At 37.8% G+C, this 144,179-nt stretch overlaps 6 protein-coding genes across 13 annotated transcripts in view; 3 read left to right on the top strand and 3 right to left on the bottom strand.

The window, feature by feature from the left end:
• The window catches only part of taf11 (TAF11 RNA polymerase II, TATA box binding protein (TBP)-associated factor), a 3,685-nt gene extending 3,074 nt beyond the window's left edge, over nt 1-611 (top strand). The window contains exon 6 of the mRNA XM_038282773.1: nt 1-611. This exon is cut by the window's left edge and continues 180 nt beyond it. The gene's annotated coding sequence lies outside the window, so the exon portion shown is untranslated.
• On the bottom strand, nt 612-27,847 carry uhrf1bp1 (UHRF1 binding protein 1). Its single transcript, XM_038282761.1, has 21 exons — nt 27,607-27,847; nt 22,431-22,593; nt 21,241-21,279; nt 20,979-21,070; nt 20,704-20,893; nt 19,647-19,787; nt 19,372-19,542; nt 18,741-18,921; nt 18,480-18,566; nt 14,121-14,291; nt 13,709-13,854; nt 12,752-12,893; nt 11,793-11,986; nt 10,453-11,681; nt 8,777-8,949; nt 8,556-8,695; nt 6,910-7,060; nt 5,811-6,070; nt 4,279-4,387; nt 4,040-4,131; nt 612-3,518 (listed from the first exon to the last, which is right to left on the bottom strand). The coding sequence occupies exons 1-21, from the start codon at nt 27,648-27,650 to the stop codon at nt 3,402-3,404; spliced, it is 4,032 nt and encodes a 1,343-aa protein (XP_038138689.1). The 5' UTR covers nt 27,651-27,847; the 3' UTR covers nt 612-3,401.
• Nucleotides 27,848-30,023: 2,176 nt separating this feature from the next.
• Nucleotides 30,024-42,157, top strand: LOC119782032 (protein ILRUN-like). The gene is made up of 5 exons (XM_038282772.1): nt 30,024-30,279; nt 31,516-31,670; nt 32,318-32,515; nt 34,590-34,915; nt 40,636-42,157. The coding sequence occupies exons 1-5, from the start codon at nt 30,116-30,118 to the stop codon at nt 40,666-40,668; spliced, it is 876 nt and encodes a 291-aa protein (XP_038138700.1). The 5' UTR covers nt 30,024-30,115; the 3' UTR covers nt 40,669-42,157.
• Nucleotides 42,158-49,292: 7,135 nt separating this feature from the next.
• pacsin1a (protein kinase C and casein kinase substrate in neurons 1a) lies at nt 49,293-100,578 on the bottom strand. 2 transcript variants are annotated; one of them, XM_038282746.1, is made up of 11 exons: nt 100,409-100,578; nt 83,358-83,428; nt 64,558-64,687; nt 60,660-60,816; nt 56,857-57,092; nt 56,489-56,644; nt 55,332-55,507; nt 52,491-52,611; nt 52,301-52,407; nt 51,799-51,995; nt 49,293-49,613 (listed from the first exon to the last, which is right to left on the bottom strand). In XM_038282746.1, the coding sequence occupies exons 3-11, from the start codon at nt 64,615-64,617 to the stop codon at nt 49,504-49,506; spliced, it is 1,320 nt and encodes a 439-aa protein (XP_038138674.1). In that variant the 5' UTR covers nt 64,618-64,687; nt 83,358-83,428; nt 100,409-100,578; the 3' UTR covers nt 49,293-49,503. The 2 variants fall into 2 exon arrangements, with proteins under 2 accessions (XP_038138674.1, XP_038138676.1); XM_038282748.1 differs by lacking the exons at nt 83,358-83,428; nt 100,409-100,578 and adding an exon at nt 70,136-70,336.
• Nucleotides 100,579-107,635: 7,057 nt separating this feature from the next.
• smim29 (small integral membrane protein 29) lies at nt 107,636-118,610 on the top strand. 2 transcript variants are annotated; one of them, XM_038282781.1, is made up of 5 exons: nt 107,636-107,734; nt 108,274-108,585; nt 108,662-108,687; nt 108,782-108,887; nt 115,767-118,610. In XM_038282781.1, exons 2-5 carry the CDS (start codon nt 108,475-108,477, stop codon nt 115,833-115,835), a joined length of 312 nt encoding a protein of 103 aa, XP_038138709.1. In that variant the 5' UTR covers nt 107,636-107,734; nt 108,274-108,474; the 3' UTR covers nt 115,836-118,610. The 2 variants fall into 2 exon arrangements, with proteins under 2 accessions (XP_038138709.1, XP_038138710.1); XM_038282782.1 differs by having other exon boundaries at nt 107,642-107,738.
• Nucleotides 117,519-124,291, bottom strand: hmga1a (high mobility group AT-hook 1a). 6 transcript variants are annotated; one of them, XM_038282787.1, is made up of 5 exons: nt 124,132-124,291; nt 123,080-123,182; nt 122,194-122,274; nt 121,170-121,226; nt 117,519-119,471 (listed from the first exon to the last, which is right to left on the bottom strand). In XM_038282787.1, exons 2-5 carry the CDS (start codon nt 123,161-123,163, stop codon nt 119,409-119,411), a joined length of 285 nt encoding a protein of 94 aa, XP_038138715.1. In that variant the 5' UTR covers nt 123,164-123,182; nt 124,132-124,291; the 3' UTR covers nt 117,519-119,408. The 6 variants fall into 6 exon arrangements, with proteins under 6 accessions (XP_038138715.1, XP_038138711.1, XP_038138717.1 ...); XM_038282783.1 differs by having other exon boundaries at nt 123,065-123,182; nt 124,132-124,290; XM_038282789.1 differs by lacking the exon at nt 124,132-124,291 and adding an exon at nt 123,870-123,899.
• Between the last annotated feature and the right edge of the window lie 19,888 nt (nt 124,292-144,179).

The following is a 144,179-nucleotide window of genomic DNA, read 5'->3' as shown; positions in this document are numbered from 1 at the left end:
TCTTATTGTGCGGGGAAAAAAACTGCTAAGAAAGCTGTTTCCACAATGCAGTGGCTGTTCACAATCACTGACAGAGTAAGGACAGACTAGACACACTGGGAAAGCTTAAGGTGTTAGTTTTATTTATTTTTTTTATCATTTAAGTTTTGTACTGTAAATTGGTTTTAATTTCTTTAATAAATGTTTGGCTGTTAGATTAGACCCTGATATATAGGTTTGAAACTTGTTCATTTTGTTACAAGCTAAAAGGTATATTAAGTTCCATTTAATTAGATATCAAGTATAAATAAAATATGTGAGGACATTTTTAGGTTTCCACAGATTTTTGTTTTTCTGTCGGATTGGATCCAACGCTGGACTTTGAGTTTTCCACTATAATGCCTGAACATGCTGGATCTCAACTCCAGTCCTTTGTGGCCTTGGTTCAAGCCACCCCATAGCATGATACTGTCACCACCTTTCATCCTGTGTTCAGAATGGAATGTTAGTAGAATTTTTCTTTTATATATGACCATAGACTAAAGTTTGTCATGGGCAGATTTGTTGAGCGTTGGACTACCTAATTTTTTTTCATATGGTTGAATGAAATACAATAAAAGACCCAACAAAAATGTGTTTAGCAATTTATTAAGTCTTAAATTCTTGTCAACATTCTCTCTTTGGTTCACAGAACCAGTTATATATTAGTCTCAATAGAGTGAATACCATACAAAAACCATTAGCACCACTAAAAACATATCCACAATGACTCGTATGCATTCATTTTGGAAGTGATTCACATCAAGACAAGTGCAAAATTCAGTGGGTTAACCGCACAAGTAATTCACAAAGCATAAACGTCACAAAACTCACTTTAACACATGCGTCTCAGGTCTACAGTACATCTTGTAATCAGTCTCCCTCTGTTTGCATCTCTTGCATGGAAATTTAAATCAAAACTCTTTCATTAAATTAAAACAGATGCTACTAACCATCAAGGTCGGAGCAGAAGTGGGAACTTCAGAGCTACATGTTGCATCCAGCATGGAACGTCTCTGTCCATTAAGGCCATGCAGAAACTAAAACACTAAAAGCTAGTAAAAGATCACATGTATTGAGGTAAATAAGTAGTACATATGCTTTAGTACAACAACTTTTGAAGTAGTTTTGAGTGTTCATGCAGAGTGTAGAATACAAGATTATGACACATAGGTAGTTATTTCAGACATGTTACACCTTAGAAAATACTCAGCATGTTCTTTTTGATGGGTTTAATGAGAAACTAGTCTCTCTCTATTGCTCTGATTCACAACAGTGTTCTTTAAGCATTAATATCCATCTGCTACTCAGATGCATCCCAAGCTAGAATAACACTGATTCATCTGTGTTCATCTATTTCAGTTACGGTACTTATCTTAAGCATATTTGATGCGTTCCTTAAATTTTGAAACTCCTGAACCACAGATGGCTTCAGAAACTCCTTACCTGAGCTACAGAGATAAAATACCAGATCAAATTTCTCTTTAATTTCATTTGTAAATTAACTTCCTTGAGTTGAAAGAGTGGTGTGGGTATGTTTCCACAGGTGGTTCTGACTTTGCTCAATTTGCATTTAATCAAACACTAAGTCAGTCCAGCTCTGTACCAGGAAGTTTTGGAGCACTCTGTTCTTCTCTCTGATGACCAGAATCTCCACCTGGATATACACCCTACTCCACACAAACCAAGGCTGATTGTTTTGCTCCTCATCTCACTGATGCAAACACTGCAAAAGGAGTCCTGACCCAGCACTGACTCCTGATACTGTACAGAGCCTGGAAATAACTTACTTTGCATTTATTGTTTTTAAAAATGATTTTATAGCTTAAAAAATGCAGATATGATAATTTTATTCTGTTGTAATATTCCAACTTCCTTAAAAACTACTGTTTTGCGGATTTCATTAGCTGCAAGCTGAAATGAACATAAATAAATAATTAAAGCTAACTCACCCCATTCAATAGATCAATATAACAGAAGCTTTTAAAAAGTGATGCTGAAATACAAACTATTTTCAATGATATTCTAATGTAATGAGATGCAACTGTAGCTTCCAATGTAATTTAGCTGAAATATTTTAAATGACATGGCTCTGCCACCAGAGGTCTCCCATGTACAGATATGCTGCTGCTACAAACTGAGTAAAAAAAGAAAAGATTTTTACCGAAACAAAAGCCCTGATTAAACCAAAACTGAATAAACTGATAGTTGTTTTTTTATCTAACACAAACAAAACAACGGTGTTACATAAACATAGAGCAGTCACTTGGAATTTCATGCTTGTATGAGGTTTTCCACAGAGAACTAGATTGGCAACAAATCTGAGCTGAAAAGAAAAACGATTGTAGTTAATTGGAAAATCTTCACGTCATCAGTACGGCTTTTGATAATCAACAATCAATTTTGTTTTGAAAGAAAACAAAACTAAAGAATAAAAAATAAATAAATTCAAGTAAAATTATACAAAAACCCATCCAGGTTCCATACATATATATATTATTTTTAGACCAAATGATTTAACTCTGCGTACAATGTTCTCTAAAACGAGTAAGAGAGACGGTAAGGCGTGCCATCCTAACTGGCCGTTCACCAACAGAGGACATCGTTTCACAGTAAAAAAGAAACTCTTCAAATACAAAAAAATAAAATAACACTGAAAATAAACCGACCTGGTGACGAACCTATAAAAAAGGGGACATTTTAGATGATTTAAACCTCCCATTAAGAAGTGGAAGTTTGGTTTCTAAATAAAAAAAGTGCATTTTTTTCCTCTACCTTTGACAAAACTTTAAACCAAAACGTCAAAAAAAGCGACATGTCTGTCTAATTTTACACCAAACCAAAGTTAATTACACTGATAAGTCCAGCAGTAAAACCATTGATAAAAAAAAGCTACATTTCCTATTGAATTAGTGGTGCTCACTAAGCATGCAGTGTGACAGATCTGGCAGTGACTGTGCAACATATCCATAACACACAATAACTAAGTGGAAAGATTTAAAGCTTGATTTTGTCGCATGCTTTGTTTTACATTGAACCCACACAATGACTTCACCAGTCCATCCTGATTTGTTTTAGAAAAAAACCAGAATAAACTAGTTAAGCACAACAGTAATAAGTATCCTAATGCTTAGAAAAAGAACATTATTTTACCTAAAAGTTAACTTGATAAACCCCGGTTTTCTAGTGACGGCTAAAAGGGGGGTTCGTAATGGCTTGGACTGTTTGAGTCAGTTATAGGTTATATGAGGACACGGGTTTGGATTAACCTCTTGTTTTCTTGAATCCATCTTTAGAAATGATCTAAACGAGCTTCCAAATCTGATACATCCCATCAGCATTCCTCCACAGCAGCTGGGATCAGGGGGCAGAGTCTAAGAGGATCAGAGTGTAAATGTGGGGTCGTACTTCCTTACTTCCAGGAGGAGGCGCTCTCTCTCACTGAGGGCCTGTGTGAGGGCTGCCTGGGTGTCACAGAGCTGGCTCTCCAGTGTCCCTCCCTACAAAGACATCATTGTTGGATTAGTAACAGCTTATGCTCCGACTTCATGCTTAAAAGTATGCAGATTCAAATTTTACTCCTTAATAACCAGAAATCATTACTAAACAATAAGATCCCATATAAGCAAATTAACTGTTTCAAATGTAGTCAAAATCAGCTTTTATATAGTAGCCTCAACATAAAGTAGTTCATAAATGTCAAAGTGGAAAGAAAGTTAACCGATTTTAATAATGAAAAGTATGGAATACATTTGTATTATTTCCCTTTAATGCCTCATTTTGCTTGCATTTGTTTTAGAAAAAAGCACAAACTGAGTCAGATTTGATGAACGCTGAATTTAAAGTAGATTTAAATTTGGAGTTTGGGCAATTCTAAGACACAATAATTACATTCATTTAGGCTGCGCCCCTGCAGCCATGTCTGCATTGTGGTGTCAACTGCCCCGCTTTTTAATGCTTTACAGACTAACAGGATTCTGCTGTACTTTACTCCATCTTCTTTTTCTTTTTTCCTCCTTACCTCACTTTGCTGTTGGACAAAGTCGGTGCCATTAAACCTGTCAATGCCAGCAGCAGGAACATCTGCTGAAGAATTAGTGTCTGCACTTTCAGCTGAAATAAGAAAGAATATGTATGAGGCTTTTCTATTCATCTTTCTGAAAAGGTGTGACTTTAGATTACATCATTGGTTCTTTCCAAGTTCCTCTTTTTTTTGAAAAATCTTAATCACACATTCTGCTGGGTTTTTTTTATCTTCACCTTTGATTCTCATGATGCCATCATCACTTCGCTGGAGCAGCATCTGCTCTATAATGAATTTGGCAGGGACAGGTTGTGGAGCAGTGGGGTAGATTCTGGGTCCATCGTCCTAATAGAAAACAAACAAAAAAACATCAACTGACATTGTAAGTTGGATGCAGAACGTCCTTTATATTCCATTAACAGGCTGGGAGTATTCAGAAAATAAAACAGTTAAATACACAAACTTGTTCAGTTATCAACATGTGGGCAAAATATTCGGTGCGTCTTGTTTAGTGAAAGAAAAAACCTACAATGGTTAGAGAAATACATTGAATCTAAAACTAATGAAAAATTTAAATAATCTACGAAAGTGAAAAATGAATTTGACAAAAATGATACAAGAAAAGACAAATAATGTGACCAAAGGGACATGTTAAAACAAGGTGCGTCCACTAATTAGCATCATGAGTGTCAACATGGACCAAAGAAAGTGAAGGAAAGAGTTGTTAGGAGATTAGAAATACAATTATAGATTAGCATGTTAAAGGTAAAGGCTATGAGACCACTTTGATGTTCCTGTAACTACAGATGAACATATTCAGAAATTTTAGCTCCATCGGACTTTAGCCAACCTCTCTGGACGTAGCAGTAAGGGGAAAACTAACAATCAAAGAGACAGATATAAGTTCTAACTAAAGACCCCCGGAAAAAACTTCCATAGAGATTAAAGGTGAACTTAAAGCTCATGGAAAATCAGTGTGAGATCGAACCATCCATAATTGTTTGCGGCAAAATGGAATTAATGGGAGACGAATGAGGAGGACACTGTTTAAAACAAATCATAAAAAGCCAGACTGAAGTTTACCAAACTATACGATGGTAAGCCACAAAGCTTCTGGGAGAATGTCCTACGGACACATGAGACAGAAATTGAACTTTTTACCAAAGTTAATCAGCTCTATGCTCACAGAGGGGAAAATCAAGAAAAGGACAATGTCCCTACTGTTAAACATGAGGAGTCTCTGTTATGTTCAGTCTGCTTTGCTTCATCTGGCAGAGGGTGTCTTAAATCTCTGCAGGGTTCAGGGAAATCTAAAGACTATCAAGGAATTCTATAGAGAAATGTGATGCTCAGTGTCAGAAGGTTGGAGTCAGTAGAAGGTCATGGATCTTTAACAGGATAATGACCTAAAACACAGGAATGGCTATGAGGAAAATATGGGACTATTCTGAAGTGACCTTCTATGAGCCCTGACCTAAATCCTATTGAGCATCTTTGGAAAGAGACGAAACAGGATGTTTGGAAAAGACACCCATCAAACATGAGACGACTGGAGCAGTTTGCTTATGAGGCATGGAACTTATCATTTAAAATCATTCTGTTAAAATATGGTTAATTAAAGCAATGTTTAACTTTCATTTGTTTATTTTATTTTTTATTATCACTTTTATTAGATTCAAGCTAAACAAGGGCTACCAACAATTAATTCCACATGTATATGAATACTTTGGATTTGATAAACACTTCATGATTAAATTAGCTGACCCACCTTTAAAGTTACAGTGACGTTGGACAAGTGTAACCTTACAGGCTGACCATCCACACTGAACTCATCTTCAAGAAAAGGGCCGATGTTGGTTACAGTTGAGGCCAACAACTCTGCCTGGCAGTCCTGAAGTCTCACATCCAGAAACCCCAGAGACTCATCCAGAGTGGAGCGCTGAGCGGCAGACGGACCCATTTCTGCACGCAAAGAGAGAGCTGGAGAGTTCCTGGAACCCTGCATGCCTTCCCTCTGAGCCAGGTCAACTGCAGAAACAAAGGTGCAGATGCAGATTTAAACGGAGGCCACATTCGGTTTACCCTTCAGATCCAACCATTTAAATAAACTGAAGTCTGTTTATACAAGAGAACGTTAGCTTTGGCTTATTCAAGGCTAGCTGCATCACCTGCACTAAACGGCTGCATAAAACTGAAGAAAACAGTCATCTTCTATGAGATGCACTAAATATGTTGTCAAGCCAAAAATAATGTGCCACCTGATTAGCTAAAAAAGTTATGTAGTATCACACAGCATTGTTTAACACCCAAATATGGGCCGATGTTACATCTGTTATATATTTTAAGCCTGTCGTGACGCAGCTATCAAAGCTGGGTTTACACTTGGAGCATAGCAGAGGGCACGAGCTTGCGCGTGTCAACAGTGATGCATTTCAACTGTTTCTGTGTACAGGCCACCCATGCTGTCGGCAGCCTGATCACGCTACCTTGGGAGTGACTGTGCCAGAGGTAAGAATAACAGAAAAGCAAAACAACAAACATAAAAAGAAACATAAAAGTTAGGTGGGGCGAATCTTTTTTATTTTTTATGTTTTTCTCATTTCCTACATTTCCAACAGGTATGTTGAGAACAGTCACGTTTTTTTCCCCCCAGAAAATAATGCACCAATGCCAGCATATGAACCTGCAGCTCTTATCCAGGTGTCCGTGCGGTCTACAGAGACCTGTAAGACCCCCCCAAGGCGGAACTATAACTAAGCTTTTAGACAATTTCACAAAGAGTATAAACAAACAAGGAAGTACCAGCAGGTTGATCTTTAACAAGGATTTTTTAACAAGGACTGGAAGATCATGATGATTCAGGTTACCTTGCAGGAGACCAGCCAGAATGTCTGACTGTCTGATGTTTCCCATCTGGACAGGGGTCAGATTCTGCGCCTGGACAGCGATAATTTGGTCTTCTCCTTGTACCTCCACGGTACAAGCTGTCCCACTCAGGATAAGAAGCAACACTGAGGACTGTAATTCAGCTCATTAGAAGTCACATGGATGCTCCAAAACATGTACATTGCTAATGACTCTTGTTATTTTTATTAACTTTGAAGTACAGTGCTTGTGACACCTTACACACACAGCGCGTCATGATTTGCTCTTCAGAGCTGAAATTTCAGGGCTGAAATTGCATACTCTGGCTCAAATACACTACATTGCCAAAATGATTTCCAGGAAAGAGATTATGATACCCAGCATCTGGGCATACCAACAGTTTCTCTTAGAGAGTTGTGAAAGAAAGAAAAAACAAAAAAAAGAGTTGTGAAAGAAATGATTCGCTCTCAGGAGCTCAGTGAATTCCAGTATGGTTCCATGATAACATACCACCTGTGTAATAACTATATTTATTCATCTTTCCTGCATCTAAATATTCCACAGTCACCTATCATTGCATGTTAAATGAGTGTAAACAATAGCAACTTGTCCATGAAGTGGTAGACTATATAAAATCAGAGCGAGGACTTCACATACAGTTCCACATGTCAGCGATCCCAGCTTAAAAAATTAATTCAAAGCATGAATAATTTCCCTTGGTTAATCAAAGGTTAGTTTAAATGTCTTGTGTCACGTGACCAACTTCTGAATGGACCATATTCACCGGGCCACTATAACATCTACACGGTGAATCCTTGGCCAGAAACACAAAGCTGTACAGAGATCAGCAACTTTCTGCAATGTCCACAGCTATAAACCTTGAGATTAGCTGAAGAACAGTGCTTAGACAGAGCAATAACAGGAATAACAGAGGAGAGCTTAGCAAATCCAGAGCAAAATGCTGGTATTGTAAAACTTCCTGTGTTGTCAAGCCTGCTACCCTAGAGCAGGGGAGGCCTTTTTTTGAGTCATGAATGACTCTGGGTTTAACTATTGCCGGAAAACCTTGTCTCACATGTAAGGTTCGGTGCAGAGGAGATTGTAGTTTGAACGTGTTTTTACAAGCTGGCTTTAGCCCCATTGTTCCAGTTACAGGACATCTAAATGACCATTTTAAAAGAGAAACAAAACACTAAAGATAGTCTTAACTTGGTAGCTATAGATTGGAGATGGCTCTTTCCTATTTCAAGAGCACTGTGTACCCGTGCAGAAAGAAATGCCTATTAAGACATGGATGAGCAGCGTTGAAGTTGAAGAAATGAACTCAACTGCACAGAGTTCTGACCTCAGCCTGAACCAGACCATCTCCTCAAGAAACAGTGTCTGATGTGGTTGGAACAATAGTACTTTAAACACACAAAAGCTACTTTGAATACAAAATCTTGTGCAAAGCATTCTTAAAAAAGGATCATATAGCTGCAAAGGTTGGCATAATAAAGATTGGGATGTCACTGTCATTTATTAACCTTCAGCAATATAATGTTTTTGTATGTACACCTCTGTTAATGTTTACCTAAATGTCCATTCTGAAGTTAGCCACAGGTTTGACACCATATTGACATTTTTCTATGTGATAAAAGTACCTCACCATGTCCTGAGACACATCCTCGGTGCTCTGAGAGAGGGAGCTGCTGAGATCAGCCGACGAGCCGCCATCTGTGCCTGGAGCTGGGCTTCCACGGCTGCCTCCAGGTGTGTTGTTCGGGCGCAAAGACTCCAAACCTGATTCTAGAAGCAAAATACAAATGTAAGCCTGATATCACCTGTGTCACTCGGATATGTTTCAAAATCTTAGCAGTATCTAAACACCTGAGTCTATTAGAACAACAAAGTTGTCACTAAAATCACTGTCTATAGACAGATTCTCATCAGGGAGGCTGCCATCCAAGATGGCACTATCAAAGGACTGCTGGGAGTGTGAAAGCTTCAAGGACTGGTGTCGTAGAGAAGGAGACGACTCCTCTGAACGGGGATTCTGTTCCCTGAGAACACACACACAGAACCGCCATCATTACAGCCCTGCCAAAAGCAGGGAGAGTTAAAAATAATGCAGTGTATCACAAAACCATTTCAACTTTTATTGTTGCCATTAAACCACAAAACTTTAGCTGCAGTCTTTATTCTATTACCTTGGATACCTCTTAACATCCAGAGTGACTATCTATCTTCAAAAGTCCCATAGATTGCAAAATACTTAGATCTAATGTGATTACATATGTTTGGTGAAGGTTTCAGAAACTTGTTAAACAACATAAAGCATTTTAATGATCAAAGAGGACACTAAATGGATAATTCAGAGAAATTTGCAGACATTTAATCCTAAGCTTTGACAAACTGAGAGCCCTATTTTAGCCATTATCGAGGCAGCAGAGATGATGACTCTGAAAGGGTTACAGAGAACCAAACCATAAATAGGAGAATCAACCTCGAGGAGAACCTGTACTGTATCCACCAATCTACCCTGTGTGCAAAAGTGGCAGTAAGAAAGCAAATGTGAAGAGAATCCATACAAAGTCCTGCTGATGCTGTTTAAAATGATGATGGAAGTGTCATGCTAAGGGGATGTATTCTATACAGCAGAGACAGGATGCTGGTCTGAGTTGACTGGAAGAGGTAAACCTTCAAAAGATACAAGCCTGGGGTGGAGGTTAACCTTCCAGCGGGATACCATAACTAAACATAGAGCCTTCTTACAATGGAAGGAATCAGATAAAGTATATTAATGTATAAGCAGGAGTGCAGACGCACATCTTACTAAGTCCTAAAATGCACCAATAAAGATGCTCTCCATCAATCTGACCAAACTTTATCCTATTTGAAGGAGCATTAGGCCAAAGTGAATCTGCAAAGTATGATAAGTAATGTTGCCATAAATTGCGTGACAAGAACTGTAAGATTGCTCTGCCTTGAATACAGTTTATAACCAAACGTGTTTGTAATTAATGACAGTAAGAAACATAAGCTTTTTTCAAGCTAAACATAAGCAAGCAATGTAATTATGACAAAAAACTGAAGACTTGTTTGTCTACTTTTGAGTATTGCATAGTTCCCTCTGACATCTAGTTTTTTTCAGTGGACATTTCCATGTCCCCTATACCTTCCTATGCCAAATTCAGGCAATTCTGTCAGAGTGCACTTTCCAGTTCCACTTCAGAAAAAAAAAAAAAATCTCGATCCCCAATTGGTCAGTTGCTGGCAAACCATCAGGAGTTATCGACAGCTGCCGCCACACCAATTGCAGCAAGTTTTACAAAAACAACATATAGGTTCAATACAATATAGGTTCAGGAAGGTACAGAAAATGAAGAAGTTGATCAAAAATATTAAAACCTTAAATTATGCTTCTTTTGATTCATTTTACATTTTTTTAACCAATCATAAAATGTGAGATACATTCAGTTAAGTCTGTGGTTATAACTTTTCCCTTCATATATTTAAAAAATCCGTGTAAATAGCTGTGGAAAACTCAGTATGAGAGAACCCACCTTGCCTGTGGACTGAACAATTTACTCATGCCGGAGCCACGGCTCAGCATGCTGAAGGCATCTTTTGTCAAGGAGAATGCCCCTTTGGTTAGATCCAGCGAGGCACTGATGGCATCTTTGGTTGCATCCTTGGTGACGCTGATTGCACTCGACAGTTCGCCCTCTAGGCTAAAGGTAGATGATTCGCGGGAGATAACTGGGGAGGGTCCAGGTGACAGAGGAGGTGACAAACCAGGAGTTTCCTCCTTCGCCGTCAATCCGTCCTCCTCTTCTTCTTCTACAGCCTCATAGGCCGGCTCGACCACACCATCTCGATTGTCTTGATCGAATTCAGCAGCAGCTGTGTTGATCGTAGAGATGCCATTTTCTAAACCACCGTCCTCCAGGATGCCATCAGCAGAGTGATGAGTTGGGGAAACGTCAGAGTCTGTTAGGCTTGGGCTGTCCGTTTCTGGAGTCTGGGGAACCTCTTCCTCTGGTGCAGCGAAAGTTGGAGGCAGAAGCAGACCCAGCTCCATTGAGTCCATCAGAAGAGCAAGACAAACTGAGGGCGGTCTGGTCTTCGGGCCATGAGTTTGTTTATTACCGTGTAGATCCTGACTCAACTCTGCTCCCAGCCGAACCATGGCATCCTTCATCCTCAGCAGGGCGACATATTGGTAGTGATTGAGCCACATCTTTAGTGGGCTTATGGTGTGGGCCAGGAAGTGGAAAGAAGCAAGAGAGTCCTCCGGATGAGGCTCCTCCTCTGTGGAAATTCGGTGAACACTGTCAGAACCAGATGGGGCGGACTGAGATTCCCTTTTAAAGGCAGAGGGCTGGCACATCCACACTGACATGGCAAATGGCTCAACAAACGGTTGAGTTCTTCCTTTGGGGAATCGCCGAGCTCCGTCAAAACCCAGCGTAACACGGGACAGACTGAGAGCCCATATATCCTGGTTGCGGAGCTGCCTCCTGTCTAGAGGCTGAGGATCAAGTTCCTGGAAGTGCCACAGAAAAGTGGATGGAATGGGGTGGAAGGAACTCTGATCTCTGGGGTAAGGACAAGGTGGCATTGACTGGAAGAAAGAACACCCAGAAAATCTCTCATATGTACTGATGAGGTCCACTGTGGAGCCATGAGGACAGTGGCGAGTGTTGCTGAGAGCCATTTGAGGGACTATTACAGAAAGTGACTGTGGACGCTCAGGATGGTCCAGTATCGAGGAATCCAGAGGAATAATCATCTATAAAAAGACGTAAAACTTAGGATCCTCAGACTTTTAATCAGATCAAAAGAAGCTATGTGAAGAGAGAGTTAAATCTACTAGATTCAATGCAAAACAGTAAATGTCTACCTTAAGATGAGCTGCATCCATCCGGATGTCAACATGCTCTTCAGCCTTTTTACTGTCTTGCAAATGGTAAAACGCTTTGACCTGATCCAAGGTCTGCAGAAGACCCCTGGAGAACAGATTGATCCACAGCAAGCTGGCAGCATCCACACATAGCTGGAGGCCATTCAACTGGACATACAGGTTTGAAGTGGGCACTGACAGGAAAAACAGAGGCACCATTCAGATGCAATTGTGAAGAATACAGCCGCTGGCAGAGCTGCACACAGCCCTGGTACAATGTCAGGTTTTTGTCACATTAATAAATGAAACCAGGAAGGAACAAATATTTTAAATCTTTTTCAATTTCAAACAAGCACACATCCAGAAAAAGCTTCAATAATCTTTTTGTAATTAAAATTATTTTTTTTCTTAGAAAAATTTTGTATCCTTCAACTTTATTTTAAACTCCAGACAGACAAATCCGACTTCAGATTTTTGTCACACATTAAAATTAATCCCTTTCTATAATGCTAGATAAAAGAGTTACACCAGCTTATAAAATGTCTCGTTTCATCCCTAATGTAACTAAATACAGAAATATGAGGTAGTGTTAGATGGTGTAACAGGAAAGTTTTCAATGTGCCGGCATACACATATATTAATAAAAAAACGATAAAGGAAAAAAAAAAAAAAAAAAAAAGAATGAATAACTCTAGGTTGCACCTAAATTAAATCTAAGAGTAGCTGCAGTTGGATTGATAAGTTTAAGACTTTTTAAGAGCCTTTAAAGACCTTATCATCGTAAGGTCAGAACTTACGTAAAAAAACAATTTATAGAAAACATCAATTAACAAGCATTTCAGAATACAAACCAGAAAACAAATTATTTAAAAAAATCTAATATGAAAATGAGTATTCCATTAAATCCCTTCTGTGCATACTACCAGAAATAATAGCAATATGAAGAGGTGTTCAGGTACCTGGTAAACTGGAGTTGTCAGGAAAAAAATACTCTGTAAATTGCAAATGAACTCCTGGTATATTATCAGGCAAATGCAGAGCTTTCCGGTTGCAGGATATTAAAGAATGAGTCTTCTTATTGTGACGGCTTCTAGTAGACACCTACATGAAGAAAGATTAGGTCATTATTTAAGATAATTAATGGGATTTGTCAGTGTCAGACAACAGATAAGATAAATCACACAAATAATTCAAACACCTGAGTATGAAGATCTAAGAGTTCCTCTCAGAAACAAAGAGTGAAAACCAGGCATATTTTCCCCTGCGTATTGCTTTCTTTCTTTATATGAGGAACAAAAAGTTCATACAACCTAAATAACCTTTTTCATGCTTATTCGTGATGAAAGTTGTGATGGATTCACAACTAAAAAAGCAGAAGCAGTCAGATTGCGTAACTCAGTATGGCTGTTAGGGGTTTCGCCAGTTACAGGTGCCAGATTGTAAGTTTTATTCCCCCGAGTCACATACTTGTAATGCAGTTCAGAATAAAGGAAATGAAAATAGTTATTATGCGGTCCTTTAAACCCACTACTGTTACACGTGTTCCACTGAATTGCAAAGTTCACAGAAAAAAAACAGCCCAATGCTTCTCTTAAGAGGTTTGATTCAGGGGTATACGCAGTCAACTAAATGCCTTTAAGCCTGCTGATTGGACAATATTTATATGCTGCAAGTGATGAGAGCACCACTATCAGGGAAGAGACTAAAGAGCAGCAAAATTTTCCCTCCCCTGAAGAAGGCACATTTTCAACTCATCTCTTCTGTCAGTTAAAGTCGAACAAAGTTTTTTTACCCGTAACCACGGGAATCAAACTTCCTCAAACCCCATTGTGGGATTTATTTATTGATTTTATGAGGTTGGTATTAACATCCGTCCGTGTCTCACGTGTATAGATCAGTTTGTGACAAAAGCTTGCCTGATGAATGTCCAGGTCGTCCATCCTGATCACCACACAGTTAGAGCGCAGCCTCTTCAGGATTGAATTTAAAGAAGCCGTTATTGAGTTCCTGCTGGTTGCAGGCTCCTTATCAGACGGGTTCATCTTGGGGCTAGTCTGGCCATCTAAAGTTTGGAGATGGAGAGAAGATAATTAGCTAGTATTTAAGTAGATTGATTAAATGAGCTCAATACCTGGTATAATTCTAATTATAAATAAAATTGGGAGGAGCCAACCAATTATCTGATAAAGTGACACCAAAAGTCAAAACCTTCAGAGAACAGAGACTTAATAAAATGATTTCTGTGACATTTATTCCTCTCAGCAGCTTTAATTTTTCATTGATCAGATATAAAAAGAAGAAACATTTGGAATAATTCTGTAGTCGTACCCTTGGCAGACTTCGCAGAAGAGTCCTTGGCTGGATGGGGTCCTTCAGCATATGGCCCTGGAAACCCACAGGCCTCAGCTCTTCTCTGATACTCCTGCAGCAGTTTTCCCGCCCACTGGGCCTGTGCCTCCATAGCTCCACTGTAGCGTTCCCAGTGTCGACATCCATCAGCTGAAAAAGAGCAACAGACAGGAGCAGATATGATTCGGCCCTCTGATCTGGGGGTGTAATTATGGCCTGTCCCTATCCCCAGAAGCCACTGGATGGGAGGAGCGGTTTAGCCTTGACAGAGTGCTAATCCATCATAAGCATTAGCATCAATTAGAAAATAAAAGACTCAAATATTAGCCCTCTAACTCTGTGCTTTACAGCTGCTACAAGGGTCATGTGATGATGGATTGATTGATCTTTAAGTTGATGTTCCTCTCATCTGTGCACATTCCCAGAAGATTTCTATTTTATTTAAAATTAGCTGCAAACTTAAGCTTCACTAAAGATTTAAAGAAAAAATGACTTTCTCTCATTTATCCATCTAACTGTGGAAAATGGAGCCTAAGGTATCAGTTTATCACAGAGACTACCGTTATATATAAAGTTAGAATTCTACTCTTGAGATTAGCTATTATCCTATGCATTGCATAACTTTAGTAATCACAATTATGAAAAATAAAGAGTCTCAAGAGGTGGGATTTCCTGAAAAGTAGCCGATCAAAGGCTGCTTTACTTTCTGAGGTTGGTTCCAATCTCAGTAACAAAAGTTGACATGAGAGCACAGAAACAGGCCCACAAACGAGCAGTAGAGCATCTAGAGGTGGATTAAGAGCAAACCATCAGCTATGAGCACAGAAAAGGAGCATGAACTCATGCCTGAGATATATTGGGGGTCTCATGGTATTGAATCTGCACACAGAACAATCAAATTGCGTGTGTAGTCCGTATGCATGTGTACGTCGCAAAACTCCTCCCCCATCTGGAACAGTCAGATCAGTTTTTTTTGTTTCTCATCCCCAAACATGTACCTCTTATCAATCGTGTGAAGCCATCAGTGAAGATCATCACGGTGTGGCTTGCGGAAGCAGATTCATCATTTCAGGAAAGGTTTCTACACACAGACTGGAGTATGTTTGCTTCTCAAGCCACCAGTGGCTCTCACAGGGACATTGACGCTCACAACTCTTTTGTACTAGATTATATTAATACCACCATTGACAATGACACAACCCAGAAACAGATCACCACATACCCAAATTAGAAGCCATGGATGAACAAGAAGGCGTGACTTGTATTGAAGACAAGCAATCTTGCCTTCAGATCAGGGGATGCACAAGCCTACAGTACAGCACAGCCAGAACAAATCTGAAAAGGGGCATCAAAGGGACCAAGTACTTCTACAAGCTTAAGATAGAGGGACACTGTCCCAATGCTGATCCCTGACACATGCAGCAGGGCATTCAGGCCATCAGTGACTATAAACCCACTCACTCCACCCCCATAGCTAATGATGTCGACTTCCTGAATGAGCTGAATGAGTTCTATGCTCGCTTTGAAAGAGACAACAGAAAACTGCCACCTAGCTCAAATCTTCAGCTAACCACCCACCAATCACTTTCCTCCAAAGATGTCTTCAATGCACTGAGCAGGATCAGCATGCATAAGGCTGCTAGACCAGATAACATCCCTGGACGTGTACTTTTTTACAGACATTTTCAACCTATCTCTTGCCCAAGCAGCTGTACCAAAATGCTTTAAATGCACTTTCATTGTGCGAGTGCCAAAACACTCCAGCCCGAATTGCCATTAACGACTTCTGCCCTGTAGCGCTCACACACATCGTAATGAAGTGCTTTGAGCGGCTTGTCCTGGCACCCCTAAAAGACTCGTTACCATCCACACTGGACTCTCACCAGTTTGCCTACCGTAGCAATAGGAGCACAGAGGATGCAGTTTCCATTGCACTGCACTCTGTGCTCACGTATTTGAACAATAAGAACATTTATGCACTCATGCTGTTTGTTGACTTTAGCTCAGCATTCCACACTGTCATTCTGGCTAAGTTAAAAACCAAACTTTGAGACCTGGGCATCAACACCTCCATGTGCAACTAGATTTTGAACTTTTTGACCAACAGACACCAGAATGTCCAATCAGGCTCCAAGTGCTCCACGTCCATTACACTCAACACTGGTGTACCACAGGGCCGTGTGCTATGCCTGTTTCTCTACTCCCTCTTCACCTACGACTGTAAGCCTGTGTACAAATCTAATTCCATGCTCACGTTTGCGGACAAAACTACGGTGATTGGTTTTATCAGCAACAACGATGAGACTGCCTACAGAGAGGAGATCAAGCACCTAGCCACATGTTGCACTGATAATAACCAGCTCCTCAACACCACCAAAACCATGGAGCTCATCATGGACTTCAGAAAAGAGTCAAGAGGCACGCACAACACCATCCAGATCAATGGAATGGCTGTTGAGTGTGTCTCCAGTTTCAAGTTTCTGGGGATCCACATCTCGCTGGAAATGTCCTGGCTAACCAACACCTCCTGCCTGGTTACAAATGTTCACCAGTGCCTCTTCTTCCTAAGCACAATGAGGAAGAATTAGGTCTCCTCGACTATCCTGGTGAACTTCTATCACTGTGCAATAGAAAGCATCCTAACCAACTGTGCAACAGTGTGGTATGGGAGCTGTTCTATAGCAGAGCGCAAGGATCTGCAACAGCTACATCAAGCTTGCAGCATCCTTAAAGACTCTTCTCATTCAGCCCACAGATTGTTTTCTCTCCTGTCCTCCGGCAGGCGTTTCAGATGGCTCCGGACCAGGACCAGCAGACTAAAGAACAGTTTTTTCCCCAGAGCTGTCTCTTTATTGAACTCTCACTGATCCCACTCTGCTCATATAATGATACTCTCCTCTCCTTCCTGCCACCTGCCTCAATTTTCCCCAATGTGGCTCCTATCTTTCCACAGAGATAAAGGCAGTTCTATAGGTAACCGCCTGGGACCTGGGAAGACAGGTAACCGGCGGGACCCCGGCAAGCCACAGGAATGCGCCAAAGACAGCGTTCTGCGGCACGCATGGCCTGAATAAATCTGTTCCCCCTCTCAGCCCATCACCCCATCCCCCACCCCAATGCATGTGATGTATTGTGATGAACTGTTTGTACTGAAACTGAAATCTCGATTGCAACGTAAATTGTAGTTGACAATAAAGATTAATTGATTGATTTTGTTATTTGCAATACAATAATGTTCACTTGCACTGCTGACTGTTACTATAGTAACACCTGTTTAAATGCATCTTGCACTGCTTACCTTGACTGGAATATTGATTTGCACTGCCAACCGTTTATTTACAGTACCAATTGTTTACATATACATTTGTACTTTAACTGTAATATGCAATTACCTTCACTGCACTTTAATTCGGAAAGCTTCTGTCCAAGATTTATTTATCAATTTTATAGTAAAAGCATTGTATATCCTGCACTTGCTGCTATTGCACTTCACGTGCAATCTAATCTAATCTAATGTTTAAAAAAAACATTGCGCACATTTGGAAGACTGCTTCATATTTCCAGCTTTGCTTTGTTTATTTCATTCATCCATTCATTTTATCATCACCTCTTTCCACTTTCTCTGTCTCTTCTGAAGAAATTAATGACAACAGCATGATGCTGCCTCCACCATGTTTCATGATAGAGATGATGCAGTAAGAAGGATGTGCAGTATTGGTTTTGCTCCTTACATTGGTTATTTTATTCTAAGCGTTAATGAACAAAGCACCTTCAACAAGTTTGGCTATTCATCAAATAAGTGACAGTTAACTAGCTTTACTGGGATTCATTCAAGGGAAACAGATTCAAATGAAATATATAATGTTTGCAATTCCCTTTTAAGTTGGGTTTGTAATGTGATTTAATGGGAAAATGTTTGTGGTTTAACTGTTTTTCTGTATCTAACATTTATTTGTAGTGTGATAAATTTTGAAAAAACTAATATATCCCCCTTTGTCCTGTTGTTTTTTGCGGGATATTACAATTGCCACATTGTGCTCCCCCCTTTATAAATCCCTGAAAATCAAAGACAACAAACATACTTTGCTGTTTAGCCATTACAACTTTATCTCAACATAATAAGGATGGAAAATATCTCTACTGTTTATTACATCCAATAGTTCACTGAGGGTTATACCACTTGGCAAACCTTCGGATGCCATTAGTCAGCCTCAATAGTGATTCACCCACCAGGCAGTCATGACTGGATGTTGTTGTTATAGAGAGGGAATAAAACAGCCTCAGGGGTAAAACTGCAGCTAAAACACAGTCAGAAAAAGAACCAGTCATTCCACTTACCAGGTCTGTGAATGGGATAGTAGTCAAAGCCCAGTTTCTTGAAGGTTAGCTGCATTGCACCCTGCAGGCCTGGTGGGGGAGGCTCATCTGTGCAGGATCACATGAGAGTGCTTAGAACCAGCTCGACAGGAATTACCCATCAAAAAGGGAACAATATGCAATGTTTTTGGGAATAACATCTCACACGGTCTTAGCTTCCCTTCGAGATAAACCAAAAATATACAGCCTTCTATAGGATATGCTAACTGACAGCCATCTAACCTTCATCCATTGAAGAACTGTCATTGCATATGTGTAAGTCCAAACGTGATATGAAGGTGTGGTAGGATGACTCCTTGACATCATACAGATCAAAGTATTGACTGATGTTGTTGCTGGTGCCTGTGGAGGAAGGTGGAGGCTCGGTCCAGAGGTTGTGGATCACAGGGGACGGAGGAGCAGTCTAAACCGAAAGAAAAAGGCCAGATGAAAGCTAACGTCAGGATCTGTTATAAGAAACAAAATCTAGCAAAAAATATAAATAAATAAATAAATAGCTTTAAATATATTATTAGGAATAATTTTAAACAATTATTTGCACAAATTTGTCTTTAAATTAGAAAGAGCTCTTAAGAGCTTTTTAACCATAAACACTGAACATGATGTACTTTGGCTAGTCCCTAATGGTTTATATGTTCTACGGTTACATTTTTTGTAAAAACAAAAATCTAGTAAAATATCGGATTATGAGAAATCAACTAGAGGCTCAGAAATCCTGATATTCCTTACAGAAAATGTCTAATAGCTTAGCAATATGCTCCTTGCCTTTTTTGCCATTCTGATCAAAGTACAAAACAAAAAAAATAAATGTAAATATAAAGAAACAGTGAGTATGGACCAAAACGGGTCGAACCTGTAAGGAATCAGCAGTCATGCTCTTTCTCTGCTGAGCTGACTTCTCCATGGCCTCGCTCAGAGATTTGGCGTAATGTATGATGGCTTTGAGCTGAGAGTCTGTCAGCACCCACAGCAGGTCATCCAGAATGAAAAGAAGCTTGGACGCCATCACATTACAGTCCTTTATCTACAAATAAATAATAGATCAAAGAATTATGGCAAAGCAAAGAGTATATCAAATTCCTTCGACCGTGATGCTACATGCATGTGAAATGAAATATGAAGCCTTACTCTGCGTTTTAGAGCGATGCGAATGCGTCCCTGGTTGGTAATGAGCCGTAATGGGGTACTGCCAAGATCCTGGTCATCACTCTCAATGGCGTCTGCCTCGATTCGGAGCGTTTGCCAGGTTATTTCCTTAAAAGTCAACACCTGAAACAAGGTTAAAATTTCACATTTAGACCACGTTGACAAAGCATCACAAATTTGCACTATATGGCTCACTGTCCAGGGCAGCACAACCTAAGGGTATAAAATTAGAACATCTGTGAGTTTTAAAATAAGTTTTATTTCATTGATTACATGTAAAGTCAATGGGAAGTAGACAGCTGGGTTGTTTTTTTAAGATGTAAGAAATTATCATTGTTGAAATTGGTAAGTTATACTGAAACTGGGAAGCTTTCGGTTTATTCTAACAATTAAATTTGTCTATTTTATAAATTTCTGTCAATCATGTCTAGATAAAAGACTAAAATACATGAAATAGTAAAATTGAACTTTACAGTTCAATTAAACTACAATGAACGCTGATTGTTTCAAATGTTTCTAGACTCGGGAAAATTTTATTTGATTCATGAAAACAAAAAAGGAAGTAGTTTGATGAACTATTGAAGCCTTTAAAATACAGTAGATCCTACAACTTCAAAATACAATGTTATATGTGAAAATAGTAAATAGATAGATAAATAAATAAAGAATGGATTATTTTATTTTATTCAAGGTATTGCTGAACTCCTCATTAGGCTCTGAGGTATACGTTTGGTTTTCTATGGTTGAGTGAGCAGAGGTGAAGACTAGGATGAAGGGTTCACTCAGTTCTCTACTTTTGCCAGAACCCTACTGTAGGTAAAAAAGAAGGGACACAAATCTAATGAAGTGGTTAAGAAAGTCTCAGTCATAGAGAGCTTGTTTGTCCTGAAAAATGACCAGCAGCTTCCACAATCATGTGACCAGATTAACTGATTTACTGCAGGTTTCATAAGAACATGTGGCTTCAGTGAAAGAGGTTTACTTGGTTGATATGTGGCTGTCAGTGTAGCGAGCAAAGTCCTGCAGCAGAGTACTCTACCTCTCCTCTCTTGGGATCAGTGATGCGGGTGTAGCGAAGGTCACTGCGCTGCCATTTTGGGTTGAGGCTGTTGCCCTGCAGCTGCCACAGCTCGAATGAGGCGTGGAAGGCACGAGCCTGCACCTTGATCGTAATGGAATTGATCCTAACAGACATCCCCTCTACCACTTTCTCAGCAAAGCCATATTCACTGAAAATACACATACACCATTAAAAAAACAACAACAAACCTGTGTCTCGATCTCTGGCACTTCAGATAAGGGCGGATGGCTTACCTCTGTCCCTCTGTTATAGCAATTGGAGACGGACCGTTGGGTGGACGAGGCTCTTCACATGTCCTCATCTCAACCTCCACCTTATCCAAGAACTAAAAAAAACCATTAAGGCAACACAGAACTGAGCAAAAACAAAAGTAACCTAACATTTTTAATAATAAATAAAAACATACAACCCAGGAAGAAATGCCTCAGTTATAGCAAAGTTAGTTTTTTTTATATTAAAGAGTTTCACCCCAAATATGTATACAGTCATCCTTACCAGGCAGATAGGACTTGTTTTCAACTTCGTCCATTGTATCTGAAAAGATTATAGACAAGCATCACATAGAAAGTACACTACTGGACACAAAAACTTAATAAGCATAAAACCTTCACAGCAGATGGTGCAGAATGTTCTATTATAGAATAACTGGTCTCTGTAAAGCAATCATTGGACTGAAAGAACTGTCAAGTAATGTGCTATTTGACTAATCGTCAATACAGACTTCAAATCAGGCCATTTACTAAAAGAACAACTTAGTCCGAGCAATAATTCATCCAAAACTGTTTAAAATATATACACGTTTAACTTTTAAGATTAAAAACCCTTCTCATCTGTAAATACGCCTCATCCGGAACTCCTCAAATTGATTTCTAAGCATCATATTTATTTTTTTGAACCCGTTTTTGCAATTTAAAGTACATTTACTACATATGCAATACAGGTTTGTTTTTACTGATGCTGATTTACTTAGGAGTATCTCTGTTTAGGTTAATCGATTAAACAAAAAATAATCGCTATAATAATAGATCACTTCAATAATTATTTGCTGGAGCTCTAGAGCCAATAAAATGAGTTCGTCCAAACTTAAACCAAAATATAATTTCAGATAATTAGAAACATACTGGGAAAGTGGTAAAAAGTTGATAACAATGAACTGACATTTTAAAAGCTGTTTGCAGTGCTGCTGACAAAGACAACAAAGAAGTAAAGTATGTATCAAGGTTTTAAAAGGATTCAACTAACAGTACAGGATATGAATCCTAAGCAATGCAAAGAATACTGTAAAAAAATGTAGTAAATATTTGCATCTTACTCTAACAGTAAGGGATCTTGACATGCAGGATTATTGATATTGCTATTCCGTCTCTCAGCTATGCAAACACAGGCCACCATATCTCAGTCACAGTAGCCTCTGGTTGTTCCTCTGAATCACTAATGGCTTGTCTTTTATCAACAACCAACCAAATCTAAGAGATCAGAACATTCATAGCAGAGCCACTAGTGTTCCCTATCTTTGTGAATCTGCCATTGCTCATTTAATCTACAAATGCACAGTCACAAAAAAGAAAGATATGCATCACAAGTGGGGTGAATTACTGCTTTTTGCTTTTAAAAAGAACATTGACAGAGTAATTAGGTTATTCATGTAACAACCAGAGTAGTTGAAAGAGTCACCAAGGACCTACCCTGATGGCGGCTTTGTTGCAGTAAACCCGTGTCACAGCCAACCAGGTCGGCAGGTCAAGCATGTTCTGTAGGACCTCTTCATCTAGCTCCAGGTTGGACAAGTGTCCTTCCCCTTTCAGCGTACTCAGGTTAATCTTGTCAGGGGACAGGTTCTTGGTGAACCTTGGAGATAAAAAAAAAAAAGGAAATGTGAGTCAAACTTATAACTGATGTTGGCAGGATGCTGCAACTCATTTTGAAGTGAAGATATAGATCAACTGTTCAAGTGTGCTCAGATGGTGAGCCACAGGAATCAAACAGAGCATCAGACACATGGACAGAAAGGAACAAAGTGTCAGATTCCTTTCTAACACAGTGCTTTGGTCACATCTGCTTAAATAAACATCCTTTTATCACAGAATTGTTGAAGAATAAGACTTAGACTTAGATTTATTTGTCCTTTTGTTTACACAAGTTTAAAAAAAAAAGACATTTTGTTTAGAACAGCTCTCTGGACAACTTCATTTTTTTTAAAGTGGAGCCTTGAAAAATAGTTAAAAAAAATGTTAAAAACAGTAATATAAACAATGACTGTAAATATACAGTTTCAGCTTTTATTTTTTATATAGGCTAATAATAAAATATAATAAAATACAATACAATAACCCATTTAACAAAACATTCAGCAGTCTAAAGGCATTGGGGATGAAGCTGTTATGGAAATAATAGGATAGATAGAATAAGGCATTGTTTGTTTCCTTTTTTTCTGATAATGCTCTGAAAAGGAATGTGCATTGTATTTAGGCTTTATTCTGAATTCAAGGCAATCTTAGATCTTAAATACAGAGGTTAGAAAGAGACCATCTGTGGACAGAAAGCCTGACAAGGACCAAGGAAAACAGCCGACAGTTCAGAAGTTAAAAGGAACTTTAAAACAGACTTGTTTTTGTTTTTAAAAGCCAAAATAGCACGGTTCAATAGAACAAATCTGGCAAGTGTGTGATAAACCCAATGAGACCTGGCCCGTATACTAACAGGTCGGACTGGGAGGAGCATTAATCAGAGAAACAACCATAATGCCCATGACACCTCTGGAGATGCAGAGACTCAAAGCTCAGTTTGGGAGAGACGCTTTTCACAAATCTTTAAAGAAGAGGCAAAACTGAAAGAGGAATGCTTTTTAGTTTGGCTCTAATTATGCAGAACACTTAAGATCAGATCAAAATGGTTTGAGATCAAGTTTAAACCATTTAGCTTAAAAGCAAAGCTGTATGATTAGTGGGAGAGAAAAAAACAAGCTGACAACACATATCACAATTTGAAACATGTTGAGAAAAAGGTGAAGATGAGGGGCTTCTTGTCTTCTTCATGAACAGGGAAGTTGTTCAGTGCTCAAAGTGGGCAGAACTGAATGCAGGGCAGTCCTTAAAAACAGCCATGATACAGGCTGGAAAAGATTCGAGAATGGAGCAGAAGTTCCTATTCCATCAACATGAAAATTACAAATAAAAAAAATCTGAATCAAATTTGGTTTTAAAACTGGTTCACCCAATGGGGTTTAACTTCTGCAAAAAACACTTTTTCAGATTTTCTATCTGTAAAACCATCTAAAAAATAATTTATAATTTTGCTTCCACCTATGAACTATTTGAGTGCGTTTACTTTCTGTGCACCAACACACAAGTATGTGAGTGTTGAACCAGAGAAAGACCTTAAACAAACAGGTCGCCTGCTTTTCAGGACCTACTTTTAACAAAACTAATCTATCACATAAAAACCAAGAACAACACACTGAAGCTTCAGGTTGAAGACGACCAGAGACATTTGATGGGCATAAATACTTTTAAAACTCAGCTGTAAAGTAGAGGACCAAACAACGCTTTCACAAATATCTGTGAAAAATAAAGAGACGGGAGGAAACACAAAACACTATTGAGGTATGATGTGTATCTTACCGTTTGAATAATATCTAAACTATTAGACTCCTGCTTTGTCAGTGTTCTAGACTAAACAAAGTTTCCAGGTCTGATGTAACTTTAGTAAAGATAAAGATAAGTAACACAGAGTTTAAATTTCCCTTCAGTGTGGAGCAATAAAACAGCAGTTATTGTTAATGTAGAAAATAACATTTTTAATAACACTTTTAAAAATATGTACATTACAAGCCAATGTATTTTTTTTTGTACTTCCATTTGATCACAAAGATTATACTGAGGCTACATTTTAATTAACCAGGTAATCCTTGCAAGTAATTGAGATTAATAAGGATTAATGGAAGGAAATATCCAGGTATTAAGAAGGAGGAAAGGACCTCTGCATATGCTTAGCTGAAATAAAAACAACAAATAAGCTTTAAAAAAATTACAACAGAGCAATATAGCAACATTTTAAGAAACAATCAAATAAAAAAAATTGCTAATACTTGTTTAAGATTAATTTTATGTTTACAGCTCCTTACTTTAAGAGTAACATAAAGTATATTAAACCACACAAACTAAACAGCTTATCAATCATTTGATCTATCTTTGAAAAGAAAGGTCAAAATGTGGTTCAATATCTTAGAAAACCTTGTTTTATTTCTACCTTGCATTGTGCTTGCTATTTATCCTTCAGATTGGAAAAACCTTATTTAATTTTACACTGACTGGCACAACAGGCTGAAGACTCAAATTAAACTTTAGCCTTTAACACACACACACACACACACACACACACATATACATATATAAATGTATGTAAAAACCAGACCTAAAAGGGGAAGACTAACACACCACGGTAAGATCAGTTTTCCCCTGAGAGGACGCTTCAAATACAGAATGAAATAAAGTCAGAGGAAGAGAAAGTCTCCAAAAAACTAAAGGGGGTTTTCAAAAAACATTTTTTTAAAACCCCTATTCCTTGGGCTGAATTCTCAGCGTGTTCTGGTTGCTCCATTTTTCATCTACACATCATTTTAATAGTAAGTTATTAAGCGTCTTGGAAGGCTTAAAGACAAACTATATATTATGTGTATTTAGGTCATACATCTTATTTATTTCAAAATCCCATATCTTTTCTGAAAGATTTCAGAAAATTTTGTCCATTTTACAAACACCAAAAATTCTCTATGCTGCTGAATAATTTTTAAGAATCACTTAGCAAATAAATCTATATTACATATTTATATTCTCCCTTCTTATCTTATAAAGTGTGCGCAGTGCATAAAACGAAGCCAAAAGCTGCTCAGCATGCAAATAGGCCCAAGAACTAATTTTGGGCAACATTAATGGCTCCCGTGGGTGGTTCCAGACAGAGTGACCAGCCCCCCTGTAGAACTGGTCCTAGCCCCCGTGCTAAAAACATACACTACAAATATTAAAATGTAAGCCAACCTTTCTCAAAATTTCCAATTGATTTGGGAAGGTAGGTAAGACAATTTACCAATGTAAAGTGACCAACATAAAAAAAGAAACACTCCACTATATTATTTCAGGTGGATAATATGTTACTTTCTTATTCATCGGCAGATCATCTTATTTACCTGCTCAGTTTACAGACAAATGCACTGGTTTTTAAAAAGTTTAACTTTTTTTGCATCAGCTTTTGCAGTGTACAACAAAATGAAATTCTCACAATGATATGCGCTAACAGAAAGGATATCACTGCAGGAAGTGTCTATCTAACCAAACCTAACAATCTTAGTTCTGGTCTAAAGGCATTTCTGATCTTGTTTTGAGATTGATATCTTTGTTTTGAGAATATTTATATATAACAGGGTTTATACAGGAATGAGTAACTCTTAATTGAATGGTTTTTAATGCTCTTTTAATGTTCTTAGAAATAATTTCAATGCCATCAACAAGTACCCCTGATTCATGACCCAAATTCCTAGTTTTTCAGACATTCTCTAGCTTTTTCTTGGATGTTACACGCAGCTTTACTATCAACTGCAAGCTGTTCTGTGCAAACATGCGAAACCAGTTATATCTGATATAATATATCTGACGAAATTGTTTGTATAAACCTGTTTTTTTTTTTTATAAAGCATTTTAAATGCCACTATAATCACATTTTCCACAGCTGCCAATTAAGGCTTTCATTTAAAAAATAAAAATGTAATGACTTTTAATGACCCGTGAAAACCCTGTATTATCACACCAAGAGGTCTCACAAAGTGCAGTTGTCTGACTGCTTTGACAGAATATTGCACCTATATTTTCTTCACAAAGGAATTGAATCGTCTAACAGAATCTGCTCTTTCTCAGTATATCAATCTAAAAAAAAAACATAACTTTTTGGCTAGATTTAAAACTTGTAAGAATTGGTTAGGTGGACAACCTTTCTAGTGTGTCAGTAGTTAATCACTTGGACCAATTTAATATTTCACTTTTACTATTCACTTTAACAGTTATTTACAAATTAGAGTCACATTTACTCTGATCTTTAAGACATGCCCTGTTTTTATTTGTTAGATCAAGAGTTTGCAATCTTTGTGGCTCACTAAATATACTAAATGACATTCTATCCGTATTTTTTTTTTGGGGGGTGGGGGGGGGGGGTCTGTGGCCTCATGAAAAAACATGCCCATCCTTTGCCTCCCTAATAAGTGTCACCTAAATCCACCACAGACGCAGACACACCCTGGATGAAGAGCCACATGGCCCTGAAGAAGGGATTTTCCTAGCAGTGATGACAGGGAGGCATAACAGTGAGCAGGTCTGCTAAACCTCTGCACTGGAGTCCAGCCTGAAGAAAAACACTGATGGCTAATCAGATTCAATCCTATCATAGAACAGGAGCAACAAAATGAATGCTGGTAAATCAGAGCACAGACACCTCTGTTTCTTAGGCAGAAATATAACCAATCCCAGCAAATGACCTGCAAATGCATGAACAAGCACTTAAAACAATCATTCATTTGAAATGACACCCAAGTGTCCTACATAGAGGTCTACAGATTGAAGTTACCTACGTTGTTAAGTCAGTTTGGATAAATAAGCTACACAAAACAAGGCAGAAGTGATGAGAATAAACAGATAGGTGTTTAGGAGACGTCTGCTGCGTGACCCCGTTAAGTCTTTCCACTCTTATTTTTGACGCTAACGTTTGTTTAATGCCTGTTTAAGCTATAGCAACATGAAACACAGGAACAGTAACGTTACTACAATTTAATACCGAAATGGGCTAGCTGGCTAACATAAAAAAAAAAACACTTACCTTGACAAATGTTTCAGAATCTGCTTTTTAATAATCCCTGCCATTGAGGACTAGTGTATATGACGTAAAACCGTCGGTGGCTTTACTAAGTACCCAAAGACTAGCTGTCAGTTTCCTTCGTGTGGTACATGGCGATAACTGACTGCATCTTGTTAGCGGCTGTTACCTTTTCGCTAAACACCGGACAGCAGCAGCTAAACCCCAAGGCTCACGCCCACGCAAACACGGAGCTCGCGAGCTTAAAGAAAAGAAGGGGGGAAAAAACATGGGACAGCAGCTATTACACAATGCTGCCACCTAACGGATGTTTGATGTAAATGCAGTAACATTTATCAGTTGCTGTATTTGATGTTAAAATTAAAACACCTACGGGAAATTCGCAGCAAAGTTAAATTCATATCAACGTTTAATTTACTTTACTTAGTCAATTTAAAAGTACATCATTCTTTTACAATATATTGATCTAATGTGGACAGATTAATAAAAACTATCTCAAATTGTTTCTCAATAACTCGTAATGTATGGAGGACCAACTATGCCATATTTGAAAATAAATACATAAATGAATAAATGCTCAATAAATAAATAAGCATACAATAATTGCCCCCCAAAAAACAATAAACAAATAAATGTAGGTAGAAATTAAATTATACAATTGTACATATCTCTTTTAATTAGCTTCTTTATTTATTCACCTTTGTAATAATTGCCTTATTTATTTATTGTCCATTATAATCTTCAACTTTATTCATTTATTACTTATTTTTTTAAGTATTTATTTATTTATGTGCATGTGATATTTTTGTTTGTTTTATTCTTCCTTTGTATTTTTTTACCCTATTTATTTATTTAGCGCTATTTATTTCTGCCTGTCATTTTTACATTTCTGTATGCATTTCTGCCTCATTATATAAATTAGGAAGGGCTGTGTCTTAGAGTGTGTCTGAATGCGGCAGAGTTGGTCCTCCATACTAATGTTAAATAGCATTCATAAATAAATTCATAAATGAACACTCGTTGATTAACGATATAGCTGATTTCTAAAACACATATCCAACCCATGACACATATCATTTTTTTGGAGTGCTGACACAACTTGGAATAACTTTACAATTTCTTATATGAACCTGTTCTTTATCATACCATCACACTTTGAGGTTCCAATAAATATGAAAACAAAAATCTATTTTCGATTTCTTAAAATTATATTATTAAATGTATGGATTTATTCTAATATACGGAAGAGGATTAGGGCCACTGAAAAAATTACAAAAAAGTTAACTGATTTTTAAATATTATTTTAGTTTTATATGGGAAAATAAGTCAGAATTCTGACTTTAATCTCAGAATTCTGTCCTTAATCTGAGAATTCTGATTTTAATCTCAGAATTCTGATTTTAAACTCAAAATTATGACTTTTTTTCAGAATTCTGACTTTAATCTCAGACTTCTGACTTTTGTCTCAGAATTCTGACTGAATTGTGAAAGGTAACAAACATGTTAGCATCAAGCTGTAGCTATGTCTGTTTTAGAGACTAGCTCTCTTTTTTTAATCACCTTCTGCTCCTCCATTAATGAAATAGCATCACCGGGGACCCCTCAGGCACTAAAAAGTGGCCTAATTTTGTCATTTTTCTCCCAAACAACTCACATTTTTGTCAGTGAAGCTGAGTGCTCCCACATGTCTTCATGGTGCCCATCTACATAAAGATCCAAAATCTTCTATTAAAGTCAGTGTTCCGAGATTAAAGTTAGACTTCTGAGAAAAAAAAGTTAGAAATTTGAGAAAACAGTCAGAATTCCGAGTAAAATTTCAGAATTCTGAGAAAAAAATAGTCAGAAATTTGAGAAAACAGTCAGAATGCTGAGGGGAAAAAAAAGTCAGAATATTGAGAAAAAAGTCAGATATTTGAGAAAAAAGTCAGAATTCTGAGAAAAAATTCAGAATTTTGAGATTAAAGTCAGAATTCTGAGAAAAAAGTCAGAATTCTGAGATTAAAGTCATAATTCTGAGAAAATAAAGCCAGAATTCTGACATTAAAGTCATAATTCTGAGTGAAAAGTCATAATTCTGAGAGAAAAGTCATAATTCTGAGATTAAGTCAGAATTCTGAGATTCAAGTGAGAATTCTGAGATTAAGTTAGACTTTTTTTTCTCATATTATACTGAAATAAAATCAGTAATTTATTTATTTTTTTTTTTCCAGTGGCCCTAATCTTCTGTCGTACTAATATGTGTGACTTGATCATACACATATATTTATATTATTTTTTCAGTAATTTGGATTCTATTTAAAATAATAGGGTTCCTCATATCATTGCTGCAGTGAACTGTTGTAGAGAATAGCCAATAATGTGTTGTTGTTGTATTTCTCTGTTCGCTCACTCGCAGGCTCCAGTCATGTGACATGCGCACTGGGCCCTGCTTCACAGTTTGTTATGAAAAGTCGAGGCCTCGGTGTAAATTAGTAGCACGGCCGCCCCTGTCTTCACCCCAGGCTTCTCTGTCATGGAGGGCATGGACCTGGACCTGGACCTGGACCAGGAGCTCATGCAGAAATTCAGCTGCATGGGCACAACAGATAAAGACATTTTAATATCGGAATTTCAGAGGCTCCTTGGGTTCCAGCTGAACCCCGCCGGATGCGCCTTCTTCTTGGACATGACCAACTGGTGAGCTCGGGGATTCGTTTGCGGCCTGCTGTGAGCTGGGTGTGGGAGAAAATGTACAGACATTTAGCTAGCTTTCTGTTTAGCATATCACGCAGCACGAAGTGTATTAATACGAAAGGGGATACGGTTAATTAAAAAAAGTGATAAATTTCATTGACTTAACAAAGAACACTATCGTTTGGACGTATTAGCAGGAACGGCTAACGACGCTGTAGTAACGTAACTAGCTGAGTCAGTGTGTGACGTTCCAGGGACACTGTCCGGCAGTGTTTACATGGCCCTTAAACATACTGCTTTCATTATATTATTCTCTTAAATTATACGAATTTCCTCCCTGACATCTATGTTATTGTAGGATTCAAAATACAATAACATTATTATGACATATCTGTTGCAAATACAACCCAAGTGATCGCCTAATTTATTACATAATCTAGAAGCGGCTCTCCGCTTTTCAATCTAAACTCATTTCGTAAGGGGAGAGTTAAAAAGACTTCTGATGTCGTTGACATTAATTGGGAAATATGTTTTTGCTGTTTGAATTGATCTGACTTCCTCTGGCTGCTTGTTTTTAAACCCAGAAGTCAGCTACTCAGTGCTTTTTGTGGAAGAACGAAAATAAATGTGTCCTGAAGTTATCCCTAAAACTAATCTCTCGTCCTAAATGTAGCTTTAAAAGAGGCAAGCGTCGCCCTGGAAGGAGTTTATATAGTTTTAAGTACCTTGTAAAAGTCTTGATCTTTTCTAGATACACCACATAACCACAAAACATCATTATTTTGATCAGAATTTTAAAAAGACACATTCTCTAATATCGCCACAAATCAACATCGTATAACTGTAACAAAACTTTGTTTTCAACAACGTTTGCTAACATGCCTCTAAATAAAATCCAAGGCGGTGCATAGCATACACAAAACATCGCCTGAACACACCATTGTAAAACATGGTGGTGGCAGTATTATGCACTTGGGATACAATTCTGCTGGAGGTGAAGATGAATAGAGTGAAACCCACCGATGCAATTTTAAATGAAATCAAAATTACTAAATGATTCATCCATAACAAACAAACAAAAAAAAAGGATTTTAGTTAACTTGGAGTACTCTCATTTTAACTTTAATGTTCTCGTTCTGTGTGAACTGCTGCTGCTAAATCACAGAAGTATGGTTTTGGTTATAAATCTGTATTAGTTTCTTATGATTTTTATTGCCATTCTTCTCTTATATAATCTAGGAACCTACAGGCTGCCATAGGAGCTTACTATGACTTTGAAAGCCCGAATTTCAGCGCACCTTGCATGTCCTTTGTGAAGGATGTGACAATCGGCGAGGGTGAATCTGTACCACCTGACACACCATTTACAAAGACTTGGAGAATACAGAACACAGGTAAGACAGCTGGATCCGTTCACGACTGGCCATTCTTTAAGTCTGCAAAGGATCTAATTTAAGCATATAGACAGTTTTTGGTCCTTTCTTCTCATTTTCTAAAAGATAGAAAAGAGATAAATGCAAATTGGTTCAGCTATCTTAAGCTAGAATTGGATGGATTCTTCAGTCTCTTGACCCTCTTAGATCACGCTTTGGACCTTAAGTTTTACGATTTCTGACTCTACCTTTTTACCTCGTTTTTCAAACAAAATAAAGGTATCTAAATAAAGGATGTAGATTTGACCAATCAGAGGCCTCCTGTCTGCGGTCACCTGCAGTTTTGGAGAGGTGCAGCAGAGTGTCTGTGGAAGGGGCGGGGGCATATCTGTGTTAACTGCGACACACACGCAGACGACCTGGTTTCTGAGTAGAAACCAGCCGTTTTTCTGCGTGCTCCTGTTCTCCCCAAGTCCACACTTTCCTATGTTCTTCTCAAGAACATACTTGGCAAGGACATGAATCTGTACTCGCGTTCTTGTGAATTAAGAAATGGCCGATGTTAGAGCCCTTTCTGTTATAAGTGGCAAAGAATGATTCAAAATCATTCCAACACAAAATGCTGTCAATTGTCAAATGAGCTGTTCATTTGTTTGCATCCCTTCCAGGTGCAGAGTCATGGCCGCCTGGGGTTTCTCTGAAGTATGTGGGAGGTGATCAGTTTGGTCACGTGAACATGGTAATGGTGCGCTCTTTAGACCCCCAGGAAATGACTGATGTCAGCGTGCAGATGCATAGCCCTGTCTCTCCTGGCATGTACCAGGGTCAGTGGAGAATGTGCACAGCTACAGGACTTTACTACGGAGGTGAGGACAGCACACCTACTCTACAGCAACTGCTTACTGCCTGATGAAAACTTCCTGCACTGTTTGTCATCATTTGTTTGATATCAGCATTTTTATTGTGAAATAAGCTCCAAAAAGGCCTTAAACAGAGTAGAAAACAACAATATTAAGATTTAACATTGATGCGCTGCCTGCGAGCTTTGCCATGTTCCCAGTAAAATTCTCTCTGAGTAATCTGATCTAAGTGAGCCGCTCTTCATGCAAATGTAAGGTAGAGCCACACTGCTGGCAGAACAACAGTGCAGAATATCAGCAGCTCTACTGGAAGTTCTGTTGAATTTCAAATACGTTTTGTTGCCAGAACAATCATTTTATCATTTGGCATTAATGAATTAAAAACTCAAGCAAATTGTTTAGTGGAGATATTAGCAAAGAGTTTTTCTGTGTTTACTTATATTTTAAGAAAAGTCTTTTCAAGTAGAAAGCCATTCACGACTCACCTGTAATTATCTGTTTTTTTTTTTTATGTTTGTTATAAAAACAAAGAAAGGGTACGATAATTTGGGACTTCAAAGTTCTTGTTTATTTTAACCAGTTAAATTCACCGCATCAATACGATCAGCAGCTGCTTTCCAAACAGCATCTTTGGGAACTTGCGAACTTAGCACTGAGCTTTAAATCAGCATTAACATGCGTTGTGATAGACACCAAACTGTTATAAATAAAAAATATGTCCAATAAAATATTTAGTTTTCTCAGGAATTTAAGCAGAAGAAAGGATTTAGCCTCTCAGCCCCTCACAGCCAAACTAAACAAAGTTGGTTGAAGAGCTGACCTCATTTAAGGTTAAAGATTATGTTTTAATAGGGTTATGTTACGATTAAAATTCTGTTTTTTTTCCCCCCTTAGCCCTTATTTTAAATAGGTAAACAAAACACTCATCAATAATTATATAATATTGGCTGATGTGAAAGGCTTATTTCCTGCTACATTTTTTTTTTATTTTAGAAAATATCACACAGACCTATGTGTCTGTGTGATAGACACATAGGTCCCCCGCCCTCCTAACTAGTAAGGAAAGCAATAGGTACAAACGGGTTACCGTGTCTCTGGCTATGCGGGGAGCACATCACTACCGTGCCGAGCTATTAACAGCCTTGCTTCTGTTAACAGCTAGCTTGTTACCTATCTGGACCGGGAACCTTTTAAAATATGTATTTCAATACACAACCCCATTTATTCTAATACAACCGCATCTAAATAAACTGACCCCCCTCCCCCCCTCCCTCGCCAGTGTCGTTCCAAGGTGGCACACCAAGAGCACGCATGGAGTAGCAGCTGATGGAGTTCACTCCGCCTCAATTTCACTACATTGGAGAACTTTAAGCCCTGCACTTCCAAACAACAGATGACTTTATTCCTTTTTTGGGAACAAACTTCTCACACGCCTGTAGTTATGATGTCGTTTGCTGTTTCGTGTGACACTATCGCTTGATAAACCGCAACCTGGAAGTAATACTGCTGCTACAGAAACTTAGGAGAAGCCGAAAATGCACCGTTATTAAACAAATAATAATAATAATTTACATTTTTTTAATTAATTGAATCAGTTTTTTTACCCAGGTCTATTGCTAGGCATAACATCCACACTCCACATGAAAATCTAACATCTTGGCTCCAACAGCCCAGGTTGTTCTTTAGATTTTTTTCAAACATCACACCCATTCCTTACATTATTTCATTAATAATCTAATGAGTTCCTTGAGTATGTTTTGTATAATCGATCATAATATGTAGCTTGTGAGAGCAGCAGTTCTTCATGAAGATAAATTGTTTTATAATTGAATTTTAATTTCAGTGAAGCTATTCAGGTGCCTAAAATACCTCTTTGTAGAGCTTAGGAGGTAAATTATAACCAATACATTTTACTGAAAAATGTAGGACAGGAGGGAAATCACTGCTTCTCTGACTCCAATTTTAATAGTAGGGGGCTATATTTACAATTAGCTGATATATATTCAAGCAGTTATAATACAATTCTTTCAAAAAGTGCTGAATATGTGGATGATGTGATTCCATCTGTTTGTGCCTACAGATGTCATTTGGGTTATCCTGAGCGTAGAGGTCGGAGGCCTCCTTGGAGTCACACAGCAGCTCTCCTCTTTCCAAGCCGAGTTCAACACCCAGCCTCACCGCAGCCTAGAAGGAGACTACAACCCCTTTGCCTCGCCACAGAAGAGCAAGTGTCCCAACAGTAACAACAACCACGTCCACAGCGACAGCAGCAGTAGTGTCACAGAGGAACATTTGCAGGGAAACCCAAACCAGCTGCAGCAAGGCCAGAATGGACTTTCACACAGCTCTGTGGATATAGTAGCAAACCGTCTCCAAAGCAGTCTATCAGTAGTCCCTTGTAACCAGGTGAGGTATTTTTAGAGTGAAGAAATATTGAGTGAATAATGTTGTTCTGCAAACTGCTGGGTTTGATTCAGGGCTGCAACTAACGATTATTTAGCAAATCGATTAATCCATCGATTACCGTATTTTCACGACCATAAGGCGCACCGTACTAAAAGGCGCACTCTCAGTTATGTGTGCCATTTCTGTATTTAACACACACATAAGGCGCACCGGACTATAGGGTGCGTTTTTTATATACAGGTACATGTCCTCTACTACCTTTAAATACCTCTACTGCGTATTTAAAAATACAGCGGGGGCAAAACTGAGTATAACTGTGCTTTATTCATGTATTTATTACAAAGTATTAATCAAACCTGCGAGCTGGCCATGAGACAGACACATCGCAGATGACACAGCGCTGTGATTACTCCTAAATTAACTTAAAATCCTGAAACCTGCCGACGGAATATGTTCGCTTTTATTACCGGTATCCTGGTGCCTGCAGTTTAAATTATTTAGATGAAAAACACCTGCCAGCAGCCGCGTGAACCCAGAGGCTGCCCAGCCTAGAGGCTGCTGTTGAAGGGATTTCTACTGTCGGTGCACCGCTGGTATGTGGGGGTCTGAGCGCATCCGACAGAAATAGATAATCTGGATGAACTGACTGCAATTATTAAGTTTTCAGGTGGACTTTCTCACTTAAAAACATATTAAAACTACTTTATTCCCACTGATCACAGCAAATATAGCTGCAAGATTTAGATTATTTAGATGAAAAAACACCTGCCAGCCACCGTGGTGAAGAGGAGGAGACCCGCCCAGAGGCTGCTGTTGAATTAAGTTTTCAGGTAGAAAAATAGAGCGGGAGCAAAACTGAGTATGATTGTGCTTTATTCAAGTATTTATTACAAAGTATTAATCAAACCCATCAAAGTCATCATCCTCTGTTTCTGAATTAAACAGCTGCGCTAAATCAGACATGCCAATTTCCCCTTCTTCGCTGTCAAAGTCACTTTCCGTGCCGGGCGGCTCCTCAGAAATAATGCCGGCTTTTGCGAAAGCTTGAACAACAGTGCCAGCAGACACAGTCCATCTACAATCCATCCGCAAACGGTGCCGTAACTTGCCCGGCGCTGCCTTCCACTTATCCTGAAACTGTGGTCTCCGTCTGTCATCCATCGCTCCCACGCCGCTCGCAGCCTTACTTTGAACGGCCGCTTCACACTGATGTTGAGCGGTTGAAGTTCCTTTGTCAGACCCCCGGGATAACGGCGAGCACAGCGTTCATTTGATTCACCTTTTTTTTCACATCGGCTGTGAGATGGGCACGCAGCGATGGTGATGCGTGGAAAAAACCACCTGGTCTCCTCACATACACCTGCCTCAGCCACGCTTTCATCATCTCCTCATCCATCCAGCCTTTTTCATTTGCGTTAATATCATATGTGATCAGAGCGCTGTGTCTGTCTCGCTGTCAGCTCCCAGATCAGCTTCTCTGATTGGTTGTTGCGGCGCGTCCAGCAGCAAAACTTCAATTTTTCCATCCCGAGCAGCAGCGCGTTGGCGGTGCGTCAGATGCTTAAACGCTCCCGACGCGCTGCGCCTGCTGCTCAAAACGCGCTGCGGGACCTTTTACTGCACCTATATGCGCGTCAACCATTGACTTTGCATGTAAACTCGCTGCTTCTGCTGCACCTGCTGGGTCCGGTTCACACCGATGTCTAGCGGTTGAACAGCGAGCACAGCGTTAATTTGTTTCCCCATGTTTTTCACATCAGCTGTGAGATGGGCACGCATGGAGTTACATATTAACAGCGATGGTGATGAGTGGGAAAAAAAACACCTGGTCTCCTTACATTCAGCCACTCTTTCATCATCTCCTCAATGAGGTGGTCTCAAAAGTCGCAGTTACAACACACATAGGGCGCACCGCACCAAAGGGCGCACCGCACATTTTGAGGGAAAAAAAAGACGTTTAAGTGCGCCTTATAGTCATGAAAATACGGTACTTATTTTGATCAATCGATTAGTAATCAGATAGGCAAAGGTTCCTTAAAGAAGTTATTTTATAGAATTAAACCAGGTGAAATTCAAACTTCCATTTGAGGACTTCTGGATACATATTGACAGATGAAAACTTTTTATTTATTTATAAATTTATTTGTTTTGAGTTTTTACAGCACTAGTTTTTTGGACAGTAGGCTGACAGAAAATGAGGTATGAGAGAGAGACATGCGGCAAAGGACCACAGGTCGGATTCTAACCTGGGTCAGCCGCGTCAAGGACTAAGGCCCCCGTTCTTTTTTTAATCTTAAATGCAAAAAGTTTTTTTTCTTTTGCAATTTGAATATCATTACTGCTCTGTGGGTTGCTCTGTCAGCTAAATGCTTTTCACTCTCTATACTCCAGTTAACGATTAATCAGTTACTAAATTAGTTGACTATAATTTCAATAATCAATTAATCAGGATTAATCCGATTGTTTCAACCCTAGTTCCATCAAACATATTTATCAATATCTCAATGGTTATACCTCTCCTGTACCGTTCACAAGGCTGAAGCAAACAGAGGAGATTTATTAGTTAGTTTTATTTAGTTAGCCATTTCTGTGATGATTTAGTCATATGTTTTAATCATAATCCTGTTGACAGAACCTGTGATTACCCATCTATAGTATACTGGTAAAGTTTACGATGTTTCTATTTAGTATAAATGTTTTTTGTAGAAAGTTATCCTTTTCTATTGAGAAGCTTTGATGGGGTTTAGATTGCCATTCTAGTTACAGCGACCACATTTCATTACTTTCCTTCATTTCAACCTTTCCACCGGGCTCTGCAGGCTTTAGATCCAACTAAGGGCCGGATCTATCAAAGGTTTGCGTGTATTAAAACGTGAGCTATTTCACAGCGCACGCTAAAAAATTTACAAACTGATCTATCAACAGCGTGCTAAAAGGATTTGGTCTTTAAAACGTGCTTAATAGCGCCTCTTATCCATTTAGTACTTTTTCTGCAATGAATATGCAATATGGGGCGTTTACACGCAAAAGTGCGTCTTGTGGGAGGAGAAAATGTAAATATATTAATTTAGCACTCGCAAAGTGATTTATCAAACCTGAAAGCAATTTTGCTAACGGTATCTGACTCTATATTTAACACGTTTCAAAACAAGGTGCAAATGGTCTGTATGTGTAATTGCGCACACATGGCAGCGGTTATAGTCGCAAGAAGGAGACATCGAAATGAAGCAAGGAGACGCAGAGAACGCATTTTTTCACTCCGTGTGAATATTTTTGGAATGAACGAGGAAACGATCATCAAAACATATCGTTTATCCAGCATTGCCATTTTGAAGCTGTTGGGGGAACTCCGAATGGATTTTGAGCCAGCCACAAGGAGGACCCACGCAATACCAGATATCACAAAACTCCTTGCAACATTGCACTTTTTTGCATCTGGGTCATTCCAGCGTATGGTTGCAGCAAGAGCTGGGATCTCCCAATCTCGTACGCATCCCCCGCAATACAATAAACCCGTTTTTTTGTTTTGTTTTTACTGCAGTGAAGTAGAAATTCAGCCACATACCACCTTAGGGAATAAATGTTGCCAAAGTTTGTTTATATATATATATATATATATATATATATATATATATATATATATATATATATATATATATATATATATATATATATATTTTTTTTTTTTTTTTGGAGGGGCTGGGGGTGTCACTGTAAGATTAAAATTTCATAATGCACTAGTTTGCACAAACTACAAACTACTTTGCCGCAAACCACAAAACGCGCAAAAGCATCATTTAAATAGGGTGTCTCCAACAGTTTTGCACCTGCCACCAGTTACGCAATCACTCTTGTTAAATCACCCGCAAACCATGGTTCAGCCCCTCGCGCAAAATTCCAGTTTGCGAGCGCAAATTACTGCACGCAAAATTGGATCTTGATAAATCCGGCCCTAAGAGTATAGATGAAATGTGGGCAGGAGGAGAGTAAAAGTATGTCCAACACCACAAAACATTTGTACAGCATGCAGAATTTGCATTAGTGTCTCTTTAAAGTTATTATCCTGCCAAATTTAGCATCTGCTATTGTGATATTCTACACACTGATGTTTAGATGTTGTGAACCTCTAGGTTGTAGCTCAAGTACTGTGGTATCATCAAAAACAAGTTATACAAAATTATCAGTAGGGTAATGGTGATTGTTCCATTGGGAATTTGTTGTTTTTTCCTTGCAAACTAAACAAAATGTCTAAAAGTTTGGATTTCATATATTTCTTTAAAGAAAGATGTGTATATTAAAGGAATAGTACACCCAAAACATGATTAGCCTTCATTTTCTACTCACCCCCATGCTGAACAACACTCTGGAGTACTTTTTTGATATCTCAAATGCATCTGGAGATCTGGGAGGCTTCTTGCTGTCTGCTGACATTCAAATAATGGAGGTCTATGGTGCCCGAGACAGAAAGGTCCATAAAAGTTCACAAAAAACGTGTCAATATTCCTCCATACTGCTTGTCCAATGTATTCCAAATGTCCTGAGTGGGTAGCATCCAGAATTTACTCGAAACGAAGTCATTTAGAATGTTTTTAGAGCATAAACAGTAGTGTATAGGATGTCCTGAAAGCGCGCGCCGGCGAGTTCATGACGCTACGAAAGCCGGCAGACCAAACCAGATGAAAGTTTGCATTCAGCGTCTGCTCTGCCGATAATGCAAGCGTAGAAGAAGAAATGTGCTGTTTACCTGTGCAAAGAAAGAAACAACGAAAGAAAAATGTCTGAGGACTTCAGTGTTGAGGAAGAGCAGGAGTTCTTTGCCGAGCTGAATGCAAACTTTCATCTGGTTTGGTCTGCCGCGGTTTCCGTAGCGTCATGAACTCGCCGGCGCGCGCTTTCAGGAAATCCTATACACTACTGTTTATGCTCTAAAAACATTCTAAATGACTTCGTTTCGAGTAAATTCTGGATGCTACCCACTCAGGACACTTGGAATACATTGGACGAGCAGTATGGAGGAATATAGACACGTTTTTTGTGGACTTTTATGGACCTTTCTGTCTCGGGCACCATAGACCTCCATTATTTGAATGTCAGCAGACAGCAAGAAGCCTCCCAGATCTCCAGATGCATTTGAGATATCAAAAAAGTACTCCAGAGTGTTGTTCAGCATGGGGGTGAGTAGAAAATGAATACTAATCATGTTTTGGGTGTACTATTCCTTTAAGGCTTATGGAACATTTTTGTTAGATGGGCAGACAATGAATATAAAAAGTAAACACTTCAGATACTGAAAGGTTGTGATTTGAATGGCATGTGGCAGCTTTAGTTAAAAAGCAGATGTAGCAATCTCTGCAACGACTCAGTGTTCAGGAGATCAACTAATCTCCCTTTATATTTAGGCCTAGTCTTTATAGTTTGTAAGTTCGGTTATTAAGTAAAAGTATCATATCTCCTCTGTTTTTTTTTATGTCTGATGCAATTTGCATCAGAATATCCTTTTTATTCATAATCTATTGACACAAAACAGGGTTAATTGAGTGTTAAAGTCTTTATTGCAAGATCCCTCTCATTATCTGTTTCACTAATTGCTGTAACTCTAACATCAGCCTTTTTTTGCTAGAAACTGAGTACTGCTATTGGTTATCTATTATTTTTGTGTTCTAACTCTGTTTTTACACCTCAAATTAACTGTTTGTTTTAATTCTTATTCTCTCTTACAGATACAGGAGCCCTCTCCTTTTGGGCACTCTTAATCCCAGGACTTATCACTGTATTGCAGCACTAAGTTGAACCTCTGGAATTTCTCACACCTACAAACTTGGAGGCTTTATTTTGGAGTGTGGCGGTCAAAACACTTTATGCAAAGTCTAATTACACTTAAACAAAACAAAACAAAAAAACAGCCAGAGGCCAACGCTTCTGATGTGCAGCTGAACCAACATCCCACTATATGCACGTGTGAATGCTAAGTTAAAAAAAAACTGAGTGCTATGAGTCATGAGTGATAAGTTTCTTTTACTTTAAAGATTTCCTTTTTTTTTTTTGTTGACAAGGATGCACATGGACAAAGGTGAAAGTAGGGGGTGTTTGAGAGCCTTTTTGTGAATATGTGCGTGCATTGAGCAGCCTGCAAAAGAGACATTAAAGCCATTAATTTTGCCAACTGATTCTACAGTTACTGCTCCTTTAGTTTGTTTCAATGAATTTTGGATCCACTGGCCTGTATATCACTAAAGGGTATGGTAAAGGCTACCCTGAAACACAGTTTCAGGTTAGATGTGAGTCAGCGTAATATTTTTTACCTCATGAATCTTGGAAAATTGACATTTTTTTTCTACCTTGTCACGCTGCCTGGATTTTAAAAAGCTACAATTTTTTTTTTTTTTTTTTTGCTTTAGTCAGTTAGGTTTTCATAACTAACTAGAAAAGTATAGATTTGGAAATATGGAGTTAAATCTGATTGGATTAAGTTTATTCATATATCTGTGGAATGGGTGCTTTTATTGTTTAAAATGGAATATCATTAGATAAAATTCTCTGTGTTTTATCCGGTCATTATGTGAGTTGGTGTTAAATTGTAAGCCCTAATTTCTTTTTCTCCAGAATCATCCACTTTAACCTTTCACCAAGCTTTAGACTGGCCCCGAATTCACAGTGCTGACGAAAAGCAAAAGATGGGTACATAAAGGGAGCATTTTGGTATTGAAAAGTTGTTTATGAATTATATGTTTCCAGGCTAAGATATATTTTAAAGTATCTAATCATGTGAGGCATGATTGGATAGCAAATGATTATTTAAAAACGAACCAGAGTAGCTTGATTATTGCTGTAAAGACCCAACCACTGAATCCAATTATCATTTAAGAAATATTATGTGCCCACATTATACCAAACCAAAATGTTTTAATTTGTGTTTGACTTTTATACAATTAGGTTGAATGTATTTCATGAATGTAGACAGGAATAAGCCGTTTGGCAATGTTTTATTTTACCCAAAGAATCTGCATTATCTTTGACCTAAACTGGTAGTTTGAAGTGTTTCTGTTTTTTTTTTTTTTGTCCTGTCTTTTGTCTTTATTATATTTTTGACATTATTCATTGAGTTGTATTGAACTAACTAGAGATGCACCAATGGCCTGGCTACATGTAGGATTTGGACCCTTTTTTTGTTAATTGGCTCTGATCGGTCTTTGGGCATTAAAATAAAAAAAAAAAAAAATCATTAAATGCATCAAACCCCCTCTCATACTCTCTGCTGTTTGTTTCCATGGTTTAGGAAGTCCTGTTTGCAGTAGGGAAAATTAAACCTCGCGATACACATTTAATTCTGTAGTGTATGTAGTTTGATCACCAGATGACCCATGTTTCCGAGGATCTTTTGTCACGGAAAAAACGTTACATCAGCATTTCTCAATGTGTATCATGTGTGCACCACTGCTGCTGAACCAGCTAAATGTTACAGCAATGGCCTACTTTATCCTATCTGTGCCAAAGATTTTCTTGGATGATAGAAACTGACATCTTAGTCTAATTTCTGGTTCAGGAAGTTGTCCATTTATTGTGAACAATTTCAAAGTATTCATAGCAAAGCTAATTAAGATTTTCCTTGTACACATGGACGACCCAGAATTTCGGTTCACCAGAAGCCGTTTACCCATAAAATATGTGGCAAGGTAGGAAACCGCTATCATAGGCTTGTAATTCTGGGATTTTCTATTGGGTGTAAAAGTATTTACCTCTGATAAAAATCTGCATCCTTTTTTTAAGTGCCATGGTTGATTAAAATAGAAATAATATGAATGTATTAGCAACAAAAGTCTAATTGGTGCATCTCTAGAACTCGCCATTTCATTACAAATGAATAACAACGGCATTTCCTTTGGACAGTGTCGCAGCTCATTTACGCTCTTTTACAAATTGTATAATCTATGCACTGAGTCATATAACCTTTACAAAGTCTGTGTTATTTTCCTTCAGAATGACTGTGAAGTCAGAGAAAGGTTATGATCTGTGTTCATACCATCTATGATCAGAATGGTGCCCTTTAGTTGATGAAAGTGTAAATCCCTGAGGTGCTGAACCACGATATGACAATACCAGCCAATACAGAAATACAGCTCCAGTTGCATTGAAGAGTTTCCTTCCAGTGACTTGTTAGATATGTTTCTTCTTCTTCCAAATGTCAGTTTATCAAGTTCTCTGTGTCTTGTTTTCTTTGTGTAACATCTCTGAAGTTTCCAGTTAGCAGGATGAATCAGTTGGTATTAAACTCAAGCCGCAGTGCATGTATGCAAATGATGAAGAGCAAATAAGTGAAAGATCCTTTTTATTGTCTGATGAAAGTTTCTGAAATTAAATTATCACAGAAATTAATTACATGTTTTGTCTTTAGTGCAGTTTCTGTTTATGTCTCCATGAAATTAAAATAACTTCTTCAACACTGAATTATTTCGAAAACGGGAAAGCTCACATTTTAAACCTGGAAAGAGAATCTTCGGGTTATTTTTGTAATTTATAATTTTGTTTTATGGACAGTACCCCTTCGGCTTATAATTGGTCTATGAAAGCAATTAAATTTTTATATTTTTTTATTTAAATAGACACCAATGCTGCATTTGACTTCACATTTTCGGACGTTATGAGAGGTCCACAGATCTAATGCAAATAAGCACAGTAATCCCAGGAATTCTCTAAGATTATTTGAACAGGAGTAGTCTGAAAAAATCTGGTCAACTTTCTTCCTTCGATTTCTTTAAAAACTTGAACCATTCATACTTTAGAAGTAGTTATTTTACATTACAAACACTAAATTTAGCAAAATTGTGAACTGGCAAAAAAAAATTTTGTTAATTAATGTGAAAATATTTTTGGAACCATAATTTCTTTTACCAATTGTTTTCTTCAATAACTCAAAATTGGTCAGAATGAAAGGAGGAAGTATGTGAACATTAACTTTCAAGAGTCCCGTTGGATTCTTAAGTTTTAGCTCTTAGCTTTTCTAAAGCATGAATTTTGTATAATGTTTAAAGTTTCATCATAGCAGTAAAATGTTAAATGAACTTCCATTCCAGCCTCAGTGATTTTTTTTTTATTATAAAGATTTCATCTAGAAAGTTTTGCATTAAGCTTCATCCATCTGCTCATCTACTCAGACCAGCTTTCCTGCATCTGCTGAAGTGAATATCCCCACAAAATGATGTCACTATGCTTCATGGTGAGGATGGAGTTTTCAGATAATTTTTTTTATATATATATATATATATATAAAATGTTTCCCATGTTTATTTTATCTGACCTGAGAACAGTCCTCCATTTGCTGTGTACCTTCCTTGACTTGCTACCGAAAAACACACATTTTTTGCTGTTATTTTATGCTCTAAGAGGTGTCAAAATATTAATATTTTAGAATATATTGTTTCAGATCCTAACCCAGCTTGAGTGCACTTAATATAATTTTAGTTTACTAATTTTCCTTAGGGTTACAGTCCTCTTAGATATGCAAAGAAAAGATACTTATGTTATATCATCATGGGAGGATTCCATGATACCGAAATCCCTGTAGCTATCAGATTAAAGTTTTTTTTTTTTTTTTCGGGGTATGGCTTGACTCAAATGTTCAAAAATAATTTTGAAGCATTTGAAGCAACTCAAACAACTAAAACTAAACAATATTAATATTTTTATGTCTCTCACACTGAATGAGATATAATGGTCTTATTTGGGATTATCTATTAAAATATTATGAATTGCTATATTTCCAGACTACATTTTAAGAATATTTTAACATCTAGAGAAAGACATTAAAGATAAGTGTAAAATAAATGTGTTACAGTTGTCCACTCACCTTCTGCTTTGTCGCTCTCCTTTGGCTAAAAGTTTTCCTATTTGTTTTTATCTAGTTACATTTTCTCTTTAGCAAGCGGAAAAGAAAACATTTACAATGCTGGGCACATGTTTACTGCAAAAGATGTAAATCTAAAATCTTTTTTTTTATAAGTGCAGGTAAGTCAGACACTTTGCCCATGGAACAAGACAATTAATACATTTAAATAAGAAAAAAACATTGCATTGTCTTATTTCAAGTGCATAACATAGTATAGTAAAAATACTAATTCCATTGGCAAATCATCCTATTTGCCAACTTAAATTAAGGGTAAGTACATTTGAAAGGTTTTAATATTTTTGCAGCATTTGTGTATATGGCAGAAAATAGCCTTTAAAATACCTCAATTCCTTTCTGCTTGATTTTCCCTGACCATCCAAAGCCCCGGGTGTTCTCTGTTTTGATATTTGTTCTTCCATCAACCCTCCATATTTTCTATAGGATTATATTTTCTGGCCTGAGATGGCCATGGGTAGAAGGTTGACTGTATCTGCTGAAAAAAAGCCTTTTTTTGTTTTGACCTTACAATTTCGATCAATATCTTGCTATTTTACATAAGTATCTTTTGTTTGACGCCAAACCCACCTGGAGTGGAGGTTTAAATTTGACCTAGTTCCAGCTAAAGTACCATCAGAATTTAGCTAACTCCACATTTACATTTGTAACCACAGGACAGAAAATTGTTATTTTTCTGCATTCTTCAAACAACTGCTTGGCATTTTAGTTTGATATCAACTAAACACTTACATTTGAAAGTTGCTTCAGATAAAATCAATTTAGAAATTCCAGATTCCAGATGCATACACACTGATGGTTGTTATCTGTACTCAGTGACCCAAAAATGCTACTATTTCTCGAAAAATGACAAATAAAATTGTTTTAGATCTCTAATGTAAAGTTCCCAGAAAGTGAGCAACTTTAAAAAGTATCAGTACTGCGTGTTACTTTTGTTTCAGCTGCTTTTTTTTATGGGAACCACAATTGTTTTAAACGCATTTTGTTTTAAACAATTTCTATAAGTTATTTATTAGCAGCATTCTACTGTTTGAGGCCTTAGAAGTAAGCATACTCCCTACAATGGTGCAAGTCTAGCACCAAACTGATGGCCCTCTCCTTCATACCACATTGTTAGCAGAAATTAGTTTTTTAAATAGATACACCAATTTCTTTTTTTTTCTTTTTTTCTGACCTACTTCTGACCTGGATTATTAGTTTTTTTTATGTGCTCTTTTTAATCTGCTATTTAGGTTTAATAATCTGTTTCTCCTTTTTTAAGGAAACAAAAATATAATAAAAAAGACAAACACACAGACAAAACTTTTTCTTTCAACAAACTTCTTTCCCTTTCAAATCAATATCGTAATATTGACACCATCACAGCAAATTTGATAGGATTTTCTTCTTTCATCACTATAGTCATTATCCGTGATCAAAATCACCTTTATGCATATTTAAATGAACTTCTTGTTACATCAAGATGAACAGGCACTACACCAGTTAGGAGATAAAAGTACATCACTAACTATGAACATACATCTTCTAGATCGCTAATATGGGGTTTTTCACATTGTGAGCGGCAGCCCCCTGTGCATAAGGAAAAAAGGTCAAAATAAAAAAAAGCATTTAAATGTACACCTTTTTTACTGTCTCAACATAGTTAGATCTCATTTTCAACTCAACACAGTTGTACAGTTACAATAGAATATAATCTTTAAATTACATCATCATGTACAAATCTTGACAGCGTGGGATAACGTCACGCTTTTATGATACACGAACAGTTTTCATTGCAATAAAATTCATACGATATGGTATCTATTACTTAATACGTTTTCCAGTGCTGTCATTTAATGAAACACATTTACATGTATAACACTACATTTTGTCTTAATAGTCAACCACTTGCATTTTTTTTTTTCACTTTTTTTTGCTTGTTTTGTTATAGCTTTTTATAACATTTACACGACTCATACACTCTGGATGTTACAGATGCTTTAACCCAAAGTATTCACCTAGAATTATAAATAGTAGGATGTAGCAGATATTGTGTATATTGTAAGTTTACAACCTGTGCCTTTGTGTATTTGAGTATTGTGCATGGTGCATTGAGAGAGTGGGAGAGTTTGAAAACAGGAGTCTTTTTTTTCTACCCTGCTAGACAGGCTGATCTTTTGACGCACCTTGTGAGCTGGTGATGTGTTTTGTCCTCTTGTTTGAAACCTCTCCAAATCAGGATCTAAACGCCTCCCATCCCTGTTGGTTCAGTGATTTTTCTTAGAAGATGCTTATAGGTGGAACCTGTATCTACACAACACACTAATCAGCAGTTGATCAATTTAATGTTCGTATTAAAAGCATATATAAAAATGATAAGAAAATACCGTGCCTTGCATAAGTATTCATACCCGTTGAACATTTTCACATTTTATGAAGATTCAGTCACAAACACTGGTGTATTTTACAGAGAAACGTCTGGAACATCTGGTATACGTTTGTATTCAGTCCCTTATTTGCTAAACGGAGACAAAAACTACATGCAAAACCATATGTTTGGGGAAAACCAACACTCCACGTCACCATGAACAGACCATAGCCATGGTAATTCAACAAAAAGAAGTGTAGCAGCAACATGCTGTGGGGATGTTTTTCTTCAGCTGGATCAGAGAAGGAAGTTAGCGTAAATGATTGATTAAACTGGAATAAATACTGGGATAAAACTCCCCAAAAATTTGTTAATGGCAGACGACTTCTTCAAATTAGGCTGACAGTTCACTATCCAGCAGGACAACAATATATTTTATATATATTATATATATATTATATATATATTATACATATATATATATATATATATATATATATATATATATATATATATATATATATATATATATATATATATATATATATATATATATTATGGGAGGGTGAAAACGCAGACCTAAAATAAATTGAGAATGTGTGGCCTACAGGTTTGAATATCATCCTTATCTATATTGAAAAAAAAGATCCAGATGTTTAAAACTCTAGGACCTTTCCCTTTAATTCCAGGGAAAACTGTCTCCTTAAATATTGTCTCAGGGGGGCTGAATACATGTCCATACAACACTTCTATGCTTACAGAACCCCTGCCATTTTATTTATTTTTTCTGCTCTAAATGGTGTAGGCTTTATTACAAATAATCCAACTGAATGAGAAGTGTCATGTAGGATGAAAACAATCCAAGTGGTATGAATACTTTAACTAGGTACAGTGATTTCTTGACAGCAGAATATTATTAAAAACAACCATATACTGCACTGTCGGGGCATCTCGTATGCAGTGCAATACTGGAGACATGTGTCCTCTAGGTCACTGAGCAGGTTTTGCAGACATGTGGGAGTTTGCCTGGGCCTGGAAGCAAAAACGTAATCAGTGCATCTATTTCGTAAGATATGTGTTGTTAGCGTATGGAGTGAGAGGTGATGGGTCATTCTTTGGCTCAGCTGGGGAAGGGCCACATTACTACTGCTTTGTGCCAGTGAAAAGGGTTAGACATCTTACCCTCTTTAAAGCCCAATCACTAGTACATTCACGTCCAGTTGGAGAGGGGGCAATCTTTAAACAAATGTCTGTTGCACAGCTATCCACTGACATGCGGCAATATGCCCTTTGCTCTGGAAAAAAATAAGAGTCCCAGGCACATATTTTCCAAGACATCCCTTCTATAATGCAGTCTCAAGCTCAAGATGACTTGATCCAACTTTGCTCTGAAGTAATGCTTGTATGCCTTGGTAGCACAGTTTGATCAAAATGAACTCTGATTTGCTGAAGCATGAATGAGAGCTTCTGCAATAATTGTAAATCCTTTCCATGTATTTGCATGAGGATGATATAGTGAAAGGATTTACTGGACAACATAACAATAGGTTTAAGGACAAAACAAATGTGAGGTCAGTTCATCGAGAAGCCTTGTCTTGTGAAACCAGGAGCACATGCATGTCCAGAAGCACGTAATGCTGCATTTGTCGTTGAAGTGTTGCATCAGGCTGCAGCCTTAACGAGGCTGCAGGGACCCAGGGAATGTAACGTTTTGCATAGCAACATGCTGCTATGCAAGTTCAGAAACAGTTCGAAACGTATAGCACTGCACACACTGGAAAAATGGCTGGACAGAATTTAAGACGGGGGGGAAAAACAAAAAGGATACTGTCTGTGGTACAGTTCACACTACACAGCATTCCCACTGTAAGAATGACATAGACAGCATTAAAAATGCTACACAAAATGGCATCACACTGTATATACACAATGCAGGTTAGAGAAGCTCATCTATGTTAAATGAGTAAAACTGATTATACTGACTTCCCTTCAATAGAACACTGCAATACACTGTGTGTTAATAATAAGCTGCATTGTAAATCAAACACAGCCACATAAAGAAAGCAAGGTGTTCCTGCACTGTCTTCATGTTTTAGTTGAGTGTATACAATAGTACAACCGCTGTTTTTTTTAATGTGAAGCTTCACCCACCCCCAATGCTGGATAAAATATACTATACCGATATATTGTCTTTTTAGGTTACTAAGTTTTAGTTAGGCAAGACAGCTTGGCGCATCTGTTGGGCAAAGGATGTTCTGCTCTTAAGTCTCTGGCTATGTGCGGTGCAGTTGGACGGGAGGGTTCAAGCTGCCTTCAGCGGCATGTCTCTGTCAGGTCACGTGACTAGATTGCCTCCACATAATTGGCCGGGTACAGTCCCTCCTGGCCGCTGTCCAAACGTCCTCTACACCAGCCTTGCTCATCTTCATCCTCCGTCTTGGTAAATTCGTCACCTGTTTAGGAAATGAGAGGACTGAATCAACACAAATGAAAGATTTTAATTGGAAATAGTTTTGCTGGAGTATTTGAGGTACTAACGCAAATAGACTTTTCACTTTCCATGCTACTAATGAATACAAATATTTATATCTTAATAAAATGTATTTTGAATGCTAAAAGAACTCTGAAAGCAAAGCAGTTAATATATATTACAAAAAGACTCCAGTGCTTCAGACAACCATACAGGCCCCTTAAACTCTGCCTATGTTTCATAAAATTTCAACCAATATCTTCCAATAGTCAAAATCTGCTACCTTTGTGACTATGCAATCAGCCTTAGTCAATATTTCTAGATATTATTTGTTATTGCCATTACTGCTGCAATTATTTTGAGTAATGTCTCATTCAGCTTTAAGGCTCTAGAATCTCAGAACCTTGATATAATTTTAGATTAAGTATTTAACTGTTGTTCAAATGTTCAACGATAATTTTATCATGATTTAATTTATTTTTATCTTCCCAGAAATTAAATAAACCTGCATCATATTAATGAAAGTAAGCATAAAAGGAGCATATTTCTGTAGGTTTAGTTGTTTGCCTTAATTAGAGAAAAGTGTTCAATTTTCTATTATTAGGTCAAATATATTCTACTGTATTTAATTTGTCCAGTGTTGCTTTATCTACCCCAGTATATTAAATAGGTGTGCCTCAATCTGTTTTTGACTAAAAAGTCTTTGCATGTTTGTGGCCCTTGTTATATGCAATGTTAAAGTGCAAACAATTAAACAGGTCAAACTAAAAAAAAAAATCTAAATGTCGAACCTTATAATTCTCCCCACTTTGGAAACTCTTGATCTGAAACCTTTTATCATGGTTAAAGATGCATGTTTAGAGTATTTACCTTCCAGGAAGGTAAACCTCGGCTGAAGTTTAAACTTTATTAGTGCGTTATTTAAGTACTGCGCTGTATTTAACCTCCATCTGCATTTTCACCAAATCAAGCCAACCTCCTTGTTTCCCCAGTACATTTCTGCAGGACAAAAGCATCACATTCCATGGTGGAGGTGACGTGTTCAGGTGTTCAGGGTGATGTTACTTTTCCAACACGCATAGTATTTTTTATGTAGACTAAAACATTTTTGAATTCATCCAACCAGAGAGCCTTCCTCTACACATTGGGTGTCTTACTACATTTTTATGGAGAATTGTAAGTGGGACTTTTTATGGCTTTCTTCCGAAGAAAATGCATTCTTTTTTTCTACTCTTCCAAGGACAGGTTTGTAAAATGCACAACTAATCATTTTCCTATCGACTTAAGTTCTGTAAACCTGCAGGTCCTGTAGCGTACTGTTGCCAATTTTAGAAGAATTTTCAGATGAAACGTTCAAACCTTTATCCACAGCTTCATCCCTCAAATTGTTGATGCTGTTTGTTCCCTGATGTTCTTTAACAAGCATGTTAAGCCTTAAAAGACCTATTCTAATTGCACCAAATTAAATTAAACAAAAGCGGACATTGCACATTTACTAATTAGTGAATGAGTTCAAATTAAATTGGCTGGAATGGAAGTGAAGGCATAATACATTCTATTCTTTTCAGATGTATCTGTTGTAGAATAAAACTTGAAACCAAATCTAATTTCCTATCCACTTTACAGTTATTTATGTTGGTTTATCACAACATACGCATGTAAGATGCAATAAAGATTTTGTGTCTGTATCACTTTGCAAGATGCAAACTGCATTAGGTACATGGATGCTTTGGCAAGGGGCTTTATCTCCCAGCTCATACTATTGAGGTGAATATCTATGAACAACCAGAACAGTTTATTGTAGTTCTTTGTTAAGTTAGAGAAACATGGATGTTTTCTAGTTTTAATGCTTCAAACATCTGTCATGCATGTCGGTAAAATCACAATCATTGGTAAAAGAAATATGAACTTCAAAACAGGTTTCAGTTGTGGACATAAAGATCAAAGGTAATATTCACTTTATTACTCGTGCATGGACTTTTTAAGCTCTTTTTGGATTACCATTCAAGCAGCTTGAGTTAATCGGTGGCAAGCGCCTGTAATTTAGTTTCCAGCGTAAGCATTATTGACTAATTACTGTTATTTTTGTAGTGGAGGCTGGAGGACAAGTTGATTTGTGCTTCACCATGGCTTGTCATTGCATTCATGTTCATTGCTGCAATGATTACCTGCTTTGAAGGTGAGCTCATCCTGCTCTTGGCCATCATAGTCATAGAGGGCACGAACACGCACTCCTTTCCCAGTGCTGGAATCGTCTTCAAATGAATTCCTGTTCCCACCATTCTCATTGCCAGAGTAGGAAGTGGGCTGCTCGTCATCGGACCACTCGGTCGAATAAGCTTGGTTCTTGTCATAGCTGCTGACACTAAAAAAGGTATAAATGATGTTTGAAGTAAAACCCATGCAAAAAGCAATCGCTACAACTTTTAAAAAATGTTATTTGATGAGAAGTTTAACCAATGATGGCTTCATCCTAACAGGCTTGCTGTTAAAACCGTGAAATTGTTGCTTTATCCTTAAAATCACTATGATTGAGTAAAGGGTTTGGGTTTTTTCTATACACAGAGGAAAACAAATATATATAATTGAGATTATGTCATTTAAGAAGCAAACACTCGAAGGAATTCTTTAAGAAAATGTAAACCATGTAAACAGCCTTCTTCAACCAACCTGCTGCGATCACCAGGGGGAGCCACATGGTCGGTGCTTGGAGTAGGTGGGGCTCCGTCTGGTTTCTTCTTCTTTGGAGGAGCAGCTGCCTGGTCTGGGTTGTACTCCTGCACATCAATGTAACAACATAATAAATACATTTAGGAAACAGTTTTGTGAACTAGTTTTGTTCTGAATGTGGATATCATACCTCAAATACTGGCCAGTTCATGGGCATCCCTGGGCCATGATTGTTGCTGAACCACCTCAGGTCCTCTTGTGTGCTTATGGCCTGAATCGTGCGCTCTAGTTCTCTGTATATTGTGACATAGCTGAGGAGGAAGAGTGGAACAAATTGTGACAATGCAGGGACCAGATGGGAGCTCAGACCGCTGCCAAACTGGCACCAGGACTCACACGGTGGCTCAGATTCCAGACTGAGAGATCCGAGGTTAGGGCATAAACGGATTTTGTCTCTTTAAATTATCTGCCATAATTGGAACCCCTGAACTACTGAAGTATTTAGAATGTATCTAAATATCTATTATTATTAATTATAATTTATTATTATAAAAATGTGTCAAAAGTCAAAAAACTGACATAATAGCTTACAAATGTTTTCGTCAAACAGGAACATTTTTCAATTTTGTCACATTAAAGCCAAAACATTGATGTTTTCTGTGATGGACCAACACAAAGTACTGCAGGATTGTACAAAGAAGGAATATGCTAAATGGAAAATAAAAATTGTTGAACATTTTTATACCCCTAAGTGAATATTTTGATGAACCACCTGTCACTAGAATATGCTCCTTTGATATTTGTCTACTAGGTTTACACAGAAAGAAAATGAAATCTTAGCCTATACTAATGTCAGATTGTGTTTTAAGAGTTTGAGAATTAGTTTCTAAACCCAGAGAAGCCTTGTATAGCCTCTAATTAGTTTATTTATCATATCTTCTTGAACTCCACCCATATTCATATCTTTCAAAGTGGTGATGATGAGTTCAAACAACATGCTACACAATTAAAATTTTCGTTTTTCAACAGACAACAAACCGATACTTGACGTTTTATCTGACCAGAGCACCTTTCTTACATGTTAGATGTGTTACCCTTCATGGTCTTCAGCAAACTTAGGGTGTGCACCCTGGACTATGTTCATTATCATTATCTAAAACAAGCTGTGAAGGACTTAAAGCCTTATTTATAATGAAATTAGATTGCACATGAGGTGCCTTCTGAAGGCAATTCGTTGCACTTGATTTAATTGTGGTGTATCAAAGTAATTAAGCCTGAACACACAGCAAACCTTTTGGATTTACATTTTTAAGATTGTCAAGTGCAATGTGTTATATCCCTTCCACTTTACAGTACTGTTGGTCCATTGTTGAAAATCCGAGGAAAATATATTCCGGTTTGTGGCTGTAACATGATAAAATATGAAAAAGTTGAACTTGAAAATATACTTTTCAAAGCAGTCTAATGTAGTAGATTTGGTTAAAAGTAGTGCAATATATAAGTAGTAAAGGTAGCAGTAAGTATTGAATCAAATAGATGTTGCTGGATTAAAGAGTCTTCTAAAAGGCTAAGAGCCTGTAAAGCCTTTTGCTATGGCTTCTGGCTTTGTGTATTAGACACAGGTTAAACACGGCCCAGGATATGACAAGCATTCACTGTGAACCAAATTCATTTTGGCAGAAATGCCATTGAATGAATCTCTGATTAATTAGCGTTGTGAGGCAGATTGTTGATGACAAATACACGTCTGGTAGATACTCGTGTTGAAATAATTCAGCCTGAAGTGAATGGTAACGAATGTGACACAGGGCCAATCAAACCAATCAACTAACATTTTTTTTTGTTCCTTCACATTAAAGACGTATCTAAATGATTTTGTTTCCAGGATTGAGAACACAAGTTTTAAATTTGTTAACTTAACATGTAGTAACTAAAGTATCAGGAAGTCCTTATATATTAACATATTATTTGGTATTATGACTGAGTTCAATGGCTAGTGTCTTCTGTTAGTCGATTTGATTTATGGGTGATTAAAGTCCATAAAACTTAATTAAAATCTAAGAAGATGATTCCTAAACTGAACGTATTAAAAATAATCACAATTGGATACATCTGGATGTATCAATAGTTTGAAAAGGTCTACAGAAGAACAAAGATGTCCCCCTAAGATGAAAGGAAATATGTTTTAGAACCAGAAGCCAGAATGTACAGACCACAGCAAAGATTTATCCAAATAAAAGTAAAAGAAATTTTGAAATAAGACATTTTGTCCTTCAACTGAGCGAGCAAACGCAATTATCTGGCTATGCTACAGTATGAGTGTTTTCAACCCTTAAATAAAATATGTATATTTGCTTCTTTAATCTACATCTTCTTCCATTGGCAGATATTTTCCATACCAACTCAAAACAAGTGCAAATACATTCATGCCAATAAACTAACAAGTGTCACTGAATGACTAGTCAAGGTCTTTAATGGCATCCATATACTGTAAATGCAGGCTGTGGTAGAACCACAGTGCTGGTATCACGGGACCTTAATGCAGCATTCAACTGTGTTCATCACTCAGTTCTTTTAGAGTGCCTGGAGAACTGGGTCGGCCTTTCTGCTACATCTAAAAATATGTCCAGGATTAAAGGACTAAAGTTAGCAGGATCTCGAAAAAGTAATTCATGCGTTCATCTTAAGTAGAACCGATTATTACACAGATCTGCCTAAAAAGTTGATTAGTCTGCTGCAGTTAATCCAAAATGTTGCTGCAGGAGTTCTCACTAAAACTTAGAAACTGGAGCACATCCCCCCAGTTCTCAAGTCATTACACTGGCTCCATTTATCTAAGATAGTAGACTAAAAATACCTTTCTTAGTCTAGAATTTACAGAATCGCTTAGGAATCAGGAAGTTTGCTTAGATTTAGCACCACCTTGAGGACTGATGGTGTTAGGACTGGTGTGAAGGCTGATTCAAAACAATAAAGTAACCTAATAAGGTAAAAATACAGAAGTGTGACTTGTCTGTTAGTATTGACTAACTTTTGGCCCTCGGTTAGGTTTAGATGGCGTTTTATGTCCAACAAGGCCTCCTTGAGGAAAGTTAGCCTCTTGACTTCATGCTGCTGGCACTGGTCAAACACCTGCTCCATGCTCTCCATGTACTGAGGAGTGCACTTGTTTAACTCATCCAAGGACTTCTCATACTTCTCTTTAGCCTGGAAAAGAAGACAGAGAAAACATGACTGAAGGCAAGGTGTTTGAAATAAACAATTTCTGGAACATTTCAGCTGTAATTCTTTTAATTGTAACATTTTTAAAATATATAATCTGACAGAGAATGACGCTCCATGATGGAAGGGGAAATATTTTTGAGGTGTTTAAAATAAAAAAAAGTCTTCTTTCCTTCGATAACAATTCTGAAGCGAGAATTGAAATCTCAGCAAGTCTTAATGGAAGTGAAGGATTCAGAGCTGGTATGAAACATTGGTGCTGTTTTGGACTTTTAATAGAAACTTTGGCAACTAAAAAGAGTCATTTGGAAAATCACTTTAATATCATATTAAAACATTTTTGTGAAAGTAAAAGGATTCCTGTCAAAACTAGACAAAGGTACATATTGTAATTAACACTGGGTTAGTTTATCATGGATGTGTCCTTAAACAGTCAAGAAAATGGAATCAGGAAATTGTAGCTAACCAAGAATGCTTTTCCCGGAGTCCTAAAAAACACAGAAAATATGGAATATACCACCCCAGTTACTGTAATGGCTCCATGTTTATCAATGAATGGATTTCAAAATTCTTCTATTGGGTCGAAAGAAGCGAATGGCCTTAGGCGAAAATGTATTTCTGAGCTACTTGCCAAGTATGAACCTTGAAGTTCCCTCAAGTCTTCAGGGACCTGCTTCCTCAGTTTACTCAGAACCAGAGGCAGCATTCAGTTTATTTCACTCTCAGTTCTGGAGTAAAATGCATGAGTGCGAAAGAAGTGCAAAAACTATTGGTTCCTTTAAATCAATACTAGTTTTTTTTTAAATCAAATAATTTTCTGTATCATAACTGTTTCCTTCATTAAATGCTTTTAGCCGTAAGCTTAGTTGTTATCATTTTTTTTCCCCTTTGATGTTCTTAACCAGAGATCAGTAAATTATCTTATTAGTCTTATCTAATTAAATATAAGACTGTTTTTTATTTTACCTTTTGCGTGTCCTGTTTGCATTTGTCCACTTTCTCATGAAGTTTCTTCTGCTGGTCTGGTGTGACAGAAGCCTCAGTCTTGCCATTGGCCTCTCGGGCTGCAGCCAGCTTCTCCTCCTTGCAGGCCATATGGTACGTTTTCTTAGCTGCCTCCATCTACATTTCCAAAATCGTACAGGAACAAAACATAGTCAGTGACATAAAACCTTTTACCCCAAAATAGCAATGATCACCTTTTACCATATGCATCTCATATGTTAGCTCAGATCCTTTAGGGTAACTCAAAGAAAAAAAATGTTTTTAATCATAGCTCTAAACTCCCTAAACTAATACAGCAGACTACTGAAGACCTCTATATACTTTCTCACCTCTTTGAGCTTCTTGGCCCATGGTTTCTGAGCCTTTTTGAAACCTTCATCTGCTTCCTTTGCTTCCTTGAAGCCTCCAATCATTTGCTTATGATATGCCTCCTTCTGCCAGTTCTTGACTTTTTCAACATCTTCATTTAGCAGGTTGTTTTTCACCTCTTGGTGCAGCTCACTCACTTTCTCCGCCTCTGTCATGACTGCAAGCCAGGCTCTCTCCACAGAGCCATACTGTGGACCTAAGAGAGGCAATTTGAAAGTTTAGAACTGAGCATTTTAGTTCTAATACATGACAAATCAAACATCATAAAGTATAAATGTGGATTTAATAAGTAAATGTATATGATATGTACGTTATCGTATATAACTTTCCTGGTATCTTCTGTTAGTTAAACTAGTTTCTTGGACGCCAGAGTCCGAAACGTTTGCTTTAGGTATTTAACTAGACAAAGAACAAAGGTCTGATCCACAAAATCTCATTCATATCTTTAATATTAGGCATGCCTGAAAAGTATTTACTGATATACCAGCATACATGGCAAAGTTTTCTCTGTTATTTATTAGGTGCTTTAATTTCTTGACCTGTTTCCCTGTGTACTGTTCCTTCAACAGTAAGAGCATAATCCAGGGTAGGAAAGGAGCTCTGGACTGCTGTAATGAATCCGGACAGCCTTCAGCTTTATTGACATTATTGCACAGTGGATACATACGCACATGATTCACCCCGATCAAAGCATTATTTAGACGTCACTTATTGCAACTATCACTGATGCACTTAACTGTCCTTACAGATTTGAAGTATTCAGATCGAGCACTAGTCTCACCAAGGCTGCAACATAATTAATTAGATCAGCTTTGTTTCACATTCTGTGACGTAAAATCTTTCATGAATGTTGGTTTTGGCGCCCCAAATAACAGAAAAGACAACATATTTTTATTTAATTTAATGCACAAAAAATTATCTTTGAATACAGTATACACATTAAACCTTTGATGCTTAATAGAATGTCAAGGTTATGATTAAACTGCAAATAACAATGTTCTTCAAGTTTTCTGAACGCATCATTAAGTATCAGTTATTCAGATGATGTAATGAGCCGTTTGTGAAATGTTTTTTTTTTATATGTTTTCAAGAACAGTAACATTTAAAACGTAAGTATTCATAGATAGCTTTGTACTGTATAGTGCTTCTAAAGTACTTGTATTTATGTGTCAAATGTACTGAATCCTATAAATATTCCACTGTTACACTTTATGCTGATGATTCTGTAATACTCTAAAAGAGATTTTTTTTTAGACAGCCAGAGATGATGTGTTGTTTGTCAGGATTTGGTTGATGTTTTTGAGGACCCAAATGCAGAGGCAGGGAGGCAGAGGCGAGTTTCTTGAAGATTTAATTGAATGATCACAGACAACTGAGGCAGAATCCAAAAATGCAAAAATCCAACTTAAAATGTAACACAAACCAGAAACATGGAGACATCAGGAGAAAAGAGCATGTGGAGTCAGGGAAAGGCAAGGACAGATGAGGTAAGATGAGGAACAAGCACTGATGAACTGCACAAGGAGAGTATCTATGGGAGACTGAACAAAGAGAGGACTAACGAGCTGATTGGGAGCAGGTGTGAAGAGAGGAGCCTAGAAAGGAGCTAAGGAAAAGGAGACCAACACAATGGCAGCAAACAAAAACCTAAGAAATAAAATATGATCAGAAAACACAACAAAATAGGAATTAAACATTAAAACTAGAAAACATGGAGCAAAGTATAACTGAATACTCAAACGAAAACATAACAGAACCAAGACCCTGACATTGTTAAATTTTTACATACCAAATTTTTGATCCATCTAAAAAATTTAAATATAATTGATAGAAATATAATTGATTATTCTAATCAAACTTATTCAGAAATACACTAATTTCAAATGATTGGGTGATAGCCCAGTAAAGGCTGATAGCCAATGATTATTGCTATCAGCCGTGCATAATAACTTGGAATAAGACGAGAATGTAGTTCCGGAATCCGGTTTTATCCAAGGTCGAGTGACATCAAAGCGTCATTACATGCTGGGAGCTAGCTCCAGTTTGTTATTATAAATGTGGCAGAATATATTGCTTTCAAGGTGTGATACAGTTTAATGTTGGAGCATAAGGAATTTAAAAATATAATAAATGTTTTTATATACAAGAATTACATGCATCATATCTACACTATCCAACAAAAGTGGAATAATACAGAAAACCAAGGCCGACCTTAACCAACTTTCTTTTCTCTAATCACACCTATCAGCATTTATCCATTCTTTTACTTGTCATCTGATTCTACTGAGCTCTCCTGGTTACCTGGGCTGATTGACTGTGTTGCGCTCCTATCGTGTTTTTGTTATGTTCACTGCTCAGTTCACATTAAAATCCTGGCTCACTGTGTTTACCTGCTCCCGTTTCCCTTTGGGTCCTAAAACAGGATGTGACATATAAAGATTTTCTCGTCTATGTGAGTGATATAAAAGAAAAAGCAGCACAACAAGCATAGCTGTTATAACGATTAAAAAACAAACTCTATTCTTCTCAACCCATTTTATTCAGTAGGTTCTCCGACTGAAATTGTCCCACCATTTAGTATGTTCTATGTTTCTCTTGTTATTCTTGTCATTGAGGATCTGCCATATCAGCCCTTTTAATTGTCTTGCTAATGAACTCTGCCATATAAATAAACCTGCCTTGCCTTCCATTTCCTAATGCTTGTTTTTGTCAGGTTTATTTGGGATGTTTACCCTGGTTTGGTTGGGACCATGCTCTATGTTGTTATGTCCATTTTTCTGTGTTTCTCTCATAGTACCTTCCTCCTTCTGTCTCTAGTTAATCCCCCTCAGCTGTTGTCCATTTCTCATCTGATTGCATTAACCTGCTACTTTCTTTTCTTCTTTTTATTCAGTTGCAGATTGCAACAGTGAATTTTATGGCCATACCGCCACCTACTGTATGGGACGATGTAACATCAGTCATGTCGGTTGTAATTACTTAATTTTAAAATAATAATAATAATAAAAAAGCCAAAACATCCATCCATTCATCCATCTTCTAATACGCTTAATCCCAAGTGGGGTCGCGAGGGGTGCTGGTGCCTATCTTGAGCTGTCAATGGGCGAGAGGTGAGGTACACCCTGGACAGGTTGCCAGTTCATCGCAGGGCAACACAGAGTCAAACAACCATTCATGCACACACTCACACCTAAGGAGAATTTAGGAGAAGCCAATTAACCTAACAGTGATGTTTTTTGACTGTGGGAGGAGGCCGGAGTACCTGGAGAGAACCCACGTATGCTCAGGGAGAACATGCAAACTCCATGCAGAAAGACCCTGGGCTGGGAATTGAACCCAGAACCTTTGCTGCAAGGCACCACTGCTCCACTGAGCAGCAACCAAACAAAAAACCCTAAATCCTAAGTATGCATTTTACAAAGGAAAGTCAACATTAGGCCAGTGCTCATATTCAACATGAATAATTATTGGTTTCCTTATAAACTGCCATCCAATGCAAACAGGCTGATAGTTTAAAATATATACATTAAACCTGCTTACAATACTACATTATATATACTGGAATTGTTTCCAATAATCAGAAGTCTGCTTTGGTATCTGCCTTTCTCAGACACAGTATGTAACTGATGTGACTTTATACTACTATAAGATGCCAATTGTTATTTGCTGTTGCTAAAATATTAACTTCAAATAACCATTTATGTAAACCTTCTCTGATTCTATCTTTATAGTCATTTTATTTTAATAAAAAAAAAAGCTTAACCTTTTTCAATAAGTTGTCTCCATCTCTTAGACCAGGCAGTTAGTTGATCACCGTAAGCTTTTTCTATCTTGGCACGTTCTTGCAAGCAGCCCATCAGATCATTGCAAAGCCGATGACCGTCATCAACTCTCTTGACAGCACGTTTGTAGTTCCCCACCTGAGCACAAAAAGAGACATAAAAACACTTGAAACTAAATTCCCTATTCTAGACAGTGCGAAAAGCATTGAAGAAAATTATTTAAAATCTAACCAACACTGCTGAATATCAACAGAGTCAATATTCTGTAACTATACAACCCATAAGGAATACAGCACAAATATAAAAAGCTAATGCCTTTTATAATTAAATAATTGTTGGGAGCTGGAGAAATTCCACCTTTCTCCAGCAGAGTCCGCCGTGGATCCTCTGAGGGAGCCTCCTGCACAGCTGCAGCTCGTCAAGATCATCAGAGGATCCAATACTTAAGCTGTCTTCAGACCTTACCTCAACGCCGCAGTGTTGTTCCAGTTGGTCAGCGCTTAAGCCTAGATCCTCAGAGTATTTCGATGACTTTTGAATCCAGCTTGGATTCTAATCCCTGTTTCTGTTTTCCAGGAAACCTGTGCCTCCTCTGTGAAAGCTCAGGAAGAGCTAACCTGCCGAGCCGACCCTCAGAGCCAAACCTGAAGATTCACAGAGAACCTCCAAGCAGCTCTGGACTAGAGCTGGAAAACCCAAAGCAAAGGTCTGTTCAAATTAGACGTGAGACGCTGAAGCAGCAAACGGACTCTGCTGATGAACTCTTCTCCAGAACCAACAGTGACTCTCCTAAAGCTAACCTCAAGAACCCTCGAGGTACAATCAGTAAACTTCAGGAAATCAAACCTCCGTTGACAACGCTAACTGAACTATCTCTCACGCAGACCCCGGTGAACCAGAATCCAGGCCCCGAACCTGAACCAGTATATTCTGTGTGTTTGTCCATAAATAAACTGTTAAACTTTCATCCTTGTGTCCGTCAGAGGTGTTCTGCATTCTTGGGTCGCTTTTAGTGAACCCATCATGACAATAATATTTAAACTCTATATTCATATATAGTATGTATACATTTTGTTATAACCAAAAACTTGTATTTTATTTGTATTTCATAGGATAGAGCTGCACGATTATTAGGTTTTTTTACATACGAAAAAATGTTTAAATCTAAAATACATGGCATTCAATGGTATTCAATCTCACCTTTTCTGACACCCCAAAATAAAATCTGCTTAAATCAACTGATAGTAAAAGTCACCTTATCGTCACTTATGTTCCTATTTGTTCTATCTCAATATAAAGAAATCAATGAAGCCGTTCCAAGTTTGTCACAGATCATCACCGAACAAACAGCTCATAAGATTGTAGAAAAACTTTGTTTTTAAGTAAAATTAAAACCTGAAGCTTTAAAGCTACACAATCAAATTTCAGCAAAGAAAGAAACCAAAAGGTATAATCACCATGGATCACTATTTTTATGGTGCATAGTCGTGATATGAAACCAAATCCAAAGTTTATTTCAATTCAGTTTACACAGCGTAATGCCAGTTCACAACAAATGTCATCTCAAGGCACAGAGAAAATTCAAGTAATTCAGAAATTATTTTCATGTCTGAAACAACACTGAACACCATTTATCCTTTCCATGTAAAATAAATTAACAAAAACAAAAAAATTTTTTTTTTTAGACAGTAGTGTGAGAAAATAAGGAAATGTATAAGGGGTATATAAATGGCATTGCAAGACGGTGTAGTTACTAAGGTACAACAGCAAACCCCTTTGTCCAAAAAAATCCCTGAACAGTTAGTCCTATTTCAAAGCTTTTCTATTCTGCACAAATTACAATTAAAACAGACTAAAATTATGTTCTCAAATGTGATTTTTTTTTTTTTTTTTTTACCAAAGGCTCTCTGGGAATCAGTAAAACCATCAGGTTCTAATAGAATAAGGGTTGTTTATCTTTTTGCAAACATCACATAACATAACCCTCCCCTTTCGCAAAAGCCACCAAAAGGATGACACAACTGAGATTAAAAGATTTAGTAGGAAAGCCACAAAAAGGACAAACTAATATTTTTTTTTTGGTTTTTTATTCAACCTGGAAAAAAATGTCATTTTTTTATATTATAATTTGCAGCATTTTGTATCATATTCATATCTTAACTCTTGAAAGTTGTGAACTGTTATTTTAGCCTGCAAAATTGTTTCATTCTTCAACTGAATTTAAAAAGAATCCAAATGAAGTATGTAATTGCAAATTGTGGTTGTAATGTATAAACAATGGTTGTATTTATTTTAGATCCTACCACCTTAAGTGAAACTGCCTTAAGAAGTAGGAGCTTGCTGGATGACTCCGCCTTCATGGTGCCTGCAGGAGGTGTGAGCTCATGGTGCATGAAGGCAGGGTAATGGAGGGAGGGGATTTACTCGTGCCTGTGCATGTGGAGTTATGCAATGTCAAGGGCTTGTGCTTGCATGGGTACGTGAAAGCGTATGTGTGTGTGGCTGCTGTAATCCTCTTGAGTGGTATGATACAGCCAGATAGATTCTCAGGAATGGATGACGACGAGGAGGAGACAAAAATACCCCAGATATTCTCTCTCTGTGGCAAATAGGCTGTAGATGGCCAGCTAAGGTCTGAAATGTTCGCAGGCTGCAACGCTGTCCTGTGATTGGTCTGGACGCTGGCATGCCTGTGCGTTAACTGATTGAGATGAAAGCTACAGGCAGACTATGAAACAGCCTGTACTGTATGACTTGTCCTGTGTGACAGATCCCCAAGTCACACCACCAACAACATGAAGGTGGTCCAGTTTTATGAATTTCTCAGCATTGTTGGGTTTTAACAAAAGAGATTCAGTGACAGCAGTGGGAGAGGAAAAATTATTTCAGTAACATTTATATTTCTTGTGGTATCCTTATGTGTTGCTAGAGCAAAGATGCTATATGCAGGTGCATGTGGTGAAGGGCTGCTCCAGAGCAGCTGACAACTGAGTCTCTTTGTCTGAGCCTCTGCAGCAAAGAGAGCCATGACACAAATAAGTCTCTGTTCTGAGAGAATTCATTATAACTAATTTGGTGGGTGTAATGTGCCACAAACACACACACACATCTTCACACATGACATCATTAGCTGTCTACTTATAACCCAACTATAGAACAATATTTAATAAACTAGTCACTCCGCATCCTAATGATTTGTTGTTACCCCCCCAGAAAAAAAATAATATATATGTATAAACAAACCAGCTTACACCCTTACACTGTGAGTAAAATACACACAGAAGAAAGGAATTGCGTGACTTTTACATTTTTCACAGATTACACTTATATAGTCTTGAATATGAAAGAAAAAAAGGACATTGTGAGAGAATCATGAATACTTTACTGCGGTCTAAAGTTGTTTTGGTGCATACTGTGCCATTCTACCCCAATGAAAAAGTAGCGGACCATGAAGAGTGTAATTTTTCCCAGTGAAATTAATACTACATCTATATGAGCCGAAAAGCCGCTCAGCAAGGAAGAGGCCATTGCTCCAAAAGCAGCAAAGCAAAAGTTTGCAAATACACTATTAGAGAGGCTGTGGTTTCAAGAAGGCGATCCTGGTGTCTGATGGAGCTAAAATCAGAATTACTGTAAAAAGTGATCACATTTAGCCCCAGGGGTGACTAGTGCATTTCACAAAATTGATGAAAGTAGGGAGTTTTTAAAAGCCCACAAGAAATGAACCTCTCAAGATGCAGAAGAAAAGTTAAAGCTTGAACACAAGAGTGTCCTTCAAATTGAATTTACATAAAAACCTAAAATCTAAGTTATTTTATGTTAAATGGCTATTTTGGTCTTGCATGCATATGTACAAATAATAAGAATTTCATGTTTTACCTCCCAGAAGCTATCCATGGTGTCGTCAGCACCTGCAGATTCATCGTAGGAGCCAGACATTTTTCTGAATGTGGCAAAGCACTCTAATGACTAAACCTGTCCTCTGCAGGAGAGCTGGGTTCCTCATGCACTGAAAGAGAGCAAAAATCAAAACATGAGAAAAGTTTCAGCACACAATCAGAAACACAAAACGTTCCCATGTGTATCAGTAATTTGGTAGTTTTTCCTTTTTAAATTGAGGGAAAGTTTTATTGCAGCACAGGGGGATCTTCTGAGACATTTATAACAATGTACTAAAAATAGTCATCCCTACCAAGCACACAGTGCTGTGCCCTGAGGAACATTAAGGGGCATTTTATCTCGGTGTGTCCTACAAAAGAAAGCAGGAGCTATCATTTAGCTCTGGCCTAAAATCTTCTCACTATTAATCTTTTAGGATATGTTGCTTTGAAGAAATATTAAGCCCACACACAAAGAAAATGCAATCAGGATGTCCAGCCACCCAGAAAAAGAATACAAACAGACATTTGAACAGGATAAAGACACTATTTATACACCTTGTTGTGTTTGCTGATAATAATCACCAATTAGTTGGTTAATTCAAATTAGCTCTAACTTTCTTAAGCTTTTAAGGTGATTTATACTTCTGTGTTTGACATTTGCTCAATATCTAACCACCTTGGTGAAAACACACAACCCTGGTCTACGCTAAATTGTTATTGAATTTTTTCTGAAGTCTAATCCATTTTTCTCTCATGACTAATTTCTTTCTCCTGACAGAGAGCTCTTCATTGTCCTACAGCATGACAATGAAATTCTAAAGGAGGGTAGGTAGCAATGAGGCTTTCTTAATAATGTTCCAGCTAAAAAAGCTTTCTTAATCTTTAGAATTACAAAAAAAGTAAGGGATTTGAGGTATTATCTTAATGTTTCAAAATGATCTGTAACACTGATAATGTTTTAATTAGGGATGATGGAGACTTTCACTATAATATATCCCTGTTATGTTTACAGTTGATCATAAGACTATAAGAAGAATCAACAATTGCTTTCCAGTTGAAACACAAATTAGATTTATAATTAATCAACCTAATATCTGTTTTCAGCTGACCAAATGAACAGAAGTGATGCAGCAAATGTTAATTAAATTACACACAGAAAAGAAATCATATATTTAAAGCTACAGTGTGTAATTTTCAGCGACATCTAACGTCCATACTGCAGACCGCAGCAACATCAACATCCCCCCCCCCCCCCCCCCCCCCCCCCCCCCCCCCCACCGCTTCTCCCCCCCAACAGTACGGCGAGCCTTACGGGACAAAATGTCTTCCACGACATCCGCATCACCTACCTTCTCAAGTGATGAGGTTTGTTTACATAGATAATTTTACAGATAGTATTTCATTAGTCTGTGTGTTCAGTACCGTCTCAGTTCATCTCTCTCAACTTGCCGTAGTTACTTTCGAGCGTAATGGGCGATCTCGCAATCGCTAGTTTGTTGGCTCTGCGCTGCCGTAGCGCAAAGATGTCTGCCTCCATGGCTGCGAGACCCGCTCCTATGTAATTATAAATAACGAATTCTAAGGCAACGCAAATATTAAGGTTAAGAGGCTGAGCTCGTAGATGATGATAAATAACATAGTTATGTATAATATATTACATTTCTGACTGTATATCCCTGTAATTATTACACACTGTAGCTTTAAATGACACAAAGTGAAGAGTTTTAAAACTTGGAGATCTAAGAAAATGTTATGGCCAAGAACTGAGTTATATTATCTGTTTTAATTTTTAAGGGGAAAGGAAATGAGGAGACAAAACCATGTTTCCGATCCAGCTTTTTAGCACCAGAACTGGCAGATATAACCAAAAAGAGAACCTTACTGGTTCTTACTTAGGCTGTGTATATTCCTATTGAACGAGCCCTCTCAGCTAGAGACAGTCAGGTTTCTACAGTGGTGATTTTTCCCTGCCAATCAGTCGGGAAAACCTTCTCCATGGACTTTTTCAGTCTACAAACTCAGCTCCTGTGGGGTGTAATCAGAAATGGACTAGAACTAACCTGAGAGCTGTGCCTCATTCTACAGCCATGGATCAGTGTACTCTACAATCCTTTCTCCTACCTTCTATAAATGCCTGATACATTTTCTAAGCTGCAAAACATGTCAACAGGCTATCACTAGAGTTAATTATGACTTTTTTCATTTACTTTTTCAACTGTTACATTGAATTATTGACTTAAATTTACTTGCAATCTTAAATCTCTGGTTACGTTTTATTATAAATTCAATGAAAGTATATATTATCTGAATAAGATTATTCAGATAAAAATAATTGGACAAATAATTAACTAAGAAGGCATTTATTGAGCTCAACAGCCTTCCATCCTGGTTGGACAGACACTCCTCTTTCTGAGAGGTTGCATTCAAAATGTGCATTCTAAAGCAGTACTGTGAATAATAATATATAATAAATCCAATGTGCAGATTACATTAGATTGCAATGTTTAGTGGAATGCACCAAAACATTTTTCTTCATTCATTAATCTGTTCCTTTCCAAGTACAAATTAATTTCTATGAGATCATCCATTAGATTGAAATCACTTAAAACTATCTGCCACTCTTTGGTGGACTTTGACCAAACTTGTTTTGTGCACAAATTACAGCATACTTTTACAAATATTTAAACTGATAAACTAATTAAAAAAAACAGGATAGCAACTTAAGACATATGTTCAGGCTCAAAACATCATAGGGGAACATGTTGCATCTTATGTGATTGTATTAAGCCGCAGCAGCAGAGCAGGCAATGAAGTTGGGGTATCTACAGAACACTGATTTAGACGGACTGTGTTTTTATCACGCCCCTGGTTGCTATCACCAGTGCTCACACAAGCCTCTCAGCCTCTAATCATCCATGGCTTTTCTCCACTGGCTATCATCAAAAGTGCACTCTGGACTGCTTCAAATCACTTGAGTCGCCTTTCATGACTCAAAAGTTTCACTGCCAGGGTATGAATCAGAACCAATTCTTCCAGTCAGATGCAATGGAAGCACCAGTAAAGGATTCTTATGTATGTCTGAGAAGCTTTCATTGTCCTTCTATGTTCTACACTCACAACAATCTGCTCAGACTATTTCCCTGTGATGTGAGGAACATTGTGTTTTATCAAAACACCAATGTGGGTAAAAGAAGTATAGGCCTAAAATGATAGTAATTTGTGAATTAGCAAAAAGCATGTAATTTTAAATACATTTGAATGTTTTCAACAGAACACAAAATGAAACAAATAATTAAATAAGATTTTCAATCATTCTTTTAAGTAATGTTATCTAATGAGAATGCAAGGTGGCCGTTCGAGGCACAGTCTGCTATGCATTTAAGCTAGTTCAGGTAGTATAGTGAGTCTTATGCTTATTAAAAGGCACAATGTTGTTGGCCCCTACAGCAAAGATGTGTAGACAGCTTTTAAATAATCCTAGAAATAAAAGTATTCATTTTATTAGCCTAATTACAGACATTCTTATAAAAAACAACCCTTCACTTTAATGCAAATGGCGGTGGGCTCTCTATGTTATACATATATATTTAAACAACCTCTGCAGTCAGGAGTAGATGTTGCAACAGGATAACATCTACTCATATACTGAAAGATTGTACAGGTCTTAAGCACATAAACATATAAATGTGGGACCATTCCTCCTCTGGCTTTGTCTTTAAATTGTCTAAAGTCCAAAGGTAAATTTGAGGACTACATTTTTCATGAATGAGGGTTAATTTGAGTCTGGTTATTAAATATTGCTAAAAGACCAACAAACAGATTAGGATTTTTTATTTAACAGGTGTTATTTATTAGATTTAAAGTGGACTATGATGCTGTGATCTTCAACAAGACATTCAGGGTATTTGACATGGAACCATGCTAACAGCCTCAGATCCTCTAACACACCTACCAGTAGGGATACAGTATTTTTCCTTTGTTGCCAAAAAAAATCTTATCTAAACAAAGCAATTTCCAGTCAAAGGCTGGACATAGTTCAGAAAAACCCACATGTTTACATTTGTGATGGTAATAAAGAAAAAAATCTATTTTGCATCCCTACTAAAGATGAGATAACATTAAGATAGTGTTTAATAGTGGGTATGGAGGCCTTATGACTTATGAGAAGGTGATTGGCTGCAACCTCCCATCTCTCCAGGAGCTGCACGCCTCCAGGACTCTGAGGCGTGCAGGGAAGATTGTGGTTGATCCCTCGCACCCCAGTTACAAACTATTTCAGTCACTACTCTCTGGCAGGAGGCTGCGGTCCATCAGGACCAGAACCTCCCGTCACAAAAACAGTTTTTTCCCATCTGCTATCGGCCTTATCAACAAGGCCAAGACCCGCCCGTGACACTGGACAATGTTTCTCTCCCCCATTCAGGATTTCTGCGTTACATTAACGCACAGTCTACTATTTGTATATAGCTTCTGTGTATATATATATATATATTTATATTCTATCTTATTTTGTTATTTTGTTTTGTTTTATTTGTTTTTTTTTTGTCTGCACCAACAACACCAAGTCAAATTCCTTGTAAGTGCAAACCTACTTGGCAATAAACTTGATTCTGATTCTGATTCTGATGTTGCCACTCTGTTGCAGTTTATTAACAGTTAGCCTTTGAAAGGGGGAGCCGAAAAAAAAATTGGCTGCCAAATTCATGATGCAATACAGCCTCATACAGCAAAAAAGCAGAGCAGGTACAGTTTTAAATCCCAGCTATTATCATTGGTCCAGCTACTTGTCCATCAGTCTGGGCATCCTATAAGCTTCAGCATTCGTGACAACAATACCTATTAACCTGAAATCCATTTAAGCACTGACACAAAGCCTGAATCCAAATACAGTGCAGGCTTTGTTTATCCAAAATTCATATGCTCCAGCCAATTTAACACAACGCCGATTTTTGGCAAGAATGTTGAACATTTCTGTTAATCTGCAATGTTGTTTTTACACACATTCAAGCTTCAATGAAGCAAATACATTTCTGATTGTTTTGTACCTGTTCATTGTTAGTGTTGCCTTTGCCTATCAGGCTAGAGAGCAAGAGGAAAATACTCCACAGAAAAGTTACAGTTTTGGTCTATGGTGGGAGGCTGTTGTGTGACCCAAGAGACAGAAGGGTTATTCTCCTCTTATTGAGGTCAATCCCCCTCAATGACTGTGAAAACACCTCACATTCCCTTAGGCATTTACGGATATGTGAAGGAATCATAGTTAAAACACAAAAACACATAGTAATGCATTGGATTTGTGAAAAAAAACTTTCTCCTAATCCTGTTATATAACAAATATTTTTTTAAACAGCTATTCTGTGCAAGAAACATTTGGATCCTTCTAACAACCATCTCACAGTCCAAAATCCTTGCTGACAAAGCAATCCCTTCTATAATCTTAAATCTTGTAAGTCTGCTATAAGAGCCTGTTGTGTTTGCAGAGTCTGTGTGGATGTTACAAACACAGAATTTTATGCTGCAAATCTAACTGTTGCACATTTGACACTAACTAGCCTTTATTCAGTGCATGCACTTACCACAGTTGTGTCCATTATTGAAAAAGTATAGAAAATTCACAAAACTCTTCCTCCAATATGCACAAACTGGCAATCCGACTATCTCCTTAAGGGTTTAAATTGTAATGACTATTAGAGATTTTTTTTTCGTCCAGCTTCGGCCTTTGTGGCCAAAGCAAACCAAGAAAGGACTTGAGGTCTAACCAAACCAGCATATCTCAGAGGCTGAGGGATAATCCTGCAGTGTGTCATTTGAATAGCTTTAGAGGGGGGAGGGATTTGACCACGAAGAGGGCCAAGGAAGCCGATAGCACAATTAAATCAGAGAGAGAGGAAATGTTGGCATGAAATTAAAACAAAGTGGTCCTTTCACGTGTCATAATTTTGTCTTGCCATTGATGCAAAAAAAGAAAAAAAAATGTGGCTGTCAATAAAAGTTAAAGAACCTGCACTGGAATAAGCATAGCACTGCAAAATGGCAAAGAAAGAAAAGACAGAAAAGGATTGCTCTCATGAGGATAGTGCTGACAGCCTTTGATCTTGGTATCGTAAAGGTCTTGCACTCGGAGAGTCAAGTCGTCAGAAGCCCTTTAAAGCACTGAATGGGAACCATAACACAACATGTAAGCTTGTTACAGTAAGAAGATTTCAGTCAGATGAACTAACTTTACACCTGCACATTACCATGCCAACAGCCCTTACTCTGATCAGACATCAAGTTTAAAAGATTAAAATCCAACCTCTTTTTTTTCAGCAAAGTCAAGTTAAAGGTTAAATCAGCGTATTACACTTAATAAAAATGAGCAGTAAAAGCACTTTTAGATTTTAGAAACTGGATATAAAAACACAGATATTTAACTATGAGGCTGCAATAAATTATTTTAATGTTTCTCTTATGATGTCCATTTCGGACAGTTCAGCTTTAAGCAAAACTGTTAGAAACCTCTTTGAATGGGAAATATAGCAAATATTTCTGCAACAACCTCGTTGTAATAAGTGTACAATACATAAAAAAAAAACGATAAAAAAATCTTATCAGTGGAAAGGGGGGCAGTTTTTTTTCTTTTTACATTTTTTTTTTTTTTATATCAGTGTTTTTTTAACGTTTTTTTTTTTTTCTCAATTATTGATGATTGTCTTTTTGGGCCACTGTAATATCCATTAAAGGCTGCACTTTGTGCCTGTTTTCTGCCCAATTACATCATTTTGAACTATTGCAACTTTTTTTAAACCTATATCTATACAGTAGAATGCAAATGAGCGAGTGTCAGAAAGCTTTATGGGTTATTTCCTTTTTTTTCCCAAGAATTGTTTTAAGAACACTTTAGAGTTGGTTTATTAAGAAATGCTCTGATTGTTTCTGATAAACACAGCTTAGTGTACTACTAAACTGTCTGAGGAAAAGAGAATACAGAAAGAAGAAAAGATATGCAAAGAGAAAGTAAACACAACAGAAGGGTAGGTGTGGCCAAGAGATGCTGCCTCAAAACTCAGGACATGTTGTGGAGCTGGACAAGGAGCCAGGATGTTCCCGAGTGCAAGAAAGAGGCCCATTGGGCCAGAACAGCAGCTGAACACATCAGCACAAAGATGTGATTCATCCCATGGTGCCGCGCAGAACAAGGCAGCTGCTAATGTTGCCAGGAGACAGAAATGCCTTGCGCAGACTTCACATACATACACACACACTAACACACACATGTGGTAAACATTCGGGGTTGACATAAAGCTGATCATGTGTTTGATGCTTCTGACAAAAGCCAGAAGGAAGGCCTGGAGATATTGTGTCAGATATCCATCTCTTAAAGGCAACAGCTAGTTGACACTAGAGCATGATTATGAACCAGTAGGGAGGCAATGTGTAAACTAATCTATTAGTTAGATTTATTAAGCATTTAAGAGGAGAAACTCCTTATTTACAGAGAGATTTGGAACCCAGATGCAGATGCTGGGTGTGTTGTTTTTGTCTGCTGGAAATAGTGTGCGACGAGCACTCCAGACTGTTTGTGTCAACCTGGAGGTGGAGGTTGGTGGAAGACCCAAATGCAGAGATGAGTTTTGTTCATTTAATGAAAAAGGCAACAGCAACAAAATCGACGAACCAAAATACAGGAAACCAAAAAACAAGGGGACATCAGGGGGAAAACACACATGGGGAGCAAAGTCACAACAAGAAACCAGTAAACAGTAACTGAAGATGAGGAGTATATATGGGGGAAAGAACAAGGGGTATTCTCAACAGTCCTGACCAAAGAAGACTCGGCGTTCGAAAACCAGTGGAAACAGAATGTCAGTGTAAATAAGCTCATCATGAAATCATACTCAAAAATTCCTTACTTCATTCAGATTGTAGCTGCTGCATATTGCAATATTCAGTGATGTTGGTCTTTGCCTGTGAAGGCTACTGTGTAGGTCATCACTTCAAAAAGACAGGATGACTCAGCTATTTATACGCCTCCAGCAGTGCTCTGCAAAGTAAGGACTGCTCCTGCTGCAGGGAGGATTGTCTAATAGCGCTCCCCTTTCTAATCAATATATATGGGGTTGCAGTGAGTCATTGTGGTGTGACATTTCTCCCTGAACAACAAATTACACAGTAATTCCTTGACAACAATAACCCCCCCCCCCCCAAAAAAAAAAAAAAGAAAAAAGCTTAGAAAACAAAAGTCTGTTATTGATTTTGGTTAAAAAATATATAATTTCTAATCATCAAACTTCTCAACTGTGGATTTCCCTGGCTTGCCACCGTAATTTGCCCATAATTTGCAGTTTGACGGAAGAATCTAATGTTAATATATATATATATATATATATATATATATATATATATATATATATATATATATATATATATATATATATATATATATATATATATATATATATATTATACATTAAGACCAAGTTAGACAAATAAAAAACAAAAAAACTGGACAGCCCAATAGTTGTGTTGTAAGCATAAATCTTGGCTTAGCATAAAGTCAGATGCATGTTGAGTTGGGGTTTGCACATATTTTGTATCAAGCCACATCTGATCAAGTAATTCTATAGTACTTGAAATACAAGTAAACAATGAGAAGTAAAGGTACTTAAAATAATCAGACAGAAAACCATATTGACATTTGTCAAACAACAAACATGTGGCTGAAATTCTGTATAGGAATCTGGGGATTTGACAATGATTCCAATGATGAGTAATTTTCAAATTAAACATCCCTGAGTGCAATTTGTGAATTAAAAGTATATAAACTGAAAAAAGTCTCCTAATGCCATGCTTTAAAGCAAAGTTGGTGCAACAAATAGAAGAGCATAGCTGCTACTTATGGCCTTCAGGTCAGCAGGGGGCACTTAGGAGCACTTGACTTCTCATTGAATATAAATGAAACTTCAATTTTGTGTCTGGTTTTAAAAGGAATATGTGAAAGAATAAATGGAGTAAAATCATTATGCTGTTATTTATAATGAACATACATTTAGTCAAAAGTAGCTATAGCTAGTTAATACATCTCACATCAGAATAATCCCTTTGGTACACTGTGTACTTTTGGTATAAGGCATAGCAGAGAACATAAGCGTTGCAGTTTTTTAAGAATCTCTTATCTCTGCTGATATTAGTTCCAAATTACTATGCACAAAACTGGCAATGGCAACTATAAAGAGCATGACATGAAGGCCATCATTTCTACAAAAGTCCATTATATATACAGCCAAGCATTGACTGAAGGGTAGAATAAGCTGTTGTTATGAGCTGTGATCCAATCTACTTTAAGGTCTCACAACACCTTTAAACAATCATTGTGAAAACCTGAGAGCCAAAAGAAAATATCTTTGTTTTCCTTAAATGGCATTAGGAAAAAAAAAAAAATTACAACAAAGACATATATTGCCATCTTAAACAGTTCAAATGTAAGGGCGAGATATTTTCCTTTGTGCAGGCCTGACATGTTTGCATTTACTTCCAAACCTTTGTGACATGATTAAATCAGTTTCCTCCAAGACTTTAGTATAAATTAAAATGAAAACACTTTAAATGAAGATAATTAATGCAACAAAGCATCTCTGAAATTACAATTCAGCTTCAGTAAGAAAGGATAGATGGAACGCACAGACAGAAAGAAAATAATTTTTTTATGGGTAATCCTGACATTTAAAAAAGGGAATATCATTTTCTTTCACTTAAAACGCTGCAGGTCGCACTCACAAAACCCTAAACCCCACAAGAGCAACACAAACCCCCTGCAAACAGTGCTGTGATTTTAAGCAGCGTCCCAGTGCTGCTGCAGTGGTTATGTAACTGTCAAGCCTTTTTTTGCCACAAGCCTCCTGGTGACAGTGTGGGGAAGAAAGTAGGGGGAAAACAGGGAAGGGAGGGCAGAGAGCGATGGACGGAGGAGGTGCAGTGAAACAGAGGAGAAATAGACAAACATATTGTCATGGCTTATGGTTGAGGAATGGACTAAAGAGATGGAGCAGAGACAATAGAAGCATTTCTGTTTTTTTTCCCTGCAAGTTCTCCTTATGTGTAAGATGACAGGTTTAGCATATGAAGGGAGGAGAAAACAGGAAAGAAGCAGATAATCTAGTGGCTCTTAAAATGTTCTGCTGTTTTATCATGGAAGTGGCTGATGCTCCTTGAATACTGATTGGTCGAATTAATAACTGAGCTCTGTATGTGTATCTGCCTGTAATTTAAAGAGCAGGATATGGAATTAAAGGAAAGTGAAAAATGCTAAGGGATACTACTCTTAGAAAGGATGTAAGGTCCTAATACTAACATCCTTAGAAAGGATGGTGGTGCTAATACTAACATTATCACACATAAAGGCATAAACAATGCTTTTAATTGGAAACTATTTGCAACATTGTAGTTCTTGCTGATAAAATTAAGATTTATCCTATGAAATTAAAGAGAAATAAGTCACAAACAAATGTTTGCAATGTTTGCAATGTTGTAGAGTGAAGAAGGTAGATGCTTCACTACTGAACATCCCAGACAAGTTTTAGTAGCTTGATTAAGTTTAGTTTACTTTACTTAATCAAGCTAGTTTAGTTGTAGAAATGAATTATGAAGGTTGAAAATAAAACACTCAATGCTTAGACCAATAAGTTCCTGCTCCCAGGTAAGTACAACAAGGTCTGTAGCAGAAGTGGTCCAATAGCCATGCTCTTAATATTCTACTGAGCCAAATGTGATTACACTGACATAGAAGATGGTTGGATTAAGGGATGGAAGATGTTAACAATCACATAAAATCACTCTCTAAGGAATTCCACTAGTCCTCATAAATTATATTTTAATGACATGTACGTACAAAAAAAAGGAATCGAAAAAGGAAGAGAATCCCAGTAGAACCCATGAGAAGAGGATACCAATAGTAGAAACACAAGATCAGCTTAGCAACGAAGGAAAAGATGATTATCTTGAAATGTAAAAGGAGCAAAGAGAGGAAAGAACACCAGAGCACCTTCTGTAATCTACTTCTACCTTTACCATCTCAGAAGGTGTAGCCAGATGTATAATGTCTGCCTACTATGACTCGCATTACTGCCAGGACTAAAGGCTTTCCTTGGGTTTCAGTCTCTATCTCAGTGTGTGATCTGACTGATCTTAGCTACGGTGATGAAGAAACTAAACAGCAGTGATGATGAAACTTTTGCTTCATAACATTGAAATTGAAAGATTGTTATATATATTTTTGATGTCAGGTTAAAGGTACACTATGCAACCGGTGTTGATTTTCCAGCGAGGCTCCCCCCAGAGGGCGAAAGTAAAAGTGCACTGTCGTAAATATGCTCAGCTGTTCTCCTGGTTTCTCCGTCAAGCCAGGCGCAGTTGTTTTGAGCTTAGCAGACAGGCGAACGCAACGAATGACTAATTCTGCGTTCACACCGCAGCTGGCGCGACAGAAGCAGTGAGTTTACATGCAACGTAACGTCAAGGCGCAGCAAAAGGTCCCGCGGAGCGTTTTGAGCAGCAGGCGCAGCACGTCTGAGCAGCTGAAGCAGCGCATCGGGCGCGTTTAAGCATCTGACGCAGGGAGAGAGACACAGCGCTGATGATCACTCCTCTTAAACAGTTTATTGACGCCTAAATTAACTTAAAATGCAGAAATCTGCCGGCAGAATATGCAGTTTGGATTATTTAGATGAAAAACACCTACCAGCTGCCGTGGTGAACCGCGAGGAGGTGACCAGGCCAGAGGCTGCTGATGAAGGGATCCCTACTGTCGGCGCACCGCTGGTATGTGGGGGTCTGAGCGGCTCCGACAGAAAAAATATTGAAGGCAGGATAATAATCTGGATGAACTGACTGCACTGATTACGTTTTCAGGTGTATTTTCTCACTTAAACACATATTAAAACTACTTTATTCCCACTGATCACAGCAAATATAGCTGCAAGGCAGAGAAAGGATAGTGAAGCTCCGCCCAAAGCGCGTCAGACACACTTTTGCACCGCGCAGCCAGAGCAGCAAAGCTGCTTCAGCCGCGCGTCAGAACTAACTGGTACAAGCAGCAAAAATGAAGCAGCAGACGTGCTTTTGCTGCGTCCGATGTGAACGTAGCATAACTGCACAAAGATCGCCACTGTGCTAGCAACGAGCATGCTTTTAACTGGGGGCGTGTAGCAGTTCTCGCCGTAAAGCAAGACTGACTCTCACGAGACTTCTGAGCCTGTGGGTGCGGGTCGGTGCTCCTGCAATTGCAAGTGCGGTATTTACCCCACAGACCACCAGGGCGGCCGAGAATACCTTTGTTCAACCTGAAATGAATCATTTAATCATCCATAACGTTATGGAAGTCTGCATAGATGGTAATTTGAAATATATTTATCATACTAGGATAGCTTTAGAATGGTATATTCTAATGCCTGGTTTTGCATAGGGATGGATAATATGGGCAACATTAATATCACAATATTTTCAAGCGGAGTACATTATTTATCTCAATGTGTGTTTTTGTTCTTACAGTACTTAACCTTTACTTAAGAAAGGTATCTCTGATTCAGCACATCCTAAATGTCACATAGGCACATTTTTTGAAAAACAACTGTAGAGAAACAAGGAAATATACCTGACAGATAACCTACAGGTGTTTGTAAAAGTATCATTATAACACAAAAAAGAATCCCTCGATGTAAACTATATAGACTCATCTCAGCTTTAAAAATAATGTTAACATTTTAAATATTTAGATATGTTGCCCGGGCCTAGTTGTGCAAAAATGCACTTTTAATCCAAGCCAATGTTGTTTGTAATGATATTTTTTTCTGTTTCACACTGTTCGCAAATTGGAGCAAGCAAGCTTTACTTCTTTCCTTCAAATACTGTTTATCTATCAGCTCAACTGTGTAATAATAATTCTCTGACACACCTCAGAGACTACAAAACACACCAGGCTTTGATTAAGAACCTGTTTATTGAGCTTGGATTAAAGGTCAACAGTAAAAGCCTTAACTTTCCACATGCAATAATGAATTGCTTTACCAATTTGCTGTTTACCTTTATCTTACAGAGTCACTGCCCAGCAGTAAACATCTTCAAAGTATTTAAGAATCAAGTCTTCTGAGAAGAGCATTTTTTTAATGTCACTTCGGCTCTGTCTAAGGTTAACTTCACGAGCCCGTAACATTATCAATGACCCCTCACACTTCCACCATGAACTGTTCTCCCTGCTGCCCTCTGGGAAGAGGCTTCACAGCATCAGCTGCAGGTCCAGCAGGTTCAGCAACAGCTTCTTCCCTGCTGCCATCAGAATGTTGAACTGCTGTAACTCTAATCTGGATTCTGCATCACACTTGAAAACATATTTGCAATACCAAACTCAATGATCTACTGCATTATGCACAGTATTTACTTATTTTACACTTCACTGAACCTTTCCATATCAATGCCTTTTGCACCACTGGTTTTCCTTTTCTCCTACACTGTTTGCATTCTTGATCACTGCCGCACTTTATAAATTGTAATGTTCATTCACTGTTGCAAGCTACTGAATCACTATTGAGAAGTTGTATGCATCAAAATTTTATTGTGTACACACTCTGTGTATGCAAAATGATAATAAAGTCTGTGTAAGTCAGGCAGAAATGACAAATGGCCTTAAAGACGACAGGCATTAAAAATCAAAATTTATGTGCTGAATGAAAATCATTGTGTTTTTAGTCACATGGACACATGATGCAGTTGCACAACATGCTTCTGTTTTCTTTACATACTATCGTACAACATGCATATATATATGACTCAAGTTTGTAAAAAAAATGTCAATGTAATGATGGAAGAGAAAGACAGGTGGTAAGAAGTAATAAAAAAGAAAGAAAAAATTATGCTATACATTTAAGACTATGACAACAGGAACTCAAACATACTCTACAGCAAACTGAGTTATCTAGGGGAAATGTAATAATGTGCACAAAAGATGGACCAGTTTGCTGCTGTGAACGTCATAACAGACAGAAGGTCAATTTTCCAGAAGAAATAAGATCTGTTTTTATGACTCTCCTGCTGTTCAAAAGAAATCAAATTTTGGTGGACGTCTACATATAAATCATGAGCTATGAGGATACAGAGACTGCACTGATACTGCCGTCTTCTCTTAAAACTATTATGTAATATGTCCCCATTTTTCTTTTATGTCTGAAAAGAAATTATTAAATAGAAAATTCTATTCAAGTTTATTTCAATGGCTCAATAAACTAAAGGAAACATTATATATATATATATATATATATATATATATATATATATATATATATATATATATATATATATATATATATATATATATATATATATATATATATATATATATATATATATATATATATATATATATATATATATATGTATATATAATGTACACTCAGATGTATGTTTAAAAATTGAGCTTAAATGTGATGATTTGATACAGCTAATGAAACCAAAACCTTTAAATCTGTACTATTACACCAGACCAATAAAAATACATTTTATCACGAAATGTGGCTTTAATAAAAAAGTATGTTCAATATCCACTTCAATGTTATTTTCTGAAAGTAGTTTCAATCAGAGAATTTAGCTAATAACCCCTATTTAACTATTGAGCATGATTGTATAATGCTGCAGAATGTTGCACCAATCTGACTGACAGCTTTAAATATGTTCACTTGCAGCCTCTCTACAAATGACAAAATTTAGCAAAGGGATACAGATGAGAACATTTCAAAACCATCTGAGAGAGCTGAACTTCTTTTCATCAGATTCACTCTAGCCAATTAAAATATGGACTCAAGGCTATAGGCTGAACAACACTGTCTTAGTTTAAAGGTGTGAACACATCTGAAACTAGGTTGTTGCACCTTTTTTTTGCCCTAGCAGTTTTTTTTTAAACTACGATATGCGTTATAACATAAGGAAAACGTTCTAAAAGGTTACCATGCTGATTTCCTCTGATGAACTAGAAGTAATGCTTAAACAGACAGGCCTTAAATTGCCTACATTTAGAAAATAGGTTGTTATCTCACTCAAAAGTGCACTCTGCACAACTAGGACACAGTTATAATTATCTCTAACTGCACTTCATGGATGTGGACCATTGAAATTTATTGGTGTTATTTAAGAGTTTTCTCTCACAGAATGTATGAAAACCCTTTTTTCATCCTTTTCAATGGTTTTGATATAACAACCTGCATTAATTAATATTTTAGAAAATATATAATTTACTATTGTTATTATTTAATGGTCACACAATTTACAAGGCATAGGCATCTAACTCTGAGACCATTTAGGATGAATAATCCAGTGTATGTGTTGTTTCCTAAAATCTCGCCATACACAAAACAAATATATAAGAGATTTAAATCAAACCTGAAAAGGAAAACTCAATAGCCTCATCTTGCAGTTTTATTGCGTAGACTTTATAATTAAAGCATCTACATTTGGTTATTAAAAGGAAAAGCGATTATGCTCTTAAGTATTAGTCAAAACCATGACCAAATAGCAGCACATAGAAAAGAGAAACAAGCCCCTAATTAAAAACCAATCACAACTTGTAGTTGTTTCCACACTAAAAAGAAATCATGCTTCGCAGAGTAATGGATGTCTATATACAATCATCTGTCAAACACTTTAAATTGTTAAATTGCTGTTGATTGGCAAATAACAAGGGAGTACTTTTTTTGTTTTTAGATGTGGTGTATGTAGACTGTTTTTTTTTTATTAGATAAAAGCCTCATGATGTCAAAACTTTTGACAATCTCTCCAAGTTGGCACTCAAGATAAAATATTGCCTAGAGTTGAGTTTAGCGTTGAAATCACATTTTTAAATCATTACTCAAGTTTTATAATTTCCTTGAAGTTGGTTAAAGCTATAGACTCAATAACATACCATCCTATAGTTTACATTTACAATCTATGTCCAGTCTCATGTAGCTGATTGCTTTCACACCATTCTGGGAGACTGAATAAATTCAAATCCTTCCAGCTTTGGTCTGTTCTAGAATAGATATTCAATTGAACAATCAACATTTTCTGAATGCATTAAATATTAAATAGTATTACACATTCTTTTGCAAATGTAGCGCAGAAAAGACCTTTTAAGGACAATCTTGGATTCCAGCAAAATGCTGCTAAACAAACTGCCCCCCCTTGTCCCGACTAGACTTATCAGTAGTTATTATAAATTAGAAGTTCACTGTATTCCCCTGACCCAGCTATTTTCTCCTAATCTAAAGTGAAAGAATCCCTCGAGAAGCTCTTTTGAATGAGGCCACAGTGTTCTGATGAGCCTGATTATAAATAAAATGATCTGCTTGTGTTTATCAAACACCTATCCTATCTTTTATCCTGCTTGGTAAAAGTGTCAAATTGTTGATAAGTAAGACAAACCAAGAAAATTTGCACTTCACAAACTGACTCCATACACATTGCTAGGTTCTTAATCCAGACCTGAAAAAAAAAAGCATAATTCCATCAGAAACTACTCACTAGCCAGCAGGACCAGAAGCAAACCTGTTAGGCCAACAGCCACTGAGAAGTTTTTCCGGATAAAATGTGTTTTATGCCTAAAATAAAGGTGAAACAAATCATCCAAACAGCCAATCATCTCACGGATGGTCTGATTTATTTTGCTAAAACCCAGCTGCAAATCTTATTAATTGTATAACTGTTTCTTTGTCACTGTTTGTATCCAGGCTTTTTAGATTTTTACATTACATTAACATCAAAAATGTATTTTTAACTCTTAAAGAGGTCATTATTATATAGGGTCCCTAAGGTGTGTAACATTGGTTGGGCTGAAAATGGCATATTTTCTGTTCTATGAGCCCTAATGCAAGCCCGGTAAAGAGCCCCAGAATGAAACGACAGGTTTTCTTCCTTTTAAGGTATCCTAATGAATATTTAGATGAGCTGTGTGCTGATTGGTTGGTTACAACGAGCAAAGCTGCTGAGCAAAGACGCATCACAGCAACAAGCACTCACTCACTCACTGAAACATAAAATTGATGATATGGTAGGGTGACCAGATGACCTCCTTTTCCCAGACATGTCCTACTTTTCATACCTAAAAAATGTCCAGGGGGAATTTCAAAGTCGTCCTGGATTTTGGTGGACTACAGTCCTGCATGTTGTTGAAACACAACGGGCATTTGAACCGAACTGACACCGGCGGCACAGTGCTCCACCCCGCCTGCCTGGTTGGGGTTAAAATGCTTAGAGCAAATGAACAGCTGAGCATCAAACTTTGCAGGGATCTTCTGATAGACAAAGATAATCCATGCCTGTCAAGTCTTCAGATCCTTGGGAAGACTATGAAAATGTTCCCCTTTCCCCGTACAGCCTGGAACACTGCATTTACACCCGTGGTTCTGGGTCATTTTCAATAGAGAAACTGCCTGCTTTGTAATTCTTGTAGAAGTAAACCCAACTGTAGGCTAAACTGGAGTCTTACATCTACCTCTATTCATGTTCTTGGGCCGTGAACCAGTGGGCTGGTTTTTATGTCAATTTCAGGACGTGCCAAAAGTACAGGGACCAAATAAGGCAACATCCCTGAGTTTACGTCGTCTCAGTGCTTCATCTGTATTCCCCCGTTTTATGGAGGAAGTTTTGAATTGTGAGATTTGCAGAGAAAGGAGGTGTCGATGGGGTTTGGAATTCTCTGTACGTCCATTTCACCCACTAAACTATCGTTATTCATCTATGACAATGGAAAGTTGGTGTTGCATTCTATGAAACCTTTAACATATAAGTTTGTTTTCCTTTTCAGGAAAAGTCTAACATTTTGATAGAATAACGTTAGATAAAGGAAAACAACCATAACAACAAAAATGCAATTATTAGGTCCAAACCATACTTTACTGTAATGCCATGGACATGCAGTGATAGAAAAACCATTTCATGGAGTTGTCAAAAATGGAGGAGGAGAAGAGACTCACCTCTGTTTCCTCCACTCTCTGGGTTTTCTGGCTATCATTTGATAACATAAAACAAAAACTGAGCTATTTTATTGCAGGCACCATGTTTGGAGAAATAATACTAGCTAAATTTTGGGGTGGCAATATGATGGTGTCAGGCCTTTTTCCTTTTTTTTACAGACTGGTTTAGTCATTAACCTGACCTGACTTGTTTAGAATTTAAAAGCTGTAGAAGGGGCTAAAGATCAGTGTGCTTAAGACCCTTCATTTAGAAGAATGGATTATAATCAAACAGAGCATTGTATGCAAGTAGAATCTCCATAAAACATAAAGTTTTTGATAAAAAAATAATTAAAAGTAATACATTAAAGCAATATTGTTATTACTTATTTCATACTGTTTCACTGTATCAAACTGTATCATTTTGTGTCAATAGAATTGAAAATATATTTACTAAGACACATGTTGGCTTAGATACTTCTTTTATCTGCCATGTGATCTACCTTGGAAGTAGAAATTATAGAATAAATACACACTTTAAAACAGTATGTATGTTAAACTTGTTGTAGACATTTGCACACTGTATAACACCTGCCAAACAATGAAATATTAAAGCCAGGTGAGCAATTTAAGTAAAATGTCCTCCAGTTGGCCTCTATACACACTAAGTAACTCTCATTAAATATTAACACAAAGACAAAGAGCCATTCATTCCTTACAATTGGTGCGTTAAACATTATTCATCAAGGAAAGGGTTCCAAAAAAAAAAGATTAGGTATGTATGAGCCCATATTTGAATCTATCAGCGAAAACCAAGGATATTTCAGAAAAATAAGCCCACTCTCACCTTCTCCACCAATGGGAGGTCAGGTTTCCATAAACTTTGAAAAAGGCTGTTGGTCCCCAGCAGGAGATCCCCTAAGAAGATAAAAAGAGGGGGTCAGTCCTTCAAACGGCAGCTTATAGAAACTTAACTAAGGCAAATGGAACAATCAAACCATATCAGATGCCTCAGTTTCTTTATTGCAGTATAGAAGCAAACCTGATTGTTTGCATATCTCAATTCACAAAGGGAATTCTTTTTATAAAAAGAGACCTGTTTAAATACAGGTGGAACAGCAGAAAATAAACAGATGGCCATAAAATGACTTGCTTGTCTTGAGTTCTCCCTTCTAAATAAATGATAACTCTATATTTCTTATAGACATAGCTGATGGTAAATATTAAATAATAAGTAAATGGCTTGTATTTGCATAACTAAATTGTGCTGTTATTTCATAAGGCATCATATTAATTTTGGACATTGAAGACCAATATCCATTATGGTATTAACTTTGAACAATTGAAGAAAGATCCAATTTTGCTCTGCCGCACCAACCTTAAGAGCTGCAGACTCTCTGCTAGATACTTCCATGGCGACATGTAGCCCCCCCATCTCAATAAAGATTCAAACACCAATTTGATATTAGTATTTATTAATTGCTGATGTTCTCATTACATTTTGACTGAATAATATGACCATAGTGTCCATTCAAATCAGTCTGCATGATTGTTTTAATAATCAAAACTTGCTAAAGAAATTAAAACGGTTACAACCCCAGAGAATCAGTTATCCAAACGATAATTGATTTCCAACTAGGCTAAATCTAAATCCTTGGGTAAAATATAATTTTAACAAATAAAGTTGATCACCTCTTGGATTTGCAATGGAAATTGATTTGAGTGACTTAAGTTGCTCTAAATTAGTTTAAAAGCTAATTTGGCCTCATTCAAAACTCTGCAGTATAAAATCTGGTTCTCAAACATACAATCCATGCTGAACCATGATACCATTGCATCATTATACTTATTATGGTTTTTAAACATTCGTTTTGCCTTTTTCCTGTGTAGATAGTAGTTATTAGTTGAGTATCACTAGTATGGTCAACAGTAGTTAACACACAAAATTGTTGATTCAGAGTTCAATAAGCTGAGTTGCTATACTTTGAAAATGAGTGCAGGGTTGATAGTTTGACCATTATTTGAGCTTAATTCAAACTTTTTGATGAACTAACAAACAGCCAGTTAGGAGTGGCTTCACAGAAAAACATATGACAGTCCGAAAGTTATTTGATAAGCTATCATATTTTCCATCCCCCAGAGTGAGCATTGAATCTAAGTTGTTGCATAACAATGCAAACATTGAGACGCTGATGGTGGTACCCACAGCATCTGTCCTGGGGCAGACTGAGAGACAATGAACTGAGCACAACTGAGCTTTCTGACCACCAACAGCAGGCAAGGCTGCTGAAGTGTCTTGCCCAAGGCTAACAATAGCAGTTGGTTTTGGCTGGCCTTTTACTGCAACTAACTGTATAGGCTACCGTTTCATCTTCTAGACATGATTAATGACTCCATGATCATCTGCTTGGTGTGTTTCCCTCCCAGAAAAAGCCAGTGCAAGAGCTACTATTGCAACTAAGCTTTAATTGTTCTCTAAAATAGAAAGTACCTCTTGATCAGCGCTGTGTTCCTTTTGTGTGTATGGTCTGTCTGTTCGAACCCCATTTGGTTGGGACAGATGGCTATTTACACTGAGTCTGTTTCTGTTGGAGAGATCTTTTTTGTTAAAGGGGAGTTTTTGTTTCCAAAGATGCTAAATGCATGGCTGGAAAGTCAACAATAAAGGGAAAGCAACTGTTAACTGTCACTAAATGCTCATCTGGTAGGTTGGGTTCTGGAAGTGAATTATATCTTTAAAGGAATAGTACACCCAAAACATGATTAGCCTTCATTTTCTACTCACCCCCATGCTGAACAAAACTCTGGAGTACTTTTTTGATATCTCAAATGCATCTGGAGATCTGGGAGGCTTCTTGCTGTCTGCTGACATTCAAATAATGGAGGTCTATGGCGCCCGAGACAGAAAGGTCCACAAAAGTCCACAAAAACTTGTCAATATTCCTCCATACTGCTCGTCCAATGTAATCCAAGTGTCCTGAGTGGGTAGCATCCAGAATTTACTCGAAACGAAGTCATTTAGAATGTTTTTAGAGCCTAAACAGTAGTGTATAGGATTTCCTAATAGCGCCCCCATGCGCGCTCACGATTCTACGGAAGCCGGCAGACCAAACCAGCGCATTCAGCTCGGCAAAGAACTCATGCTCTTCCTCAACACTGAAGACCTCAGACATTTTTCTTTCGTTGTTTCTTTCTTTGCACAGGTAAACAGCACATTTCTTCTTCTACGCTTGCATTATCGGCAGACCAGACGCTGAATGCGCACTTTCTTCCGGTTTGGTCTGCCGGCTTCCGTAGAATCGTGAGCGTGCATGGGGGCGCTATTAGGAAATCCTATACACTACTGTTTATGCTCTAAAAACATTCTAAATGACTTCGTTTCGAGTAAATTCTGGATGCTACCCACTCAGGACACTTGGATTACATTGGACGAGCAGTATGGAGGAATATTGACACGTTTTTGTGGACTTTTATGGACCTTTCTGTCTCGGGCGCCATGGACCTCCATTATTTGAATGTCAGCAGACAGCAAGAAGCCTCCCAGATCTCCAGATGCATTTGAGATATCAAAAAAGTACTCCAGAGTGTTGTTCAGCATGGAGGTGAGTAGAAAATGAAGGCTAATCATGTTTTGGGTGTACTATTCCTTTAAGCTAGATTAATATGACATGTTGTTTATTGGCTGGTTTATTACTGGTTAATTAATACAATAATATGTATTAATATCAATTAAATAATTATGAGACAATTTGAATATGTATTGTCATCATATCACACACTAATTTAGAAATATTTAGTGATTTCTTTCATAATGAGAGGAAAAAAGGGTAATGTGTTTTTTATACAGTGCATGAAATGTGGCTTAAAGTGTATATCATAGCGTATATTAAGTACCTGTATAAAAGATTTCAAGGCTTTAGACTTCATTTACAGGTAAGAACGATGAAAGTAAAAAGTTATGAAATGGCAACATTATCTTACAAAACAGAGAGATAAATAAGTGACCCAGAGCAATGAGAATAATAGAATTTAAAGCAGAAAAAAATTCTATAAAGGGTATGCTGAAAATGTTCAATTAATGCTAAGTTTATGTCAAAAGATTCATTGAACATGAATGGTTGGTGCACCTTTAAAGAACTCTAATGGCATGTATTTTTATTTTTATTAATTTATTATTTTTTTATGGTAAAGCCAAATGTAGAAAGGCAGAATCAGGTTTATCAGAACGAAACCTCTCTACTGTGGTGTAGACTATACAAATGAACGTTTTGAGACATTTTGTCATGATGGGTATCAGGGAGGCCCAATATGCAGAACACTGACGACACGGATGGAAAGTTTAACAGAGTTTATTGGCAAATTCACACATATAATAAAGACTGATGCAATGGTTTTGGGCTGGGACCGGTTCACTGGCGTCTGTGAGAAAGACAGTTTGGTTAGCGAAGGCTTGGTTGAGACTTGACTGATTGTGTTCAGGTTTGTACCTTGATGAACGTAGAGGAGGCTTTGGGAGTGTCCTTAAAGGGATAGTTCGGTATTTTTGACATGAATCTGTATGGCATCCCGATCACAAGCGGCATGCAATCACACTGACTTACCCCTGGCAGCGTCCTGTGAGCAGAGTTATCGTCCAGTTTTGGTCAAGCCGAAAGTAGTCCTGCAGGTTTTTAGGAATAGCGAAATAAAACTTTTCTCTTCCGCCGCGGAAGGAGACATGGCTGTTGTTGGGCTCGCTGTCTGAATGACGGCGCGCACTGATACGAACAGAGAGAAAATAGGACCAATTGATAACGACGTGTGACTTTTTCCACTACAATGTTTTTGGGATGCGAAAATATCACTCTTTTGGACACATAATGTTTTGGGAAGAGAAACGTTTTATTTCGCTGTACCTAAAAACCTGCAGGACTACTTTCGGCTTGACCAAAACTGGACGATAACTCTGCTCACAGGACGCTGCCAGGGGTAAGTCAGTGTGATTGCATGCCGCTGGAGATCGGGATGCCATACAGATTCATGTCAAAAATACCGAACTATCCCTTTAAGCTGTTTCAGCGTCTTACTTCTAAAGGCTGTTTTGACCTTGGCTTGTGTTTCCAGCTCGGTATCCAGAGCTGCTAGGAAATCCAGAGAGTGAGTCTTCAGGTTTGGCTCGGAGGGCTGGCTCGGCAGGTTAAGCTCTTCCAGAGCTTCACAGGAGAAAGAACAGGAAACCTGGAAGCAGAGACAAAAGGGTTAGAATCCAGGTTGGACTCAAAGGAGACTTGGTTCACTAGGGATCTATGGCTTAAGTGCTAACCAACTGATTAAGACACTGCGGCGTCGAGGCAAGGTCTGAAGGCAGCTTAAGTAGTCCAGGTCCTCCAGATGAGATCATCAGCTGCAGGTGTGTAGAGCAGCTCAGCAGGGAGGATCCAGGGCGGACTCTGCTGGAGAAAAGGTGTATTTCTCCAGCTCCCAACACATTTAAAGATTGATATTAGTTAATATTATGGCTATTATGCTAAGAATCCATGTCATATGTAATCAAGTAAAAAGAAAAAAACCTGACAAACATCTAAAATATGGCAGCAAGAAATATAAGGGCTAATTCCATTGCCTCACTAAAGCCAAAACATATCTAAGTTGATTCATGCAAAAATGCTGAGTCACTGCAGGCTGCTCATGTTTTTCTATCCTAGATTAAATAGTTTTTTTTAATTCATTGATTTTATTATTTGAGCCAAAGCATGACAGTATTCTAATTACAGCATCTTTCTTTTGTGAATGTTTGGCTTATCTATATTATACGATGATTGATTAGAAATGTATGGTTTTTAGTATGTTGTTAAGACAAAATATTGTCTAAAGACCTAATCTTAGACAGAGAGAATTCAGAAGTTTTTGTTTGTGAATGACGGGCAACAGGGCTGCTCAGTGTTTCAGTGGGTAGCACTGCTGCCTTGCAGCAAGAAGGTTCTGGGTTTGATTCCTGGCCCGGGGTCTTTCTGGTGACCTGTACAGGGTGTACCCCGCCTCTCGCCCGTAGACAGCTGGAGATAGGCACCAGCACCCCTCGCGACCCCACTTGGGATAAGCGTGTTAGAAAATGAATGGCCTGCAAAAGCAATGTGGACTGATTAAATATTTATACATTTACTAAACCTAATGTAACCAAATCTTCAATTTCTTCTCCAAAGTCAAATCCTCCTGTTGTTTTAACATCCATAAGCGTAATAAATGACTCAAATTGTGGCATTAAAAGCACATTTATAGAAATATAAAGAAGGCAATGTTTGAGGTGCTTAAAGTGAGCCATTTGCTTTCTGAGAAATAGCCTTATTTGTAAAACAATGAGCAAGAGAGGGATTTTTTTATAACAGCAAAATACAGTGGAAAAATGTTGTTGATATGTTGATACTGAGCATCACACTATCTACAGTGTTGTGCACATTAAATGCAAACATATGATCCACATCTTTGATTAGGCCACAGTAAAAACCAGTAACCTGAAGATAAAATCCTGACTACTTATTGTTGGGAGCTGGAGAAGTACCACCTTCCTCCAGCAGAGTCCGCCGTGGATCCTCCTGAGTCGAGCCTCCTGCACAGCTGGAGCTCATTCCATCATCAGAGGATCCACAGTACTTAAGCTCTCTTCAGACCTTGCCTCAACGCTGCAGTGTTGATCCAGTTGGTTAGCACCTAAGCCTAGTATCTCTGAGAACCTTTGTTGACTTTTGGTCCAGACTGGATTCTAACTTTTGTCTCTGTCTTCCAGGAAACCTGTTTTTCTCCTGTGAAGCTCAGGAAGAGCTTAACCTGTGAAGCCTACCCTCTGAGCCAAACCTAAAGTCTCTCTCTGGATTTCCATGCAGCTCTGGACCAAGAGCTGGAAACTCAAAGCCAAGGTCGGCTCACTCTCAAGAAGTAAGACGCTGAAGCAGCTTACGGACTCTGCTGAACAAACCATCTCCGGACCCAACAGTCTCCCTCCCAGGACTTTAACCCAGAACCCTCAAGGTACTAATCTGAAACTATCTGAATCAAACTCCTCAGCGCTAAACGCTAACTGAACCGTCTCTCACGCAGACTCCAGCGAACCAGTTTCCCCAGGCCTGAACCAGAACCAGTCATTCTCTATGTGCTTGTGACAATAATCATTGTTAAACCTTTTACTTCAGTTTCCGTCTCCGTGGTGTTCTGCATAATTGGGTCTCATCAGTGAACCCATCATGACACTATCTATGCCAGTGTCACTGGCATGACACTAATTCTTCAATTAGAGCACCAACGAACTGAAGTTGAAGAATCTCACTGATCTGAGAGCTGTTTTTTTTTAGTTAAAATTTTAGTTATTTTGGGCCGGATCTATCAAAGGTTTGCGTGTATTAAAACGTGAGCTATTTCACTGCGCACGCTAAAAAATGTACAAACTGATCTATCAACAGCGTGCTAAAAGCATTTGGTCTTTAAAACGTGCTAAATAGCGCCTCTGATCCATTTAGTACTTTTTCTGCAATGAATATGCAATATGGGGCGTTTACACGCTAAAGTGCGTCTTGTGGGAGGAGAACATGTAAATATATTAATTTAGCACTCGCAAAGTGATTTATCAAACTTGAACGCAATTTTGCTAACGGTATCTGACTCTATATTTAACACGTTTCAAAAGAAGGTGCAAATGGTCTGCATGCGTAATTGCGCACACATGGCAGCGGTTATTGTCGCAAGAAGGAGACATGGAAATAAAGCAAGGAGACGCAGAGAACGCATTTTTTCACTCCGTGTGAATATTTTTGCAATGAATGAGGAAACGATCATCAAAACATATAGTTTATCCAGCCTTGCCATTTTGGAGCTGTTGGGGGAACTCCGAATGGATTTGGAGCCAGGCACAAGGAGGACCCACGCAATACCAGATATCACGAAACTCCTTGCAACATTGCACTTTTTTGCATCTGGGTCATTCCAGCGTACGGTTGCAGCGAGAGCTGGGATCTCCTAATCTCGTTTTTTCAGAAGTGCTGTCCGACGGGGTCGGGGTTCTCCCCCTGCGCCTGTGGAGCAACGTGCCAAATGCTGCGGGGATCTCATCCACAGTCACAGGCCAATACAAAACACCTGTTTTTTTGTTTTTTTTTGTTTTTTTTTTTACTGCAGCACATACCACCTTAGGGAATAAAGGTTGCCAATTTATAAATATATATATATATATATATATATATATATATATATATATATATATATATATATATATATTTACTTATTTATTTTTTTTGTTGGGGGTCACTGTAAGATTTAAATTTCTTAATGCACTAGTTTGTACAGACTACAAACTACTTTGCCGCAAACCACAAAACGCGCAAAACCATCATTTAAATAGGGCGTCTCCAACAGTTTTGCACCTTCCACCAGTTACGCAATCACTCTTGTTAAATCACCCGCAAACCATGGTTCAGCCCCTCGCGCAAAATTCCAGTTTGCGAGCGCAAATTACTGCACGCAAAATTGGATCTTGATAAATCCGGCCCTTAGTCCTTCAACATCACAGACTCTGTTTCCTCTAAGCTGAAGTGGAGAATTCTCTTGCTAGCAAGCATTCAGTTCAAAGGCCCAAATATATGTAATAAAATTTACTTGCATTAATGCAGCAGGAATGCATAGCATGTACATTTTGGAAAACGTTCCTCTCAGTACATTTGGTGCATTTTTCACATCAATATTAACATTTTCACAACTGTTGGTTCAACCTCCACAGCTTGCACAAACAATAAGTTACCATGTTTTATGTAATCTACATAAACTGTTGCTAAAATGTTCAGACATGCAAATTGGCATCGTTCTGCCATCCAATAAATTTTTTGTGTGCGCAACAAGCAGTTTCAAAGTGCCCATAAATTAAAGATAAGGTTGAAGGTGATAATGAAAATAATTATTTAAATAATAACAATGAAAAACCTAAATAGCACTTATAGTGCACTTTATATAGGCAGCCAATTTCAAAGTACTATGAACAAAACAAAAAGAAAAAGGGATGATGAAGTCGAATATAAAACTAAAAATATCATAAAACATGTGAATGTTGTCTTTGACTGCTGATTGGCCTGAGTAGACATTTTTTGCCATCAATGTTATTCTACTGGTCTTATTTCAGAGTCCAAATGTTTTTATATGTGCAAATAATCTCTTTCCATCATCTGCAATTGTACAAATGCCTCCTGCGTATGTGAGTTCGAACCTGACCTTTAGAAATACTTTAAAAAGATGCAAAAACTGTAAATGCTTAATTAACATATCCTAACTTTAGGATATTACTTAGATATCACTGCAGAAAATAATAAGCTTAGCTGCTATTATCTCAACGGTTTAGTCAAAATCAATGATTTGATTTCTGAAAGAGGAGCAACAAGAGTGTAAAACCTGAAATTGTGGTCTTAAATGATGTCTACTGCCATTTAATGTGTTAGTATGATTGCCTTAAACCAAACTTTGGAAGGTGGGCACTGGGTGCTGCTTCAGGTTCTGCTAAACATTCCTCTTTTTTCCAAACAGATTTAATGGGAGAAGTCCCAGATTAACAATGTGTAGTAACTAATCCTGAGTGCTACACATTATCAACCTGGCCTCCCAGGTTATAGCTTTGTGCCTTCTCTGAAGATCTGCTTTGAGCATACTAACAAGTCTGGATGTTTTAAGATGCACAAACCTAAAGATCAGGCCTTTAGTCAGTTATCCACATCACAGTTGCAGTTTCTCATTTCTTTTAAAAATTGCAAATGCTTCTAGACATGCATCAATTGCTTTTATACAACTATCTGCTGTTTTATGATATTATTATTACTTTATTACATTAATTGTCATAATGAGTCCAATTGGAGACCATCTGAATAGGTAGAGACTCAGACTGTGGTGGAAATTCTGCCTCTGTACTCACCATTACTAAATCCAATAAAGGAGTCCCTCGCATCCTGGAGACGGAAAGCATATAACTTGCCACCACATGACCAAAAGGCCCTGATAGCTCCGATGGATGCAGTATGTGAGGACACCACAGCAGTGTCTAGCTCACAGGGTGGATCCACCCTTAAGGAGATGCTTTCCTTGCTGCACTGCAAGAGATATTTGCAGTGATGAAACTATGTGGCCAGACAGAAAGGAATATCTGGATTTGCATGAATGATTTACAGTAGTATGCATGTCGTATGTTTATTTCTAATATGTACTGCTATATTGTTTACATTTATATTGTACATTGTTACAATATAACTTTGTACAATATAAATTACAGTGTTTTGTTCTCAATTACAATAACTCTCTAAGCACAGCAATTTGAAAATTGCTGTGCAATGAGCATATAGTGCTGTCTTCAGCATTTTGTTGTTACTAAGATGTCTTTTTTGCATTTGAAAATATTTAGAGTAAACTGTAATAATCCAAACCTGACTAAGCTCGTGGACTATCTTTTCCCTTAAAGGGGAACGCCATTTTTTTTTACATTGGGGCCATTGATTTTACGTTATAACATGTTCTACTCACTCACCCATATAAGTTTTGTGTCATTTGGAGCCGTTCTGAAGATATTCCATTCTATCTATTCTTTCTGTCTTCCTGTGGGCATTGAGTTGAAGGTACAAACTAAACTGTTCATAATTTATTATTTATGGTACGCCAGCATTCATAACATGTAGGTGAATCACTGTCCCCCAGACATCCGCCGTTATATTTTTTTATATTTAGATGTTTTAAAAACAAAGCGGCATGTGTTTTTATCCTCTGGAAAATTGCTAAAAATAGAAATATCCTGTCCAGGGCTGATGCTGAGAAACCAGCCCATGCGTTTGTTACTTCGAGGCTGGACTAATGTAATTCTTTACCATCAAGGAGTCCAGAAATGCAATTAAAAGCCTTCAACTAGTCCAAAATGCTACAGCTACAGTGAAAAGAAATCATATTTATCCTACTTTAGCTAAACTTCACTGGTTTCCTGTTGAATCCCAAACAGAATTTAAAATCCTCCTTCTCAGCCCTGAATAACCAGGCCTCACCATATATTGGAGACCTGATGTTCCTAACAGAGCACTTCGCTCTCACTCTGCAGGTTTACTAGTGGTTCCTAGAATTTCTAAATGTAGAATGGGAGGCAGATCTTTTAGTTATCAGACAGACACCATGTCTACTTTTAAGACCAGACTTAAAACTTTCCTTTTTGATTAAACATTTAAAGTTAGAGTGACTCAGGTTATCCTGAGCAATTCTCAGTGGTGCTGCTATAGCCTTAGTTGCTGGAGGACAAACTAAACACTTTTCCTCACTCTGCTCTATTCTATTTATATTCTCCCATTTGTCATTATTTTTAAGTTCAATTTTTAGATCAATGTTTTTTTCTTGTCATCGTAACTGTTTAGCTGTGATACCATCCCGGAGGGTTGCATCAGCTGGGCTGCTGCCGTCAACAACTTCAGCTACAGACTGTAGAGAATGGTCTGTTTTTTCAGTTCTATTTCTCTCCCAGACATGACTATGGACTCAGATTTTACTGGTTCTAACTTTTCCAAAAAAGTAAAAAAAAACTTTGTATCCAAGTTTGAAAGTCCAGTGGATTGTTTTTTAACTTTCTTGGAATTGCTACAACCTGGATAACTGAGAATCTTCACCAGCATGTCTCTAACTTTATGTGCTCTCTTTTATCCTTTTGACTGGAAAACTGACTCAGAACTAATCTGCTTAACTTTTTCTTTAATAGACAGGCGTACCTATGAAGCTAGTATTCCATAACTTTCTCTAAAATAGAAAGTATTTAAACATCAGTTCGTCTCTATCTTTTCCAACGTCCACTTGGCCTTGGCAGCTCACACTACTGTAAGCCTAATTCTGCTGGAGGTTGTTTCTTATTTATTCTGCCTTGACTTGATACTTAGAGTGAGGGATTGCTGCAAAGTTAGTGGCACAACACACACAATTTTCTACTGTTGCTACATGCTCATCCAGGAGGAGCGCATTTTAAAAAGTCGTCAACTCAATAAAATGAGCTGGGATTTCTTAGATAAAAACCTTTAACTAATTTGTCTGCATAATTTGATTTACTTGAATTTAACTGACTCTTTAAAATGCCTTAAGATGACATGTGTGTTCTTAAGCGACTTGAAGGTCAGTCCTTAAAAATAAACTTAATTGAACTGAATGTGTGGGACAATATTTGAATTGTTGAATCTGCAAAGCATCCATATGTATTTGACACCCCTGAATCAGTAGTTATTGAAACCAACTTTCACTGCAGATGTAACTGCAGTTCTTGTTGCGGCCTGGTAACAAATGAAGTGGGGAAGCAAGAGATGGCTTTGTTAAAACATAAAAAGATGTTTTATTTTAATAGAATATAGCAGTTCATCAGTTTAATTCTAAAGCTTAAGGAGAGGAGATAATTCCACAAGCAGTAAACATGACCTCATTACACCCGTTAACATTCAACAATGCTTCCTGTGACTGCTGCTTTCTTGGGTACATCCACAGCAATCGACAATCCAACCAATGGTTGTTTATGCTTTAACCATTTGCACCAGTACTGCTGTAGACTCTGGCGTTTCATGCTCCCACAGCTTGCACAACATGACTCCATTTTGAATTGCAGACAGGGGATGACACATGCTGAGTCTGTGCTCTGCCTTAGGGAGAGTAGCAACTGCACAGTAGAAATTCAGAGCGGGAGAACAGTGACATCAAGTATTGACAAGGGTAATAGGAAGGGTTAACATGTTCTAATAAAAGAAGGGCAGAGGGGGAGATAACTTATGATTAGAACCGGTTAAATGTTGCCCTCTGATGTGCATCTCTGTGTTTTTATATAGTTGTTACAACACTTAATGATAGATTTATCTTTTATTCATTAAATTTAGTTTGTATTCATCTAGTACTTTTTTAGTAATGCCAAAATTCCTATCCTAGAAACCCAGGAAAAGCTTTCCTGGATAAGCTTTTGTTTATCTATAATATTATCAATCCCCTGCCGAGGACAGCAGCATATCCTAGTGTAGATTCTCCTCTGTTCTGAGAGAAACGAGACACCCTGGCTGCCCTTCAGACTCACCACCCCTACCCTGGCTCTTTTTTCACACCTTGTCAAAATTCAGTCTCCCTTCCCAACAGGGAAACAGGAGCCTGAACCCTTTCACTGGCAAACACATTATATGAAATATTTACAACAACACAAAAGAAGAAAAAAAACACCCCACCTGTATTTCTCACATCCTACCCTGCACCTGACACATGATGCTCTAAACACACAGAGGACTAACAACAACAAACAGGTCAACCCAAGAGGAAATATTAAATTCTGCCTTTAGTAAGAAGTGCTGTTAAGATTAACAAAAGGATGCTTGACAACATATTTTAATGGTTTCTTAAATAATAGATTTATCATAAAATGCGATTAAATTAATTTTATAAATACAGACCCTAAAAGCTAAATAATAGCATGCTCTATATTTCCCAAAACCTGTAATAATGTATGTTTAGAATAATTATAATTAAATATTCAAGCTTTAACTGCTTGATTTAATGTAAACTTGAATAGTTTGAATTTAGTCATGGCCTGCTATGTGATGCTGCTGGAGCACTGTTGGATATTTCTGTGTGGAGAAAGACAAGATATGAGGTTAAATGATGACATGTTGCCCTGTGAACTGTGACTGGTGACCTTTACAGGCTGTATTCTGCCTTTTACCAATAAACCTCTGGAAATAGGCACTGCCTCCCTATGTCTCTAATGAACAACCAGTAGAAGATGAAGGGATTTAGTCATCTTGATTTGTTATCAGTCCATTTTGTCCAAAGCCCTGCCAGCCCTCTGATTAGAACTTTGGATCTAAATTAAACATCTTTATATGTGTGCATCAAATATGATTATACTGTTTATATAATATGTCTTACAAATTCTTCAAAAGCCAAATAGAATTAGGTTTTCAGTTAAATCTAACCATTCAAATGCAAAGCAACAGGGTGCATACACATGCATGTATAAACACCCGAAACAAAACAACAAATTATTATACAATAAAAGCTTAGAAAACAAACAAACAAAAAAACGTAATTCTGTTTTAATCTTCACCCAGTCACTACAGTGCAACTTCAAAATTAAACCAAACTGTGATTTAAAAAAACAAAAACATAACAACTCAGAAATCATCAACTGCAGGTTCTTAAAAGGATTACAATTTCACTTCCTGAGTTAAGCCTGCTATCAAAGCAGGTCCCACTGGAAGTAGTTGTTGTTCATCATCTATTAAAGGTTAAAGGTAAGTACAGATCGAGCTTCTGGTTACATGAGCACAAAACCTGCATTAAATCCTAGTAAGATGAAGATGAACCCAATATCCTCTTCAAATAATTCTGGAATTTGGTAAGAAATTTGGCCACATAATTAATGCATGTCTGGAAATTTGGATTATACAAATATAAAATGTAATATACTCAAAACGTTCTTTCAAACGTTTTGAACATGGCACTTAAGAGGAATATTTAACACATTATTTATTTAATGTATTTAAAGTATGTTTATTGAACATTAGTGGCTAATGGTAAAGTTATTATCAGGTTCCTGATTATTTTATTTTTATTTTTTTTGTTTTATGTTTTAAATATTGACTGTATTTTATCATGGCCTCATACCCAGAATCTAAAGAAACTTAGATATTTTTATTCCAGAACTGCTTTATATGGAATACAGTTTTTGAAAGACAATTTTAAATTTATAAAAAGCTGCTTGGCTTAAAGAACCTTAAATCAATAACAGCAGGATCCCTTAAAAGGCATCGGTCCCCACATTGCAGGGTCCGCCACATTGTGGGGAGTGATACCTGGACCCCACAACGGAAACTCCAGTTTCGGGGTCAGGGGTCACGTTTAGGACTAAGGTGTAAATTGAGTTTATGTTGGGGTTAAGGTTAGGTATGAACCTGTAATGTCACGGTTAGTCTGTAGAAATAAATGGAAGATAATGGAAAGGCCCGGCAAAGATAGTCAGACAAGTTTGTGTGTTTGAGTTTTTTAACAAACTAATATTTCCATAAGTTATATGTTTGAAATACTCTGCATCAGACATGAAAGGAGAGATTCTACACAAGGGGCTCATGTAGGGCATCACTAAAGGAAGAATCGCCCATAATCAACAACCACTGAACAGCTATCCCAATAATGGTGATAACCATAAATAAAATAAAAAACATAGAATAACATTGAAAGGAAAAAGAAGACAGTTTAGTTTGCAAATGAAACAAAGTAAATCAATGAAATAAAAAAAGATAGTTAACTAAATGTGTCTGCTCCTACTGTCATGTGGTAATCTCACCATTTATAAACCACTTCTGACCTTTCTCCTCTTTTAAGAGAGAGAAGTCAGGTAATAAATAGCAGTTACTCTTTAAGGCTCCTCCTTACAGTAAGGCTCTTATGAGGGCATGGATAGGAGCTAAAAGGCATCAAAAGACTAAGTTCAGCACCAAGGACAGGTTTGGAAGAAGCCAAGTGACATCCGCTTCTCTAGTGGTGCCCAAATCTAGTTCTCAAACTATCCTGAAATAGGTTGGTTTGAAAGATCTATCTAAATGCTGAAGGATAGCAGCTCTCAATCACTGTTGGATTTTGTTGTTGTCTTGGTATAGCAAAGACACCATATAGAGAAGCAGGTTGCAAGCGTGTGCCGGGGTGGTTATGTCCCTCAAAAAAGATGTGTTAAAAAGAATCTCAGAATCCTCATTGTACTATTCACTTTACTAAGTCAACACTGCATCCAACATCACAGTCTGGCCACCCTGTACTACTTCCTAACAGGTAACAATGCTTTGCCTAATGTATAAACTTTGCTCTTATCATTCCAAACAGGAACTGTATGACTTTGTGCAGGCCTGGATGTTTTGTGAGGTGCAGAAGGTTTGGGGTTCAAAAAAAGCAAAAAATGTATGTAGTACTGCTTCTTAATTAATGTTCTCCCTTTATGCAATCCCCCAGCTAAACAGCTCCATATCATGACCCTACCACCACCCTGCTTGATGGTTGTCAAGTATAATTATCCCCCCTGGACTCCTTGAAACTTTCATTTTGGTACTGGGGCCAAATTCTTTCTTGATTGTCAGCTCCAAAATAATATTGATGAATTGATAAATCTTGTAGTCTTTATTCCCTTGGAAACCACATCTCTTCACAAAACTTTCATTCGAGAAACAAACCTCAGTTGTTTAGTATGAGGACCATCACTTTTATAAAATATGTCACAACTGTGAAAAGTTAGTCATATGTTTCCTGTTTTAAAAGCATCTGGCCCTCACAGGGCACATCATTTAGCAGTGAGGGACATGCATGTTAAGTCAGGCCTTTTTTTTTTTTGGAAGATTGGGATGTTTCGGAAGATGGCGGCAGCTGCATATCTACCTGCTACTTTGGGGTTAAGTTGACTGCAAAACAGCCCACACCATGGCAATACCACCTACATGGTTTACAGTTGGTCTGGTCCTCTTAAGCAGCACAGACTTCTCCTAATTTACTTCTTGTCATTCAGGTTATTTGGCCAAACGTTTATCTTCTAAAAAAGAAAGTGGATTCAGCACCACAAAGACCCCCAAAAACAAAACATCTAAAAATGCACTGTTGCAAACAAGCTTTGCTTAATGTCTTTGGGGACGACTAGATGTTTTGGGACATGACAATAGCTCCAGGGTTTGAGGGCGATGCAACAGCCAAATGCACCAAACAGCACAACAACCCCCATGAAACATATCCTCCTTGTCATCATCGCACTGGAAAAACAATCTAGAAATAAGTAAAAATTTCTTAAATTAAGTGTATTTACCCTTAATTTAAGTAGGTAAATGATATAGTTTGCCAATTGTTTACTCAATTAAATATTATGCACTTAAAATAAGACGATGCATTTGTGTTTTCTTATTTTAAGTGTAAATTGTCTTGTTCCACTGGCAGGATGTATCCTCAATCCAACAAATACACTTATATTAAGAAAAAGATTCTTATCTAGATTTTGATTTTTTTCCAGTGCACCACCATCATCATCATGGTGTTTGGTATCCCCATCACAGGTGGAGATGCCAAACACATTAGATACTTCTGTCAGCTGGGGGGCCAGATGTGTTTCAGCCAGAGAGCGGATCTGATGAATGATTAAAAGAAGCCCATCACCTAATCCCACATAGAAAGTGGGATGTTCCTCCTTTGATGGTTTGTCAGAGTGAAAACAATGACGCTAGAGATGGCTCCTGGCTTTGCTGTGACAACCAATTACATAACGGCAGAGCTGAACAGAGTGCTCTCATTAACGTCCATTTCCATCAAGAAATCCTCAAATACGCATCTAAGCAGCGCGTCTGCACACATTAAACCATATTTTATCATTAAAGCTGGGTAGAGCTTGTTTATCTGGATGAAATGTGAAAATAAAGCCTGTAATACATCACCATCAGCTACATCAAATTCATTCTCAGCTGCGTTTTTTCCCCTGCTCCTTTAAAAGGTCATCATTTGCAGGTAAGTATTGTAAACAGACCGCAATGGGGAGTAAATTTACTGAAATCAGGACATTATGAGGAGCAAACACTGTCAATAAAGCGTGCAGCAACATTAATTAAATAATAATATAAACCATCTTCCCCCATGGCGCATGCAAACAACGGTACATCATGTAACATGACGCATGAATAATCCCAAACTGCAAAAAAAAAAAAAAAAACGCAAACAGAATCGCCTCTGAATCGGTTGCTCTCCGTCAGGTTTTGCTGCATTGGAGGCAGCGGTGAAACATTAACCAACATGATGGAGAGGGATGCAGATTTCTCCGTTTCTCCCTGAAAGGATGCTCAGCATCTCCTCCATATGATGCATGGATCAGTTCTGCGGAAAAAAAACACTTACCTGAGACTACTGCTTCCACTGCAACCCAACAGTATCTGCTGCCAATCAGAGCGTATTTCCCCCCTTTTTGCAGCACGACAGAAGGTGACCCTGCGCTTCTCTGCAAGTCTCTGCATCCACGAGATCACGATGCACGCAGCAAGGGGGAGCTCCACAGCACAGGCACGCGCCGGGGGGATGGCCCAGCTTATACTCTCAATGGATGGCAGCGGAAATATAACGCAAGGGAAATAAGCCAACCTAATATAAATGAAGGGAATTGTGCAAAACATGGTTGTTAATATTTTTGTTATTATCATGCATTTATTCTAGGATTTGTTTATTGCAATTTGTGATTAATTTCTTCTTTTATTCACATAACTCATAGTTTGAATATTGAATAATGTATAAAAATGGTGGAAAAGAGCATTAAATTGGCTTTCACTTTCCAACCAATGGAATGAGCATCTTGAGAGGTGGTGTCCCCCCCACCCCCCATGTAATCCACGCCTACATCTCACTATAGTCAAAGGAGGAGGGAAGGTGGAAGGAGAGGATTACTATCTGACTCATCCACTCCAGAACAAAAGAACATTTTTACCCACCTGTTGATTCTTTGATTTGCTCATTTACAGTTCTCTACAAGTTTATTTTGAAATACTTTCAATGCAGCCAAGAAGGATGGAGCTTCTTGGGAAGGATACAAATTTCCTTCTACTAATCTCACAGATTAAAACTGGGCTCCCTGATAAAGTTTTAGACCTAGAAGGCTCCTGGGCAGGGGCGGAGCTACATGGGGGGCCAGGGGTGGCCCTTAGCCAGTCATTGGCCACCCCTACCATTTTTTCCCCTCTAATACAGATAGTGGCAACAGTCAGAACTACATTTAGATTTATATGAGGTAAAGAGAAAATGATGTTCCCTGCAAGTCATTTAGGAGCATTCAGTGAAATCATAGATAATTTTTAAAAAATGAAAACGTATTAAATAAGATATTAGATATTAGTACTTGTAAATATAATTTTTTGGCAGAAGGATTATTGATAAAAGTAAGCAATGACGATGGAACAGATGTTCGCCTCAGAACTCAAACCTGAAAGAGTTGTATCCACTATACCTTTTATCTGGAAAGCACGGATGTTTAAATATATTTGTTTATTTGTTAGCCAAGGCTGTAGGAAAGTATAGTTTGTTTATATTTAGAAAATATGGATGTTTTGCTTATTAATTTCGCTGTTGGAACAGTGTCGATTGACCGTGAGGTTCTGGCGCTTATCCACTTTCGGCCCCCCCTTAGTGTACATTGGTTATTGCCTAGCCACCCTTATAAAAGTTTTCTGGCTACGCCTGTGCTCCTGGGAGACTTGAACAATCGAAGGGTTAAAAGCAGTATACCACTTTTTATGCAATGACAAATATGACAATAAAAGGTTAGTGTATTTCATTGGGATTTTAATGTGACTGATCAACACAAAATTTGTGTAGAACAGTGAAGTGACAGGATAACGATGTAATGTTTTTAAAATATTTCCCTCATAGAAGCTGAATGAATCATGATCATGATTCCACATTTCACTTTAAAGCAGCTACAAGGCTTTGTTTCTTTACCATGTTTATTCATTTCTAATGTCTGACTTTTGTCCCTTTTCAACATAGTTTAATCGCAGTCAGTTGGGATGGATCATCTGTCAACATCTGTCTTCAATTCTCGTCATCAGACCCTTCAACACATTAATGTGCTGTGATCTTATCTGATTTCTTTGTCACTTCTTGGTCAAGTAGCTTGTAGAAAACAATATAGATTGGGATATTTTCTCCAACATATTTAAGACCTTAGTGCTCTTCCATAGGCTACAGCTTGTGAGACTAAAGAACCAGGTTGTTAGCAGAACAGGAGCACCACCATGGACTGTTCTTTCACTATTCCTTTTGTACTTTGTATATTTTTGAATTTCTGTAGAAAACAGAATCCTTTATCTGCGCAACAGGCTTGGATGACTGTTGTTGAGAGGTGATTCAGAGATGGAAAAGAAGCTACATAAAGAGAGCTGTTGAACCGCTTTGTCTTATGGTGTTGTAACAATCATCTCTTGCTGATGATTGTTGTAGGGTCTAGGAGAAACAGAAATAGGTTGAATGTTTTTATCATTGTGGGAGAATAACTTTTTTTCTCTCCAGCTTTTATTGTCATTACATTGTTACAAGTACAGAGCAACGAAATTAACTCTATGCATTTAACCCATCCCCTTGGGGGGCAGTGGGCTGCCATTGTGCGTTGCCCGCAGAGCAGTGTGGGGTTAAGGGTCTTTTTGCAGTCTGTGGGAGTGAGGCTCAAACTCAGGATTCCAAGCTTTATGCCCTAACCACTAGGCTGCCACTCCCCATAAGGAGAATTTAGAGAAGCCAAATAACCTAACAGTCATGTTTTTGGACTGTGGGAGGAAGCCAGAGTACCTGGAGAGAACCCATGCATGTACAGGGAGAACAGGCAAACTCCATGCAGAAAGACCCCGGGCAGGGAACCGAACCTAGAACCTTCTTGCTGCAAGGTGCAGCAGGGCTGGAAAACAAACTGGGCCAGAAAAGCAACTGTGAAGGTGGCTATGAGAAGGGGCAGGGCAGGCTGTACTTCTTAATGCAGCTTCATTCAGAGGCTGTAAGACAGAAGATTCCTCCTATCTACAGCTATTAAGATCCACTTTAACCAACTGAAGAAAGCTCTATAATAAAAGGTATAGCATTTTATTTACCCTTGGGATGAATAAAGTATTATTCAATTGAATTAAATTTGTGGAGTTTGTGACAAGCATTAGTTGAAAGATTCTGTAACCTGAGCTGTTGATCTCAGCCTCCCAGATATAACGCAAGCTTTGTAGCTGCTTCACTGAACAGTTTTCTCCTTACTTGTCAGTTTAGGTGTATTACCCTGTGTTAGTAAGTCTGGACTATTTGAGTTGTTTAACACTTGGGACTTTATGACCCAACTCTACATTAACATTTCTGCCTAAGTCCTCTAAAAGTCTAGTTAGGAACCTACGGTATATGAAGATTAAACCACACACATGTAGACTTGATTTACTTAATAGGTTATTCACGTATCATTATTAATCCTTCTCCTTTTATATTTTGGTCCAGCAGAGTAAGCATAAGCTGAACTTTTTCAGATTTTGATTTGTAAATTAAAATAAAAAACAATTAAGTTTTTTGGTTTATCGGGTTTAAGGTGTATAAAAAGTTTTATGAGGTATTCTTGTGGTTTTTTTTTTCTTTTGTAAAATATTACAACAGTTTACCACACTCTCACGATTAGATGTGTTATTTCATTATTAACTTTTCTAGGGACAGCTGTTAAGATCTTAATGAGTAGGAAACAAACTATATGTTTGAACTTGTTTTTTTCAGAAATTAGGAAAATCATTTTATAAAATATCAAGAGCCAAATATACTCATTTCATTGTTGAATCAGAGGCGCAGCTTCTACTTAGACCAATCACCCTGTCAAAGCCACTAAGCATCAAACATGATAAAGAAGGGGATGTCTTGTTCTGCAGCTTGGAGGCCATTGCAGATCTTCAACTAGATCAGTCCGACGCTATTTGCTTTGTTATTTAGACGAATATATATTAAGCAAATTTTCTTCTACCTGAAGAAATCATTTATTTCAGTTTTTTGTCTGATAAACACACACTCTTTTGAATGCCTTTTCTCAACCCTTTTCTAAACTAAGGCAAAATATTTAGTATCTGTTATTTACTCAATGCTTAAAAACATCCTGCTACAACATATGATCCATGACTTTATTATCATTTGAAAACCACAACAAAGCAAAAGTATAAAAAGGTTTTTATACTTTTCCTAAAGCAGATATCAGAGGGACATCTAGTGGCAAATTACTAACAGTGCAAGAATTATATTGTACCGCCTAAAATAAGAAGTTTCACAAACCAATTTTAGCAGCTGAATCCCAATTTTTATATTTGGAGAGAGCTACAGACATTCAAATTGTTAGACTTTAAAAACAAATAGCAAATATAATTTAAATTACTTTGTAACCTTTAAAGTTAATGTTGTTGTCCCACTATCATTGTTTACCAGCTGGATTAAATAGCAAACAAGGTTAAGAAAAGTTTCTATGGGCAGAAGCTTGCATATGAGATTCAAAAATCTGATCCCAAATAGAAAACTAAAAGCAGCAAAAGTTGAACATAAACAGAAATTATATGTAAATTAGCAAACACCTGACAATAGCTTACAAGGAAATTAAATGACATGGCTAATCCTAAATGGCAGAAATGAAAAAATATGGTAAGGACAAAATAACAGACTAAACAGTAGAGAAATACTGGAAAACAAGAAGACAAATTGGTAGCCATAACCAAAGACCCAAAGTTGATAACAAATATCTAACTTTTTAATTTCTATTTGAGCAGGAAATGCATTTAACCCATAAAGGGCCATTTTATTTTCTCTGTCCTTTAAGCCCAGTTATCTAAAGAAACTTGTTTTACATGGACAAAATGTATTTGGTCAACAACTAGGATTTGCTGTTCTTGAAAACACACCATAGATTAATTAAGTGAATGAGAGAGATATCCATCAATCAGAGTATCAGGTCTTTGTTGAAAATATTCACATTTCTCATTTCTAACAAATGGGATGATGAGATCTTGTAGAAGTTGAAGAAGGCTGGAGAGAAAATAACTTAAAAAGCAGCCAAAATAGCCAGGACAAGAACCATCCAGACCATAAAGGAATGCAGAAAGTCTACATTCTTCAGAGTTAAGTTTTTTTCCTTTTTCTCAATTTGTTCCTTCGACATTATTTTCCAGATAGGAGCTCAAGCTACATTTAAGGTAAAAGAGAAAAAAAGGGAATCATGATGATAAAAATTGTCATGTTGTATTTTTTCCTGGGTAAACCACTAAAGAGATATTTTGATGGTGGTAGAAAAACACATGGATTCAGAGGTTCCTTTTCTCTGTTTCAAATAGCTGGGCTTGAAACGGTGAACAATTGAGATACAGCAGAGAGAATAACACATCGAATTTAAAAAACACTCAAAAAATATTTTTAAGAAATATGGGTATTGCAATGGGGATTTAAGTTTTCAGAAAAAAATAAAAAAGGACATAGAATTAAAATCATATAACCAAGAATTAGAGCAAGTAAAGTGCATAACATTTTTTGGACTATGGTTTGATGAGAAACTAAAATGGAATATCCATATTCAAAAAAATTGTTGATAATGTAAGAAAGTCTTCAATATTTTGAGATGCTTGGTTGGCAGTGACTAGGGAGCATATAGACAATCACTAAAACAGATTCATACAGGTATGATACAATCTAACATAGACCTTGGTTGTATAGTTTACAGTTAGGCAGCTAAAACACATCTGGCTAAATTAGACATGATCCAACACCAGGCATTAATATGATGTACTGGATAATTTAAAACCACATCAACAGCAGCAATGCAAGTAGAAATGGGAGAAATGCCGTTGGATTTAAGAAAAAAACTAGAAATAAATTAATGGTTAAATCTACAAAGTAGTAACTTTGATCTTCCAACTCGGGATATTTTGAATCCATGTTGGAAAAAGAAAAGAAAGAAATGAGGAGTTTTGGATGGACAATTGAAAACAAAATAAAATAATTTAAAATGACCAATTAAGAAATCACTCAGACACCAATATCAGATATACCACCATGGATTCTACCAGAAGCAATAGTAGATACGTCACTAATGGAAAAGAAACAAGATAAATTGTACACGGTAGATATTAATTTAGTACAGTTACATTTAGACAGTTATTATCATCCATCTATCCATCCATTATCTTACACGCTTGTCCCAGTTGGGGTCGCGAGGGGTGCTGGTGCCTATCTCCAGCAGTCAATGGGCGAGAGGCGGGGTACACCCTGGACAGGTTGCCAGTCCATCGCAGGGCAACACAGAGACACACAGGACAAACAACCATTCACACACACACTCACACCTAAGGACAATTTAGAGAAGCCAATTAACCTAACAGTCATGTTTTTGGATCGTGGGAGGAAGCCGGAGTACCCGGAGAGAACCCACGCATGCCCAGGGAGAACATGCAAACTCCATGCAGAAAGACCCTGGGCCCAGTTATAATCAATATATTCAAATTTATACAGATGCATCAAAAATAATAAGCAAAATAGGAATAGCTTTTGTAATACCAGAATTCAATAAAAAAGTAGGAAAACGAATTTCAGATAGATTATCAGTATACACAGGGGAAGTGTTGGCAATATTATTAGCTTTACAAAGGCTGAAGGGTAGAAGAAATAAAACCATTAAATACAGTGATTTGGTCTGATTCAAGCTCTGCATTATTAAGTTTAAAATATAATCAATCAGATAGTAGGATGGACATATTATTAGAAATATTTCATACATTATTCAGAATGAAAAATATGGGTTTGATAGTTGTATTTGTGTGGGTTCCAGCACATATTGGAGTAGAAGGAAAGGAGAGGGCAGATAAAATGGCAAAGAGGGCAATTCAAAATCCTATTAGTTTTACAGTTAAAACAAGTAAATCTGATGAAAAAAAAAGAGTATTATCAAAGAAAAACTGATGGAAAAAATGGAAATAAAAGGTGGCATGAAGAAAAAACAGGAAGATGGTTTTATAAAATTCAGAAGAAAGAAGAAATGGAAGACAAAATAGAAAGGAGGAGAGAGTGATAACAAGGTTAATATTTGGGTATAGAGGACTTAATTATACACTTCAAAATTCAAAAGCATGCTACTGGAAAATGTGATTACTGTGGACAATATGAAACAATAGAACATGTTATACTGGAATGTCATAAATATGAAATCGAGATATAATATATGAGGAGAGAATTTGAATGTATTCAGGAAAAGATTAATTTATTAGATATTTTGAGGAAGAATTTGGGGAGTAAACATATACAAATAATTATTCAAATAAAAAAAAAAAACTAAGTTATTTCATAGAATTCGATTATAGAGAGGGTGAATGTGTCTATGATATAGAAGGGTAGAATACAAAGTTATGTAGGAGTATGTAGTTTTGTTTTTTTCCCCCTAAGAAATTATGTACAGTATATGTTTATTAAGTAGATATTCCATCACGAACCACACTCCATACCAGTAAGTGGCGGTAGTGCTACTAAATGATTTATTTTTTTTTTTTTTGCCAACCACTAATAAATCCAAGAAGTAGAATTTGCCTTTCCACTTATTCTGAAGGGTTATAACCGGAAGTTGTTACACCATTGTTGCTAGAGGAGACAGATCGTCTGAAGCAGGGGGAAACTAGACTAAAGGAAGGCATTTTATACCACAGAGTGAGTACGTAACACACATAAAAAAAAAAAAAAAAAAAAAAACGAAAGCAGACGGTGTTTTTTGTCTTATTGGCCGAGAAAGTTATGTTTAATATGTTTTTGCGCAATGCTGCAGCGACCTCACTATCAAGTTGCAGCAGCTAAACCGAAATGATACGCACCATTGAAGCCACTTCTACTGCAACTGGCAAGTGAAGCGTAAATTTTATACTTTAACAGTAAATAAGGGATGTAATGATTTTATTGGTTTCACTGTTTAACCGGTGCTAATCGCGGAAAATCACTAAGATGCGACTTGCTAACATTGGCCTGTTTGAATCTTTCACCGTTAAATGAAATCTGCCCTTTAGTCACAGAAGCAAATTAGTTCTCTAACTACTCATTCTGCCTCTTTATATTTATATCATATTTTTTTTTATTCATTTATAATTATATATATATATATATTTATATTTGTTATATAAAAAATAAAATATAGTTTTCATGAGACCCTGGTAACAGTGCAGACTATTTCCATTTTGTGTTCCCTGGTTGATTAGGGAGGGCAGTGATACCATGTGGAAGTCACATGAACGACGAGGATGAGGCATAAACAAGAGGGCAGCCTGACGACTGAGCCGCTGCAACACAGTGACAGCCAACAGGAGGAGGGGGGGCTGGTGCCTGTGCAAAGCTCCCACACACAAATAGCCCTCCTTTGGCTCCCTTTTTTTTTTTTAAATCCTTGAACTATCATTAGGATGAACAGCACTACCACTCAGCCCCCTGCCCACAAAGATGGAGATGTGGCGGTGAGCTATGTGCTGGTACCAATCCTCCTTATAACTATTGCTGGAATAGCTACAGCTTTGGTAAGTAGTTGAGTCTGATACTCTTTTAGTAGAGGTTGAGATAGATGTAACTCAAATACACTTTTTTGTGTTGTAGATTATATATCTGCGTAGGAAAAGAAGGTGAGACCAACCAAACGGTGTTAATTAACTTGAACTTGCTTTATTTACTCTCACTTCCTCATTGTGACCTAACGGTCTTTATCTTCTGCTATAGAATCGACAGACTCCGGCATCAACTGTTACCAGTATACACCTACGATCCTGCAGAGGAGCTTCATGAGGCCGAACAGGAGCTTTTGTGGAGAGAGGAGGACACGAGGGTAGGAGGGGCCAACTCTGTGTGTGATAGGGTATTCTTCAAGTTGGAAACATGTTCAGCCTGAGATCTGATGAGGAGTATTATGGATTAGAGATGCATTTATTTCTTTAAATCTAGAGTAAAAACAGCAGCTTTTGACATAATACAAAAAATACCGCCTGTTATTAGTTTCAACACTGGGCTTTAGACTTCAGTAGTTCCTCTTATTGTATGACTCTTCTCTTTTGACAGATTAAACTCTAGATTAAATGAGTAACCAAGCAGTTTTAGGTAGTAATGTAGATTGTTTTTCAAGCTCTAACTCAAATCTCTCTTGATCCCTGGCCATTAATAACCTCTGGCTTGTGTTTGAGTCAGTCGGTTTTATCATCCGTGGGCATGTTGGTTCCGCAGTCTAAAAAGTATGGGCTTAACAGTACGTCACAAACAGTATGATGCTCAAATTTTTGTAAATATCCTACTACAATTTGGCATTGCACAATGACAGAAAGTGTGGAGCTTTTATGAGTGGAATTTGTTTTCCCCTAAAAAAACCCAAAAACATTAACAAAATATGAATGCCTAGATTACTGGCAACAACAGTAAGTGTACCCCTAAGCATTATCATGTTGGAGTATCACTCTTCCACCCAGTTTCCCCAGGTAAGGGCTCATGCTCTGCTTCATTGTATCACACCTGTGTTTTGGCATTCATGATTTTCTCCATAAATCCTAGCCCTTCACAGCTTCTCGCACTTAGGCAGCCCTAAATCATGGCACATTCACCACCATGCTTGACTGAACAGTTGAAGGATATCTACAGAAGAAGGCTCCAAGAAGGAGCTTCCTTAACCGTATTGAGCAGGCCATGTAAAAAAGCGCCCACTTCCCCCGATCTGTGAGGGCTGATGAAGCAGACAGCAGTGACTGTGCCTTTAAAGTTAAGAAGAAGTGTCTCTTTTAGTATCTTATCTGCACAGGATAGTAACCTCTCTTGTTTTAGCTAAATTGAAATCGTCAAACTCTGTTTTGTTTGGCCCTGAGAGGCTCTTTGGAAGTGAATCTGGACTTTGTTCAGCCTTTAGAAGTGATGCAATAGGGCAATATTAGGAAATGGGCAGCAGTTAGATGGGAGAAGTGGCTTTGCTTTGAAGGTAAGTTTTTTGTTTGTGTTTTTTTTTTTTTTTTGAAGAAAATGGCTACCCTTCATAACATATTAATACCCAACTTGTTTTAAGGCATTATTTCCTCATATTTGCCTAAAAGTGACCTTGAAAGGCATAAAAAAAGCATGATAAAGTATATTTAAGTCATATCCTAGATCCCTGCCTTTTCCTTCTTGAGAATCATCTTTTGAAGATACTTCCTGCTGGAATGATAGCTTTGCAGTTGATGCAGTGTATTGTGTAGAGATCAACGATACAATTTTTTTCAAGGCCAATGCAATTATTTTGAAACCAGTCTAACCGATACCCATTAAGTGCTGCTGATATTTTTGGGCCATTTCTTGTAGCTGATATGGCTTTTTCTTCCTCCATTTACGTGATAAAAGTGACATGGGGGAGAGGTGGTCTAGTTGTTAGGGCATTGTGTTTGGAATCTAGAAGTTCTGAGTACGAGCCCCATTCCCACAGACTGCCACTCCCCGGGCACCCCACAATGGCAGTCCACTGCTCCCCAAGAAGATGGCTTCAATGCAGAGAGTTAATTTCATTGCTCTGTACTTGTGACCATGTATGACAATAAAAACTGAAAGAAAAAAAAATCAGAATTGCAAATGTTACACAGGTCCAAGTATAAACAAAAGAACCCTCTAACATCTACAAAACATTAACAATGTACAGCAAATGAAGGTGACAATTAATGCACGCCACATGAACTCAGGAATGGCTTTTGAATGATTTTATGAATCAGCCAATGTTAACATGTGTAGACTGTTATGGATACAAGAAAAAAATGCTAATATCAGGAGAGACGGCATGCAGAAATCATGAAAGTGGCATTTGCCCCGGCACAGGAGCGGGTGCAAGCACCCTAATCATATTCATGACCTTCATGTACCATATATTCCGGACTATAAGCTACTACCATTTTCCTACGCTAAAAACCATGCAGGTTATACAACATTGCGGAGAGTACCCTAGATGTTACATAGGCTGCAGAATCAGGACCTTTTTATATTTTACAATTTTAACAAGTGCAATCACTGAGGCGCATAGAAGACTAAAAGATTAATAACACAAATGGTAAAAGACATGATGAATACATAAAGCAGATAATTGACATATAACCCACATGGTTATTTCACTGTTTATGGTCATTTATAGCCTATTTGCATTTGGCGTATGGCTTTGTCCATTAAGACTTTGGCATAAAAACTTTTATTCTTTCTGACCTTCCTTTTATTGTACTGAAGCGCCTGCCAGAGGGCAGTTTAAGGAATTACCAGGGTGGGATGACTCCTTGAGTGGGTTAAGTGTGTTTTCCTAAAACAGCAGTAACAATGCAGATCCTGTAGAGACAGCAGAGGGTAGATTATTGATCTTTCCAGCTGTTGCGTTGAACCTGGAAGGTTTTGTTGTTTAGCCATGCAGCTGGTAAACTACCAGATTTAAAATAAATGAATAAAATAACTGAACCATAACTGAAGTCTCTTATTTGTGCAACTAATGGGCATCCTCATTTCGTCATATTTAGCATCCACGCAGCTCAGGTTTGCTTGAAGGCAGGGGTCTCAAACGCATTCCATAAAAGCTGCTGTGGCTGCAGCTTTTTCATTCCAAGGCAAAGAAAAACAGATCACTCGTTTCATTGAGTCTAGTCTTAACTTGAACACTTGATGAGCTGAATGGAGTCTGTTGTGCTACTGTTTGCTTGGAATGAAAACTTACAGTCACATGGCTCCTTGCAGAAGCAGTTTTAGACCCCTACTTTAAATGGTCTTAACCAACAGTTTAGAAGAATTTCCAAAAAGTTGAATGTGTTTAATAGATTTTAAATGCTTTTAATCCATTTTATTTATTGTACTTTGAACATTTCAAAAATATGTTTTTTTTTTTTTGTCACTTAAAGTCACTTAGGACCGACATCAACAATTCCAGAATGAACTAATACATGACGTGAAACGGCACCTGTTTTATCTGTGAATAAAAACAAATAAAATAGAAATTGTAAAATATTTATGATGCACTTTTTAACCCTCGAAGCTGTAGATAATTGTATTCTATCACAAGTGGGGAAATCTTTTCCACTCCTACACTAAATACCCACTTTAAACCCATATATTAAATTCTATATATAATATTCTTTGGGGCACTTCTGACTTTGAGCTACGTTATACGTGTGCGTATGGTTGCACGCGTGTCTGAAGTAATTGGGTCAGCTGCAACTGCCAATATGCACCAATAAAGCTGCTGTTAGAGGCTGAAATTGTTTCATTGTCAGCCTCGGGTAAAAGCTCGTTAAACAAAACATGCATTCAACTCAGCTATGAGCGTGCATGGAGGTGAATTGGCTTAGTGTGCATGTGTGCCAGCATGTGCCCATGCTGGTGTCTGTGGTGAGAAATCTGGGAAGCCTTGGCACCATCTCCGTGGCAGTGGTAGGTGATACAAATCAGTGGAAGGCCGTCTTTGGTGCAGTGGCAGTGCACCTGCAACAATTTGCTCCTGTGCCTGCTGAATATCAGCCAAAAATATCAGCCAGCGGATGTATTGATCGATCTCTGGCAACGCGCATGGTCTAAGCACTAACAGGCAGACCCCTTAAACCCTTCAGCCTTAGCTTCATTGCTTACTGCACTTTAACCTCTTCAATGGAGAACTTCTTGATATCACACCAAGTGAATGAATTAAACTTCTTAGGTCAACCATAGCAAGGCCTTAACCATTTTTATATATAGTGAGGGAAATCAGTATTTGAACATACTTCTGTTTTGCATGTTCTCCCGCTTAGAAATCATGGAGGGGTCTGAAATAATCATTGTAGGGGCATGTTGACTGAGAGCCATAATCTTTTTTTGAGTTTTTACAGCAATAGTGGCTTGTTTTTCTGACAGTAGGGTGACAGGAAAGCGGGTATGAGAGAGGGGGAGAGACATGCGGCAAAGGACCACTGGTCGGATTCGAACCCGAGTCGGCCGCGTCGAGGAGTAAGGCCTCCGTACATGGGTCTATTTATTTGTGTGTTATAGCTGCAAGTAATTATTTGAACACCTGTCTATCAGCTAGATCTATCGGCCTTCAAAATGTCCACCTCTACTCCATTTATTATCCTAGATTAGATGCACCTGTTTGAGGTCGTTAGCTGCATACAATTAGTAAGAATCCAACTACTAAAATGGCCAAGACCAAATAGCTGTCCAAAGACACTAGAGACAAAATGGTACACCTCCACAAAGCTGGAAAGGGCTACGGGTTAATTGCCAAGCAGCTTGGGGGGTGGGGGTCTACTGTTGGATCAATCATTAGAAAATGTAAGAAGTTAAACATGACTGTAAATCTCCCTCGGACTGGGGCTCCATGCAAGATATCCCCTCGTGGAGTTTCAGTGATCCTAAGAAAAGTGAGAAATCATTCCAGAACTACATGGGAGGAGCTGGTCAATGACCTGAAAAGAACTAGGACCTCTGTTTTCAAGGTTACTGTTGGGAATACACTAAGATGTCATGGCTTGAAATCATGCAGGGCACGGAAGGCTCCGCTGCTTAAACCAGCATGTCAAGGCCCTTCTTAAGTGTGCCAATGACCATTTGGATTGTCCAAAGGAGTCATGGGAGAAAGTCATGTGGACAGATGAGACCAAAAAAGAACCTTAATTCATAATTGCACTGACTGACTGTGTTTGGAGAAAACAAATGTTGAGTACCATCCTAAGAACACCATCCCTACTGTGAATCATGGGAGTGGTAGCATCATGCTATTTTTCTCCACATGGGACAGGGCGACTGCACCATATTAAGGAGAGGACGACCAGGGCCATGTATTGCGAGATTTTGGGGAAAAACCTCCTTCCCTCAGTTGGAGCATTGCAGATGGGTCAAGGCTGGGTCTTCCAACATGACAATGACCCGAAGCACACAGCCAGGATAACCAAGGAGTGGCTCTGTTAGAAGCATATCAAGGTTCTGGCGTGGCCTAGGCAGTCGCCAGACCTAAACCCAATGGAAAATCTCTGAAGGGAGCTCAAACTCTTTGTTTCTCAGCAACAGCCCAGAAACCTGCCTGATCTAGAGAATATCTGTTTGGAGGAGTGGGCCAAAATCCCTCTTGCAGTGTGTGCAAACCTGGTGGAAAAACTACACAAAACATTTTACCTCTATAATTGCAATAAAGGCTACTGTACCAAATATTAACATTGATTTTCTCAGGGGTTCAAAATCAACATCAACAATTCCCATTTTCAGAACCTTAACAGTTATTTACCACAAGATGCAGCCATTAATTTGTGCTCTTTTTATAGAACAGTAAATAGGATGCAACCACAGTAGTTTTGTTTAAATTAGAAGATAGTAGCATGTATTGGAAAATCAAGTGGCACCAAGGGGAAGAAGTTGGGAAAATGCTGCAACTATTAGATGTTGACTATTATTAATGAGTGCGGGGCTTTAAAATAATGTAAACATTGTTGTCCGTCATCAATACTTGATTACTTTTATTTTGGCCGCTAAAAGGGTAAGCTATGTCAAGCTGCTGTTGGATAACTGAAGAAGAGAGAGTCCTGTGCAAAAGAAGTAATTGTGTCATGTGGCTTCTGTGTCGAGCTAATATTAGTGGAGGCTGATATGATGGAGTAAAAACAGCTTGGCAACAGTTTGAAAGAAAATGAAATGCACATGGTGTTTTTAGAATGGACACTTGGACAAACTATGAATAAAACCATACCGTGAGTTTTAATCAAAATATTAAAGCTAAGACAAGTCTTTTAAAGGTTTAGAGATATTTTACAGATGTGCAGCCTTTGACCATAACATTTCACTGTAAGTGTAACTTATTTTCCCTTAGCTATTTCACTTTGAGGGTTTTAGCTTGTTTCTTTGGGTCTGCATGTGATTGAATAACCTGTGGCGTACTACAGAGGCTGGTTTTGGGACATTGTTTTGGTTTGTTTTTTAATGCATCGCCTATCTGTTAACATTCAACACGTTAATTATATTTCCTATCACTTTAATGCAGTTGAGATTCAGCTATTTATCTCTTTAGAGCCTATTCAGCTGGACAGGCTGTTTACTATCTGTAGATAATCAGTGATTGGCTGTCTAGCAGTAATCTAATTTCAATTAACTAAGAAAATTATTATTATCTTGCTGCACTTCATTCTGAAACAGCCAAGCTCTTGTGTCATTATGTCCAACTCTGGAGTCCAGTATCCAAAATCTTGCAGATTTTCTTCTCTGAGCTTTGACTCCAGTGAACTTTGTCCTGTTTCTTTCATTTTAAGAACATTTTAAACATTTTCTTAAAAACTCCTACATACAGTATGGTCTCCTCAGTTAAATTGGGAAACATTCCATCAAGCAAGATCAAATCACCTGTTTTAGATTTCTTAAACTGGCTACCAAATAGTTTAAGATTTAATTAAAAATTTGTATATATATCTCATGCATGTCTTCTAGTGGAACACTAGGTGGCGATATATAATTGCTCTGTTATGGTGTGTCAAATTGAATTAGTTTGTCATGAAGGACATCAGGAGTCAAGGCAAGGCAGAATGAATTTTCAGTAAATTAAGTAATTGGTTTAGTTTTTATGCATGTTGTTTATCCTCCTAAATGTTTTGATCTCCATTATGTTTTTTATTATAGTTACATGTCCAGAATGTTTCCTTTGGTGTGGGTTAAACATGTAGGTCTGGGGAAGTGAACAGAATCGTGACTCAAACTGTTCTGTGTTTTCTGTGTACAGGTGGTGCAAGGCTGGGCAAGAAGCTACCAACAGCAACAGCCTCTTCTGACCAAAGATATGACTGCTTGATGACAGCAAACTCAGGAACAAGATGTTGAAGAGCAAAAGACTACCTTCAGATTCAAAGATTGGCCTTTCTTTTAATTCATCTATCATTATGCACTGTTTTGCTCCTGTTGCCATGTTCTCTGACTAAAATGGTGATATGAGAGCTAAAGAGATGAAGTACCTGTGACTTATTTATTCGAAATTATTTATTCAGACACATCATCTTTTTTTCTGTTGTATCTGTGGCACCAATGTCCAGGAAAGTAGAAGATGAAGTCTCTTGTGCATTTGGTGCTTTGTTTACATTCTTAATGCTGTTGTGGGCAGCTTGTGGCAAGCAGGCTTGTTCCTGTGGGTAGCAGTAGGCATCTGTACTGATCATAACTTGCTGCCTGCGTTCACTGTGGTGATGCTGTGAATGTTGTGTACTAGTTAACCACCCATGCTCCTGTATGCCATTTGCAGGAGTTGTTTGCAGTGCATTAGTGGCAACTTTGATGAAATGACTTCACAAGTATCATAGAAGTACAATGCCTGTGTATTGATCAGATAAAAACGAGCCACTAAGTGTTAAGCTGGTTTTATTTCAGTTTTGTTTTAAATCAAAGGTTTGATCATTGTCCTTTCATTTTGTTGCTTTGAACGCCTTGGAGTGCACTTTTTTTTTCTTTCCCCTCTTTGCCAAATCCTGTGACTCCTTAGGAGTGATTCAGAAGCAAATAATACCAGCTTCCTCCCAGCTCTTAGATGAGTTGTGACTAGATCTGAAACTATGTCCTGTCTTTAAGGCATGGCACCAGAAAATTACCTTCTAAAATGAATAATCTCAGATGAATTCCATACATGTTTCCAGCACTCATGAAACCTAAACCAGATATATTTTTTGCCTTTGCATTAGTTGAATGTAACTGAACTGTGGGCATGTCCATGTTTATGCTAAGCTTCAAAGTTCTTGGTCTTTACATTTCTATGCTTGGTAGGTTTTCATTTTATAACTAAGGAATCTTATTTTATTAGGACTGTCTTTTTCATTTATTTCTCATTTAAGGCATCCTAATTAATTAATGCTGTAAATCTTTTCCTCTTTGAATGTTGCACAGGTCCATCTCAGAATATTATGGAATATTTTGGCATTTCTGTTAAAGTGAAACCGATATAGCTTGGTAGATTTAATTTCCACTCGTGGCCCATAACAGTTTTTAGTTAAATAGTCAGGCATCCATCTTGCTTTTGCTCAGGTGTAAATTTCGTTACATAACATGGAATAATGAGTTACTGGTTTAAATGCCATAACAGTATTTAAGTTAAAGAAACTGGCTTTCAAAACCACATGCAGTTAGAGCACTTATGTCCCTGGCCCAAGGAAATGCACCAGGTAGGGTAGCATATTTAATCAGTTAAGAGCTACATTTTTTTTTTGCAGTACCTTTAGACTTAAATTTAAGGCTTTAAGGATTGCTGCCAAAGAAACTGGTCACTAATTTTGTCATAAAGATCAAATGGAAGGAGTACCTGTTAGTTTTTAATAACCGCAAGCCATATGGAGGTTGAATGCTAACAGTACAATCTTTCAGGATTATCTGATGGTCCAAATCAGTGTGATACACCTGTACATATGTTTAAGAGTGTTTTAAATAAAGTTATAAAACTGTTCCTTTAAACAGAACTCATTAGGGGGGAATGCATACAATAAACAAGACAAAATGACAAAGAAAGTTCATTTTATTGTCCATTTTTGATACAAATTGTAGGGCACCATAGAAATATAGACATTGTACATTTATATAGGTGTACATTAAAAAGAATGATCCCATCCTATTGAGTTTACAGTATATAAATCAAATGCATGATTAACGAGAAATGACTAGATAGTCGTATTTGGAAGGGAACAAACAGACATGAAGCGACTGTACGACTTGAATGAACATGGTAAGAGCGGCTGTTTGCATTAATGCAGAACGCAGCGCCTGACTGAACAGTGAAGAGTGTCTAGTCTACGCAAACTTGCATTTGTCCATGAAAAAACCCACATTTCAGTGCAGAAGTTAAAAAAAAAACAAAAAACACACCGGCTAGTCTACCACAGTCAGCGAACACAATCGTTGAGCCGACAGGTCTCCCTGACTTGCTTCACACATGAACCTGTCTGCAAAGTCTGGCGCACAGCTTCACTTTAGACCTAGTCAACTTGTACATACAAAGAAACCTTTACAGCTCATGTCAGAGGTTACATTTAAAATAGAGAATAAACCTGTGAAATTCAATCATAAGGTGAAGTAAGCTGTTAAACTGAGGTATGAGTCCAGGCTTTGTATAGCCTGTTTGCAGTTTTCCGGGGTTCTGTAACTGAGGTTGTAGCAGCTTAGGTGTGTGAGGAAAAACAAACCAAGAAAAAAAAAAAAAACCCAGTTAAGTGTAATATGGATAAAGGTTCCCTGACAATGATGAAAAAAGTTGTAGTAGACAATGTTCAACACACATCTTCAGAAGATTAAGGAAGTAAGTTACGGTTAAGTTTACTAAGTGAAGACAAAGCTAGGTTTAGCAGTGACGGCTGAATGGAATGGAAAAATAAATGTACAGCCCTGTTGGATAGTAGTGCCACCAACTATCCACTATTACAATCATATTCCTTTGTTTGACCAATTGCAGTGACCGAGTGAGCGCTTGAGGGAAAGGGGTGGGGCCGGGGTGAAGTCTAACCGCATTTGTAGAAGCTCCCTGAAGAAACGACAGATTACTTTTCAGCCTAAAACTCTGCCTAAAAATATATCCCCCCTCCAAAAAAAAAAAAAACTGTTAAAAAACACAAAAGCAGCACACTCATGGTTTCTTTGAAATGATATGCAACCCAGAGGAACAAACTGCAAGTCTGATCAGAATATTCTAATGAAAGAAAAAACACCAACAAGCTTACTTTACATCTCCCCACTACATGCAAAAAGGACAATGTTTTTTAGAAGCGTCTCTAAAATCTACACTGCTCTACAGGAGAAGCGGTGAGGCTGAAGATGTCCAATCCCATCCAGAGATTTTAGAGAAACAACTGGAAAAGAGAGACACCTATACCATCAGTAACCTATGCTCATCCTAAATGCTGCAGCTCATCTCCATCTAGAATACAATGCAAAGGGTAGGTTAATCACTTCACTCACATATAGGAAACAAAACTAACAGCAAATGGGTAAAAACTACCTTTGTCCAGTACAAAACAAGAAAGTCTATATGTTCTACTTTTGCAGATGCAAGAAATGACACTAAGAAGAGGAGAAATGTCCTAACGGTCTTTAGGGGAGACTAAAACACCCAAGCTCCTCAGAGCACACCTTGTCCAGTATAAAAGACTTGTGATAACATGACATGTAGAAGAAGGGCTGTTACATGCCATGTAATACTTAGATCTATGCTTGATCAAGTCCATTTTGTTTCAATCCAGTGCTGCTGCATGATATATGAACTGTGTTTTAACCCCATCCTTTGGCAAAGGGGAGGACTTTGTCATGATCAGTGGTCATATGGTGGCACTGGTGTTGATACAGCCCAGTTTCTGGATAACAGTAAGTCAGTATGTCGAGTGAGGTAGCATGTGTTGAGTTACTGGTCATCTTCCTCCTCTTCTTCCTCAGATGATTCTTGGGATGCCTTTTCCTCCTTCTCCTGTGTTAGGAAGAAAAAAAACTTTATCTGGGCTCAACAAAAATGTGTTTCATGTTTCTACCTGACCTTTTTTTGCCTTTAATAAATCCAAGTCTCAAATTACTTAAAACCAAAAGTAAAAAGAAAAAAAGATTAATATCTTTAAGAGGGATTAAACAAGTCACTGTGGCATGAAAACACACCCAGGGGAAGGGTGAAGGCATGCATAGTGAAAAGTGATTCATAACTAGTGAGTCACAATGAACTGCATTTTTTGTACTCTACTCACTCCAAGATGTTCATTCATAAAAACAAAAACACCTAACATGGGTGGGCTAGTTGAGAGGAGGGGGGGGATCAATTATGGGCCATTCCCTACTGTGACTAATGCGATCCAGGCCCCTCCTGAGTACACCCATACCACTACACACATCACACAATGTTACAATTAAACCCCTTTCTTGCCTTAGGCCACTGATCTTGTAAATATAGCAATATCCAAGCACAATCAGGTAGATGCATGTAGAAAAAATAAAATGTCCACTGAATGGGCCAACCTTCAAAAGCAGGTAAAAGGTATCAGACGATGCAATGCTTGGCATACTATTCATAAGCGAGAAACAGCTTTCAAAGTGCAATTCTTTAAGGATAGTGGACGGTCGTCCTTTAGCTTTGAGTTTAGAACCAAACCCATTTTAATGTTTATTTTCTTTTTAACCATCTTGTAGGCGTCTGTCAAGTTCTGATAGTTTTAAGAGTCCCATCATGTGAAACAGCTTCAACAGTTTTTCCAAGTCCATTATGGAAGCAAACATTTTTTTGCTTCCCCTATTAACATTACACACAAAAAAATAATGTTTTAGATTAGTCAGAATTCAACAAAATAAAGACACATTTTCTAACAACTAAAAAAAACTAACAATGGAAGCAAACGTGAGAGCGTAATGCATTCACAATGCACAATTTTTAAGGCACGGCTGCTAAATAGGCTAATGAATTGGCAAATGCATGCATGAGCAAGCCACAGCCAATATATTCAACTGAAATATTTCTCAAGGGAAAAAAAATCCTAAAGTTTTCTACTTTAGTTTGAGGTGCCAAGTCAACTTCATCAATTTGCATCTACCATTGTATGTCCATTTTATAAACCTATACTTAAAACAGTTTATTTCATTAATTTAATACATTATGGATATGCATACAAATTGAATTTATATTTCTCATTACAAAATAGACCTCAAAATCTTTTTAAAATATATTTTACTCTACATTCGACAAGTCCTTGGCTCTTGTGCAGTGAGGGCATGCAGTTTCACACAGCAAGCCTAAGCAACTTCTTTCTAGGTTATATTTCAGAGATCAAATTAGTCATCTCTTCACCAAAAACTGCAAATGAGCAAATCCAGCTTCAATAGCCATTTTTTGGTCTAAAATATACAGCAAATAATTAAAGAGCGCCCATTTAGGTCTTGCATGGAGGACATACATTTTTAGACAGCAATGAATTTCACAAGATTGGGCCAACTGAATGAGTTTAACGGGTCAAGCTCACACTTTCATGATGTTTAAAAACAAAACCCAACTTATTTTTAAAAAGCTATATTTAACAGACACTTTAATAATTTAAAAGTATTTCTAAATATAATAGCCTTTTAAAATATTTAGAGTCCACATAAGGTATTTTGTGGGGAGATGAGTACCACTCCTAACAAATCTCACCTCCTTCTTGGGTCTCCCTCTGCGTTTTCCTCCTGCAGATGGGGCTCCAGCTGCCTTCTGCAAAAGAAAACGTCACAAGGTCACTAAGGCTGTTAGAAGGTTCTCATCATAACGTTCTGAACTGGAGCCAGTTGGAGGCTGGACTACATTTCAAGTACAGTTTCAACTTTATTTTCCACAGATAGCCTCTAGGTGGCAGTCGTACCACTACGCCTTTACAGATAGAATAGGGGGCATTGGGTTCATTGGCTATTATCTGGAAGGCCAACGGGAACTGCACACAGGGCACTCCAGTTCGCTGGCCACCTGGTCCAAGGCTCAGAGACAGCTGGTGAAACCGAACAGAGACAAACCCTCCGTTGCTTCAAACCTATATCAGTGAGCATGTATGTGTGTGCCTGCTGAACTCCCTCCATTTCTCCCTCTTCCATAGATAGCAGCGAGCAAAAGCACACGGGGGAGCTGGAAGGGTTGGGGCGAAGGAAGAGGGAGGAAAAAAAAAAAATGTTGCTATGGAGACGACGGGCAGAGAAGAACTAGGGCCGTGTGCCTGCTGGAGGCGGAGGGGGGTGCTCAGTGTCAGCCTGGAAACAGTCTTGCGGCCGCTGCACCTGCACAGCACAGTGCATTTGACAAGCTGCAGGAAGCTGGAGGACAGGATGCACCGAGCGAGCATCATCATCGTCACCACCACCCCCGCCCTCTCCTCCCCCCCACCTACCCACTCAAAGGCAGGGCAGCAAACCGAGATTTTTTACAGTGGGAAGCAATCACCAAGCTATTTCTGACAACACTAGGCTGAAACCAAAAAATATATATAATAAAATTGACAGCCTGACATCCTTCAGACGGATGAGGTTAGCTGCTGCCACAACCTTTCCTTAACAAAAAACGGATCTGGGGTTTCAGACAGGAAGGGTTTCTTCTAGAGAAAATAGTACATCAACTGCCATGTGCAACATATTGATGAGGTTGGATCCGTCTCTTTGCAAGCTTTCAGTTGCAACAGATTTAGGAGACTTACTTTGCCCTTGCCAGTTGTCTTATTTTTGCTGCCCTTTGGTCGTCCTCTTGGTCTCTTTGGAGTTGGGGACCCACTAGCCTCCTAAACAAAAAGCATAGAGGTCCAGGTTTATACAAAATTGAAAACCTTATTTTACTTAGCCATGACAAATAATTACCAACTGTGGCTTTTACAACAATAAAGCATTTATTTTCTCTTAATCTGAAAAAAAGATGTTAATCGTCTCAATGGGCATTTTAGGGAAATACCATAGCTTCTAGAGTTAGGTGAATTTAAGATGTCATGAGTCATCCCTTTCATGAGTACCTTGTGGTTAGAGACCGTGTCATGGCTGACTCGTCTCCTGTTGCATATCTGGAGTGTTTGTAACAACGGTTCTTAGCAACAGAGGAACTCTATAGTAAAACAGCAGGATGAGCAACCTCTACATGATTCACTCTGTGCTCGCCTCAGCCTCTGCCATGTCATGCATCACAGTGAGGGAGCGGGGGTGGGCCTGGAGCATGCAGTAGCAGGGGGGGTTAAAACACGTTTAAAGGTGTCAGGTTACTGGTTGCTTGAAAATCAGGAAGGAAGTTTATTGTAAACCTCAGCACTGATAAGCAACTTAATGCCAACCTGGTGCTGGCCTGTCTAAATTAAATTCCTTGCCTCAGGTGAATGCAAACATGAAGAACCTTACAGTAGGATCTGCAGGAGCATCATCTGCAACAGATTCAAACTGGGGGGTTTATTTTAGTTAACTGCACATAAGGCGTGGGAAGTTATTTGCGGGTCTTAATTACATAAGCCTCGTTCTGATGTGTAAGTTGCAAGTAGTAGAACATGCAAAGCAGACAAGAGTAGGAAGAAGTAAATGCACACTACTTACGTCTGAGGATTTTACCTGGGGCTGCTTGCGCGGTCTTCCACGCCCTCTCTTCTCTGTCGCCTCCTTGTCTTTTGATGAGACCGTCCCCTTGTCGCTCATATTTGCTGAGCTATTCAACCTATGCAACACAAAAGAAAAATATACAAGTCACACACATAAATATAGAGGCGTCGAATATGTAAACAAATGCGTATAGAAACGAGTAATGGAGCTACTAAACTCACTGACCGCAACAACAAACCCAAATGACCGACCTAACCGCGCACCGTTTAACTCAATTAATCCGCGCTTATTTCTAGATCTATTTTTGTCTCTTGCAGCACAGGAGGTTTACAGCAAAACAGATTTTACGACACTGCAGGGATACACATCTAAAAAAAAAAAATACGACTATACGTACTTGTATTTAAATCATGCTTAGAGGGAGATTTTGCTGCTGTAGCCCCGCGATTAGGCCTGTGCACACAGAACTATCTCCCAGCAGGTCTACACGCCGCGGAGAGATCCACCAACACACACACAGACACACACACAATGGCTGCTGTGTGCTCGTTTGCATTTGCAAGCTAGAAGACCCGGCTCAATGCTCGCTCGGCTTTTTCTAAAATGGCACTGAGGGTCCAAGCGGAGGGAGGCGGTCGTCCTGAGACTAAAATCTCGGGGCCGAAAAGCAACAAAAGGCGGCTTCACGTTGCAGCCTCATACCCGCTCTCAGTGCTCTTTAAAAAAAAAAAAAAAGAAAATGTGTATAAAACTGCACCGCAATAATCGCTTCTAGCTTAGCGCCTCGCCTTTATGCACTCACCCTTTCCCTTTACGGATTTATCGCCTCCGTCCTAAAATTAAAATTGATTCCTTTAAGCCCTCGCAGGTTTTTCATGCAGTTAGCCGGTTAAAAAAGCCGATCCTACAGCTTTTATTCGTCACATAACACACAGCCCGCCCATTTAAAACCCCAGCTCGTGCAAATTTAAAAACAACAAATTAAAATGAAATAAATGCATCGTTAAAAATAAAAAAAAATATCTCTCTCTCTAAATATATATTTAATTAAATATATTTGTTACCAGCAGGATGAGAACTTCAATCCAACGGCGTTCGCTTCGACGCACGTGCGACTTGTCTCGTGCAGATAAAGGAAAAAAGGCGCCGGACTGGAAGAGTTTTTGGACAATTTAAAGAGCCGCCCTCAGGGGAGCTGAAACACTGGAGGGCGGAGATATGATAAATGGGGCCACCAACAGCATGAGAAGGGCCCAACCCCCCTCCCACTTTACTGCTCATTGATTCTTTACATTTTCTAGGTTTAATCACAAAACACTGAACAGATGTGGCGAGGTTGCTGAAATAAACAAATAAATAAAGATATGGAGCCGAAAACACAGCAGAGTAAAAATAGAATTTCCAAAGTGAGATTTATATAACATTGCATGCATTTCTTTAAGATCATTTTCCACAGGCTACAACTGTGACTAAGGCAACCCCCAATGTAAACAATCTGAGTCATCTTGAGAATGGTCTGCTTCTCTGCTCAGGTGAGCTCAAACTTGTTCCATGTTTATTTCACCCCATTACCAGTTACTACACCATTTCCTACATATACTTTGCCAGATTATTTCTTCCTTTTTCTACCTGCCTCACCACTTGGCTATTTTGTAAATACATATCCACACATTGGCAATTTATTTCTTCCCTATTCCATTTTATTCCATTTAGCATCTCTAAAAATATAAAAAAAAATTTTTTGCCCAGGTTCCTTCATTGTCCTTTTGCAATTTTTACCAGGCTTATCAATGTATATAGTGCTATCCTTGTTGGTTGATTTCTTGAGCTATGGAAAAAGTTACATATGCATGGACCTGAAAACAGCTGCTTCTTTGCTCTTGGTGACCTTGCAAGCAAGATGAAATGTCATGAGATTTGTGAATGCACAAACTATATATATATATACATATATATATATATATATATATATATATATATATATATATATATATATATATATATATATATATATATATATATATATATATATATATATATATATATATATTTATATTTATATATATACATCAATGTGTCCACCAGAGGCTGAAGACTGAATACATGGCTGTTTCATTTTTAGCTAGAATACCTTATTTTTCTTTTTGACTTCGTGGAAGGGAAGATGGTTGAGCATTCTCCCAGACCAGATTTGGTAATACTTAAATTTATCAGAATACTTAAATTTATCAGTTAACTCCACTAGATGTGAAACAAATCAAGCTGCTACTGCTACTGTGATTGGCTAAAAACTCAGCATGAGAGGAAAGTACCCAATCAGCTCGAAGAATTGTGACTGAATTTCCCTTCCCTTTTGTAAACACTTTCTACAGGAGCCTTCCCAGATCGTAATTCAATTTGAATTCTACAAGGTATCAATTTGGCTTATGCCAGATTTGCACTTTGGGACTTTATATGATAATGTTTTGTAAACATATCCAGATTATATATATCATATATGTTTTTCAGTTTCTTTTCTTTCAGCTTGTTATCCAAGTTTTGATGCGACATAACTATGTATAATTTATAGGAAAATGACTATAATTTTTCAAGTAAACTTACATGTTAATGTATTCTTTCTAGTGCCTAATCACTAAAAGTCTATTTAAAACACAAGAGCACAATAAATTCCATTGATAATTCTTTTTCTTGAGTTTATGTTTAAAAAAAAATGTAATCTGGACTAGTGGCCTGTCCCAGGTGTACCATAGCTTGCGGCCATAGACGGATGTAGACAGACCATGACCGGAACGGACGAAACAGAAGGGAAGAAGGATGGATAACGCAATCTGAATAACATTCTACAGTGCTCAAAAAAATAAAGGGAACATGTAAACAACACATATAACTTCAATAAAAACAAACTTCTATGAAATCAGACTGCCCAATTAGGAAGCGACACTGATTGCTGATTCCACATGTTTTGTGCAAATGACATAAACAACAGGTGGAAATTAGTGGCCATTAGCAAGACACACTCAACAAAGGAGTGGTTTTACAGGTGTGGACCACAGACCACTTCTCAGTACCTATGCTTTGTGTGATGGCATTTCTTTTGGGGGCCTCACAGCCCTCCATGTGCTTGCCAGAGGTAGCATGACTCCCATTAGGTACTAAGATGAGATCCTCAGACCCCTTGTGAGTCCATATGCTGGTGCGGTTGGCCTTGAGTTCCTACTAATGCAGGACAATACTATACATCACATGGCTGTGATGTATAGTATAGTATAGTATGTATAGATCAGCAGTTCCTGGAAGATGAAGGTATGGACCTGCCCGCCCATTCCCCAGACCTGAGTTCGATTGATCACATCTGTGACATCATGTCTCGATTCATCCACCAAAGTCACGTTGCACCACACACTGTCCAGGAGCTGACAGATGCTTTAGTTCAGATCTGGGAGGAGATCCCTCAGTAGACCATCCGCACCTCATCAGGAGCATGCTCAGGCATTGTAGGGAGGTCATACGAGTATGAGGCTACACACAATGCTAAGCCTAATTTTGACCTATTTTGACCTTTGATTTTTTTTCCACTTAAATTCTGTGTGTGATTCCAAACCAAGGCTTCCATTGGTCAATAAAATTGATTTCAATTGATGATTTGTGTGCGATTTTGTTGTCAGCAGATTAGAATGCATTGCATTGCCAGCTGTTCTACGTGTTATATTCTGTGCAAATAGACAGGACCATAAAATGTAGTCTGATAAACACTTAAAAGTAGTATCTGAATAACTGACTTAATGTCACATCTGTAATAAGGAACTGCTACAAATATTAAAAATAGGGAAGTCTACCATTGATTTACTATTTCTTACTCAGAATTCAAACATTTTATTGGCTTTCAAGTTGAAATTCCCTACTCGGAGGTCAGAAATTCCACTTCCTTCAAGCTTATCTATTAGACTTGTGAAAAAAAAAGGTAGCAGCAAAGGCATGAATGGGCTTACCCGGAACCTCTACTCCCCCCTAAGAATGTTTTCAGTCACAGGCCCCAAGAAAATATTTGATTTTCACTTAATGTCTTGATCTTGACAATTGGCACTGAGACCTGTCTGTGTGGAGTTCACTCATTTGCCACAATCCTGTGAAATAGTTTTTATAGGTACTAGGGTTGTCACGATACTAAACTTTTCAACTCGATACCGATACTAAGGAAAATATTCGATACTCAATACCCTTTTCGATACCACAAGGATAAAAACAAAGACTCAAAAATTCTAGAGAAATATTTTCATTAATAGATAAAATACAATAAATAAATACAATAAAGGTTGTTTGCTGTGCACAATATTAAGCAAGCTTGATAAAAAGCTGCACCTGTTACAAAAAAAAAAAGTCTGAAACTGAAAAGTGCACAGAATTATTCAATCACACAGTGTTCTGAAAGTGCATTGTCCTCTATTCTGCACTTTAGATGAATGACTGCTTAGGTGCCACTGGTGGTGTCACAAGTATAGATACTTTTAAAAACGAGTATTGTATCTGGATACAAGATTTGGGTATCGATACTTTTTTGAGTATCGATACTTTTTGACAACCCTAATAGGTACTCCAATTTCCTCTGTTAATTGATATAACTTCAATCAGCTTAAGGGTGGACGGGACTATACAATGTTCTCTGTGAAATACGTCTGTATGTTGACTATATGACTGATTATTGAAACGTTGAATATAACTTATGAAAAATAACATATGAGTTACTGCAACGTTTAATTTCTCTTTTGGATTAATAAAGTATTTTTTAATTGAATTGAATTACAGTCATAAAAGCAAGTTCTTTGCTGAATAGTTTTCACACCTGTAAATATTCAAAACTTTTTGATAGAATTATTTAACTGTAACACAAAAATGAGCCACTGGCTGTTTACAGATTAAAAGCTCTATCTCCTGTAAGATATGACAAAAATTAGCATTTGGAAAACAGACACTAGAAAATCTAAATAAAAAAAAAACGGTGTAAAATACTTATTTTGTTTTCTGACATTTGATTTGATGAAATCTCTTTCGCTATTCATCAAGGATAAACTAAATTAATTATCTTTCCTTGATTCCAGATGTACTGGGGGGACTTTTTCTTTTAATATTGTCCAAGTTAACATAATATTATTTGAATAATGATTACAGTGGTCCTTCCATTAGAAGTTTTGGGGTACCTGCATGAACTAAAGTATCAACATTCTCATTGGTGTTTTAAGGTAACGCTTTAGTGTTTCCACACCATGTTTTTTCCCACTTGATGTTATCTTTTATGTTATTTACAAGAGTCCTTTCTAGAGAAAATCACCCATATAACATGATGCTGCAACCCCTGTGTGGCAGGGATTAACATAATCCTTCATCCCCTGTACAGCAGGGATGGCAGTCTAAGGCTTGCAAACTTACCTTTATCCACCCAAATGTATTGATCATTATTGAGGTCTTGAATATTTCATGCTCTCAGATAAGCTTCAAAGAACAACCTCACAAGGTCTTATGCATCTGTTCTGGCCTTGTCAGGTTCACTTTGTATAAAAATACACTCATCTATGGGACACAGATAACTTCTCCATCCCGAAAATTATTTAGGCTGGATGTCAAAATGCTGTTTATACTGCCTTATAACAGAGAACTTAAACACCCTTGGGAATCTGAAAATTAAACCCAAGAATTAGATAAATAAAATGTTTATTTTATTCTTACAGAAGCATTGAGTTTTGTTTTCAATAAGTTCATGATTATCTTGTCAAAAGCTTACACATCCAGGACATTTTAATATAGCTTTTACCAGGTTTATGTAGGTATAGTATGTTACCATATGTAAACTTAGAATTTTGATGTTTTTGACTCCAATATGTGTGTATAGGTAGTTAAATAAATATATATATTTTAATGTTAAAATACAAATGCATCTAAAGTCTGCATTCTGAGAAATCAATGTAAGATGACATTCCAGAAGGTTTCACACAAGAGCAAAGGATTCTTATGCAAATAAACAACCTGTCTGAAGCAGATGAGATCTCTGCAATGTGGTTGAAAACAGCCCTAAAAAATGCAGAGTGACCCTTAAGGTGTCTGGTCAAGTGCTTTTGTCTTTTTGTATTGCAAAGTTTTGTTTATTTCCCCAGGAAAACCTCAAATAACTAAATGCAAACCAGTGCAGTGTTAATGCTAAAATCTCTTTTGTTTGCTGAAATTAAAATTATGTCAGCACACTGTAGATACATGATGAAATGAGTGGAAGTGTACTGAAAAGGGAACTGGATAGGCTATGAATGGAGAGGGTGCTTTTCTCAATGAATCCAATGTTCTACTCAGCATGTGCTTGCCTTGCGTACCCCGACTATTCCCGCCCTTTCTCCCAATTTCTCACTTGATTCACTTCCTTTCACAACTAGTCCTGATCCCATCCCCCACTAAAACATCCCTGCTATAACTAGATCCTTTGAGGGGAAGGAGACAGGGAAATAAGTTCACTCTGTGTCTGTGGAATGTTGTCCATCTCAACCACTGGCACCACCTGGAGACCAATGAGGGGACTGGACAGTGCTACTGTTGTGTTATGACTAGTTTAAAGAAATAGATAAACATTTAAAACACCACTTCCAATAAAAAAAAAATAATAATAAGTTTATGTTTTATGAATTGCCTGCAATGAATGAATTCATAGATAAAGTAAATCAATGAATAACTTTTTCATCCAGATAATCCATGAAAATGTAAGGCATACAATAATGAATGACACAAGCACACAGGCACACACTTCTAAACATGCCCAGTCAATGCACTTAACAAAAATAAAAATGATATATATATAATATATTATATATATAATATATATAAATACATATATAAAACATATATATATATATATATATATATATATATATATATATATATATATATATATATATATATATATATATATATATATATATATATATATATATATATATATATATATATATATATATGTGTGTGTGTGTGTGTGTGTGTGTGTGTGTATATTTTACCTCCTCTTCCTTTTATCTTTTCTCCTTTTTTTCTGTTTTTCCTTTCCTGTTCTACTTAAATTGCAGTGTCCATAAAATAATAATAAAGCTATTTATATGAAAAAATCAAGGGCAATGCTATGGCGATAGCCATACTGCTACAATTGTGAAAGCAAAATCTGTTGGGCACTCTATTTGGCATCAAGACAATTATTCTTATTGCCACGTAGCCTGATGGGTCGCTGTTAAAAAAAAATAATAAAAAAAAACATACAAAACTCCAAAACATGGTAGGCCCATGAGAATTTAATAAAAATAACTCAGCTTCCTTTGGAGCCTGTTCAAAAACATTAAGAAGGAAAAGAACGTCTTTCACTAAGTGAAAGAGGAGCACCCCATGTCTTTTTAAACGCTCTATGACGGCTTTTAATATTGCTGTTTATTTAATTTTGTTGTTTTTTTATGAACATGCAATAATATCTAAGACTAGTAATTTCTGTCCCACTGCATTCATTTGTACCAGCCTGTGTAGATGTATTTTCTTTGTTAATATTATCCTACTATTGTTACTTCCAAGGGTTTAAATAGATTAACACTCACACAGAATCTCTCTCTCTATCTATCAATGCTATGTTTGTAGTAACAATGACCACAATATTTTTAGCGTGTGCATTTTCACTTGACTTTCAAAGATGCTATAAATGGTGCAAATAGCTGGGTGGTGCAAATAGCTGGATGCTGGATGCTTAATGTTATTGTTGGGATCCTCAGGCTTGCCCACCAGAGGGCGCCGAGGATCCCCTTCTGGAAACCTGTCTCTGGTCTGAAGCTCTGGGAGAGCTGCATCACAGGAAACCTGTCTCTAGCCTGAAGCTCTAGGTGAGCTTAACCTGCTGATCTGCCCTGGTGAGCCAACCTGAAGGTTCCTATGTGGAATCACCCTGAAGAATCCTATGTGGATATTCCCTGTTGTTCTCTGCAATGAGCTGGAAGCTCACCCTGAAGAATCCTATGTGGATTTTCCCTGTTTTCTGCAATGAGCTGGAAGCTCAGCCTGAGGAATCCTATGTGGATATTCATCCAGAGCTCTTAGAGTAGATTGTGGTTCTTTGTAAACTGGTTCCATCTCTGGAGAATTGGATGGTCCCATAGACATTGATACCGTCTACGTCGTTTGCCTTGCAACAGCAAAACAAACTCTGTCACTTAGATTCAGCAAGAAGGTTCCGGGTTTGAGCCCGGGGGTCTTTCTGCATGGAGTTTGCATGTTCTCCCTGTATGGTTCCCTCCAGGTACTCCGGCTTCCTCCCACAGTCTAAAAACATGACTGCTAGATCAACTGGCTTCTCTAAATTCTCCTTAGTTATGAGTGTGTGCGTAAATGGTTGTTTGTCCTGCGATAGACCGGCAACCTCTCCAGGGTGTACCCTGCCTCTCGCCCATTGACAGCTGGAGATAGACGCCATCAGCCCTCATTACACCAGCCGGAATAAGCATGATGGATAATGGATGGATGGATAGAAGCTCAAGCTCCTCCTATTTGATGAAGCACAGGTGCATCTCAAATGCTTTGTGGTCAGCTCTCTGCGGTGGAAATCACAATTGACACTGTGTTAAATGCACCAATATCACACATTAATACATGAAAGTACTTTTGAAGGGATTGATATTATCCAATGCTAAATAACATTACTTAAATTGTGTTACCTAACAAGAAAGGTGATTGAAATTGTTTGCTTTGAAAAGAGAATAGGACGTGATATCATATTGTTGCTGATCAATTTATGACACCAATGGATATACAGTAAGCTATAATAACAAAACATATTACCGTAATATTAAGTTATATTCATGATTTGGTTCTATAAAACTGGCATTTTAAACAGAATCAAGATACATTTGGAATAAAATAGGCTGTTTATAAAGTGTAATACCCAAGTCTAGTCTTTATTTAACTGATTACTTTTCTAAAGAATCTACATGTAGTGGAAAGAAATGTCCCCAACCATCAGATATTATACTATAAAGCAACTCTACATTCTATAGTGGCCATGAATTAATCCACAAGGAAACTGCAAGACAGGCTAAATCCATTGAAATCTAAAAGCTAATCAGATCATCCTCCCTCATTATCAGGCACACTCTTCAGCAGAGTCGTGTCCTATAGCTCTTGAACTCAGCAGCAGTTATGGGCAAACTGAATCCTATTAAGCATTAGAGTAGAGAGGGGTTCCTTGCCCAATCTGGCATGTCATCCCTTCCCCCACTATGTCCTTCTGCCCTTTTTTCTTCCCCCTCCTTTTATGTGCTTATCTGTCTGCCCCTCTAACACTCTCTGTTGCTTATTGTAGCGATCCATTTTTAGATGCTGCGTAAACCACAAGACTGTCGCAGCCAAACCAACTAACAGATGTGGACAAAACATCCTATTCCTGCCTAGTTTTCCCCATCCGTTTGCTGCTTTTGGCCCTGGGGGAGATGGAACATGACTAACACACACACCCAGACTCACACACATTCTCTTGACATCCTCCCTCTCATCCCCCAAAGAAATAATGAAAGAAGAGAAGAGCTGGAGAGTAAAAATTTGCTAGGAGGGGAGAAGGAAAGGCTGTGATGAGTTAAAAGAGAAGGTGGGTGGAGAGATGAGTGGGTGTCCTTTATACTCCTAAAAAGGAGTGGGAGGAGTGGTTATGTGGTTGGTTGAGTCAGCCCATGAGTAGTATGTGACTCACAAAAACAGGAAGTAGTGCATGCTGCTTGTTTAGTGGGAGTAGGGCTGTATTTATGTGATATTCCCAACACACACAGAATAAAGCAAGTTCTTACATTACCTTCTTTCACTTTTATTTTGAATTGGTTACTGACTCATTGCCCCAATTTTCCTTTTTAAATAGTTTCCTTTCCACATCCTGAGATTTTTGGCTGAGTTCAGGCGGTTGAACAATGAGTTGTACAATGAGTCAACCTGTTGAAATTGTAAAGCCAGAAATTTTTTTTACCATATTTGAATCTTTGTCTGCCCACAACCAGAAGGTTTCTACATTCTAATATACACAATTTTGTATTAATTTATCAATGGGAATGAAAACTTAAAAATGTGTGCATTTAGTTAATAGAATCTAAATATCTTTTACAGTCGAACAGTAGGGAAATCGAGGTGCAACAGCAACATCTTGAGCCTATAGGTAAACGAAAAGAAGAAAAAGTATTAAAGATACACTATATTGCCAAAAGTATTTGCTCACCCATCCAAATTATTGGAATCAGGTGTTCCAATCACTTCCATGGCCACAGGTGTATAAATTCAAGCACCTAGGCATGCAGACTGTTTTTACAAACATTTGTGAAAGAATGGGTCGCTCTCAGGAGCTCAGTGAATTCCAGCGTGGAACTGTGATAGGATGCCACCTGTGCAACAAATCCAGTCGTGAAATTTCCTCGCTCCTAAATATTCCACAGTCAACTGTCAGCTGTATTATAAGAAAATGGAAGTGTTTGGGAACGACAGCAACTCAGCCACGAAGTGGTAGGCCACGTAAACTGACGGAGCGGGGTCAGCGGATGCTGACGCGCATAGTGCGAAGAGGTCGCCAACTTTCTGCAGAGTCAATCACTACAGACCTCCAAACTTCATGTGGCCTTCAGATTAGCTCAAGAACAGTGCGCAGAGAGCTTCATGGAATGGGTTTCCATGGTCGAGCAGCTGCATCCAAGCCATACATCACCAAGTGCAATGCAAAGCGTCGGATGCGGTGGTGTAAAGCACGCCGCCACTGGACTCTAGAGCAGTGGAGACGCGTTCTCTGGAGTGACGAATCGCGCTTCTCCATCTGGCAATCTGATGGACGGGTCTGGGTTTGGCGGTTGCCAGGAGAACGGTACTTGTCTGACTGCATTGTGCCAAGTGTAAAGTTTGGTGGAGGGGGGATTATGGTGTGGGGTTGTTTTTCAGGAGCTGGGCTTGGCCCCTTAGTTCCAGTGAAAGGAACTCTGAATGCTTCAGCATACCAAGACATTTTGGACAATTCCATGCTCCCAACTTTGTGGGAACAGTTTGGAGCTGGCCCCTTCCTCTTCCAACATGACTGTGCACCAGTGCACAAAGCAAGGTCCATAAAGACATGGATGACAGAGTCTGGTGTGGATGAACTTGACTGGCCTGCACAGAGTCCTGACCTCAACCCGATAGAACACCTTTGGGATGAATTAGAGCGGAGACTGAGAGCCAGGCCTTCTCGTCCAACATCAGTGTGCGACCTCACAAATGCGCTTCTGGAAGAATGGTCAAAAATTCCCATAAACACACTCCTAAACCTTGTGGACAGCCTTCCCAGAAGAGTTGAAGCTGTTCTAGCTGCAAAGGGTGGACCGACGTCATATTGAACCCTATGGATTAGGAACGGGATGTCACTTAAGCTCATATGTGAGTCAAGGCAGGTGAGCAAATACTTTTGGCAATATTGTGTATATTAAAAACAAACAAAAGGAAGAATTACATACTGTAGCACAAAAATCATACCTTATACGTACTGTGCACTTATCAGAAATAGCGCACAATCATTTAAAAAAACTACAATATACACGTGGGGTTCAAGGGGTTTGAAACCGTCTAAGTAGCAATTCAGATGCAAACAATTTTTTGGACGTGATGCCAGGAGTGTTTGTACGAACAAATTCACTCTTAAATCCCTCATGAGTAAAATAGGTGAAAATGTCACATTTAAAATTTTTCTCCTATTTTTAATCTTCTCTCAGGCACAAACAAATTTTACGAGTGCTCCAGACTTGACGTAGGAGTCTTGTGCAATCAGTCAGCTGTTATCCAAACCTACTTTCATTTTTTTTAACTAAATTACTACTTTATTGATACTTAGAAGTAAATTTCCATTTTATTTGGCTACATCATTATATATTATGCAACTCTGCAATCATGAATTACAGTTTTGTTTGCTGATGAAGGAACTAATTGTCACTACATCTGCAACTGGCATATTGGTGTCCAGGGGACACTGGTTTAATTTGCTGTTATTTCGCCTAAAGAAAGAACAGTCAGTGAGCTCTATGTAAGATCAAAGTAGTTAGCGTTATCCGAATAGTGCTGGCAATAAGGAAAAAGCTAGTAAGTGGAAGCAGGAAGTGCATTTAGGATATGGACCTGACATGCAGTTGCCCACAGCCCTTTGTGTGACAGGACATACATGCACAGCGGATTATTTCTTCAAACATAGTCTCAGTAACATGCTAATCTACACAACTTAATATGTTTTATAAGGCAGTGCTTTAGCTGTTACCTACATTTGTGTAACATTGAGAGTTTGACAAGCATCATTCATGTGTCTCTTCCATCTGGTATGACGTTCGTCAACTGAAGGCTGACTGGATTTAGCACAGCAGTCCTTACCTATCCTTGTTTCTTACTGTTGATCCTTTTCAGTTATTTGGATTGAGCCTGAGCATGAACATCCCATTTATACCCTCAATAAGGGTCTGACCCCGTATGAGTTGATGATTGTCTCCCCCTTATGGTCGGGAGCACTTCCCTAATACAAAGCTAGTTTTCAGCTTTTCTTAACTTGCTAAACTTGCAATGTTTTTGCTACATGCAAAACATTTTATTTGCATGTTTTAGTTTCTTGTTGTTAGGATTATTTATGTATTGCAGTGGGTTTCGTGTTTGCAAGGCAGTTAGATTTTGCTGCTCTTTTTTTATGTGATTGCAACATTTTTCCTTTGCAGCATTTTTTTCTTTTTTTTCTGATTTTGTATTATCCTAGCTTTTGTGTTTGCCATTCTCATTTTTTATGTTTGTGTGTTTAATTTTTGGAGTTTGCAGGAGTTTTTAATTTTGAGATGAAATTATGTATTTGCATAGTTTTTGCCCCCACTTCAGTCAAAGTATGATATTAGCTTGTTAAAAAAACAACATGGGACTTGTCAGTGGGAGACGTCTGTGCTCTTCAGCTGGAAATATAATTATTATTCTAAGGACTCCCCTCAATGGTTTCAAATTTCAATGGGACAAACAAACAAACAAACAAACCTGAACAAATAAATAAAATTTAACGAGTCTAATAAAAGGGTTTTTATTTTAAAATATTCTTTAGTGGAGTAAAAAAAATTATGCAAGCATAACCCTTAGCCTAACCCACATCATTTCTACTTAAAAACAAGTAACTGAGTATAAATACTTTGTCTTGTTTTATTGTTTCAGTACTTTAACTGAGTATTTATATTTCTGACGACTTTGTCTCATTCTTCCTATATTTAAAGAGAAATATATGTACTTTCTAATCCTTACTGTCTTCTTTCTTCTATACATGTTTATTATGATTACTCTTGGTAAAGAGTAATGGTCTGTTTTGAGCTTATGCATGATAACAACCCTACTGCATGGTCTCAAATATGTAATTTCTGGGAAACCGAGCTATTACAAAATAAGATAATATTTTAAAATTCAGTACACATGGATACACAGTGCATCCATGGTGTCTTATACACCATGTAAAAATGTGAAGTTTACAAAGTGTATGTTGTCCCAGTTCATGTCTTATATAGTCTTACATCCTGTACTTATATGTGGGGTTTTGTTAAACTGCCTTATTTTATTAGTTTCATTGTGTGGTACCCAAGCAGCACATTCAGTAATAATTAATCCCCCAGATTTAATATTATTTGCTAAATATACTATATGCAACACTTCATTCTTATTTACATCATCCAAAATAAATTGAGGTCAGAAAATGTGGGTGTTGCTGTCTAATATATTTGTTGTAATCCTACCAATAGATGGCAGACTAAGGTTGGATTTGTGAAGCAACATTCAGGCCACCATGAAACCGAAAACACTCCATCTTGTGGTGATCCTTGTGCACGATTCTGAATTGCTATGTGGGGCAGTTTTATGTATATTTATTCCCTTCTTTTACAGCTAGTTTAGAAATAGAGGAATCGTTTATTTTCATCAATAACCACCTGAAAGATGTGGCCTTTATATTGATGCAGCTCTCGCTCCATTTGTCACACTTGTAAATCTCAGCCTTACTGTGGTTGATGTTGATGTCTTCTGGCAGCTGCCAAAAATATTTGTAATCATGCCCAGCAGAGGGTAGTCTTACACTTAGAAAATGAACCAAGCACCAACTCCTCAATGGGATTTCATTTGAAGTAGCTCTTTTGTTACAGGGGAAAAGAGAAACTGCAATAAAAATCCTTGATGGTATTTGTCCATCACATAACTGTTCCTCTATTAGCAACATAGGAAAATTAGGAAAACTCTAAAAACTCTTTGATTTGAATGACTAAATATTAGCGCTGCAGGTTTCATATACTGGAAGATAATTTAGAAGATATTGCACAGTTGGATATTTGTAAAATTCACGAGCCTTGGCTTTATTGCATAATTTAATTAGGGTCATTAGTCCCTTTAAGCAACTATAGTTAGGTCTATATTGGAAGAAAGACGGGGAAGCAAAATAGGCCTGTCAGTCAGAGGGATGAGCATATGTTCAGAGGGGTTGGAAGGACTAATATACAAGAGTCACCTTGGTGATGGTGCATCTGGAGTTTTTGAATTTACTCTCTGTCCCGCCTGATTGATTCAAAGAGAAAGGACCTGCTTACCCACTTTCAGTGCTGTCACCTCGTTTCTTGGCAGATGCAGTCCCAAGAGAAGGTGGCTGGCTTGTGCAGCATCTGTGCTGGTTACTTATTGAAGTGCTCTGAGGTGAGTTTTATCACGGCCTTTTATTCCTATGGGGAACAAAGAGCAGATTCTTCAAGCCGAGCGCTGAAGAGAGATGAGCAAATCAACAAATAAGCACCAGGCTTTACTGACTTGCACACAGAAACAGGTGCTTAGCTCATCTGCAGGGCTGAGTCACTTCAAAAATAAATGTTGTAATCAAAAAAACAAAAATGTTGTTTTACTGATTGCATTTCAGCAGCATTGCTGGGTCAGGCATATTGGAAATAGTGGATTCTTGCTTTTCATCCATGAGAAGACTATATTAGCATGTGTAAACTATGGCCAGACAGTGACATTTTTAGGAATACCATCTAAAACGTGGAAAGAATCAAGATTATTAAATATTCAACAGTCTACATTTGATACATTGGGAGCCTATATTAACTTAACAGCTGGTTGTTATTTCTTTATTAAAGCGATCACAATTAAACACATTATGAAATAACTTACAGTGAGGAAAAAAAGTATTTAGCACCCTGCTATTTTGCAAGTCCTCCCACTTAGAAATCATGGAGGGGTATGAAATTTTCATTGTAGGTGCATGTCCACTGTGAGCGCCATAATCTAAAAAGATATAATCCAGAAATCACAATGTATGATTTTTAAACTATTTATTTGTATGATACAGTTGCAAATAAGTATTTGAACCCCCCTCCTATTACCTAGAATTCCTACCCTCAAACACTTTTTAGTCTGCCTTCAAAATTTCCACCTCCTCTTAATTTATTATCCTAAATTAGATGCACCTGGGGCTGCTCAGTGGGCAGTGGGTAGCACTGCTGCTTTGCAGCAAGAAAGTTCCGGGTTTGATTCCCTGCCCGGGGTCTTTCTGCATGGAGTTTGCATGTTTGCCTTGTATGGTTCTCTCCAGGCATGTTCTTCCTGTGAATGTATGGGTTCTCTCCGGGTACTCCGGCTTCCTCCACATGACTCTTAGGTTAATTGGCTTCTCTAAATTCACCTTAGGTGTGCCTGAATGGTTGTTTGTCCTATTTGTCTCTGAGTTGCCCTGCGATGGACTGGCGACCTGTCCAGGGTGTACCTCCCCTCTCACCCGTAGACCGCTGGAGATAGGCACCAGGAACCCTTGCGACCCCGCTTGGGATAAGCGTGAAAGAAAATTGATGTGTGGATAGATACATCTTTTTGAGGTCGTTAGCTGCATAAATACACCTGTCCACCCAATACAATCAATACGAATCCAACAACAAAAATGGCCAAGATTAAATAGCTGTCCAAAGACACTAGAGACAAAATTTTACACCTCTTCTAGGCTGGAAAGGGCTACAGGTAAATTGCCAAGCAGCTTGGTAAAAAAAGGTCCACTGTTGGAACAATCATTAGAAAATGGAAGACGCAAAATTGACTGTAAATCTCCCTCGGACTGGGGCTCCATGCTAAACTCAGCTCTTGGAGTATCAATAATCCTAAGAAAGGCGAGAAATCAGCCCAGAATTATATGGGAGGAGCTGGTCAATGACCTGAAAAGAGCTGGGACCTCCGTTTTCAAGGTTACTGTTGGTAATACAATAAGACGTCATGGTTTGAAACATGCATGGCACGGAAGGTTTCGTTGCTTAAACCAGCACGTCAACGCCCTAATTAAGTCTGCCAATGACCATTTAGATGATCAAGAGGAGTTATGGGAGAAAATCATGTGATCAGATGAGACCAAAAAATAACTTTTTGGTCATAATTCCACTAACCATGTTTGGAGGAAGAAGAAAGATGAGTACCGTGCCAAGAACACCATCCCTACTGTGAAGCATGGGGTTGGTAGCATCATGCTTTGGGGGTGTTATTCTGCACATGGGACAGGGTGACTGCACTGTATTAAGGAGAGGATGACCAGGGCCATGTATTGAAAGTTTTTTGGGAAAAAAGGATGGTTCGTGGCTGGGTCTTCCAGCATAACAATGACCCAAAGCACACAGCCAGGATAACCAAGGAGTGGCTCTGAAAGAAGCATATCAAGGTTCTAGCATGGCCTAGCCAATTTCCAGACCTAAACCAAATAGAGAATTTTTGGAGGGAGCACAAACTTTGTGTTTCTCAGCGACAGCCCAGAAACCTGACTGATCTAGAGAATATCTGTATGGAGGGCCAAAGTTAGCCTTTAATGCCATCTTTGAAGCCTTTAATGCTGTCTTGAACACGATTTACTTTGTTCAAAACATTATTTTCCAATCTGTTCTAAAGATGTTTTTATATTTCTGCAAACTCACTGTAAAATAAAAGAGATTACTATCTCACCAGTAAAACATGCACATGTACTGATATTAACTTCACCGATCATTACCTAAATAATAACAATTACTCCTTTAATTCTTGTTTTTCTGTGAATTTAATGATCTAATCTTGGCATTTTTGTGTCTCTGTTGGCCAGCTTGCATCACATTGTGTTGAATTTGCCTCTCTGTTCTCTTTAGCAGGGATTTATTGTCGCTTCCACTTTGTTTTAATAATTTTCTCACTTTGTGGGGAGTTTGTATCTCTTTGTAGCAATTCTGTTTTTGACTATAATCATTTAAAAGTCTCTTTATGCTTGTTTTGCTCTCATACTCATACTTTTATTTTCCCACTATGTCTCCTTGTATAAATTAATAAAGCCCTATTTGTGTTCATCTGTTAAATAACACACATTCTCAGTCTTTGTTCAGTGACTAAATAGAGCAGGACTGTGGGATTTGACAATCTTGATTATTCTCTGAGTCAGCATCCAAGCTGATAAAGTGGTGATGTCCCATAGTGGTGTTCCGAGTCATATCAGTTGACTGATCCCTTTTCTGATATCAGGATATCCGTCTGTGGTCTTGACCACATCACAGAGTTTGGTATCCTTTGCCAGCGGGTGTCAGGTACCTTCCTATTGATAAATGATTTGAGTTGCAGAAGCCAGACTATGGCACTGCCACCCACAGGGACCTGGGCCAGACGGACGGGTCCATTTATAATGCCAAGGGGCCCCAGTAGATGCATTAACTATTAAAGCGTGGTTATCTAGGGGTAATGGTACGCTAGCAGCACTGAAACACACTACTGCAAGAGAAGGTGCCACTGTAATGTTGATGTATTGGCCCTTATTTTGTGGGAATGAGTATTTGTTGAATGTCACACATCCTCGGAAAAAAAATAAAACATTTCCTTTTGCCAATATATTAACATAAGTACAAAAAAGTTAATGATTCATCCCTGAAAGATGTGGACAGCTCTTTGGGTAATAAACGGGAAAAAAACACTAAATCGGAATTGATAGTCCAATTTAAGTCAATTTTTATTGTTTTCTTTGAGTAACAGGGTTTTCCAAAAGAAGTTTCACACAGGTTTATTTATTAATGAGCAACCATTGCAGATTAGGATGAGTCGTGGTTGGTAAGCTAGTAGTGTGACACCAGTTTCCTCTCTTGCCAAATGTACACAGACCCATCGGTGAAGGGTTTAATAAATCACCTCCTGCTTATTGGTTTATGTATCAGAGTATGAACAGGTGTTTTTGTTGGTGGGGTCCTAGAATAAAGCTCTTTAAAAGAAATCCAAAGTATCAGCTGCTTAATAGATTATTTAGTTGACATCATGAAATTTACAAAACCTTGAACCTATTTATGACTGAAACTCTTTTCTGTTGGGTGTTTTTTTAAATAAAACTCAGCTGTGCCAGGGCATCAAAAACTACACACCAATAGAGGAAATCAGAAAATTTTAAAGCTCTGACATTTTTTATATATATCAGAATAAAAAAGAAAAAAAGAAAAACTTAGACTTTCATTAATCGCAGAAAACAGACAACAACCCCTGTTTACAGAACCCAGCCTTTTAAAGCATTGGACTAAACCACTTCTAATTTACAGGTGGAAACAACATTTATTTTGAACTTGAGAAACAGTTAACCAAGTCAGACATCAAGGAAAAACAAAACAACAAACACATTAACATTGAACTTTAAAAAAAATAAAGCTAAACAATAATCTAAACCAAAACTTAACTCAGAACATTTACCTTCCCAGTTAGTGGGGACTTTCCTCATGAGGCAGATTAGAAAACCTCAGCTCCTTGTCAGCACTGCTCATAGGCGATCTTCCATAGCAACTCGTGAGCAGAGGTCCTCAAAGAAAAGGAGAGTGATGAGAAAAACAACAGATAATAAAGTTACATTAATAAATGGATGTTATGGTTTAACCTTGCCCAAAATACTCTACTTTTGAAAGAGAGAGATAATGCACATATAAAGGAAGCCATCTATGTTAAGAGAGAAAAACCAACTTTAAACAGAGGTGGTGGACTCAGATTCCAGCTTCCAAAAACATACAATTCAATCATAGACATGATCCCTTCCAGATATCACCAAACCCCCCACCCCATCACAGAGGAACGAGGGACCTACCCACCCCAGCCGGTGAACAATACCTCCTTAACGACCAACCCTTAACAATCATAGACAGGTTTCAGGTATTACAGGAGACAATCCCCCCCTTAATGGCAATCCCCCCTTTAACGACCGACCCCTAGAATCATAGACAGTTTCAGATATTACAGGCTAACGTGGGAACTAACGACCCATTCATCGGTTACCATTGCATGTTTCCAAGCGATACAAGGCGTTGTCTATATAAGACTCAAACTCACTGCGGATCCAGACATTTGAATTGAGAAAGCTTCCTGGAGAGGTGGCGAAACGTCTTCAAATCTTGAAAACCAAGTCCAGTGGATTTTTTGAATTTTTACGGAATGCAATATAAAGCACCTGTCAGTGGGGGGCTAAATCCCTTACAGGCATTTTCACCTAAAAGTTTAGAAAAATATACACCAAAATAATGTGATTGTTAATTGAAACTGGCTGATTTCATAAAAAGAAAAAATCTTTATGCTATACTGTTTGTTAAATCCTTGAGATTGCTTAAAGACTTAGATATTAGACAGACCCTTACATACTCTACCCATTCCCTTCTCTAAACCTTTGAAAACATGCAAACTACAGCATATAATAATAAAAAACAACTTTACAAATGATTGACTTAGTGTTTATAAAAAACATGCAACTTTTTATATTTGAATTTGTAAAACATTTTGAAAAAAACCCAACAATGATTGTTCCTTTTATTTAATTTTGCACTGCATTGTGTTGGTCTAGCACATAAATTGACTATAGATTCACTGCCCTTCTACCGGTAATCTCAATGTTGCTCATTGACTCTCCTCTGTTATTTTATCCATTTAAAACACTCCATTCTGGTACCTTCTGTGTCACCTGTGACTATCTTATCAGAATCTTTTCACTTCATAAATATTCTTACATTAACTTTTTGTATTAGTGTAAACATACCAATAAAGAAACACTGACATAATGATATGTCCAACACATAATTTTATGTGGCTGTGTTATTTAAGTGTAACCGACACACTATTATTACACTCCTTGTAGAAACACAAAATTATTACATTATAGGACATTATGTACATAATACATAATGTTTACTCTTTCTCAGTGAAATAAAAAAACAAATTAAAACAAAAAAAACATTAACAGTCTTTCTTAGCTACATATTGTCTTCAGTGGAAGAGAAAAATAACATAACATAGAAGCAGCAATGAATGGGGATTTACCTCCAACTGACCTGAAATGATGTATTTATCTCCGGGCTCCCCCACAGCACGGCTAGTAAATGAAACAAAGACCTGAAAAGTGGAAATGGCAAACACCTAAATGACTTCCCATCTCTGCTGACTCAGGTGTTTTTTTTTACTTGTAAACATCCACAGTGAGGAAGTCCACATGATAAACCGATCAATATCTTCATCCTTTCCTGTTTTAACCGAGGAAGTCATGGATGCAGAGAAAAGTGGGAAAATTGATTCGAATGTATCCTTTACCAATCTTATTGTGCCACCCTTAGGCCTAGCTTTGTAAATGTGCCGTGAGATCTGACTGGCCTGAGGGACAGAGGAGCACCAGAATTGCAGCGATGAGCCATCCATCCTGTGTACCTGCAAGAAGAAGGAGGAAGCAAGCACCTGCTTGCTGAATAAATCATCACTTAGTTACTTCTGCTGTTGCAGTCCAATTAACTAAAGCGAAACCTGTGAATTCTTTTAGGTGGTATGATTAATTATAGTGCTGACAATACGCTCCGAAGCTCAACATATTCAAAAGGGCAAACAGCGATGGGTGTCTTTGCAGATTTTAGCCTCCTAAAAAGTACTATTTTATATTGATATAAAAAATAATCTTTTGCATATTTTTTTCTGACATATTTAATAAAGTCAACACCTCAACAGGCTGCGTAACACACACAAAAAAAAAAGTTATTAAAAAATCCGGAAATAAATTGCCTCAATGATCTCAAAAGTCTTCTAAAGC

This window comes from Cyprinodon tularosa, unplaced genomic scaffold (assembly GCF_016077235.1).
Source record: "Cyprinodon tularosa strain WSP-4 unplaced genomic scaffold, ASM1607723v1 ctg187, whole genome shotgun sequence".
Classification (NCBI taxonomy): Eukaryota; Metazoa; Chordata; class Actinopteri; order Cyprinodontiformes; family Cyprinodontidae; genus Cyprinodon; species Cyprinodon tularosa.
This window is presented reverse-complemented; position numbering and strand designations above follow the sequence as displayed.

What these genes read in the sequence shown, in the direction of transcription:
- uhrf1bp1 (XM_038282761.1), bottom strand. Translation starts at nt 27,650, where the DNA reads ATGGCAGGGATTATTAAAAAGCAGATTCTGAAACATTTGTCAAG. An exon ending in TGACTGCTGATTCCTTACAG is followed by an intron (nt 18,922 to 19,371) that starts GTTCGACCCGTT and finishes CTTTCGGTTTAG; the next exon opens with ACTGCTCCTCCGTCCCCTGT. An exon ending in AGGATGTGTCTCAGGACATG is followed by an intron (nt 7,061 to 8,555) that starts GTGAGGTACTTT and finishes GCTGAATTACAG; the next exon opens with TCCTCAGTGTTGCTTCTTAT.
- LOC119782032 (XM_038282772.1), top strand. Translation starts at nt 30,116, where the DNA reads ATGGAGGGCATGGACCTGGACCTGGACCTGGACCAGGAGCTCATGCAG. An exon ending in TACAGGACTTTACTACGGAG is followed by an intron (nt 32,516 to 34,589) that starts GTGAGGACAGCA and finishes TTGTGCCTACAG; the next exon opens with ATGTCATTTGGGTTATCCTG. An exon ending in CAGTAGTCCCTTGTAACCAG is followed by an intron (nt 34,916 to 40,635) that starts GTGAGGTATTTT and finishes TCTCTCTTACAG; the next exon opens with ATACAGGAGCCCTCTCCTTT.
- pacsin1a (XM_038282746.1), bottom strand. Translation starts at nt 64,617, where the DNA reads ATGTCTGGCTCCTACGATGAATCTGCAGGTGCTGACGACACCATGGAT. An exon ending in GGGCCAAGAAGCTCAAAGAG is followed by an intron (nt 56,645 to 56,856) that starts GTGAGAAAGTAT and finishes TTGGAAATGTAG; the next exon opens with ATGGAGGCAGCTAAGAAAAC. An exon ending in AACCTAACCGAGGGCCAAAA is followed by an intron (nt 52,612 to 55,331) that starts GTTAGTCAATAC and finishes CTTCCTCCTCAG; the next exon opens with CTATGTCACAATATACAGAG.
- smim29 (XM_038282781.1), top strand. Translation starts at nt 108,475, where the DNA reads ATGAACAGCACTACCACTCAGCCCCCTGCCCACAAAGATGGAGATGTG. An exon ending in CTGGAATAGCTACAGCTTTG is followed by an intron (nt 108,586 to 108,661) that starts GTAAGTAGTTGA and finishes TTTGTGTTGTAG; the next exon opens with ATTATATATCTGCGTAGGAA. An exon ending in TATCTGCGTAGGAAAAGAAG is followed by an intron (nt 108,688 to 108,781) that starts GTGAGACCAACC and finishes CTTCTGCTATAG; the next exon opens with AATCGACAGACTCCGGCATC.
- hmga1a (XM_038282783.1), bottom strand. Translation starts at nt 123,163, where the DNA reads ATGAGCGACAAGGGGACGGTCTCATCAAAAGACAAGGAGGCGACAGAG. An exon ending in CCCAGGTAAAATCCTCAGAC is followed by an intron (nt 122,275 to 123,064) that starts GTAAGTAGTGTG and finishes CTTTTTGTTTAG; the next exon opens with GAGGCTAGTGGGTCCCCAAC. An exon ending in GAGGGAGACCCAAGAAGGAG is followed by an intron (nt 119,472 to 121,169) that starts GTGAGATTTGTT and finishes TTCCTAACACAG; the next exon opens with GAGAAGGAGGAAAAGGCATC.